The 111,488-nt window shown below is 40.8% G+C and overlaps 5 protein-coding genes across 8 annotated transcripts in view; 1 reads left to right on the top strand and 4 right to left on the bottom strand.

The window, feature by feature from the left end:
- The window catches only part of ppfia3 (PTPRF interacting protein alpha 3), a 71,451-nt gene extending 49,765 nt beyond the window's left edge, over positions 1-21,686 (bottom strand). Inside the window, exons 1-8 of the mRNA XM_036589873.1 lie at positions 21,562-21,686; positions 16,042-17,094; positions 5,746-5,847; positions 4,928-5,092; positions 2,946-3,020; positions 1,639-1,698; positions 1,424-1,552; positions 701-793 (exon numbers count right to left, since the gene is read on the bottom strand). Coding sequence (XP_036445766.1) covers positions 701-793; positions 1,424-1,552; positions 1,639-1,698; positions 2,946-3,020; positions 4,928-5,092; positions 5,746-5,847; positions 16,042-16,371 — 954 coding nt within the window. The 5' untranslated portion in view covers positions 16,372-17,094; positions 21,562-21,686. The remainder of the gene's footprint in view (positions 1-700; positions 794-1,423; positions 1,553-1,638; positions 1,699-2,945; positions 3,021-4,927; positions 5,093-5,745; positions 5,848-16,041; positions 17,095-21,561) is intronic.
- A 13,856-nt stretch (positions 21,687-35,542) lies between these two features.
- On the bottom strand, positions 35,543-52,120 carry nucb1 (nucleobindin 1). 2 transcript variants are annotated; one of them, XM_036589846.1, is made up of 13 exons: positions 51,938-52,120; positions 49,004-49,136; positions 47,464-47,571; positions 47,189-47,321; positions 45,920-46,023; positions 45,269-45,454; positions 44,813-44,903; positions 42,714-42,772; positions 42,505-42,597; positions 41,064-41,153; positions 40,628-40,801; positions 38,594-38,717; positions 36,809-36,897 (listed from the first exon to the last, which is right to left on the bottom strand). In XM_036589846.1, exons 2-13 carry the CDS (start codon positions 49,130-49,132, stop codon positions 36,809-36,811), a joined length of 1,380 nt encoding a protein of 459 aa, XP_036445739.1. In that variant the 5' UTR covers positions 49,133-49,136; positions 51,938-52,120. The 2 variants fall into 2 exon arrangements, with proteins under 2 accessions (XP_036445738.1, XP_036445739.1); XM_036589845.1 differs by lacking the exon at positions 51,938-52,120 and having other exon boundaries at positions 35,543-36,897; positions 49,004-49,132.
- Positions 52,121-53,851: 1,731 nt separating this feature from the next.
- On the bottom strand, positions 53,852-58,960 carry ccndx (cyclin Dx). The gene is made up of 5 exons (XM_036590223.1): positions 58,843-58,960; positions 56,739-57,053; positions 55,800-56,015; positions 55,242-55,559; positions 53,852-54,096 (listed from the first exon to the last, which is right to left on the bottom strand). The coding sequence occupies exons 2-5, from the start codon at positions 56,955-56,957 to the stop codon at positions 53,953-53,955; spliced, it is 897 nt and encodes a 298-aa protein (XP_036446116.1). The 5' UTR covers positions 56,958-57,053; positions 58,843-58,960; the 3' UTR covers positions 53,852-53,952.
- A 12,597-nt stretch (positions 58,961-71,557) lies between these two features.
- tbc1d17 (TBC1 domain family, member 17) lies at positions 71,558-90,997 on the bottom strand. Of its 2 annotated transcripts, none has more exons than XM_036590234.1 (17): positions 90,892-90,997; positions 89,993-90,088; positions 88,622-88,699; positions 87,439-87,556; positions 82,354-82,540; positions 81,395-81,506; positions 81,129-81,299; positions 80,822-80,950; positions 79,267-79,370; positions 79,057-79,151; positions 77,200-77,316; positions 77,011-77,111; positions 76,186-76,285; positions 75,238-75,335; positions 74,511-74,627; positions 73,448-73,534; positions 71,558-72,304 (listed from the first exon to the last, which is right to left on the bottom strand). In XM_036590234.1, the coding sequence occupies exons 1-17, from the start codon at positions 90,910-90,912 to the stop codon at positions 72,116-72,118; spliced, it is 1,920 nt and encodes a 639-aa protein (XP_036446127.1). In that variant the 5' UTR covers positions 90,913-90,997; the 3' UTR covers positions 71,558-72,115. The 2 variants fall into 2 exon arrangements, with proteins under 2 accessions (XP_036446127.1, XP_036446128.1); XM_036590235.1 differs by having other exon boundaries at positions 80,822-80,947.
- Positions 90,998-93,865: 2,868 nt separating this feature from the next.
- akt1s1 (AKT1 substrate 1 (proline-rich)) lies at positions 93,866-108,613 on the top strand. 2 transcript variants are annotated; one of them, XM_036589264.1, is made up of 7 exons: positions 93,866-93,992; positions 97,217-97,381; positions 97,487-97,931; positions 99,516-99,777; positions 101,687-101,770; positions 103,566-103,741; positions 105,793-108,613. In XM_036589264.1, exons 3-7 carry the CDS (start codon positions 97,539-97,541, stop codon positions 105,928-105,930), a joined length of 1,053 nt encoding a protein of 350 aa, XP_036445157.1. In that variant the 5' UTR covers positions 93,866-93,992; positions 97,217-97,381; positions 97,487-97,538; the 3' UTR covers positions 105,931-108,613. The 2 variants fall into 2 exon arrangements, with proteins under 2 accessions (XP_036445157.1, XP_036445156.1); XM_036589263.1 differs by having other exon boundaries at positions 97,217-97,931.
- The last annotated feature ends 2,875 nt before the right edge of the window (positions 108,614-111,488 follow it).

Genomic DNA, 111,488 nt, shown 5'->3' with positions numbered 1-111,488 from the left:
ACTTTGACAGCTGTAGGAGACGCTCAGGCCATTTGAATGTTTTCACCTCTTACTTTGTGCACAAACAGAAAACGGATACTTTTAAGATCACATTTGACCGACAGCCGATTTGGTCAGACTCTGAAGATGAGACGACACTAAATTCCCAAACCCATCACCACTGAGCAGCTTTTCAGTTGGCAGCTGTGACAGAAGAACAGCTAAACAACCTGGAATCAGCCAGAAATGAACCCAATACCATTCGCCAAACGTGTAGTCTGATCTTCAGAGTCTGTCCAAATCAGACTGAGCCATAAAACTGCTGCAGTAAAAAACAGAAAAGCTGCTCAGTGGTGATGACAGTTTGGGAATTTAGTGTGAGGAACTGGAGAACGAACTGCCGGCTGTGCAGAGAGTGGGTGGAGCTCGTTACTCTGATGGAGCAACAAGCTGCTTGTTAAGGAACTATAATTTGGCGGAAGGAACTCACAAACACATCACAGTGCAGAAAGAGAATGAGTTATGATTTCTAATTCATGTAGACCCACAACAATAGTTCTCAACTGAACAAACTTTGAAGTAACTTAATCAAATTAAAATGTGCTGCGCTTTGAGATTTCATGATGTGCTGAATACTTTCCTAGCTATTTAAACAGCTGTGAGGGTGCATTATGGGTGGGTAATGTTGCGCAGCTGCGGTTTGAACCCTCAACCCCCGTACCTCCTTGATCTCTCTCTGCAGCTTCTGATTGGCTTCTTCAGTTTTGGTCACTTCCCTCCTTGCAGCTGCCAGCTGCTCCTCAATCTCTCCAACCTGTGGTGGAGAGGTATTCACACATAAACACATTAATACAGTCCGTCAACATCAACACTAATCAGAAATCATTCAACACACATTTAGGTCACTGTCCAGCACAGTGTAAAAGTCAGAGAGTCTGTATTTACTTAACGTCCAGTCACAACGGTTATTATTCGTTTTTCAGGAGATTTCTGAGGAGAACCGTGCAAGACCACCGAAACTGCCCCCATCAGATAAACAGCACTTAAAGCTTTCATCTTTATCAATATATGTTTATCAATATATATTATATAATAGAAATTATATATCAATATATAATCAATATCTAAATATCAATTAAATCCTTTAGTGTGGGCCAGGCCTAAGGCTCACTCACTCCGTAATACAGTGACTGGCTGCAGTGCTGCATTTGGCCACCAGAGGGAGCACAGCCTGCTTCCCTCATCACTATAGCAACCATAGAACTGTTATCTCTTCTTCTGATTGGCCAGCTGGAACATTTTCTAATGCAAAATGTGTCAGTATTTTGTGTGTCTCTCTCTCTCTCTCTCTGTCTCTCTCTCTCTCCCCCTCTCTCTCTCTGTCTCTCTCTCTCTCTCTCTCTCTCTGTCTCTCTCTCTCTCTCTCATACACTCTCGTACACACCTGTCTGCACATGAGGGCCAGTCTCTCTTTCAGCTGTGAAAGCTCTGCCCTCTGTCGCTCTATCTCTCCTTCTCTCTGTCTGTCGATCTCTCCATCATCCAAGATGGACGACGGGCCATTCGGGAGCCGCTGAGAAAAAGAAATGAGAAAGAAGATGAACAAAACGGGTGAAAACATCAAAAAAGCGTGCGAGTAATATGATTAGGGGGTCTCACCTCCTTTCCGTTGTCCATCCCTCGCTCTCTTCTTTTGATCTGATCTCGCAGAGTCAGCACCTGTGAGGAAGATCAGGATACATATAGTGGATGGACAGATAAAGGAAAAAGAAAGATGATAAGTTGATAAGGAGTTGCTAGGCTGTTGCTATGGTATCCTAGGTGGTTGAAAAGCAGTTGCTAGGCTGGTGCTATGGTATCCTAGGTGGTTGCTAAGGTGGTGGTAAGCCACTGCTAGGCCACTGCTTTGGTTTCGCCAGGTGGTTTATAAGGAGTTGTTAAGCTGTTGCTATGGTAACAAAGGTGGCTTATAAGGAGTTGCTAGGCTGTTGCTATGGTATCCCTGGAGGTTGAAAAGGAGTTGCTAGGCTGTTGCTATGGTATCCCTGGTGGTTGATTAGAAGTTACTACGCTGTTGCTATGGTATCCCTGAGGAGGATAAGGAGTTGCTAGGCTGTTGCTGTGGTATCCCCAGTAGTTGATAAGAAGTTACTACGCTGTTGCTATGGTATCCCAGGTGGTTCAAAAGGACTTGCTAGACTGTTGCCATGGCATCCCATGTGGTTGATAAGGAGTTGCTATGCTGCTGCTATGGTATCCCAGATGGCTTATAAGGAGTTGCTAGGCTGTTGCTATGGTATCCCTGGAGGTTGAAAAGGAGTTGCTAGGCTGTTACCATGGCATCCCATGTGGTTGATAAGGAGTTGCTAGGCTGTTGCTATGGTATCCCAGGTGGTTGACAAGGAGTTGCTAGGCTGTTGCTATGGTATCACAGATGGCTTATAAGGAGTTGCTAGGCTATCACTATGGTAACCCAGGTGGTTGCTAAATTGCTGCTTGGCTGCTGCTGTGGTATCCCAAGTGGTCGCTAAGGTCTTGTTAGACCACTGCTATGGTATCCCAGGTGGTTAATAAGGAGCTGCTAGGCTGTTGCTATGGTATCCCAGGTTGTTGCTAAATTGTTAGTAGGCCACTGCTAAGGCACTGCTATAGTATCCCAGGTGGTTCATAAGGAGTTGCTAGGCTGTTGCTATGGTATTCTAGGTGGTTGATAAGGTTTTGCTAGGCTGTTGGTTGGTTGCTAAGATGGTGGTAAGCCACTGCTAGGTCACCGCTATGGTATCCCAGGTGGTTACTAAGGTTTTTACTTTATTACTGTTTATTACAGTTTATTACAGTAGCTACACGGTTAACGTGCATGTCTTTGTTTTTAACACTGGACTTTTTTTTTGTCTGTAAAAATCGGACTGCGTGTGAACGGCTTTTTAATCGCTGAAAGAGCTGGAGAGGAGTGGAGCCATCAGTACCTCTCTGGTTGAAGACTCCAGTTCCTCCTCCAGGACGGCCACTCGCTCCAGAGCCACACGCAATCTCTCTCTCACCTAAAGGAGGTCAGGAGAGGAGAGAGAGAGAGGGAAGGATGCAGAAGGAGAGAAAGAGAAGGATGTAGAAGAAAAACAGATGGATTTGAATGATAACGGCAGCAAAAGGAGAAGAACCGAAGAAGGAAAGATCCAGAACGTCCAAAGCAGAGGTTTTTTTAGTTAGCTCAAACCTGCAGCCAGGCAGTTGGAACGAAATCCTGGGGAGGATTTTAACATTCTGGATCTGAATTAATCCTGAGTGTGGGAGTTCTTCACCCACAGAAGTAACAGTGAGGTACAATGGAACTTAAAGATCCTTCACAAAATGTTATTACATGAAACGGTTATGAATAAACTGCCTGATGCCTGACACTGTTTAACAGTAGTTTTGAGTAGATTTTAATCTAAAATTGATTTTTAGACCATTTTTTGAAATCCAATCATGGTGGGTGTATTTTTGGTAAATCACTGCAGGCTAAAATGTGTTTTTAATGTCTTACTCTCATCCACATGCAAAGAAATATGAGCATATGCTGTGTGATGATTCTAGTAAAACCACTGATTATCTAACGTGCATCCTCTGCTCTGTATTTTATTGCAGTAACGCAAAATTGGCTACGTTCACATTACCAGGCTAAAGTGGCACGAATCAGATTTTTTGCCTTAAGGCAACATTACGTCACAATTTCACCTTAAAATAACAGCTTTAAAATCATTTCAATGGTGCAATGAGTGTGTTTACATTCACTTAATAATCCGATAACTGCAGAAAATCCGATTTTGTCAGTAATCCGATCAACACGTTTACATGCACTTGAGTAATCAGATAATGGGGAAACTCTGGGTCTACATGAGTCAGACAGTAATCAGATTTCTGCTTTGCATTTTGTGTAAACTCACAGAAGAAGACGTGAAGTAAACGTAATGTAAAACTCAAAAGCTGCGGCTTTTCTTAAAAAACATTGAGTCACTTTACCTGAAAATATGAACACACATCATCTAGAAGATGAAGAATATTTAAATCCTTCATTTCATCAAGCGTGTAGTTGCTTTCAGTGTTGCTCCAAAGTGTTTTGTTGCTGTCTCATGGGTGCCGTGTTAAACACTGCTTGCTTATTTCCGGCACCGTGGTCTGTTTTTGCACATGTGCAGACGGAGAAATCCGAAAGAAATCTGAGTAAGAGTTTACATGCACTTTTCAAACCAGATCCGGGCCACTTTCATCTGTGGTCCTAGATCGGATACATACGTGGCCAGGCGACCTCAACGAGAACATTTCAATCGGAATTCACGTGTTTTTGTTTACTGTGCGTGCTCCATCATTCAGTGTTACCGCGAAGTTAAGAGCCAGTAAACACTGCAAAAGCATCTGAGCCTGTTTCATCTTCATCTTATTCCAATAATGAACAGCTGAGCGCTGATCAGAGTGAATGACCTTTGTTCTGCTGGTCAGTTTGTTCATGGCTTATGTGGTTTGTCCATGTGACAACGTGAACCATCATGTAAGTAAAATCGGACCTGAGCAAAAAATTTGAGTTGAGCAGTGAGGCTTTTAATGTGAATGTATCCACAAACTTGCGATAGAAAAAGATAGAATAAAAAAGTAAAGGTAAAAAACACTATTCCCAGCATGCCCAGCTTGTTTCCAACCAAAACCACACACATCTCGTCGTGCTTATGACCTCTGAAGCCGATTTGCAGAGGAGAACTTCAACGCAGCATAAGGGCTACACAGACTAAATTCACAATTTACAAAAATGATGCAAGAATTCACATCTACTGTCCTCTGAAGTATGATTTGACTGTCTCCCTGGCATCTGCTATTTCCTCCTCGAAATGTCCGTATAAGGATCTGTAAGTCAGAGTGGACTGGACGGACGGTCGTTTGCATTTCTAGTCTGCTGTAAACTCCAAATAACACTCACCTTCTCATCCAGTGCTTTGTGGTGCTCGAACAGGGACTTCAGGGCCTTCAGCACCTCAACCTCACTGGACACTCCAGCCGGAGACTGAGCCTGTCGCTTCACCACCGTCATCCTGAGAGAACGCTCATGACGAGACACCAAACACTCTAAATGCTCCAACAGCAGCTACAGAGAGAGAGAGCGCGAGATAGAGAGAGAGAGTTACAGAGAGAGAGAGAGAGAGAGAGTTACAGAGAGTGAGAGAGAGATAGAGAGAGAGAGAGAGAGAGAGAGAGAGAGTTACAGAGAGAGAGAGAGAGAGAGAGTTACAGAGAGAGAGAGAGAGAGAGTGAGAGAGAGAGAGAGTCAGAGAGAGAGAGAGAGAGTGAACAAGAAAGTGAAAGAAATAGAGAAGAGAGGGAGAACGGGTGGAGAATGTGTTGTATATGGTTGTATATAGAACCTTTTTAAAAAGGGTTCTACATAGCACCGAAAAGTGTTCTGCTATTGTTACACCCCTGACATCGTAACAACAGAAGAACCCTAAACAACACATCCTCCATCAATCTGAAGAACCTTTTCACCATGTAAAGAACCTGTTAAGCATACAAATGGTTCTTTTGAGTGTTTATGGTTCTATATAGAACCACTGTCTTTACTAAAGAACCCTCATCTTTTTTAAGAGTGTATAATTAAAATTGCACTCTTTCAAATTGTGATTTCGATATAAAAGCAATTAACTGTTCAACCTTAATTAAAACACTGCACATCATGAAATTCAGCCCATTAAGACAAGAAAATCTGGTCAAACACACACAGTCCATAGTGCAGCTACTGACCCGTGTGTTGTTCCTCTCTGCCTTGAGCTCAGCGATCTCCTCCTCTCTCTCCAGCAGCTGCTCCCGACACACATTCAGCTCTTTGGTCAACACCGCAAACTCCTGCACACACACACACACACACACACACACACACACACACAGACACACACAGACAAGCGCATTAATAAAACATACAGTCATATGCAAGAGTTTGGGTGCCCCTGGTCAAATTCCATGTTTTATTGATTTTCTAAATGAGAAATAACACATTCTATAAAGAGAATGCATTTTAAAACACAACTGCTGTTTATTTGCTGAATTTAACACATGGCGGGGGTGGGGGGGGGTTATGGCCCATTGTATATTGTGTGTTTTATTTTTTTTCCAATAGCTTAAACACAAATAAATATCATATAAATTCTGCTGTAAAATGTGTTGTAATTTGAGTGGGAGGTTCACACTGTATCGGTTAATAATAGTTCTAATATTGTTAATAGAAATATTACTAATAGACCTTATCATAACACTGAACACACCCTCATAGCTCGGGTTTCCAAACATAAAACATTGCTTAATTAAAAAAAAAGCCTTAAATAAAATTCACATTTTGGGCAAAATCAGCAACGATACCCAAGATATTCAGATTATTATTCACTCTGCAGGACTGCAGGACAGTTCTCCACATGTTTGCTTTTGTGTTCAGCACACAAATTAGTATCTGGAATTTAACCAGCGGAAAAATAAAAATGTGATCCTGGGATGGTTTCAATAGAGGATCGGATCTGAAACAGTGTGTTCAAATTGAAAACTGAACAGCAGATACGCCCAACGCTCGCAAGCAGCCTATCAGAGTAAAGAGTGTGGAGAGAAGGAGGAACTTAAGTATGCACACACCCACGCTCAAATGACCGGGCTTACAAAATATACAAGATATCAAAAACGGCATCAAATATTGACCTCAGAATTGCAAATCTTATGAAACCTGAAAATATGTGCATCTTTACACCCCTGGTGTAAGTGCATGGTGCAAACTTTCATATATAAACATTAAAGGGCCCATGTAGATGAAAACCAAATATTCTTTGCTTTTTAAAAATTTTACTTATATTTAAAATGAAGTTTGATGTATTAAACGTCATTAAAGTTTCAAAAACATCCCATTCATTCCCCACATATTATATGAAGCTGCAAAACAATCCGTGTCTTCACCTCATTCACACACACTATATAGACAAAAGTATTTGGACACCTACACATCACCCATCACACCTACAGGAGCTTTTATGAAACCCATTCTAAATCTATAGGTATTAATATGGAGTTGGTCCCCCTTTACAGCTGTAACAGCTTCCACTCTTCTGGGAAGCTTCCTACAGATTTTGGAGAGTCTCTGTGGGAATTTCTGTCCATTCATCCAGAAGAGCATTTGTGAGGTCAGACACTGATGTTGGACGAGAGGGCCTGGCTCCAATCTCCGTTCTAGTTCATCCCAAAGGTGTTTGATGGGGTTGAGGTCAGGGTTCTGTGAGGGCCAGTCAAGTTCTTCCACACCAAACTCACCCAGTCAGGCCTTTATGGAGCTGCTTTGTGCACTGGGGCTCAGTCATGCTGGAACAGGAAAGGTTCTTCCCCAAACTGTTCCCACAAAGCTGGAAGCAAACGATTGCCAAAATGTCTTGGTGCTGAAGCATTAAGATTTCCCTTCACTGGATCTAAGGGTTCTAGACCAACCCCTTAAAAACAGCCCCATATCATTATCCCTCCTCCACCAAACTTTACAGCTGGCACAGTGCAGTCAGGCAGGTAACGTTCTCCTGGCATTCTCCAAACCCAGACTCGTCCATCAGACTGACAGATAGAGAAGCGTGATTCATCACTCCACAGAATACGTTTCCACTGCTCCAGAGTCCAGTGGCTGCGCCAAACCAGTACTGTGTGATTGAACAGAGGATAGACACTGTGCGCTTCAGCAATTGGCAGCCCTGCTCTGTGAGTTTGCGTGGTCTACCGCTTCGTTGCTGTGCTGCTGTTGCTTCTAGATGCTGCCATTTCACAATAATAGCACAGTCATAAAGGTACAGTGACAAAACCAGTTTAAATCTAAGGGATAAAAAGAATGAAAAACTATGAATTATGACTAGTTTGGGTAAATAAAACCACAGTGGACTTCAAAACACAAGAACAAATGTAATTTATGGGGCCTTTAACACGTGAACACAAGGCACATATTCAGGCATTCCTCATTTTTGCTGTATCAACAAAATAAATGCATGAGACCCCACCGTATTACTGTGTATCAAATCGAGCACTGAATAAGCTGATATCAAGTTCATTCAAATTACAAGCAAAGGCCACGAAGCACTGACCAATCAGACAAAGGCAACTTTATATTGTACACGATAGGCGGTGCCGTCTGGACGAGATTAAACTCCGGAACATCTCATGATTCTCGCAGACGCCTCAAACATCTTCTTTACCAGGCGCATGATGTAGCTTATATACTGCCTTTAATATCTAAATGAAAAGACAGGTGTATAGATATATAAAAAAGAATGAAAATGACAGCTTAAGAAATTTTACAAAGACAATAAAAATGGTGCAAATAAGCAAATCTAAGTTACACATTGTAAATTGCTTTAAATAGTGAGGAAAATGCAATTAACAAACAAGTACAAGCTGCTAGTTTGGTTATCTAGTTGAGTGGTCAAATATAATTCTATTGTCTTTGAACTGCTTTGTGTAACTCTCAAGTTACATGGGAGGTAAGTTGCATGCAGCTCACATCGTGCAACTAGTTGCATGAACGCCTCACTGTACAAAGGCAGCCTAAGAGAGTGTGAGAATGTGCTGGTTTGTTTTGTTGGCCTTATTCGGGTATTCTGAATTCTGAACGCTTCACTGAGCAGCTCCTGACTGCAGGGTCACACACACACACACTGTGTTGCGTAAGCTGACATATGGCCCCATATGGCACTTACTGTACACCTCCATACACACACACACTCACACACTCACACCTGACACACATTCACTCCCTCTGTTGCATCACAACACACCACGTGTAACATGTTCATGTGCCAAAACACATGTCTGTCTGAGAACTAGTGCCACATGTTGAGCAGAAAACACACCCGGCAACATAGCAAAGGTAAGGACAACTTTACACGGTCAAACTTTCATGCAACTAGTTGCACGCAACATAATTTCAGTGCAGCTCAACACGAAGCAATTCAAAAGCAATCACAGTTGCACACAACACATTTGATTACTCCACTAGTTCACCAAATTGGCAGCTCATATATTTTAATATCAGCTGCCAATTTGTTTAACTAGTGGAGTAATCAAGTGTGTTGCGTGCAACTGTGTTCGTAACGTCACTATATAAAGTAATATGTGAGGTGATACATTATGGTTGTACTTGATGCCAATCTGTGAACTGTGTAAATTTAGGGATTGTCTAGAGAGGACAAAACAAATACGGCTACACAGATAACTACTCCCGCATCCTAACACAGAAGACTAAACACTGGGACAGACAGTCATTTAAACGGTACACCATTAGCTGGCTAGTTAAGCCAGCAGTTCACAGAAACGTTACCTTCAAGAAACTCAAGTTTGTTGTCATGGATCTGGAAACTTCCAAAATAAAAAGCTACCAGCCTTGCAGGGATCTCACTTTCCCCCACCCAACAAACCATTTTCTTCTTTATTTTCTTGCCTATTGATCCGGTGAAATACATAATTTATTTATGTCGTGTGACATGATTACACATTGTTTCATCAACATTTAGAACTTGTTTTATGAAGTTGAGATGTTTGCAACCGTTGCTGCAGAGTTTCAAATGAGTTGCTGCAATTTGGCTTCATGAAGGTTTCAAGCAACTAAAGTTGCATTAAAGTTTTACTACGTGAAGCGAGCCTTAACTCTAGTGCTGGCCAGAATAGCATTTTACAAGCTTTGAATACTTGTTGCCCTTTACGAAGACTTATCTTAAGTCTTAGTAAGTCAATATTTCCTTTTTATAATTAAACTTTCTTTAACTATGTTAATTTATGTTACATAGTTTGTTTTTTAATTAAAATATTCCAGTATATTCCCGTGTACGCGTGGGTTTCCTCCAGGTCCTCCGGTTTCCTCCCACAGTCCAAAGACATGCAGTCAGGCCAACTGGACACTCTAAATTCCTCCTAGGTGTGAATGTGTACGTCTGTCTGTCTGCTCTGCGATGGACTGGTGACCTGTCCAGGGTGTTTCCTGCCTTCCGCCCAATGAGTGCTGGGATAGGCTTGCGCTCACGACCCAGAATGATAAGCGGGTTAGACACTGTGTGTGTGTGTGTGTGTGTGTGTGTGTATTCCAGTATATGATTTGTACAAATATTTACACATTTACTTGTTTTATGATGGATGTCCCAAAGAGGCCGAGAGACGAGATGTGCTGTAATACTATGTCAGATAAGAAAGGATAATGGTTGCTTGAAACTTACATGAACCTAAATTTCACTTAAGTTGTATAACACAAAGCGTCCCATAAGTCTTTTGAAACTCAGCCGCAATCGTCTCAACATCATGGCACAATTTTCATGAAACAGCCAATAAGTATTACACAATCATGTCGAACGACTTACTTTCAAACCATTGATTTCATCAGATCAATGGACAAAATAAAAAAAGATTATCTACCGGATGATTTCCTGATGTTTTCCACTTAATGGCAAAAAATATGAGTTTGTTTCTGTAACCAGCTGCATTAACTAGCCAGCTAATACTAAATGCTAACAGCTGTTTAAACGGCTCCCTGTGCCACTGTTTATTCTTCTATTATAAAACTTTATTAAGTTCCATAAGAAAATAGTGTTTCAGCAGCATACATACAAAACAAATACAGAGACACATAAGTAAGGTAAAAATAATAATAACAACAATAATAAGAAAAGAATAAGGAAATGTATGACATGAAATACTATATAAATAGTTGCATGCAACATAATTTCAGTGCAACTTGACACAAAGCAATTTAAAAATAATCACACTTGCATGCAACACATTTGATTACTCCACTAGAAATACTATATAAATATATGTACAAAAAGTCGGTTATAACTGTAACAGCTACTTAAACATTCATTTTCAAAGGTTCACACTAAACACATAAAACCTCAAATAACCCTAGATAGATAAAAGACAGATATAAAGATATGTAAAAAAGACTGGAAATGAGAGCTGAAAAAAATAAAAAAACATGATAAAAATGCTGCAAATATGCAAATTACATCATGTGACACAGGGTATCAAAAATTACGAGTAACTGAATGTGTTGCATATTTCTGAACTGCTTCGAGTAGCTGTCAAGTTGCACAGAAATTATGCAACTAGTTGCATGAAAGCTTACCGCCTACACTGTTAGTAATAAAGGTTCTGTGAAGGTACATTTTTCATTCAACAAAGTAAGTGTTCCCTCGAAAGTACAACAGTGGTTTTAAGGTCTGATTGTGAACCTTAAATACGTTTTCCAGGTGAAAAGTTCGTATTTGTACCTTTTCATAACCGAATGTTTTAAAACAGAACAGTAAAATAAAAGCCTGGAGACGAGACGGGGTGTGTGGAGTCAGTACAGCTTAGAAAATATAATTTCAATGGATTATGGTTCAGTTATGTTCCCTGACTAAAGGTACTGAGATGGACCCTTGAGGGAACCACCCCAGTGAGATGAGGGGTACTGCTCCAGTGACAGTTTACTACCTTTATTTCTGAAAGTGTAAAGCCAGCCTAAAGGGTTAACAAAGGATGAAGCTTCTGAATACAAAATAAGGAAATGAATATCAGTATTACATTTAAATCCTCGAGTATTTTGGGCCGACTCTACTAAAAACAAATCAAACGGGCTGAAGTGATTCATTTATTATACTAGTGATTAATGGAGTAATCAAGCAGTCTGAGTATTTACAGAAGGACAAACAATAAAAATGGACTCAACTGAACAATAACCAGCCATGCAAAGATAACAGTGTGTGAAAGAAAGTGAGAGAGAAACAGAGAGAGAAAAAGATACGAGAGAGATAGAAAATAGAAAGAGAGAGAGATAAGCTTGGTGCTACAGATGGTAACTCAGTGGGCCCGTCGCACTTTGGCATTGTGGAAGTGAACCTCACTGAGACTGGGCTGGAATTACATTTGGCACCAAATTCCCATAACTCTGTGATCATGTGGCCTTTTCTTCTATGCTGACTCTCTTGGTACATCCTATACGCTACAAAAGGGCCTTAATGTGATGGCCAAATATCAAATTAGCCCCTTTACATCAAATATAGTTGATAAGCCAAGTCATGTTTGGTGTCTGCTGTTTGCTTCTTTAGTTTTAGCACCGAAGCTGCAAGGCTAATGTAGCTTACAGTGGAGGATATAGCACTTAGCTGTTAGCATGGTGCTAACTGCATGCCTAAATCATCACACGCTCGCCTCAAACAGTGTGGAGGTGTTTATTAATCTCTAATAGACTAGATTCTGTGGTTTCTGACACTGTATGATACACTGTTCTCTATAAACGTGGACTAAAGTACAGGCAAAGGTGCTGCTACTGTTCTTAGCTATGCTAATGTGCTTCTGTCCTTTTTAATAGATAACAGTTTGTCATACAGAGTCAGAAACCACAAAATCTAGTATATTAGAGATACTGAACACCTCCACACGGTTTGAGACGACTGTGTGACGGTTTACTTTGAATAATGCTAACAGCTGAGCTCTAAGCTTCATTTGTTTGTTAGCTGCATTAGCCTCGTAGCTCTAGTGCTGAGACTAACGGAGCAAACCTCACCAAACGTGTCTCGGCTGATCGACTACATTTGAGGTAAGGATGGGTTTACATGTGCACCCAGACCCATTTCATCATGTCACTCTCTCCCTCTCTTCCTCTGCTTCACTCTCTCTATCACTGACGTGCTAAAGCACCAGCCGTGAAGCCGAAAAACATTAGCAGCAATTTCTCAATCATGTTCAAATATAATTACACCTCTGCCCAGCCTGCAAAAGCCTGGTCTCAGACGGAAAAACTGGAAAAAGAAAAAACAAAAAAAATATCGAATATGTCTGCATGACGAGTGTTAAAAATGCTGAAGGGGAATTCCACTGATTTTTCAAATGTCTGCATAATTCAATCATTTGAAGTAAACTGATGATTCAAAGTGGTTTTACGTGAAACGCTCCACTGTAGAGAAACTTACTGACTCAGATTTCTCTACAGTCGTGGTGATAGGAACCAGGCATCACAGTGCCATAACACAAAGATATCCATTTTATTTACTGTCCACAACCACCAGTGTCTCCTGAGGTTTTATATGTAATGCTGATGATGGTAAAATTGTGGAAAATCTGAAAACAATAAGGTTTCTTCCAGGACTATTTTGCCTCACAACAACTTGCAAATATCTCTCCATGATGAATGTGCTTTTACAAATACTACATTTTAGGCCAAAAGCTTTGTGGAACTATCATAAAACAAATAAAACAATGTCTCAGACATCAGGAAACATATTCATAACCATGTAGTAACTTTCTGTGAGGGAGCTTTTAGAGGTGGACGTCTGGTTCCCACCACCACCACTGTGAAGAGTTTCACACCAAACCACTCAGAATGACTCTGTTTACATCTTAACCACTTAGTTATGCAGACATTTATATATATTAAATGCATATTTATATAAATATATATATATATATATACATACACACACACACACACATCTTCTAAACCGCTTATCCTTACATACACCCTGGACAGGTCACCAGTCCATCACAGGGCAGACAGACAGACATACACATTCACTCACACACTCACACCTAGGGGCAATTTAGCATCTCCAATTAAACTGACTGCATGTCTTTGGACTGTGGGAGGAAACCCACGCAGACATGAGGAGAACATGCAAACTCCACACAGTAAGGACCCTGGTCGCCCAGCCCGGGAATCGAACCCAGGCCCTTCTTGCTGTGAGGCGACAGAACTACCCACCGTGCCAAAAAATAAATGTAAATAAATAAATAAATATAAATATATAGATCTATACACACACATATGTGTGTGTGTGTGTGTGTGTGTGTGTATGTGTGTATGTGTGTGTGTGTTTTCAGGCTGTGACCATTGGAAAATGCTTATACAGTCAGCAAAATAGCTGGTCAGTCAGTGAAAAAAAACAGAAACACTAAATATTACAACACGTCTGCACTGTGAGGGACAAACATATTTCCATCACTATTACCTTTATCACAATTTACCTTGAATTCCTAATAGTAACAACACCATTCAGGTCACACAACCTCAGAGACAGTAACAGTCTGGCCAAAAATCAAATATCCCTCTGACCTCACAGAGTACAGTCAATCAGCCATGATGTGTTTGGAAGTTTGCTTCTTTGATTTTACACTTGAGCTACAAGGCTAATGTAGCTAACATGTAATGGAAGCTTACATATACCAGTTAGCATGGTGCCTAAATCATCACACACTCACCCTCAAACCATGAGTTCTTCAGTATCTCTAACAGACTTGATTATGTGGCTTCTGACACTGTATGATAAACTGTTATCAATAAACATGAATTAAACAATGCTGATTGGTGGTGTATATGCTCCCATGAATGCACTGATCATGAATTTTAATAGCTAGTTCTAACTGCGATTTCTTTACAGACAAATTGGCTGATGCACGATTTTTATTAGCCTTTTGTTAATTTTGTTCTTTATGGGCCAAACTGGCATATAACGTTTCAAATTTAAGTCAGTTGCCTATTTAAATAAAGGGACTCAAATAAAGTGCTACACTGAAATTAAGAGGCGATTGGCTGTTCAGCACAATGAGCCATGTATAATTACACTACGACATTTTGGTTCAGGTGTAGCAGCAGCCTGAGTGCGCTTACCTGTCTCGCCGTTTTTACCACATAGAACTGACCACAGATCAGAAAAAAATCTAAACAATATACTGGCCAATTGCTGATTTCATGTTCTGAAATGTGTTGATTCCAATCGTGGCTGATTCTGATCGTGCATCCCAACTATTAGCCTCGTAGCTCCAGTGTAAAACTAAAAAAGCAAAGTTCAGACACCAAACATGTCTTGGTTTATGGACGACATTTGGGGTCAGGCAGGAAATTGGGTAAATTAAGATGGACATATCAGATCAGGCTAGACTAGAACTACACTCTCAAACTCTAGACTGGACAAACGACAGCAGAAAACAGAGCATCCCAAACAGGTACGAGTCTCAGATTAGGTCAAGCAAGCAAAAAGAAAAGTTCCCAGTGCAGACTGGGGAATTGTCTGTTGGTCTGACGGTATGAATATAGACCCCTCTATTCTGCCACAGTAACAAAGCCCAGACCGGTCTGATACAGGCCAGAACAGGTCAGCACAGGCAAAACCAGGTCACTATCATCTTCTGTCTCTCTCTCTCTCTCCCTGTCTCTCTCTCTCTGTACACACTGTTATTAACCATTAGACTTTTCACCTTTTCCGTCTAGTCACTGGCCACTCAGTTCAGCACACTCTAAATAAAACCTTACCCTGTCTGACCCAGTTTTTCAGATAAATTACTCATTTTTTTATCTTCCACAATTTGTTGCACTATTCAAATTTGCCAGCTTTACTGTGCTGATCACTCTGACCTTACACTCTGACATGCAATCTATCAGCAATCACACACGTGTATATATATATACATACGTATATGTGTGTATATATATATATATATATATATATATATATATATATATGACATGATATGTAAAAATAACGTGCCCATATGCATATTAGACAAACAATCAAACAAGACCACCCTTCCTTTATTTAATTCTAATTTTAGAAGCTGGTTGATCATTTTCTGAAGTAATCAGAAATTGTTCAGCTTCTTTGTTTGATGTGTCCGTCTCCTTTTCTCAGTGAGGTTCTTCTTGACAGCTACACATCCTTTCAGACCCACAGTGCTGAGTCGTCTTCTCACAGTGGAAGGATGGACAGAAACACCTGTGGATGTTTTCAGATCTGAAGCAGCTTGATTTTCTCCTCTCTCTCAAAGATGAAAGCTTTAAGTGCTGTTTATCTGATGGGGGCAGATTTGGTGTCTGCCAGGTCTTGCATAGTTGTCTGTATTTTTTAATGTCTTACTATCCAGTTTATATCTAATCTCCTCGGAAATATCTCCTGAAAATGAACAGCTCGTACTTAATGGCTGTTTTGACTGGAAATTAAATAAACGAAGGGGGGGTCTTTGACGTCTGCACACTACTGTAAGTGCGTATATGTGTTTGTGCGGGTGCTGTACCTGTGGCAGTGCGATGGAGAGTTGTCTCTGCAGTGAGTCTTTCTCGTGGCCCAGTTCTCGTAGCCGCAGCTGAGCGGTTCCCAGACTCTCCTGCGTCTCTCTCAGACTCTCCAGCAGCCGCTCTCTCTCCGTCAGCATGTTCACCATCAGACTCTCCAGATTCCCTGTACTGCCTCCTTCATCACCGCCTCGAGACTCACGGCCTCCGTACCCACCCATACCCCCCATCCCACCGCCCATACCCCCTCCGCTGCCGGCCGGAGAGGACGGACCCCCGCCGCCTCCCCCACGTCCATCCTCCGATATGGTGGGCATCACTTCACACATCATCCTGAGGCCGGAGAGTGGGCGTAGGAGTGTAGGAATGTATGTGTGGGGTCCCTATAAGGCCTGTAAAAAGTGCTTGGCCCCCTAAATTCTACTATCCAGTATTATGAATTAATCAGTAACAACAATGAAATGTAAAAAGTGTTGAACCTCTTAAACTGCAGGCGTATTATTCAGTTACTAATGGTAAGGCTTACTATCCAGTAACTGCTTTGAATTATTCAGTATGTACTGGAGTTTAAGGGCTTAGCAGCGTGTCGCAAAGTGTCTGCACATGCATGTGTCAGTGTGGGTGTGTGCATTTGTGAGGGAATGAGGAATGTATTAGCACTTGGTCATGTGTGTGTGTGCTTGTCTGTAGGAGGTGCTCAGGAAGTTTGTGACACACTGTGAGCGTTTCTCCCTTCTGCTCTCCTTTCTCGCACTTTCGAGCAACACCTCTGTCCAAACGTCTTCAAAGATGGACATTCACAAGCTCTTGAGTTTCTCTCCTTTTCTTCAAATCATCCATCTTTCTTTGTTTTTCTTTGATTTCCCAGTCCTAGTCCTAGTCCCAGTCCCAGTCACACCTGAGGTACACCCCGAAGCTCTACCCTTCAATTATCTTTGTTTGGGTGGAGAATGCGGGCACAGTCTAGTTCTTCAACCGAAGAACGAAAGCAGCAGAAGAAGGCAGGAGAGGTCAGGTGGGTTTCCGAGGAGCAGGTTTTGAAGCCTGTGAGAGAGCTGTGGAGAACAGGAGGAAAGGATTAGGACTGGAATCACCTTATTGCCAGAGTTCTCTTTACATGCACATGCTTAAAAAAGCTGCCACTGAACCACTTTTGGTTCCCTGAACAACCCTGTTTGAAAAAATATTTGTGAGTGAAGAACCTCTTAAAGGCCTAAATAACCTTTATGTAACTTAAAAGTTCTATACCTTCTATACATAATATATGTCTATCCGAAACTCCTCCCAGTACAACCGAAACTCCACCCTGTACAACCGAAACTCCTCCCAGTACAACTGAAACTCCCCTCAGTACAACCGAACTCCCCCTCGTACAACCGAAACTCCTCCCAGTACACCCGAAACTCCCCCAGTATAACCAAAATCACTCCCAGTACAACCAAAACTCCTCCCAGTACAACCACAACTCCCCCTAGTACCACCGAAACTCCACCTAGTACAACCAAAACTCTTCCCAGTACAACCGAAACTCCCCCTAGCATAACCGAAACCACTCCTAGTACAACTGAAACTCCTCCCAGTACAACCAAACTCCCCCTAGTACAACCCAAAACTCCCCCAGTACAACCCAAAACTCCCCCAGTACAACTGAAACTCTCCCTAGTACAAACAAAACTCCTTTCAGTGCAACCAAAACTCCTCCCAGTACAACTAAAACTCCCCCTAGTATAATCAAAACCCCTCCCAGTACAACCGAAACTCCTCCCAGTACAACCGAAACGCCCCAGTACAACCGAAACTCTCCCTAGTACAACCAAAACTCCTCCCAGTGCAACTGAAACTCCTCCCAGTACGACTAAAACTCCCCCTAGTATAATCAAAACCCCTCCCAGTACAATCAAAACTCCCCTAGTAAAACCGAAACTCCCCCTAGTATAATCAAAACCCCTCCCAGTACAAACAAAACCATTCCCAGTACAACTGGAACTCCTTCCAGCACAACTGAAACCCCTCCCAGTACAACCCAAACTCCTCCCCATGCAATACGTCACCAGGCACATGATCCATGTCTATGAGAAAGATAATCATGTCGCAAGTCGCACATGGTTCCTTTAAGTCTGAAGAAATGCACAATGGCATGCAAAAAAACAAAAGTAGTTCATGCCATTGCACAAGGAAACCTTACTGGCAATATAGAAAGAGGTGGAGTAAATAAAAAACCCCAAACAGAAACGAGGTGTTCAGATACAAAATGAAAGACTCTCTGATGCTAAACTATTAACGGGCAGCAGAGATGAAGGCATAAAAGATTTGTGTTTATTCAATATACAGAAACACATGCTGCACATTCAAACTACAGGTTTGTACTGACTAAATCTGAGCATGTTTTTCTTTCAAGCGGTTGAAAGGGCAGATTCCATGCCACATTACTGATAATATGTGGAAGAGGAGATTTTTTATTATGATTTGAATTCAAAGGAAAGTTACTGTCCTATATTTTTCCATGTCTCTGTCATTTGACACTGAAACAAACAGAAAAACCTTGTTGATTCTTGTATGTAACGACGCAACTGCAAAATATGTGAAACTAACAAAATGTATGTAAATAACAGTGCAATTCATTATGTAATTAAGTGATAACATTTCAGTTATATAGCTAGGGGTGGGCGATACTACAATACCTCACTATATTTCCATGATACAAATCACGATATTTAGTTTTTATAACGTTTGATAAGTTGGAACAAACAAAAATGAGTAAATATGACCCTGTTTACACCTGGACACTTCATGCATCTTGAGTACCAGGCTAATATCTGGAGGCCAAGCCACATAAAAATGCAAGTGTAAACAAACCCAAGAAGCATTTAAAACAGATATAAATCCGATCACTCAGACCACTTTAGGACATGGACTAAAAGATGCATTTGAGCCTCATGTTATAGCAGGTAAACACATCCTCTCCCCAAGACACATTCAACAGCAAAAATCCTACCAGTACAACCGAAACTCCTCCCAGTACAACTGAAACTCCACCTAATGTAACCAAAACTCCTCATATTATGACCGAAACTCCCCCTAGTATAACCAAAAACTCCTCCCAGTACAACCGAAACTCCCCCTAATATAACCAAAACTCCTCATATTATGACCGATACTCCCTCTAGGACAACCAAAACTCGCCCTAGTATAGCCAAAACTTCTCCCAGTACAACTGAAACTCCCCCGGTATACCCGAAACTGTTCCCAGCACAAATGAAATTCCTCCCAGTACAGCCAAAACCCCCCCTGTATAACCAAAACCCCTCCCGGTACTACTAAAACACCTCCCAGTACAACCGAAACTCTGCCTATTACAACCAAAACTACGCCCAGTACACCTGAAACTCCCCCTAGTACAACCAAAACTTCTCCCAGTATAACCGAAACCCCTCCCCATAGAGCACCTCACTGGGCATGTGATCCGTGTCTGTTTTGAAGATTATCTTTGAGGATACACATGATTCCCCTAAGTTTGAAGAAATGCACAATGACATGCAAAATTGCAAATTTCGAGGCAGCAACCATCTTTAGCACAGCACAGAACGAGGCTGAACGGAATAACAATTGGTAATTGGTTGTCGCCTAACGAGTGGATTTGCATATTCCATCCCACAGTAATCATAAATCAGTCCGACTAACTAGTGACTCCCAAGTGTAAACGCATGTGACTAAAATCTTACCAGGATGCAATCCAGATACTAGTCACATGAAGTGACCAGGTGTAAACGGCCTCTATGCTTTCTTTATAATGAAATATACTGCTGGTCAGAGTTCTTTAGTACAGAGTACTTTAAGTGCTGATATACATGATATATGATGATATATCACAATAAATGTCATATTGCAAAGGCCTTAGTACACACTCGACTTCTCAGGGTATAGATGTTTAAGAGCTATGGTAGTAAAACAGACCATGTCAACCTGTGTCACGTTTAAATACACAGAAATTCTTACAGGTATGTGCTACTGACTGAACCTGAAGGTGTAGCTTTCTAGCAGTAAAACAACAGGTAAGATAACTGGACTACACAGTTAGGAGGGACAAAGCAGCTAAAACTCCAAGCCTGTGGCCTGACACTGTCTCAAGAAGCTAACTGACCCAAAGCCACCATAATAACACACAATAAAGGGCTGTAGATACGTGTATTGTTGTATTTATCCTATTTAATCATGTGTCATATCCATCACAATTATTACACACATTTTAGGGGGACGAGAAGCTACATCCTCCTGTGAGAAAGTAAGGAAATAGCCTGGCCAAGCCTGCTAACATGGCTAACAGTGAAAGAAAGTCAGTAGCCACCATTAGCACCCGTGTATTTGCATAATGCTAGTGTGTTTTAATTCAATTTTACCAGCATTAGCGCTGTTGACTGACCTATTCATTTAGCATGACCATCAAAAACGATAGAAATAAAAGGTGTGAGCTACAGTTAGCTTTATATGCAGTGCACTGTCCAGCCACACAGGCCAGGGGTGATGGCTAAGAAAGGCAGCTATAATCTTCAAGTAGGTAGGCCACAGGCTGAGACAGTACCACACAAAAAAGAGGAGGACAAGAAAAGAAGAAGAGAGAATGAAACCCAGCGCTCAAGCTGTCTTATTCCCCAGCTATCTTATTCGAATTCCCCGTTCCACCTTAAATGGACATGTAACTGCTGCAGCATTTAAGGTGGAACGGCACATTCGAAGCCAACTTCAGCTTTATCATCATTGATTTGAGCCAGATGTCTACACAGACATCCAGCTCGGTTTTTTTTCGTACACAAACCCTTATTTTTCAGATGATTTGCACACAGCATAAAGGAAAAAAGCGCTGTCAGCCCCTTATAGCTGTGAATGATTTGCCTGATATTGGCTGGCTCTCCTGTGCAGAGCTGTTAGTCATGAGGCTAATAATGGAGGCGCAGGAGAGAGAGAGAGAGAGAGAGAGAAGAGAGAGAGAGAGAGAGACGGTGGGGCTCAGTGTGTGTATGTGTGTCGACAGACGTGGGGAGGAGATCCACAATGCAAACATACATTTAAAATATATGCAAAATACATTAACATGTCACTGCTCGTTATTAAGGCCAGCGCAGTAACAGTAACAGTACTAGCTGTCAGTGCAAATGGACCGAGAGACAACAATGCCAGTGCAACGAGCGTCAGTCTGCTCCAGTGTGCAGTGCTGAGCGTAATGTTGTGAAGACAGTCTATGTGTGACGTGTTCCCTGTCGGTGCCACAGCTCGCGCGGAATGCACGGATGCACATGCAGTGCGAGGGAAAAAAAAACGATATAATCCAGCTTTATCTGCAATATCGATATTATCCTCCGTGCACGAGGGCCATTCAGACCCCTTTTCCACCCCTTTCCACCCCTTTCCACCCCCCTCCTTACATCAATCCATCTATCCATCCATCCATCCATCCATCCTTATCCTCACAGCTGGGCGACAACACACACAAACAGGGGAAAAAAGGATAAAGCATGCACGCGCACCCTGCTCATGGTCCAGAATCTCTGCAGGTCATCGTGAACCGGAGCGCCTTTCTCCTCCGGTTTTGTCGTTCTTCCTCTTCTCCTCTCCTCTCCTCTCCTCTCCTCACTCACTCTCTCACTCAGCGCTACACCTCATACACACAATCTCTCTCTCTCTCTCTCTCTCTCTCTCTCTCTCTCTCTCTCTCTCTCTCTCTCTCTCTCCCCCATGCAATAAAGGTGCGCGCGCGGTCTTAAAGAAACCCTTCTCCTATAGGCGCGCGCATGCGCGCACACGCACACACATATACATACACACACACACACACACACGCAGGCTACACACTCGGGCTGCATGTAAACACCTAAGCTATCACCAATAATAATAATAATAATAATAATAATATAATGATGGGTAAAACCTCATACGGGTGTTCTTGGGTTGAACCTGCACCCCCCCCCACCAACAACCCCCCCCTTCATACAAATCTCATCTATAAACAACATCAGTGCTGCTCCGCCGTTACCACGGACAACCGGAGCCTGAGGAGCGCTCTCGCGCGCCACCAGGTGGGTACATATACACACAGGCGCGCTCTGCGTACATATCATATACATACATGCATATGTGCTTAATATATACATATATATACACACACACACACACACACACACACACATATATATATATGTATATGTATATGTATGTATATATATATATATATATATATATATATATATATATATATATATATATATGCATTCACTCCTCATTCCTTAAATGCTTCATAAACTGCAAAAGTTTAGACACCTGAGAAATTTTACTCTGACAGCATTGAGCAGACGCTCTTTTCCACTCAGAGAGCTTAAAAGAGTCCAAACTACCCTTAATCTAAAACACTGAAAACAAGGATCTAATACTGAGAAAGAAAGAGACACAGTACAGAACCAGGACCCAGCAGGCATTGGGGGTCTTCAGTCAGCATCTGAAGACAGCGAGGGGACTCCGCTCTTCGGACAGCCACTGGAAGTTCACTCCACTGCCTGGACATTAAAAAAATCTATTCATCTGCATTGTAACGGTTTATTTGCACAGAAAAAAAACACTAATATTAGAACAAATGTAAATAATATTATAATAAATAGTGATTTGTCAATGGGTTGGTGTAACTACTTCCAAAGCTGTCCTGGAGGAAGCCCAGTATTTACAGTATATACCATTAAATACCTAGTTTACATTATATATGTATTCATAAACTCTGAAGCTAATTCTGTGTGTAAGGCACAAATACTGTGGGTCTCAAAAGTCCCCACCAAATACTGAGAAATTCTGAACTTGCTGATAATATAATTTGTAAAGGAAAATTTTGTATTAAAGGGAAACTCCACCGACTTTTTAAAATTTCTGCATAATTCAAATCAATGAGATCAGAGTCATTCAGAGTGGTTTGGTGTGAAATGGTTCATTGAGACTCAGACGTCTTCACAGTGCTGGCGATAGGAACCAGAGGAATCTCTCAGAGGCATAACTCAGACATCAGGCAGTGAATTCATAGACATTTGATGTTATAACTCTCTGTGAGGGAGCTTTTAGAGGTGGACGTCTGGTTCCTATCACCACCACTGTAAACAATTCTGACTGTAAGTTTCTCTAGAACAGAGCGTTTCACACCAAACCACTCTGAACGACTCTGTTCACATCTTAACCATTTAATTCTGCAAGAATTTTGAAAAATCAGTGGAATTCCCCTTCAAATGAGAAAAGAATGCGAAATAGAAGCATTTTCAGTAGTGGTCTCAGACGTTTGGACCCCCGCTGTATATGTGAAATGCCATAAAGGCATTAATGTCCCAATTAATAATCTCATTTAATTAACACTCACAGTCTTTCCATTTGCTAATTTACTTAAAAAGTGAGCATCATTTGAAATTATGATATAAAAGAACTTCTTCAAGTGGCTCCTATTATCTGATGGCCCACCAGACCTGAATTCACACTACGGGCCAAGCCTTGTGGTCAGCTGTACACTCAACACAATGATTCTATATAGAACCATGAACACATTAACGAATGCTTTGCATGATTAAATGGTTCTCTTCATGGTGAAATGGGTCGTCAGGCTGATGGAGAATGTGTTATATATGATTCTATATAGAACCTTTTTTAAATGGTTCTGCTACTATTTATAGTGTCAAGCCTGTCACAATAGAAGAACCCTTTTTTGGGTGCTATATACATCCCTTTTAAAGAAGGTTCTATATGGAACCATCTATGGCACATCACCATCAATCTGAAGAACCCTTTAATCATGCAAAGGGTTCTTTGAGTGTTCATGGCTCTATATAGAACCATTTTCTTTACTAAAGCACCCTTGAAGAACCATCTTTTCTAAGAGTGAATCTTGACATCGTGACAATAGGGTGCTATGTAGAACCCTTTTCAAAAAGGTTCCATATAGAACCTTTGTATGGTGAAATCATTCTTCAGAATGTGCTGTAGATGGTTCTATAGGGAACCTTTTTGAAAAAGCACCTGCTATTATGTGCAATGTCAAGCTAGTAACAATAGCAGAACCCTTTCTGTTGCTCCATAGAACAATTTCCAAAAATGGTTCTATATAGAACCATATACAACACATTGTTCATCAGTCTAAAGAACCATTCCACCATGCAAAGAACCATTTAAGCATGCAAAAGGTTCTTTGAATGTACATGGTTCTATATAGAACCATTGTCTTTACTAAAGAATCTTGAAGAACCATCTTTTTAAAAGGTGCCATGTTCCATGTTTGTGTTCCCTCTTCAGTATTCAGTATGTGTCTATGGGTTGGTCGCCCCCCCGCGCCCCCCTCTTTCAAATGCAAATCTATTTTCTGCATATTGATCATGGGAATCTCACCGTGACGTCATCTGGAAAATGCACGGCCAGACGGGAAGAGGACCAATCAGGACGAGCCACAGGGGGCCTCTCAGCCAATGCGAGCCAAGAGGAGGCGGGGCCAGCGCGCTGATAAGGAGCCAATGGTAGAAAGTGAGGGTGAACAAGTGCGGGCGCGCGCGTGTGTGTATGTGTAGAGAGGAGGGGTGTGGGGGGCGCAGTAGGGTGGGGTAGCGCGAGAAGCGTCCCGAAAAGAGATGACGTAATGTGGTTTTAGAGGATGATGTCATCTCCATGCACACGGAAAAACGGGGGGAGGGGGTTTAAAGACGCACGTGAGGGGCCGTGCGAGGACACAGTCGCGTGTTGGGGGCAGGTTTTCCTCATTTAGTTCCCCTTTTATTTTTAGGCTTTGCAGCAACATTTCGCCCCAGTTTTCGTCCAAATGGACCAACAAATCAGCCCATAAACACAAACACACGCTCCAGTCTGAACGCGCGCGCTCCAATTATCAGATTATCACCCGGCGTTAACGACGCAGCGCTCCGTCGTTACATCAGCAGTGTTAACTGACCGGCTCTCCGTCCACGCAGCTGATTCTCGCAGCAGCAGCATCTCTTGTAGCCGCGGTTGCCATGGCAACAGAGGCAGCACCGCGACCGGAGCTGTTTAGGAGCTGCAGCATCACCTCCTTCCAGCCCAGAGAGAGAGAGAGAGAGAGAGAGAAGGAGACAGACAGAGAGAGAGAGAGAGAGAGAGAGAGAGAGAGAGAGAGAGAGAGAGAGAGAGAGAGAAGGAGAGACAAAGAATGTTGGGAGAGGGAGGGATTAAAACAGAGAGATGGGGAGAGAAAGAAAGAAAAAAAGAAAGAGTTCGGGAGATGAAGAGATAAAAAAGAGAGGGTTCGGGAGAGAAGAGAGAAAGAGAAAGAGGGGGGGGTTGGGAGAGAACAGAGAAGGAGAGAAGGTTGGGAAGAAGTAGAGGGAGAGAGAGTTTGGGAGAGAGAAAGAGAGACAGGGTTGGGGGAGAGGAGAGAGAGAGAGAGAGAGACACAGAGGGGATTTGGAAGACGATAGAGAGAGAGAGAGAGTGAGAGAGAGAGAGAGACAGAGGGAATTTGGGAGACGATAGAGAGAGAGAGAGAGAGAGAGAGAGAGAGAGAGAAGGATGGGGGAAGCCCTTTACAGAGAAACTGGGACACAGCCTCCTTTTTACTGACTCTCACTGGGGTCAGGGAAAGGTCAGGGTCAGAGGTGATGGCAGTGTGGACAGCAGTGCTGCTCTTTCTTTCTCTCAAAATCAATGCATTAATTTAAACAGCACAGTTTTGAGTTATCGCTCCTTACATGTTTAGAGCACAGAGATCAGTTAAAGGGCCCGTAAATATGTATATATCTTTCTGTCTGTCTCTCTCTCCCTCTCATATATATATATAACACTGAAAAATTAATATTCTTCATTTTTTCAAATTGATTTATTTTGGAAACATGTTTTTAAAAACACACCGTTCACAGCTCAGTCTGTTCAGCCCACATATGGAAACTAAGCTGCGATTTTGAATAAACTGCTTCTGTGATTTCACAAAAAAAAACACTGCACATATTTGCCTATTCAGCAGTTTAGCTCCGCCCACTCATGCTGAAGATATAAGCAGTGTTTCAGTTCAGAGTGTGTTTTAAATGAGGCAGCCAGTCAGAATGGGGTTCATTCGCATATTACAGTCCTAAAAGTGCAATTTCTGAGATTTTTAGCTTCCAAAACTAAAATCATCCACAGAATGTGAAGAAATAACAGTTTTGACGTTATTTCAAAGACGTATATGTATCACATCTGCTGAAGTCTCTATTTCCCCCATTATATGAAAAACAGGACCGCAGAACAGCAGAGGGCACCTGTGATCCTGAATGGGGGTGAGTGGAGCTAAAAGGCTAAAAACGGGAAGTTAAAATAGTTTCTAATCAATCTAGTCAATCAGAACTTTCCTTTAATTTCAGAAAGTAGAACTAAAAAAGAAAAGAAAACTCACCTGTTTCCTCTTCTCTACAGCAAACAGGTTTTGGGCAGCAGGACGCTAACATTACTGCTACTGAGTGCTGATTGCTTAGCATTACTGCTACTGAGTGCTGATTGCTTAGCATTACTTCTACTGAGTGCTGATTGGTTAGCATTACTGCTACTGTGTGCTGATTGGCTAGCATTACTGCTGCTGAGCGCTGATTGGTTAGCATTACTGCTACTAAACGCTGATTGGTCAGCGTTACTGCTACCGAGTGCTGTTTGTTAGCATTACTGCTACTGAGTGCTGATTGGTTAACATTACTGCTACTGAGTGCTGATTGGGTAACATTACTGCTACTGAGTGCTGATTGGTTAACATTACTGCTACTGAGTGCTGTTTGCTTAGCATTACTGCTACTGAGTACTGATTGGGTAACATTACTGCTACTGAGTGCTGATTGGTTAACATTACTGCTACTGAGTGCTGATTGCTTAGCATTACTGCTACTGAGTGCTGATTGGGTAACATTACTGCTACTGAGTGCTGATTGGTTAACATTACTGCTACTGAGTGCTGATTGGTTAGCATTACTGCTACTGTGTGCTGATTGGTCAGCATTACTGCTGCTGAGCGCTGATTGGTTAGCATTACTGCTACTGAGCGCTGATTGGTCAGCGTTACTGCTACTGAGCACTGATTGGTTAGCATTGCTGCTACTGAGCGCTGATTGGTTAGCGTTACTGCTACTGAGCGCTGATTGGTCAGCGTTACTGCTACTGAGCGCTGATTGATTAGCGTTACTGCTACTGAGCGCTGATTGGTTAGCGTTACTGCTACTGAGCGCTGATTGGTCAGCGTTACTGCTACTGAGCACTGATTGGTTAGCATTGCTGCTACTGAGCGCTGATTGGTTAGCATTACTGCTACTGAGCGCTGATTGGTCAGCGTTACTGCTACTGAGCGCTGATTGATTAGCGTTACTGCTACTGAGCGCTGATTGGTTAGCGTTACTGCTACTGAGAGCTGATTGGTTAGCATCGCTGCTACTGAGCGTTGATTGGTTAGCATCGCTGCTACTGAGCGTTGATTGGTTAATATTTTGTAGACAGTTCTATCTAGAACCTTATTGAAAAGGATTCCTCTATTGTTACAATGTCAAGCTTATAACAGTAGAACCTTTCTGGGTGCTATATAGAACCTTTTCATAAATGTGCTATGTAGAACCATCTACAGCACATTCTGAAGAACTCTTTAATGTGGCAAAGAAACATTTAATCATGCAAAGGGTTCTTTGAGTGTACATGGTTCTTTACAGAACCTTTTTCTTTACCAAAGAACCCTTGACGATTAACCTTTTTAAGAGTGTAGTTTATTGCATTTCAGCATTTATTCAGCAGGATGATGCTTAGGTTCTAAACCAACTGAAGGTATCTCCCAGAACCGTACAATCAAGCCAAGAACTATTAAGGAACCTTTGCTTTTAGGACTGTTACGCCAGCATGAATCAGACGAATAAGGTCATGAATCAGACGAATAAGAGGCAGTCCGATTTTTTTCTAAACATGCACCGGTCAGAAGAATGAACGCTGTCCAGAATAAGATGAAGGCAGGAGAATCATCAGTGAATATGCAGGAAGGTGAAGCGTCTGTGCTTAGCTTGGACTGCAGTGTGATTAGCGCTCCCTCTGCTGGTCAGCAGTGGCGCTGCAGCGTGGCCCACATACAGGCTTCTGTAATAACAACGGTTCGACATACTATTACGACAGCCTTATGATTGAGCTCTGAAAAGCAGCCATAGCTGGCAGGAGCGTGGAGAATGAAAGAGAAGGACTGTAGAGAGAAGAGCTTTTAAGAAGAGACAACAGTGCTAAATATGTAGTACAATGCATTTCCCTTTTTTAACCACTTCATTAAATTTAAAATAAATCTATTTTTCACTGAACATTATTCAAGATATATAATCTGTAGGCATTATTGGCTGCTGAAGATTCAGTGTACTACTTCAATGTATGTGTTCAAACAACACACTCTTTCCTCAACCTTACAGGTACAGTTTGGTGAAAAATCTAGTTTACCGGCTCAATTCTATTCCTTATTTTTACCCCTACCCCTTGTTTTCGAGTGTCTTCTTGGCCCTTGGAACTGAGTTACAAGTTGTAGTGGTTGAAATCTTCCTCTATGAAATGAGACCCTCAAATAAAAAGAGCATTACTTCATTAACAGCTACCAGCGCTGCTCTGTAGGCGACCCTGCCAGTCTGCAGTGACAGCAGAGGAGGGTAAAGTTCAGCTCCTCACTGCTGGGCTTTAGTTACATTTAGGGAATCATACGCCTTCAAGGGGGGGGGGAGATTTAGCTAGTTAGCTACCAAGATATTAGCATACTGCTAGCAATTTTTTTTTTGCTTGTTACGCAGAAAAGGACCGTAGTACATTCAAACGACATTAAACTAAAACAGTGGTTATCGTGATTTTTTTAACAGAGAAAATTCTCACATTTGTGAGTTTCTTTGGTCTCTTGTTCAGCCATCTTACCGTTTTTTTCATTTTTCTCATGACACTCCGTTTGGAGTCTCTGAAAAACCTCCGTTTGGAGGGTCATGTAGCCCTAACACTTCACCCTACCCCTCTATCTCAACAACAATCGTGACACCTTACCCTTTGATGTGAACACACAAAACAGAGGGGTAGGACTAAGTGGTAGGGGCGATGGGTGAAATGGGATTGGGCTTTGAGCTTGTATGTATCAGCTTTATAGTGACGTTTTCAGTAAAGAGCTGCCGCCGCTGTTTTCCATTCCTAACAACTAACCAAAACCTGCTTAGACTACAGCTAACAGTCAGTGATGTATCTAGAACTTCCAGAAGGACCAGAATAACATTGTTTTTCCTCACAGAATTGGTCCCATTGGGAATCAAAGCATGATTGGTTGATTTCTCGTCAATTTCTAATTATGATGGTTGTTAATCTAACAGGTAAGGCATTCAGTCCAGCTCCTGAAGTCCTAACCAATGGGAGAGCCAACCAATGGCTGTAGCTACCATAGACATCACAGATGAAACAATCCTGTTTGGACAGTTTTCTGTTGGCCGTTTTTTAAGAATCAAACCCTCTTTTTCTCCACTAACCAAATCATAACAATGAAATACGAGAATGACCACACGACAGAGTTTAAAAATAATAAAAATGAACTAAAAATTACAAGCATGTTCTATTTCACAGAAATCTTCAGGAGGATTCATCACTGCTGTGATCCATAAAAGTCATTAAACAGGTACTGCACAGCTAAAAGCAGTAGTAGCCAGTAAAAAGGCCCCATTTGTCTGTAGTTTTGTCCATTTTTATAGATAAGAGTGTCAGAAACCACTATCAGTCCCTACCACCCTACTAAATGAGCATATTCTGAGAGAGAAACGCCGACAGTGAGGCAGAGCAGCGGTAGCTAAACCCTCGCTCACCCTGCGTTAGCCTCCAACAGAAGCGAGCGCCACAACAAAGCCGGAATGATTCACTAACACAGTTAGCCCACTCAGCCATGCAAATGACTCAAAGCCGTCCACATTATCAACGCATAGAAAACAGCTCTCTTTAATATGACTCTTCCCACAGACTCTGACTCATCTTTCTGGGCTCTTTTGTACTAAATTTCCTTCCTATCCTCTTTCACACTCTGCAGCGTTTATCAGCTCAGCTCCAACTCCCCCACTTCCTAATACAGCAGCTGAAAAAGGCAGTGTTTCCTTCATGGACGGTTCAAGAAAGTGATAGATCAGCCAAAAAAAAGCTAATTCACACAGTTTTCCCCTCTACCACAAATACAGTTTGGTGTCAGAAGTTTGCCTCAGTTAGTTTTGAATTGGAGCCACAAGGCTAGTTTAGCTAACAAGTAATGGACACTTGGCAGTCGTTCTATGGGAACGTCCATTTTTGCGCCCCTAAGCATTTAGATATATTACACTTAAAAACACGTTAGGGTTACAATTTATTTATATAAAAAAAGTTATTTTAACAATTACACCGTCTTGATTCATCAATTTAGCAATATTGGTTTTTAAATCTATTATATAGGATTCCAAGCACCAAAGAAGAGCTCGTCCTCACAGTCATGTGTAAAGGGTGAGGCCATATTTTGAGGTAAAAAACATCTTTTTCTGCAGTTTTAACTGCAATAATCTATACGTGATTATGAAATATATGATTTAAATGACAAAGAAAACAAATGACAAATAAATATTATAAAATATATAATGAAAGTTCCCCAGGAGTCGTGTCACTGGTGTTACTGCATAAAAAAAAACTCCTATTTTGAAATAAAAATCACACTGATGACATCACTCGACTTCCTTTTACCTGTTTCCTGAGGATCTATGAAGAAAAGCACATGGTGAGTCCACTGTGTCTTTCAGTTATCAGAGATTTTCTCATTTAGCTCATGATTTCATATGAAGCTTTCAGCTGAAGTCACTGGTGTGACCGACTTTATTCCGAGGTAACTGTGAAAAAATACAATACAAATGGATTAAATGACATATTTTAGTGGATTTTCCATGATTGACAACATGTGGTTTGATGCTCTGTAGCAGTTGTTTTGTAAAATGCATTGTTCATTAAAAACGTCTCTGGTGTTTCCTTTCTTATGTGCAACACCAATGAGGATCAGTAACACCAGTGACTCCTATGGAGAGACAGAAAAGTGGTCGTTTCTGTAGAATGACCCAGTTAACTTTTAGCATGGGGCTAAATGCACAACTAAATTATCACACACTCGCCTCAAAGCGTGTGGAGGTGTTCAGTATCTCTAATAAACTTGATTATGTGGTTTCTGACACTGTAGGAGACATTTATCTATAAACATGGACTAAAGTACAGATCAGAACAGACATATTCAGGCTTCAAGATGTCCTGATGCTTTAGCGGTGATGTATCTGTGTCCATATCATTACGGTTGGGAAATACCATGATAGTTTCCATTATTGTGATAAATTATGCCACAGTACACTTACCTGAGCATGTTATGAACACTGTCAGTAGGGATGCAGGGTCATTTCAGCCACTGAAAATTGATGGCCAATAATGGTCAAAAATGGCACTTTCGGTTTTCAGACTTTTGACCCAAACCTCCAACAAAGTGTCAAATCGATTAAATGGTAACGACACCCAGGGTGGGTTTCCTGGACTTAATTAAGCCTAGTCCAGGGCTTGGCAACATGTGGCTCTGGAGCTGCATGTGGCTCTTTTACTGTCCTGTTGTGGCTCCACAGAATCAGATTTGTAGGTAAAAATAAAATAATCCTCCTTTACAGTAAAATAAAGCTCTGCTGATCGTTCAACACAGTTTAACAATAAATGGTCTTAAACTCTGGAGTTAATGTAGAACTGCTGATTCACCCTTTAATCCTGAAGATCAGCGCACAGACTGCTGGTCACCATAGCAACGCAGACAACAGTCTCATCTAGCTAGTAGCTAACGAAAAGTCAAAGATTTAAGATGAATATCGATAATTTGGAGACTTGTTTGCATTTATAGGCACTCAATTGGTTTCCTGATATGTTTAATCTGCAATGAGAAACTGACAAACTCTAAAAAAAAGTCATAAACCTGAAGTCGCTTCTCATTCGCCAGCTTCTCGTTCAAATTTTCACGTTCCACCTGGTGCAGCAGTTACATTCTGGCACCATTTAAGGTGGAAATTTGAACGAGAAGCTGGCAAATGAGTAGCGACTTCAGCCTCAATCAAACGTTGAGAGACATTTTATAAGACACTATTCTACTTTTGTGAAAAGTGTTTCCTGCTGGAGATGCGAGAAAAGCAGCTATAGCTGAGCTAAAGCTTAAAGCAGAGCAAAGTAAGTTTTTTCATTTATATTTTTAGTCTATACTAGAACATCAGAACATACTGAGACATATTAACAGCCAAGATGGTAAAATGGACATAACATGTTGTGGCTTTCAAGGTGGCTTGATTATTATTGAAAGGACAAAATGGCTCTTCTTAACCTTTCGGCTGCCGACTCCAGGCCTAGTCCTCAAATGCATTTCCTTTTCACCTGACACTCTCCATTCACAATGTTGTCTAGACTTAAACCCTGTCTGATAAACCAACCCACAGTGAATAATATGGCATTTGCTCCTTCACTCTCCTGCTCCAGTCAGCATAGACACGTTCAAGTAGTTTGAGCAGCAGAGGATCACGAGTGAAAATACCAGTCTTGTGCAACTTCACAGTTCTTTTTTTAAGGAACAACAGACAAGAGATTCACAATTTCGGTTCATTCCATGTACCAAGAGAAGATACACTACAGGTTTGATACTTAAGCAGGACATTTAGCTCGATAGGCAGAAATCTGACGGAAAATCTCTGTTTGCATGCTCACTACAAGAAATCCGATCCAAAATTATGCTCATGCTTAGAGAACCACTTAGACAACCAGCATCACGTGAGTCCTGTCAGAGTGAGATGAGCAGCAGTGAGCAGTGCTTGTGTTTTTAATGACTTTAAAATGATGTCAGACTCAGGAAAACGTCCTTTACGTCCTTATTAAAGAAGGCCGAGAGGAAGCTGGACGTCCGTCCCACCGCCGTCTTTTAAAGATCAGAGCATAAACTTCGTCTCCTCTGCAGACCAGTTTCTGCTCCGCCATGTTGAACGGTATAAACTTTCACTATGACGTGACGAACGTGATCAGAACGGACTTAAACTTTCTGATAGGGAATGTAATCAGATACAAGCCTTAAACACAGATATTATTCTTCTATTTAATGGATTATTTGCAGGATTACCCACCTCGTTCAATCACAGAAACTGTATTCTGAATGGCCAGTGTCAGAAACCACAAGCAAATCCATTATTGATTACTTAACAACTCCACAGGGTTTGTGGTGTGTGATGATTTAGGCATGTAGTGTTTCGCTACATTAGCCTCGTAGCTTGCAAAAAATTAAGCAAACTTTAGACACCAAACATTACGGCTGATAACTATATTTACATAACTGTGTTTGAGGTAATAAGGAAAACAGGGTGAATTAGATTTTTTAAAACAGAGGTAAATAAACTTTGCGAACACTCTTGGACACAGAGGGAAAATCAGCAGTCACTAATTAAACAGAAGCTTTTACACCCCTGACCCCAGTGTGGAGGCCACTGAGGGGTTTGACTGACAGGTGACAGCTGCAGGAGGCGGGGCTGCAGGGTCGCCGGGGTTACAGAGTGTTATGGGAAGGAATCTGAAGCTGGAATGTGGCATGTGATCAGGAGCGCGAGTAAAACATGCAGACAAGCACACACACACACACACACACACGACAGACAGAGAGAGAGAGAGAGAGAGAGAGAGAGAGAGAGAGAACTAATGAGAAAGTGGAGCAAAACAGGAAGAAAGAAAAAGGGAGAAAGAACAAGAGAGAAAACTAAATGGGAGTAAAACAAGGAGGGAGAGAATGAGAAAGAAAGAAGAGAATGAGAAAGAGAGGAGAGAAAAATGAAGAGAGCGGTGAGGTCCAGACAGAACTGCACTTCCTCCTTTACTGTGAAAAATTCACACCATAAAGAGAAAATTTCACAAATTAAAAATTCTCAAACACTGAAATTTTAACCAGTTCAACTTTAAAGTTGTGCTTTGACAACACTGTACTTAACACAGTCAGACTGCCAGTAACAGGACAGGAAACAAGCAGGTGAGAGAGAGAAAGAGACCACAGGAGGAGAAAATGAGAAAAAGAACAAGGGAGAAGGAGAACAAGAAAGAGAGGAAGGGAGAGTGAGAGAAAGAAAGTGAGAAAGAGTGAGAGACTACCATGTGAGGCGGGATAGAATGAGAAAGAAAAAGACAAAAGGAAAAAGAGAATGGGTGAATGAGAGAGAAAGAGAGAAAGAAAGAAAGAGAGAGCACAAGAGAAAGAGATTGAGAGGGTAAGAAATGAGTGGGAGAGAGAGAGAGACACTATAGGAGAGACTGAGGTTGAGAAAGAGAACAATGGAGAAAGAGAGAGAGGAAGAGTGAGAAAGAAAAATAAAAGAAAGAAAGGGAGAGCGAAAGAGAGAAGGGTAGAAGGAGATCGAGTGAGAGGATAGGAAACGAGAGAGAGAGAGAGAAAGAGACTGAGGATAGACTGAGAATGAGAAAAAATAAGAGAAAGAGAATGAAAAAGAAAAAGAAAGAAAAAGAGATTGAGAAAGAGACTACTATGAGAGGAGGGACAGAGAATGAGAGAAAAAGATGAAAGAAAAAGGGCTGAGTGAAAGTGCAAGAAAGAAAGAGATGGATAGAAAACGAGAGAGAAAGACTATAGGAGCAGAGGATGAAGACGAACAATGGAGAAAGAGGGAAAAAGTAAAAGAAAGAAAAAAGAAAGGGAGAACGAGAGAAGGGTAGAAGAAGATTGAGTGAGGGGACAGGGAACGAGCATGGGGGGAGAGGGGGGGGAGAGAGAGAGAGAGAGAGAGAGAGAGAGAGACTACGATTAAAGAAGCAACAGAGATAAAAGATAAAAGGAGATGGGGTGAAAGAGACAGAGAGAGAGAGAGTGAGAGAGAGAGAGAGAGAGAGAGAGAGAGAGAGAGAGAGAGAGACTTCGATTAAAGAAGCAACAGAGATAAAAGATAAAAGGAGATGGGGTGAAAGAGAGAGAGAGAGCAAGAAAGAAAGACAGGATAGATAAAAAGGAGAGAGAGAGACTATATGAAAGAAAGAAAGAAAGAAAAGAAGCAAAGAAAGAAAAAAGAAAAGAAAGAAAGAAAGAAAAGAAGGAGACAGCACTGTTCATTTCTTATCCAAACGAAAGTGGACTGTTGACCAAACGAAGCCTCGTCTTTCACCCGATACCCAAACTGCAGCTCTGCTTTTGGACCCGTTCTCAGAGGAACCAGCTCACTGGGAAATGAACTCCCTCCAGATGGACAGCAGAGTCAGAACGACCCGACGGCACTAAACAAACAATAATACACTAATAAAGAGCAGGAAACGCGTCAGAAGTCAGGAAGAGACTGACAGGGAAAAATGCCAAACATCTCACCAATTCAGGCACAGGGTCAAAGGTCAGCAGCCTGAATGAAAGATGAAATGTGAACAGAAGGGCTTCCCTCCAAAACCCCACAGCACCCGATAAACTCACGCAGCCTCACACAGTGTCTGTACAGAGGACTTTATTAAAGATATTAATGATCATCCACAGAAATGAACCGTAAGACCCCAGCTCCATCTGCGGCGTGTGTGTGTGTGTGTGTGTGTGTGTGTGTGTGTGTGTGTGTGTGTGTGTGTGTGTGTGTGTGTGTCCATCAGTACTGTGACAGCGCTGTGACAGTGAGCGTTAAACGTTTTTAAAGGGTAAAATGTGCAACGTTTAAAGCACGCGGCGCGTTTCGGCACTATGCGAGACGAGGTATCTGAGGAGACAGCAGAAGAACCCTAGGTTACCGTTACTAAGGAAACCACCCGGCACACTCAAAACACTGCGTTAATAACAACACACTACTTTTTGTCTCATCACTGTTTCAACACATGCTGTATGGAAGGGGAATTCCGCCAAATTTTTAAAAATTCCTGCATAATTATATGATTAGGATGTAAAGTCATTCAGAGTGGCCAGGATTGTTCACAGTGGTAGTGATAGGAACCAGACATCCACCTCTAAAAGCTCTGATAGTCTTGAGAATGTGTACATGTGTGTGTGTGTATGTGTGTATATATATATATATACACATACACACACACACACATATACACACACATATGGTAATACCATTTTAACAACATTCCATATGAAGCTCAAAAGACTCATGTTGGTTCACTGGTGGTTCTGGATAGTAAATAAAATGTGTATATTTGTGTTGTAGTCATGGCGACCCCTAGTTCCTATCACCACCACTGTAAAGACATCTGAACCATCTGAACCAAACCACTAAATTATGCACAAATTTTGAAACAATTGGTGGAATTCCTCTTTAAGACCAACACAAAATGTGTTGTATAAACGGACGTATATATAGATATAATAAAAAAATAACACACTGTGCTGTTTTTAACACATTCCTTTTGAAAGTGCAGTCTTGAAGTACTAATTTCACAACCAAAAAAAGTCACAAAACACCAAATTGCTTAAATATGTAAAAAATTTCACAGCCTTTTTTCACACATTCTTCAGCAACACATCAAAAAACATGCAACGAGTGCATATTGATGATCTAGGCTATGCAAGTCCATCACTGATCTAGACTAGAGGCCAAACTGTTAAAGTTGTGTAGAATCCAGTACGAGAAGATGTTTAGTAGCATGTATTTCCAGGTGTGGAGGATGTCTGTGTAGTTTCACTGTACGAGGCGGACTATTATGTGCCTTTTAAGAACTGTATTAGGAGTACGACGCTGGTGTGGGTGTGTTCTACGAGGCAGTTTGTTAAGAGGTGTGCTGGGGAAGGTTCTGTGGCGGTTCAGCAGGCAGGTTGTTCTGGACTTCTCCGTTCTGATCAATCGGGACCTTGCCAACTGGAAGACAAAAGGCACACTGTTAGCTTTATCAGGACAATTATTGTAGAAAATGTTGAAGAAAGGGCTCAAAATGCAATTCAGAAAAATACTAGCCTTATTCTCTAACCCTACCATCAGGCTGTGAACCGGTACTGGGCCGGGTCATAACAATGTGGCAATGAGGAGAGTAGAGTTAGTAGCCCAACTGCTGAAATCAACTATTTATTATTGTTATTGTAATTCATAATTATAGTGCCATTTTTAAGGCATAATTCTTGTTATTAAAACGTTCATTAGTGAAAAAGAAAAATTATACAAACAAATTTTTTACTGGGGTTGTAAATCCAGAAAAAACAAAATGAAAAAAATGATACCTAAAGCATAAAGCAATGGAAAATATGATGAGCGCTGCATAAAATACAAATTCATCATCACTGGGTATGTTAATACCCATAATCCACTGTGTGTGGTGTACAGAGAGACACCAGCCAAAGACGGTGAGAAGCCGTCCATTTATGTTGCCACTCAGATACAAAACAGTCCTCAACTACAGCTACTGTCATCACTGCCGGTTCATCAAAAAAGCTGAGAAGCAGCTCTAAACTGATAGCACTTGTGCATGTACACAGCACTGCTGGAAATTAAGCTATCCAAAAATTACACAGACACACCCAACAGTGTGACCTAGTCAGAAATTAATAACACATCATATATGGCTAAAATTAATAATATAAAGAAATACAAATTAATAATATCGGTGTTGTTGGAAGAAAACCTTGTATCTCCAAAATGGTAACTTTACAGGAGAAGGAAAAAACATCCCCTACTTTTAATGTAAGTCAATGGAACCAGACTTTTTTCCAAGCCATTTTAGGTTGTTTATTTTGGTCCATTTATCATGAAATTTACACACAATGTAAAGGACAACAGGTATTTTCTAATAATGTCAAAAACTGAAAAACGACAAAAATGGAGACAGAAGGTTTTCTTCAGTCAGCAGCGATATTCCTTACTTTTACATCTTTTGATAAAAACTAAATTTCTCAGAGCAAATACTGAGATTAGATGTGATTTTTGCCCAAATACAGCAGAATGTGCAAATATGAATAATAACTCAGATTTTTTTGCATCATCACAAGTAGTGTGAGCAGGTATTAGGCTAAATCCCACATGGCTATAAAGCACACTTCATAAAAGTCCTCAGCTGTTTCCCTGTATATGGAGTGTCAAATTAATATGCAGTTATCTATTCTTTTTTTTTTGTTTTTAATTTTCTTCACAAATTTAGTCGATTCCAATTCCACCCACTGGTTAGGACTCCCCCAGTCACACCATACCAGCAGCACTAGGAGGGCGAAGGCGAACACAGGCTTCCTCCGAGTCCTGTGAAGCCACAGCATCTTCTCGAACTGCTGCTAATGCAATGTCATTGGACAGCTGAACACGCTTGGAGGAGAACCCCATAAGTCTGTTACGTCAGCTAACAGACGCCTGCGCTGACTTGCATCGCACTGAGTAATGGGGGTGAGGGGGGCCATCCTACCCACCCAGAGAGAGAGAGGCCAACTGTGCTCTCTTGAACTCCCGCCCACAAATGGCTGTAGCATCACCGGAGACTGAACTCACGATCTCCTAATGACAGGGCCAACGCTTAGACGGCTCATTCATTTATTTAATTTATGCTATTCCGTTCATTTCACTGCCCCTCTCTCACCTGGATTGTCATCTTGAGCCAGTTTCTGAATCTCTTGTGGGAACTGCAATTCTCCGTTTGGGCCTGAGGGGGGCGGTCTGCGCTCTGCCTGCTGCTCCTTCTGCCGAGACATCTCCAGTACCGCCTGAACGCAGAAGACACACAAAAAAGAAGAGTTGTTTGACGACAGTATAGCAGTTCAACCACATCCTGTTCCTATTCAAACTCGTGAGGCTTCTTTAGTTTTATGCTGAAGTTACAAGGCTAATGTTGCCAACAAGCAATGATCATCGTGCAAACTGCGTGAAAAAATTATTACACCCACCTCAAACCGCGTGGAGTTGTTCAGTATCTCCAGCAGACCTGCTTATGTGTTTTTTGACAAAGTATGAAATACTGCTACCTATAAACACAGACTAAAGTACAACAGCCTGGCTAAAACAGTGGTAGCAGCTATACTGAAGCCTGAAATGCGTCCACACTTGAGGACAATAATCTTGGTTGATGGGCCAAATTTGGGGTAAGTGGGACAATTGTGTACCTTTAATTCTATTCCTTTAAAGTCAACCTGAAATCAAAACGGACCTTTACATGCATTTAAATTACTCATTAAGCACAATCAACTGTGTCACATCATTCAAAATACAGAATTCTTGTCTGTCCATCATCTTTGATCAAAGTGCAGGGACTTCTGCTGCCTGTAAACGCCGTCTGACGTTTGGTTGCGTCACTGTTTCAGCAGCAGGGAAGAATTACACCAACCAGCAATAACAGCTCAGCATGTTCCCCCTCCCCCTCCCACCATCCTGACCAATCACCGAGCGACAACACCCGTCTGACTTTAGTTTTGAAACACCCACTTTTCACAATCACATCAAATTCTCAAGAGGAAATGTCCCGTCTGCAATCATCCTGTTTCAGTGGTAAATACATCAGGTTACACTGACTGAATTAGGCACCAGCTGTAAGTTACAGTGCAGTGGTGGACAGTAATGAAGTAAATGTAATTTGTTTCTGTACTTAAGTAGTTTTTTCGTGTATCTGTACTTTACTGAAGTTTTTCCATTTTGGGCGACTTTTTACTTTCACTCCACTACATTTCAAAGTAAATATCTCACTTTTTACTCCACTACATTATGAGAAATCTGTCGTTGCTTTTGGTTTATGTGTGTATAAAAACGTAACATGTCAAAATGAAAGAAGCACAAAGCAAGAACACCAATCAGGGCACAGCGGTCACTTTGTTTTGAGCTTGTTTTGACCTGTTGGTCATACCGACGCAGTGCAGCACACGGTTCAACATCAGTGCAGCAGCGTAAAATTTTGGGAGAGTCTATTCAACATAAATGATGAACTAACCTAACTTTGTGTGAACAGACCACAATATAGAAATATGTACTCGTATGCAGTTGTGACTGACGTGTCTTTATTCTGAATTTATACAAACACGATTTCATTTTATAGTAAATTAGTTTTGGCTAGTTTATGTTTATGAACAGAGACCTACAGATGCAGTTTAGTAAAGGAAACTCATTTGTGAATCTGAGTTTAAAGTTTTTATTAAACTTAAACTTACAAATAAATCTTAAACTGAAACTTTGCTTGTTTGTATAAAGTGATTTCAGAGCCACTCAGTTCTACCTGATGGAAACTGTTTGCCTTCAGTGTTTTGCGTTTATGATAATTTTAATAAACATCAGCGTCACTAATTAATGACTCTATTAAAAGACTGGTTTACCAAGAGAGACACTGGAGTATTTTCACCTAAAATGAGTTAATGAAGCGAGTCTTGTTATAAAAATGATAATAGGACATCAGAGCCATAATTAATCTTTTAGTACTTTTACTTTTGATACTTAAGTACATTTGAAGGCAAATACTTTTGTACTTTTACTCAAGTGGAGGTCTAAAGGGAGGAACTTCTACTTTTACTACAGTAATATTTTACCTTGGGTCTCTCTACTTTAACTCAAGTACATGGTTTGTGTACTTCGTCCACCACTGTTACAGTGTGTCCTGGTGAAGCCCTTTAGCAGTAGAGCCGACATCCCTCACCTGCTGGTACTCTCTCTTCTGAGCCTCCAGTGCTTTGCCTCTCTCTCTGAGAAGTTCCTGTTCCTGTCTCAGTGTCTCCGCCCTCCTGCTAAGCTCCACCTCTTTATCACGAAGCTCCGCCTCAAACCTCTGAAGCTCCGCCTCCGTGTACACCGGCTTTTTGTCGTCCAGCGTCTAAGGGGACCAAATACAATGAAGAAAAAAGTGTTAATAAACAACGTAGCAGGCCTGACAATTAGGTCTGAGTATTGTTTGAAAGTTTAAGAAAGTAGCTTGAATCGTAAATCAGGAAATTCCATGGAGGAACCTTTAAATCTAAGCTTTTTACCGAGAATCGCCACAGGGAGCAACTTTGGGTCTTATGACATGTGAAGTAGAGTTAGGGGTGTAATGATACAATGATTTACGATTTGACTCAGTTAAGTTTAACTCCTACCTCCCACTCCTTCGCGTTGTTGAACTCCTTCTTCTCTGTAGATCTAAGGAACTCATCCAGACTCACCAGCCTGTCTTGATTCAGGTCAACCTGTTGTGCATAAAAGATAAACAAATCAATCAAAACCAAACGAACTATCTAGTTGGCAGACAGGCTGACTAGCTGACTGACAGACAGACAGACAGACTAGCTGACAGACAGACAGACTAGCTGACAAACAGACAGACAGACTGACTAGCTGACAGACAGACAGACAAACTAGCTGACAGACTAACTAGCAGACCGACCAAGCAGCTGACCAACAGACTAGCTGACCGAGGGACAGACTAACTAGCAGACCAACAGACAGACTAACTAGCAGACCGAGGGACAAACTAACTACTTGATTAGCTGACAGAATACTAGACTGACTAGCTGACTGACTGACACACAGACAGACTGACTAACTAGCTGACTGATGGACAGATTAACTAGTTAACTACCTGACAGAATACTAGACTGACTAGCTGACAGACTGACACACAGACTGACAGACTAACTGACAGACTGACTGACAGACTAACTGGTACACTAACTAGCTAAAACACAGACAGACTGGCTGACTGACTGACTGACTGACTGACTCACTCTCACAGACTAGCTGGTACACTAACTAGCTAAAACACTGACAGACTGGCTGACTGACTGACTGACTGACTCTCACAGACTAGCTGGTACACTAACTAGCTAAAACACTGACAGACTGGCTGACTGGCTGACTGACTGACTGACTGACTAGCTGGTACACTAACTAGCTAAAACACTGACAGACTGGCTGACTGACTGACTGACTCTCACAGACTAGCTGGTACACTAACTAGCTAAAACATTGACAGACTGGCTGACTGACAGACTGGCTGACTGGCTGGCTGGCTGACTGACTGACTGACTGACTAGCTGGTACACTAACTAGCTAAAACACTGACAGACTGGCTGACTGACAGACTGACTCTCACAGACTAGCTGGTACACTAACTAGCTAAAACACTGACAGACTGGCTGACTGACTGACTGACTCTCACAGACTAGCTGGTACACTAACTAGCTAAAACACTGACAGACTGGCTGACTGACAGACTGGCTGACTGACTAGCTGGTACACTAACTAGCTAAAACACTGACAGACTGGCGGAAAAGCTAACTAACCGACAGACTAGCTGTCTGACTGACTGCTTAATAAAGGGAAATGAGGTGGACAGATGTGGCACAGTGGTGGACAAATGAAAAACAGATGAAGGAATGATGAAGTCCTTCATTCAGCCCAGTGAGGAAGGAGAGAGTTCACACAATAAAACAGGACAAATAAAGATTCAGCTTTCCTGCTCACACCAGACAGAGACTGAGAACAGAGAAACGGTGAGAGAGAATGAAAGTGACCAAAGGAGAGAAGGATGTGTCTTACGTTTTTCATGACATGCTCTCTCATTCTCAGCCTCTCCTCCTCCATTTCCATCATATCATCCTCTTCGTTCTTTGGGTCGTACACCTTTTCCAGCTGATATCAGGGAAGAATTACACAGCATAATTAAACATACAGAACATCAAAGCATCTCTGTTAATGTCACAGACACATCCAGAACAACAGAGGCAGCACAACACGTTCTCATTTACCTCTTTTGTAAAGAGAGCTTCCAGCTCCTGTTCATCCAGCACACCGTCTCCATTTGTGTCTGAGGAAAGAAAACAATAACGGAGGTCGGATCCACCATCTGACAAACGTCGTTTTGTGTAGCCACTTCCAAAACTGACTGGGTTCCCATCATGTTTATTTTTAAGATAGAAAAATGTGAGATACGTCACACAGCCTTGTTATTTAAGCAATAGACCACGAGAGGGAGTGTGCTATCGCGGAATAACATCACGGCTGTGATTTGGTCGCCATAGATCATCACAGCCGTGATGTTATTGGTGATAAAGCACTCCTCGAGTGTTCTATTGCTTTAATACAACAGTGAAATAAATAAAGTAATAAATTAATAAACTGGGCCGTGAACGCGGCGTTTAATATGTTTTAATGTTCGCAGTTCCTTCACCAAATTATAGTTCCTTAACGAGCAGCTTGTTGCTACATCAGAGTAACGAGCTCCGCCCACTCGCTGCACAGCCGGCAGTTCGTTCTCCAGCTCCTCACACTAAATTCCCAAACTATCATCACCACTGAGCAGCTTTTTCGTTTTTATTGCAGCAGTTTTATGGCTCAGTCCGATTTGGTCAGACTCTGAAGATCAGACTACACGTTTGGCGAATGGTATTGGGTTCATTTCTGGCTGATTCCAGGTTGTTTAGCTGTTCTTCTGTCACAGTTGCCGACTGAAAAGCTGCTCAGTGGTGATGGGTTTGGGAATTTAGTGTCGTCTCATCTTCAGAGTCTGACCAAATCGGCTGTCGGTCAAATGTGATCTTAAAAGTGTCCATTTTCTGTTTGTGCACAAAGTAAGAAGTAAAAACGTTCAAATGGCTCCTACAGCTGTCAAAGTCGTTGCTTAGCAACGGCGTCTCAGTGGAGTGACAATGTTTGTGACAAACCTGTGATGTTATGGCGAAATAACAGCACAGTTAGAACATTTCTCAACCAATCAGCTTGCGTGGCCGGAACTGACTGTTGTATAAAACCCTGTTAAAGCTGTGGAAGCTGGCTGTCATTTCAATATACAGTCAGAAAGCTTTGCCACTTTTCCTTTTAGAAAGCGATCTACTATTAACAAGGAAGTGCAGAGCTGCTAGTTAATACAAGCTAAATAAAAATGCTTTTTGTTTATGTTGTGCTAATTTTGATATGAAAAATCATTAAAAGTCTGCAGTGACTGTCACTGAAGGCCTTCCTTTAACCCAACTGTAGAGAAGATATGCAGCAATGGATTTTTGCCAATCAGATTAAATAGATTCTGATTATAGATGAAGACTGAGGTGTTTATATTCTCACTCTACTCAACAATCTGATAAATCTGTTTACACGCTCACTACAAGTAATCCGATCCAAAATTACGTTCATGCGTAGAGTACCACTTAGTATAGACGTTACCATGACAACCAGCATCACGTGAGTCCAGTCAGAGTGAGATGAGCAGCAGTGAGCAGTGCTTGTGTTTTTAACTGCTTTAAAATGATGTCAGACTCAGGAAAACGTCCTTCACATGTCCTTATTAAAGAAGGCCGAGAGGAAGACGTCGTGTTCTGAGACACATAAGCTGGACGTCCGTCCCACCGCCGTCTTTTAAAGCTCAGAGCATAAACTTCGTCTCCTCTGCAGACCAGTTTCTGCTCCGCCATGTTGAACGGTATAAACTTCCTCTATGACGTGACGAACATGATCAGAACGGACTTAAACTTTCCGATAGGGAATGTAATCAGATACAGGCGTTTACACAGCTATTATTCTTCTATTTAACAGATTATTTACAGGATTACCCACCTCATTCAATCAGACAGAAATTGTATTCCGAATGGCCCCAATCAGACTAGACTATTCCGATTGAGGTGTTAGTCGGATTATTAACAGCAATGCTTGTATCAGCTGTAGCAAACACTACTACTACGCATAAATCAATATATGCCCAAAAATGCTTTCAAGAGTTTTGTTTCAAATGACGCCAAAGTGAAGTCCATCACAGAGTTCCCAGATTTAACACACCTCATTCAGTCTAACTTGACCGCAAACTTTGACTGAGTTAATGAATTTAATTAAAGGAAGACTCTAGACGTTAACTGACCGTGCAGTTTGAAGAAGGTTTTTGGGTTAAACTCCTGTGGGTCCAAACCGTCCGTCTCCTCCCACACTTCCCTAAGCTGGTCAACACTGCCCTGGAGGGAAGGAGGGAGAAAAAGGAACATAGTGGGTCAGGGAGAAGAGGAGGTGATGGAAGTAGGCAATGACGGCAAATATGAAGAGGGAATAAAAAAAACAAACAAATAAATAAAACGAATTTTGGCTATAATATTACACACATTGCAGATTCATTACAGGATTAATCATACTAGATTAAAATCGCTCCACAATTATTACCGTCAGACTGTAAACACTACACACACTGCAGATTCATACTGATTTAAAATCAAAGATATCTGTGATACTAATTAAATTTACAGAATTTTCCCATCTAAAACTTCCCAGTTCCAAGTTCTTATCACTCAGTAAACCTCATCTCTCCCTACTCTCTGTTACTCACTGGTGCATTGACTTTAGGATGCTGCCTGTGTTTCTCTCTGAGCTCCTCAATCCTCCTCTCCTCCCTCTCTCTCTTCTCCTGGTCCAGACTCTTCAGGTACTCCCTCCTCTCGTGCTCCTTCAGCATCTCGTAACGTTTGAACTCCTCATGACGCTCTGCGTCATAATTCTCCAGGTCTTTAGTGGCCTGACACAGACAGACAGACAGACAGACTGATTTAACTAGGGAACTTCATAACTGTAATACTGCATCTCTCCTAGTCCTGTTTCACAGAGGCACTGTGTATGTGAAACAGGCTGTTTAGAGCCCCATACAGCCAAGACTGAAACATGCAAGATTTTACTTAACACTGGAGTAGAACAGAGTTCCATTTACTGTCACTGTGCAAGTAGAACAACATTTAATTTCAGAAAACCTCTTGAATTTGACGCTTAGAGTCAGTGATGGAAACATATGCAGCCAATTGACTACCTGGTAAAAATAGCCATGACACTGTGCCTAGACAAAAGATTTCTTCCTTGAAAAATATTGCCTTATATTATACTCTGATATTGCCAGCATAAGACATATCCCCCCGCCCTTCATCTTACAAATAATAATGTAAAAAATAATCTCTAAAGTTCTCTAAATTCTAAATAATCTCTCTGTTACCGCAGCGATGAGCAGCTCCAGATCTTTGGCCTCAAACGTGTTCTGATTGTGTGGATCCAGATGCTCGAACTGCTTCAGTAACGACACATGATCCATCTGAACACCTACAAACAACATGAGTGAGTGAGAGAAGTTCGGTCTGTAAATTAAACAACAGGAGTCATGCAGCCCCCTACACTTCTTGTAGTGTATTACAGTCTGTCGGAATATATTTACAGCTTTAAGTAAACAATGATTAGATTAGATTAAGTGACCCTTATTAGTCCCGCAATGGGGAAATTTCGCCTCCGCGTTTAACCCATCCGTGCAGTGAAACACCACATACACACTAGCGAACACACACACTAGGGGGCAGTGAGCAGCCCTATCCACAGCGCCCGGGGGGCAGTTGGGGGTTAGGTGTCTTGCTCAAGGGCACTTCAGTCACGTACTGTCAGCTCAGGGGATCGAACCGGCCACCTTCTGGTCACAGGGCTGGTTCCCTAACCTCCAGCCCATGACTGCTGACTGCCATGTGTCATTCACTCTTAGGCTGGAATTTTTTTGACCCTGATTTGCCTCTTGCGACAAATTTTTACAATCTGAAGCAACTCTCCAGCTGCGGAGCTCAAACAGAAGCGACTGACGGCGCTGATGATCTGTTAATGCGAGAGGAGAAACGAGTGAATCTTTAGCCCTCCAATCGAGCTCTGAAGTGATCAGAGACCCTCCAACATTATCAAGCATGTTTAATATTTACGACTCAAAATGTTTACAAGTTCTGCAGTGAGAAGGTCAGAGATTTACTCAACGAGTGATTCGAACAACAGCCAATCATAGCAGAGAAACAGGCAAAGAGACAAGCCTGAAGAGCAGAGCGGAGCCAGAGGAGCTGCGTGTGAAACACAGGCAGATAAGAGCCGATATCATGTTTACAATGTGTGGAGAGGTCAAGGCACTCTTTACAATTACAGCTCAGCTGCCAGTTTGTAGTGAAATATTTCTCCAGCTCTCACTGTATCAGCCTCTCTCACCACATACTAATCACTGTGCATAAAAAAATAAAAAATCACCATTATTCACTGGGCATAAAAGCACTAACAGGTCCAGAAAGTTTAGCGTAATTTGTGTTATGATCTCTGAGGAGATCTGGGAGTTTGAGTTCTTATTGTAGCCCAAACTCGTGATGTGCGTTATTCTCTCTCTTTGCCCTGTCGTCTAGTCTGAGCGCCTCACGACAAAAAGACAAGAAATCCTGTGACAAACTGACGTTAAGTTTGTGGGCCTTACTCTGCATGTTTGTGCTGTCCAGTTTAGCTTTCAGCAGCATCCTGAGGCGCGACACTTCCTGCCTCTTCAGCTCATCCAGTCGAGTCCTGACATGATGACCCACCAGATCCAGCTCTTTGCTGAGACGGCCATTCTGAAACAACACATCGTTCACATATCAGAGGAAAGAGAATCAGGAGAGGAGGGGAAGAGAGACAGATTTAGAGAGAAAACTATAAAGATAAGAACACAGTTGGAAAAGGGAGAATAAGAGAGAGAGAGAGAGAGATACTCACTTTAATGTCTTCTGTGTTGGCTGTCTGTAGTTTTTCTCTGAAGTGAGGGTCCGTCTCCAGGACCTCGATGACCTCCCTCAGGTAACGGTCATAGTACAGGCCTGTGTCCTATAAAACATGCATATCGTCATCCATATGAACTACAGACACTGTTGTGGGGTCAAATTTGGGGCCTGATTGGTTGCAGCCCTGCAGAGTTTATTACTGAGAGTTTATCAAAGGTTCGCATCAGGGAAAACGAGGGTCAGGCCACGGCTCAACCTCAGACGGCTCCCTATTCCCTACCTAGTGCACAATGGCGGTCATGAAGTAATGACTGTTACATCGAAATAGTGCATTATAGGCCAGTTTTCCAGACCAAGTCTAAGTCTACACCAAAGAAGATATATAATAGTGTGACACCACTGGCACACTAATTCAGCACAAGACTAGTCTTAATCCATGTCCACCAGTCTTGCCCAAGGACTCTTATAGTTTAGCAAGGTGTTCTTGTCCAGGCAGCGTCCACTGTAGGAAAGGCAGCGTTGTTACTACACTATTCCACCCACTGCCAGTTAGCCAGACACCCTAAACGTTCTCAAACTTTTCCACCCCCAAAGCCCACCTGGGTATAACAACAAAGCATTGCAGCCCTCAGGAAAAACAAAAATCAGCTTTTTTAAACACAACTTTATTTTTCTTTTCTTAAATGCTGACACTGAAAACCTGAGAATCAGGGCCTGAAAAAGACCAGATCGGCCATTCTGGTTGTCAGTACTTTTGCAAAATTTGCAGGTATGTTAAAAAAAAGTTAAACGTGTTAAAAACACATGGTTGTAATGATGTAGTGAAGGGGAAAAAGAACAAAATAAAAGAATAGAAATGTACAAAGTAGATGTGCACTGTGATTTGGAGCCGCAGTCCATTGTGTTTTTAATTAGCCCGCTATTGCGACGTTTTTATTTGTACGTCTCTATTAATATTTATGTTGATTTTGATGTGAAAACATTTAATTTATAGATTTTTAATTATTAAATTGATCTCTTTCCCACTTACGTTTTTATGACTTACAGTGATGTTACCGGCCCACTAGGAACTAATGCCTCCCTCCGAGTACAGACCCGCGGACCACTAGAGGGTGCTTCATGGCCCACAGGTTGAGAAACACTGGTTTAGAGCACTGTATGACTTAAGACGTCCTACACCACATGAACAAGTTTGCACAGCTTAATAAAGAACTGGATGTGGTTTGAGTGAAAACCTGGGTGTGTAATTATTAAAAAGAGTTGACTAAACAAGCAAAACAGGCACCAAACATGTCTTGGCTGATCGATGTCAGACTATACCTGTCCATTTAGAGGAGATGTCAGAGACATTCCTATTAGATAGTTTAGCCTGAAGATATCCTGCTTCGCTGCTGCTGTGCACGTACACATTACATAATGCTGCAGTGTACATGTCACAGCCATCAGCAGAGCACACATTGTACCCTCTGTAGAGAATGCAGTGCTGTCCAAACACTAAAACAGAGACGGATAAGACAAAAGCAACTTCTCCATACCACATTTTCTTCTCCTTTCTCCTCCTGTGGAGGCGGGGCTTCTTGGTCATTAGTCTTTCGGTCGATGGGCACTGACCACACCCTCAGAGAGATGGACAGAAGCAGCAGCCAGCGACAAATCCCCACCATAATCCTAATAAAGGAAAAAGACAACAAGAATTGAAGCAAAGCTGTCTAAGCTTTATTAGCTAAGAATGTCAGAAAGCCTTAACATTTAGCTCCTAATTCTTCTTTTAGGTTTAATTTCATTATGTTGTGTTGGTTCAGCACTTAAGCGCTGCTCACACTTCTCAGTCTGGAAGTTTGGCTTTTCATTTTAGACCAAATTAATGCAAAAAGAGAAGGACGGAGTCAAACGTAGCGACCCAAGTACAGACCAAGAGCGAGAGCCCTAAAGATTCAGACCAACCGTCACCTCCATAGCCTCTTTCTTCATCCTCCTGAACAAGGACTCTTCTCACATCCCAACAGTAATGCACATCATTACTGTCTATTCCATATCATAATCATAATAATGGACTTTTTACCCTCCATCCATCTGGCAGGTGTTACAGGTGCCGCCGTTCCCGCACCAGCAGGCTCAGGAAGAGCTTCTTCCCTGAGGTTGTGACCCTGCTGAACTCCACATCGCCACTTTAACCGCATCTTGGCACTCACTGACCTGTATTGCACTTCACATCCTAGTATTACTGCACTATTCATATTTGCACAGACAGTTACTGTACAAGTTTACTCTGCATATCTTTCACAATATGCTGCTCTCACACTACAGACTACCTACATCTGCATTCTCTCCACTCACTCTGTGTGTATATATATATATATATGTATACTGTATTTATACTTGCATAATCTGTATTTTTAACCACTCTGCTGCCCTTCTGCACTTTATGTGTAAATAATACTGTATTTTGCACTTCTGGTTAGATGCTAACTGCATTTCATTGGCTCTGTACCTGTACAATGAAGCTGTATCTAATCTGATCTAATCCTTCTGAATAAGAATCTTTCCCACTTCCCTGTACTTTAATCAGCGCACATATGCACTTTCATGTATTGCAATATAGATATTTTATATGTTTACATTTACTGAGCGATTATTTTAGCTGTATTTACTATACATATGCACCTCAGTACTTCAGTACTTGGTTGTATTTGTACTTATCTTCCATTGCACATCCTTCCACTTGCAGTTTGTTTGTGTACTGTCTATTTCATGTTTTATATATATATATATATATATATATATATATATATTATATATATATGTGTATGTATGTAGTATGTATATATACACATACATACACACATATACATGTACATATATATATATATATATATATATGTGTATGTATGTATGTATGTATATATACACACATACATACACACATATACATGTACATATATACATACACACATATACATATATACATATATATCTTTTCCTATAATTACTTTACTAGCTTTCACTTTATGTTAACACCTGCACCACGAGAAATTGCCTGATACTTGGCGAATACAGATTCTGATCAGGGCTGGTCAATATGACAATATATACAGCTATTTTGATAAACTGTCACAGTATAATACAAAATGTTTTTCTGACCATATTGTGTATATCGTCAGTACTGGTGGAGCACTGACCATATGTTTACATTTACATTTACTGATTATTTTACCTGTATTTGCTGTACATATGTACCTCAGTACTTCAGTACTTGGTTGTATTTGTACTTATGTTCCATTGCACATCCTTCCACTTGCAGCTTGTTTGTGTACTGTCTATTTTATGTTTGTTATATATGAATATGTATATATGTATACACAGTTTGCCCAACACTTAATAAAATCACAGCTTTTGATAGCATTTTTAAAATGTAGGTCCTTCTTACTTTGTCCCACCTGAACGTCATGAGCTAAACTAAAGATCGTGGCATATCGTCTAACCTTTTTAACCCCTCGAGAGCACCGGTGGTTCCAAAACGCACTTCACCATATTCTTCATAACTTTCAGATTTCATAAGCTACATTCAGAAGGTGGGGGTCATATGAGAGCTGTAATGGGCTTCCTTCCAGTCAAATAGATGGGTGATGTCATTTTAAACCCTTATAATAAAAGAAGCTGAACTCACATATCTGGGCTACAAACTGTAAACAGATGGCGTCTCTTCAGTGATCTGCTCTGTAAAAATTAATTTTATAGATATTATATTTTATATAAGATTTTTGGCTTTCAGCAGTAAATTGTAAGCGTATTGAAATATGTGTATCATAAAACACATGTTCTGTTAATTTGAGGGGAGTTTTTACAAAATAAACAAATAAATAAATAAAATAAAAACATTTATTTCATGCAGTTACTGAATTATTTGCCTTACGATTTGGTCATGTAAATTCAGATAGACAAACCAAAATACACCCTGGTCAATTAGAGGTTAAACCTTACTTGAAGTATCACGATGCTGCATTTTCGCCATATCGCCCAGCTCTGCTTCTGAATCTGACCGGGTACCTGGAGGGACTGAGGTTCGACTGAGGTTCGACTGAGGTTCCACTGCAGTTCTACAGAAGAACCTCTATAACTAGGCTACTTTCATCACTCCTGTTTGAGTCATGATCTCATTACGGTAACATCGCCTTCAGCTCAGAGTGGCTTTACGTGGTCAGGCTCCTCTGTGCGGCTCCATCAGCAATCAACAGCTGAATCTCCGTTAACTCGACCACTGGTTTCCAGATTCTGATTTACTCGGATTTACATGTAGGAAAATCGCCCCAAACCGCCGAGACTGTAGTTCACTGTCATTAAACTACGTCCGTAAACATTAATAACAGCCAAACCGAGCGGCTCCAGTTTAGCTTTAGCCGCGTTAGCAGCCCAAACGACTCAGTTCTGTCAACCTGAGGTCGAACAGCCCGTCTGGTTCTCCTGCTTACCGTGACAGCCTGCTGGACGGGCACCGCGGCGGCTGTTGTTGTGGTTCTCGTCCTCGAATTGATACCGAGTTCAGTTAACCTGTATCTCAAAGCTCAGCGAGTTATTTTTGGTCGCCGTCGTGCAGGAAACTTACTACACGACCACACGCAGACCCAGGGAGATGACGTAAGCAAGAAGCATCGCGGACGTGGCCCGGGGTGACTGGATATTAAAGGGCCAGGCCACGTGAAACCGAAACATCCGCACTTTTGTAAATAAACGAGTTTAATGTAGTTAGTACGGAGCCCCGCTGGTGACATCCTGTAAAAATAAAAATAATGCGTGGCCACGCCTTATTAACGCGTGGGAACGAGATCCTGATGCGTGGCCACGACTTAGTAAGGCGTGGGAATGAGATGATTAAGTCGTGGCCACGGCTTAGTAAGGCGTGGGAACGAAATCACGGCTTACTGAGTCGTGGCCACGCGTTAGGATCTCGTTCCCACGCTTTACTAAGTCGTGGCCACGACTTAATCATCTCATTCCCACGCCTTACTAAGTCGTGGCCACGCGTTATTCTTCTATGTACGGACTGGTGAGTGTGTTTTGAAACATTATTAATACTTTCATCCCCCCCCTAATGCGGGGGCTCCGTAATAATGAGTGTTTCAACCCAGACTGCTTTTTGTTTGAGGCACAGGATACAATACAGGATACTGTACAGCCAATCATAGTAGAGCTTATTTACATATAATGGCACAAAAACAAAAAATACCATACATTCACAATAATTTTATGGGTAGATTAATGTGTGTGTGTGTGAATATGTATATATATAGAGCAGGTACTATTTGGGTGATGGATCATTCTCAGCACTGCAGTAACACTGACATGATGGTGGTGTGTTAGTATGTGTTGTGCTGGTGTGAGTGGATCAGACACAGCAGTGCTGCTGGTGTTTTTAAACACTGCGTCCACTCACTGTCCACTCTATTAGACACTCCTACCTTGTCAGTCCACCTTGTAGATGTAAAGTCAGAGACGATAGCTCATCTGCTGCTGCACAGTTTGTGTTGGTCATCCTCTAGTCCTTCATCAGTGGTCACAGGACGCTGCCCACAGGACGCTGTTGGCTGGATGTTTTTGGTTGGTGGACTATTCTCAGTCCAGCAGTGACACTGAGGTGTTTAAAAACTCCAGCAGCACTGCTGTGTCTGATCCACTCAGACCAGCACAACACACACTAACACACCACCACCACATCAGTGTTACTGTAGTGCTGAGAATGATGCACCACCCAAGTAGTACCTGCTCTGTGAGGGTCCATGGGGGTCCTGACCACTGAAGAACAGGGTAAAAGGGGGCTAACAAAGTATGCAGAGAAACAGATGGACTACAGTCTGTAACTGTAGGACTACAAAGTGCACCTATATAGTAAGTGGAGCTGATAAAATGGACAATGAGCGTAGAAACAAGGAGGTATATATATATATATATAATATATATATATATATATATATATATATATATATATATATATATATATATATACGAGATAATGTCGTCACATAACACAGTAAAATTCACTGGACCAAAAGCTTAGTCAATATTATTTATTATTTGAAAATAGATAAAAATATTATTTAATTGAAAAATAGATTTCATTGGACACTGTCATACAGAGCAAAAACCGCCAAATAAAATAAATACACAAATTATAACATCCACATAATAAATAAATCGATAATCAATAAATTAACAGTATACCTCATAACTTAGACCCTCACACAGCAAAAATGCCACCCAACACAAAAGGTAGTTGGAAATAAAATCACAGAAATCACAGTAATGGCAACGAAACAGAGACGCATAGCACCTTAATACCTCAAAGAAACAAATAAATAAGAATAATTATTAAATAAGCATTAGATCATTTGATAAGACAGCATTCATAAAAGCAGGTTTACATCAGTTTCACTGATAACTAACAGCAAGACTGCAGTTCAACTTTAAATGGCTCCTTTATTCCTGTGTGTTAAAAGTCTATCTCTCTCAGGTCGGTTGGTGTGCTGGACCTTTCATCCTCCATCCCTCCGTCCTTCTCCTCTTCCTCTCCGCTGTTTCTCAGTCGTTCCCTGAGAGCGTCCTCTATCAGCTCACTGTAGCACTGCAGCACAGCCTGTGGGACACAGAGGGTTTCATTTGGTTACATTTAAAGGGCTTTGAAGGGCCTTAAAGAGCTCATATCTTACATCTTTATCCATTTATGATATTTGTGTGCTTTTATGTTCCACCAAAAGTCATAACTTATTTCTGAATGACCATTTTCTAACTTCTCTTGGTCATTCAGAATTAAACAGGCTGTACCTTTAAAGGGCCCATGTCCCCCTTTTCTTCATTTTTATTTTTTTTTCTTCAATTTTATTTTTATTCTCGAGGTGCTTTTATGATGTTTGTGCGCTTTTATGTACCAAAAACAGCCACACTTTATTTTTTTACCTTTTTCCAATTTCTCTTTATCCTGTAGAATTAAACAGGCTGTTTTTTGTGTTACTGTGCCTTTAAGACTGATGTATGTAAATGAGCTCTGTTCAGATTGGCTGTGCCTCATTTAAAAAGCAGTCTAGGCTGAAACATTCCTTATAACGTCAGTGTGAGTGGACAAAGCTAAACTGCTGTTGGCGGAAAAGTAGGATAAATGTAAATGCATTGTTTTTTGTGACATCACAAACATCACAAATGTTTTTGCAGCTTAGTTCCCATATATGGACTGTATAGACTTCATACACATAGTAGATACTGAATAATTCATAATGGATACTGAATAATTCATAGTAGATACTAAATAATTCATAGTAGATACTAAATAATCCAGAGTAGATACTGAATAATTCATAATGGATACCAAATAATTCATAGTAGATACTGAATAATTCATAGTAGGTACTGAATAATTCATAGCAGATACTAAATAATCCAGAGTAGATACTGAATAATTCATGATGGATACCAAATAATTCATAGTAGATACTGAATAATTCATAATGGATACTGAATATTTATAGTAAATACTGAATATTTATAGTAGATACTGAATAATTCAAAGTAGATACTGAATAATTCATAGTAGATACTGAATAATTCACAGTAGATACTGAATAATTCATAGTAGTACTGAACAGGCAGATATATGTACATGCACTGTTTTTTGTGTTGTCACAAAACAGGCAATTGTGCAGTGTAGCTTCCATACATGGACTATCTGGACTGTGGAGTGAGTGGTAGATGAAATGGACAGGAAAGGACCAAATCTTACAAACTCACCACATCAGTCTGACACAGCATGGCCAGTGTGGAGGTCAGGTGACTCGTTTCTCTCCGGCTTTTCTCTTCCAGGCCCCGGATGGCTGAGTTGACCGCCGCTGCGGCCACCAGAGAGGCTGGCGTGCCCAGAAAGCGGGAGTCACAAACACACAAGGCCACCAGAGTGTCACTGTGACGTCTGAGGGTCGAGATGAAGTCCCTGTCTGCATCGTCTCCCTCCAGCTCCTCCAGACACGACAGCAAGTGAGGGATGAAGTCCTGAGGGGTCACTGCAGCCACGTCCCACCTCAGAGTGCCCAGGACCACGCGCTCCATCTCCTGCAGACGAGAAAAAGAGCGTCAACAGTGCATAAATACACTCAGTTTCCAAGACATGTCCTCTGTGTCCACTTTAAGGCGTTCACTTGCATGCTGGCAGTGTGTATGATCTCCACAGAAAAGCTCTGACCAATAGAACGGGACGCTCAAATGTAGGTCAGAGGTTTACACTTGCAGTAAAGGCAGATAAAGAAGTGGTGGCCAGAAGCTCCGGCCGTGCCCGGTACTCCAGAGACTCACCCTGAGGCTGGAGGTCAGGAACTCGTACTCCGCTGCAGCACACAGAGTGTCCGCACTGACCGGATCGCTCTCCACCAGCTTAGAGGACACCAGGATGCAGGCTGCGGCCAGACAGTACGGAGAGGAGGGCAGAGAGAAAGTGGCGGACAGATAACGGTCCAGCAGAGAGACGGCCAGCGGGAACACGGACTCATCACAACCACAGTCACAGCACACCTGCCGAGAGAGAGAGAGAGAGAGAGAGAGAGAGAGAGAGAGAGAGAGTAAATAAGCACATCCAATTCTCTTTCAGAGTCATTGAATATGCAAATGACTCATTAATATTCAAAAAAAGTCATTAATATTTCAATATCAGAATAATTGCTCCAAGCAAAAGTATACAAAAGAGTATATTCTGAATATTACTATTGATTAATATTATCTCAGCGCAGCACCCCAACGCGACCCAGAAGGATAAGCGGTTTAGAAAATGTGTATGTGTGTGTATTAATATTGTTCTAATGTTAATTAATATTATGTACTATTAATTAAACATTCTGATTATTAGATTAATAAAACAGAATTGAAAACAGTTATAAAGTAGAATACAATAATGATTTTGTAAATATGAGAGAAATTCTTTGCATAAATCAATAATAGATACGGAATAATTCATAGTAGACAATGAATTATACATAATATATACTGAATAATTCATAGTAAATACTGAATAGTTTATAGGTAACTGAATAATTCATGGTAGATACTGAATAATTCATTATATATACACTTAATAATTCACAATATATACTGAATAATTCATAATAGTTACTAAATAGTTTATAACAGTTATGAAAAATGTATATGTTACTGAATAATTCATATGACTGTTTGAAGTTATGTGATAAATTACTGAATAATAAATCTGCAGTTTAATTTTAAAGGGTCAGTCAGCTGTACCTCCAGTGTCCACTTGGCCAGCTCTTCTCTGCGTTTGGGGTCTCTCTGGATGAGTGAGGTGTACAGCGAGGAGGGGAGGTATCTGTCCTGTGAGTGCAGCAGGCCGTGGATGACCCTCAGTCCTGATGCATGGGGGTCCCGGGGGGCTCGGACCGAGACTGATTCTCTCTGACCAACGGGCTGGACATCCTCCTCCTCACACCACAGAGACACAGACATCCCCTCCACCTGCAGGCCCGAGTGTGTGTCCCCCAGCAGCGGCTGAGTTACTGAGTTTGGATGGTTAAAGCAGAGGAATCGGCCCTGAGAGATCGGCTACAGAGACAAGCGGTGAAGAGAGGAGGAAGTGTTACAGTGATGAAATCGGCTGAGATTTGGCTGCTGTAGATCAGCAGATCAAAACAGTAACACTATGTGGGCAGCAAAAGTGTTTCTGTCAGTTAAAACACTGTAACATTAAAATAAATACAAGTATTGAATTATGAATTATGAGTTATGAATATGTTGGTTATAAGAACACAGGTTTGGTTCCTGACTTCTTGCTGCTTGAACTTTCTGACTAGGTGATTGAGTGCTGATCGGTTAACCTTACTGCTACTGAGTGCTGATCGGTTAACATTACTGCTACTGAGTGCTGATCGGTTAACATTACTGCTACTGAGTGCTGATTGGTTAGCATTACTGCTACTGAGTGCCGATTGGTTAACATTACTGCTACTGAGTGCTGATTGGTTAGCATTACTGCTACTGAGTGCCGATTGGTTAACATTACTGCTACTGAGTGCCGATTGGTTAACATTACTGCTACTGAGTGCTGATTGGTTAACATTACTGCTACTGAGTGCTGATTGGTTAGCATTACTGCTACTGAGTGCTGACTGGTTAGCATTGTTACTACCGAGTGCTGACTGGTTAGCATTACTGCTACTGAGCGCTGATTGGTTAACATTACTGCTACTGAGTGCTGATTGGTTAGCATTGTTACTACCGAGTGCTGACTGGTTAGCATTACTGCTACTGAGCGCTGATTGGTTAGCATTACTGCTACTGAGCGCTGATTGGTTAACATTACTGCTACTGAGTGCTGATTGGTTAGCATTGTTACTACCGAGTGCTGATTGGTTAGCATCACTGCTACTGAGTGCTGATTGGTTAACCTTACTGCTACTGAGTGCCGATTGATTAACATTACTGCTACTGAGTGCTGATTGGTTAGCATTACTGCTACTGAGTGCTGATTGGTTAGCATTACTGCTACTGAGTACTGATTGGTTAACCTTACTGCTACTAAGAGCTGATTGGTTTAGCATTACTGCTACTGAGTGCTGATTGGTTAACCTTACCGCTACTGAGTGCTGATTGGTTAGCATTACTGCTACTGAGCGCTGATTGGTTAGCATTACTGCTACTGAGTGCTGATTGGTTAGCATTACTGCTGCTGAGTGCTGAATGGTTAGCCTTACTGCTACAGAGTGCTGATTGGTTAGCATTACTGCTACTGAGAGCTGATTGGTTGGCATTACTGCTACTGAGTGCTGATTGGTTAGCATTACTGCTACTGAGTGCTGATTGGTTAGCATCACTGCTACAGAGTGCTGATTGGTTAGCATTACTGCTACAGAGTGCTGACTGGTTAGCATTACTGCTACTGAGTGCTGATTGGTTAGCATTACTGCTACTGAGTGCTGATTGGTTAGCATCACTGGTACAGAGTGCTTATTGGTTAGCATCACTGCTACAGCGTGCTGACTGGCTGGTGAGTTAAACAGCTTATAAGCTAAATAAAGCAGCTCACTCACTGACAACATGAACGCACATAAGTCACTGTTATGAAGTCCTATAACTGGAGTTTAAGAGCCCTCAAAAAAGGCAGCAGTCTTGAAATATTTGATGATAAAATGATTAAGTATGAATCACAAATTACTACAAAAGAGTTTTAAAACAAGTTTAAAACAAATACAAAGATTCCATTAAGTGAAAATGAATCAAAACTACAGGCATTTTCTTCCATTTTCACAGAAATCATTAGACTGGGGTCCCAAGGGTTCCCAGCTGTAATTATGCATGCGGCCCTTGGCTCCTGGGGCTCCTGGAGGTTGCTTACCTGCTCCTAGAGTGAGGTCCAGCGCTGTCTTCGCTCCTGTAGCTCCTTTTGAGTCCGAATGAAGGAGTACGTATACGTCTCTGTTTGAACGTTACTGTATTTCAGTGCTGGTGTTATACGTGTGTGGAGCCGCCGTGAATCTGACCTGCTCCTCTCCGCTGACCCCTTATATACGCTCAGAGAGAGAAAGGGGGACGGTGCTGAAACAGTGAGGGATAAAAGAGGGGTGTGTAAAGTGAGTGGAGCTAAAGAATAAGAGGGCACAATGCCACCAGCTCAACAATGGAGTCAACAGGTGGGGAGAGAGAGAGAGAGAGATAGAGAGAGAGAGAGGGAGACAGGAGAGAGAAAGAGGGAGGAGACAGAGAGCACAGACAAGAGAGGGAGTGGCCCAGAGGGACCGAGCAACAGCTTGTCACTGACAGTGAGAAAAGAAAAGAAGAGAGAGAGAGAGAGACAGAGAGAGGGAGGGAGGGAGAGAGGGAGAGAGAGAGAGAGAGAGAGAGAGAGAGGGAGGGAGAGAGAGAGAGAGGTCATCTCCAAACTCTGACAATGGGAATGAATAATGAAGCCTGTTTGTTGACACAGAGAGGAAAGTGTCTGCATGTTTAAACATATTTATGTATATTTTATGAGAAAAATATTATTTCGTCCACACAGACTCTATTTGGTGAAGTGCTAAGTTGCTTAAAATGTGCAGCAATTATTATTTTTTCAACACTATTTTATGCAAATACACAGTTTTAGCCATTTCTCTACGTCCCACATTTTACATCATAACATGAACTAAAACAATATTAAAAGAACAACTTACATAACTATAAATATGTGGTTATATAGTAATAAATAGATCAAGAAGTACTCGTCCCTATCACTGATGTCAGAACAAAACCTCGTATCGTTTTTCAGTTTTTGTCATAATTTGAAAATGCCTGTTGTTCTTTACCTTGCGTGTAAATTTCATGAAGAACGGACCAAAATAAAAGGCCTAAAATTACTTGGAAAAAATTCTGGTTCCATTGACTTACATTAAAAGTAAAGTATGTTTTTTCCTTCTCCTGTAAAGTTACCATTTTGGAGATTCGAGGTTTTCTTCCGACAACAGCGATAAACATTATTTGACAGTTAATTAGGTTAGGAAGAAACAAATCAAATATAAAATACAGATGGAGTCATATCACTGTACAGATATTGGGATTCTAGCTATTCTAGCTAAAGAGTAACATTCACATAGAAGAGGAATGTGGGGTGAGTTAGTGGGGAGACATTTCAGCTTCTCATAATATGCAATAATGGGATCCCAAGTTCTATGATGCCTTTCTAGATTAAAGTTTAATCTTTTCTAGTTTAAGGAAAAGCAGAAGATCGCAGAGCCACTGAGGTCTTTGGTGAATACAGTGATCTCCAATTAATCAATATCCTCCTCCTTGCCATAAGGGGAGCAAAGGCCAAGGCCTCCTAAATCCTGTTTGGAATCAGTTTTGATTAGCCCAGATAAACTTGGTACAATCTCTGGGTCAAACACGGGGTCAAGCTCGCTGGTGTCACTCAGTCATTTTAAACTTTTAGTCTGTAGCCACCTTCAGACAGCCGGTAAGTGTTTTAGTGGAGTTTAACTTTTCCTTTCTCTTTTATTTATTTATTTATTTATTTATTATTATCATCATCATCATCATCGTTATTATTATCATCATTATTAACAACAACAATGACAATAATAATAATAATAATAATAATGATAATAATAATAATGATAGTCATCATCATAATCATTTATTTTAATATTTTATTGCTGTTTTACTTGTTGTTAATTCTTTTACTGCTCTTTTCTAGTAAATATTTTATTTTTTTCTAATATTTTAGTTTTCTTATTGCTTTTACCATCTAAGGTGGTTCTTTTACTTCATTTTAATGTGTTTTCATTATGTATTTTTTGATATTTTAGGCCTGTTTTCTGTTTGAGCTGTTATTTATTTATTTATTTATTTATTTATTTTTATTATTTTATAAATCTCTTTGTCTTGATGATTTTATTTGTTTTGGTTGGTAAATTTCATTTTAACTTGCTCGGCTACACTGTAAATGAGGGTCTCCTCCAATGTACTTCCGAGTCGAAATAAAGGTTGATTGATCCATTGATTGACTGATAAACAGTCAGTAATTGCCATCCAGAAACTTGACAATATAAATATATGAGAAGTCCAAAGCATATGCATTAGGTCAGCTGAATGACAGTGACCGCATAACTCATCTGTCCCAGGTTGAATTTTTGACAGTTCTACTTTGCAGTAAGGAACCCTGTAAAGGACCTTAAACTGAGTAGGATTAAGTCGTGATGTGCGTCAGTTCTATGAGGCTTCAAAAGCCACAGCGATACTGAAGGTCACTGTTTGTTTACATGTGAAAAGGCCAGAAGTGAAAAAGTGATGTGTTCACATTCGAATAGATTGAGTGCATAAACTAATTAATATAATAATAATAGAACGTAACACATTGATTACTCTTCTGTTTACTCACTATTACACTCCTAAAAAGGTGGTTCTTCAAGGGTTCTTTAGTAAAGAGTTTGGTTCTATTTAGAACCATGAGTTCTATATAAAACTATTCCATGCTTAAATGCTTAAACTATTCCATGCTTTGCACAGAGAACCCTTTTGAAAATGATTCTATAGAACCAAAAAAGGATTCTTCTACTTCAAGCTTGACATCGTAACAATAGCAGAAGCCTTTTTGGTGCTATATAAAATCATGTTCCACACACCCTCCATCAGTCTGAAGAACCTTTGCAAAGACAATTTAAGCATGAAATGGTTCTATATAGAACTCATGGTTTTACATAGAACCGGTGCCTTTAATAAAGAACCCTTGAAGAACCATACAGAGTGTAAATGTCAATAAATATAAATTTAAATTACTATAAAACACCCAAACAGTTTCACAGCATATAAATAACAATGCAATAATCCAAATAAATAAATCATCAATATTTTCCATTCACTCAAACCAGGCAGAGTCAAGATAGAGTTGTATGCAAGAAGGTCAAGTTCCATGTTGTTGTTGAGGTTCTAAGTGTAAATAAGTGAGCACATCCTCAACAGAGACACACTCCTGCACATTTTAATACAGTAATACAATTACTGCTTATTTGCTGAGTTAAACACACTGGAAGAATAATAAAGCATAAAAACTCACACATTTTACGCTTTACTTTTCAATATGTTTGAGCAAATCGACAGTAATTCTGCATCAAAATGTGCAGAAATGTGTTCTCTGTACAGGATGTGCTCACTTCTTTACACTTAGACCCTCAACACAGCATGAATTTGACCAGGGGCGCCCAAACATTTGCATACAACTGGATACTGACTTTGTTACGTCGTCATAAAATGCAGCTGTGATTAATGTTGGCCTATTTTCAGTCTGTCAAAACAAGAACAGTAGAGGACATTTGACCCAAAGTCATTAGTGCTATTAGTCAAATCAGAAATCATATGAATTTAGAGGTTATTAGGTTTAATACTGAGAGCTGCCTTAGTGATGAATATGGCTGCTGTCAGAAGAAAGCATTGTTTCTGCAACAGGGTAACTGTTCATGAAGGGGAAAAAGGGGAAATCCACCAGATTTCCAAGGTTTCTGCATAATTAAATGGACACAATGTAAACAAAGTCATTCAGAGTGGTTTGGGGATCCTCCGTCAGATAAAGCCTCATTATTAGCCATTAGCCTGCAGATTACATTAAGCCTTATGATTAGCTGAAAGGGGAATTCCACCGATTTTTCAAAATTGCAGCATAATTCAAATGTTAATATGTAAACAATATGTAAACAGAGTGGTTTGGTGTGAAAAGCTCAGCTCTAGAGAAAGTTACAGTCAGAACTGTTCACAGTGGTGGTGATAGGAACCAGACGTCCACCTCTAAAAGCTCCCTCACAGAAAGTTATTAAATGAACGGCCTGATGTCTGAGACACTGGTTTATGACAGTTATAAGAAGGTTTTGGGAGTAAATTATGTTTTTAAAACTCATTTATGGTGGAAGGATACATGCATGGTGTTGTGAGGCAAAATAGTCCCCAAAGAAAATGTATTTTTTCAGGCTTTCCACTATTTTACCATAATCACTCAGAAGACTCGTGCAGGTTCACTGGTGGTTTTGGATAGTAAAAAAATGTCTATATGTGTGTTGTAGTCATGGTTACCCCCTGGTTCCTATCAACACCACTGTACAGAAATTACACTGTGCTGAATTTTATATAGAATTTTTGAAAAAATGGTGGAATTCTCCTTTTATTTCCCAAAATGAAAATAGGTCCATTATTTATATTTGTATATTAATATTGGCCCAATCATAAAATGACAAAAATGGAGATGGAGAAGCTTTTTTCCCCAAGGGGTGATAAGGATGCAACTTACACCAAAAATCATTAGTTTTATTACCCAACTCATAAGTTACAGGCAGTGATGTAAGCAAGTGTGCAGGTTTAAATAACAGTAGCAGATGGAAGAGGATTTGGGTCATTTGATCTGACGGTGAGGAGAATAAAACCGTGGAGAACTTTTGTCTTCAGCGCTGAAGTCGCTCTTGCTCACGTGCCACCTCGTGCTCCCCCTCTTCTTTCTGTGGAATCTCATTGTCAAAGCAACAAGTATCCCATTACCATTCTGCCCCCCCCCACGCGGCCCCTCCCTCAGCCTGCGGCAATCTGGTGTAGTGTTTAAAGGCCGTGGAGAGGCTGGCTGAGGTGTGAGTAACAGACAGAGGAGCAGAGCAGGTCAATGAGCCGTATTGTCTGCCTTTACAAATCAGTGTCAGACACCAGTGGCCGGCCTTCTGCTGCACACGCAGGCTCTCAGAGGGCCGGCAGGGTCAGGCTTTCAGATCCTTGTTCCTACAGGTGGCTCGTCGCTCTGAGTGAAATACGAGCGGGTTTTTTTTCACATTAAAGACTCATATCCTGTACTGATTTATACTCCAGAGGCCTGTCTTCACTCACAGCCCCGTATCCTCACCACACTAACTGCAGGATCATTTGCTTTGTGTTTAAACACAGCATATGGTTCATTAGGAGCCACAATGTGCAGGACACTTGTAGCCAAAGACTAATTATTCATTCAGTGAGGGCTTAATTATTCATTTGAGTGTTGATGAATTAATGTACACCTTTTATATCTATTTATTTATTTATGTACATATTATCACCGTCAGAACAAAACTGTGTATCGCTTTGTCAGTTTTTCTTTCTTTCTTTCTTTCTTTTTTTACACCAACTGTCATTTACATTGTGGGAAAACTTCGTGACAAATGGACCGATAGAAATGGTCCAGAATGACCCAGAATAAGATCCCATTACATTAACTTACATCGAAAGTTAAGAATGTTTTCCTTCTTCTAAGAAACTTTTTTCAGTTTCATAAAAAATTCCGCAGGGATATTTTTCACCACCTCCGAAGTTCAGTCGCAGAAGTTGGTTTAGCATTTTCTGCCTCACACAGTCCAAGGAATATACAGTATATGTTATAGTAAGCATCATATTAATGCTTATTTTATCTAATCAATCCTCCATTAAGCCCTTAACCCCTTAACATTCCAGGCTTGTCACATACTAAGGCTTATTATTCAGTAACTACAGGGACTCCAATGCAAACTAATTGAACTTTTCTTAGGTTATAAAAGTGTGTAATAATAGACTTTACACGGCTTGTTAAGGGGTTAAATGGCCAGAACCCACCGGCACTTCCAAAGTTCCAAAGCTCCAAGGTTTTATTACACACATCTATAGCCTAAGAACAGCTCAGCCACTCTGCATTAGTCCATGTAGTTACTGAGTAATAAGCCTCAGTATATAATAAGTCTGAGATTTTCAAGGGGTTAAATTAAATCAGGTGCTGCTGATGGAATTGAACAAACCCAAGTGATGGCTGGAGCACAGGGAGAAGTTCTTCTAACTGTATTGGTCCAAATCCAGAACATAATCATTTAAAGCCTCATAACTCCATTTTTGTCATTTTCCAGTTTTTGACATAATTTGAAAATGCCTGTTGCTCTTTACATTGTGTGTAGATTTCATGATGAATGGAGCAAAGGAAACGGCCCAAAATGACTTGGTAAAAATTGGTTCCATTGACTTACATTGAAAGTAAAACATGGTTTTTCCTTCTCCTGTAAAGTAACCATGTTGGAGATGCGATAGCAGCAATATATAGTTCTGTTGTGCCCAGTCCTGGTCCTGGAGATCTACCACCCTGCATAGTGTAGCTCCACCCCTAATCTGACACACCTCCAGGGGCATCTGACTACTAGATCCAGGTGTGTTGGATCTAAACTCCCAGGAAGGCAGATCTCCAGGATCAGGATTGAGCACCCCCGATATAGTTGTATGTATCGTTACTGTCGGGACAAACCTTGTCAATTTTCATTTTTTGGTTTTGTTTGTATATACTTGTGTATGCTTTGTATATGAACATGTTCTGTTGATATTTTAAGTAAAAATAAGTTAACACATCCTGTGCACTGTTAGAAATAAAGGTTCAGGTACATTTTTCGTTCATCAAGGTACAAACAATATAAATGTTCCCCTAAAAGGTACAACAGTGGTTTTAAGGTCTGACTGTGAACCTTAAATAAGTTTTTCCAGGTGAAAAGTTCGTATTTGTACCTTTTCATAACCGAATGTTTTAAAACAGAACAGTAAAATAAAAGCCTGGAGACGAGACGGGGTGTGTGGAGTCAGTACAGCTTAGAACATATCATTTCAGTGGACCCACCAACGGTTATTTTCTACCCATCTAAGAGGTTAAGAGATACAAGTAAACAGAATCAAAATCCATAACATACAAATGCAGAAATGATAATATTAGTAACAGCAGTAATGTTAGCTGTAAAGTCTATAGGTCTGTTATTACACCACATGTCTGACACTTTATAGACACTGCTAGTTTCTTTGTTAGTAACATAAACGCTGCGGATTAGGGTTCATCTCAATGTGATTAATTAATTTGATTTGATTACGTGACCCTTATTAGTCCCACAACGGAGAAATTTCACCCCCGCCTTTTGACCCATCCGTGCAGTGAAACACCACATATACACTAGTGAACACACACACACTAGGGGGCAGTGAGCACACTTGCCCAGAGCGGTGGGCAGCCCTATCCACAGCGCCCGGGGAGCAGTTGGGGGTTAGGTGCCTTTCTCAATGGCACCTCAGTCACGTACTGTCAGCTCAGGGGATCAAACCGGCGACCTTCCGGTCACAAGGCTGGTTCCCTAACCTCCAGCCCACGACTGTCCTTTATGTTTAAAATCAACAGCATCGTCAAAGCCAGTGGATTTTAATCCTGCAGGACCCCCAGCACTGCACAGGGGGTCTCTTATACTAATGAACTTCATTCACGTCACAAAGCACTTTGAGATCTTTTTTTTTGGAGTGCTGAAGAAACGAGTGTGTGAAAGAATGTGTGAGAGAGAAAGAGAGCGTGAAGGTGTGAGTGAGTCTCTCTGAGCTGATTTACTCCCTGACTGACACGAGAAGGAGCTTCAGTCACTTCACATAAAAACTGTTTAACCAGCTCTGCAGCCTGAAAAGAGTTAGACTGAAAGCAGATTGAGTCTGAATGAAAGGCTGATGTTTTCCTCTCTCTCTCTCTTCTCGTCAAGCAAAGTCAGGTCAAGTGGCAAAGGGGGGGTAAGTGGGTTGCAGGGGGGGCAGAAGGAGAGCGACAGATCGCCGTGCTGTTTAAGGGCCCTAATTAATTCATGTGTGGCAGCTGTATTCAAAACAACAGAGAGAGAGAGACAGTAGAAAGAGCAGTGTGCCACTGGTGGTGGCGGAGGGGGGTATGAGGGGGAGGCGTGGCTCTCCGCCCCTCATTTCTCGCCTCATTTGGTGGGATAGTGGGGAACAGTGACCCTCATTTACCCCCAACCTGACACCTGCTGTGTTTGTGTTTGTGAAGATGGTGCGACAGACAGAGACACAGTGTTTTAAAGCGATAGTTTGGCAAGAAGCACTCCTCACCCCGAGGGTACTCGATCAGCCAAGGCATGTCATGTCTGATGTTTGCTTCTTTAAATTTAAAAAGCTTAAACTCAAAAATAATTCTTTCGTGAGAAACACAGCAGTGCAACTGGTGCCTGTGTTTGTTCATGTGCACCATGCTAATTGGTGTATATAAGCTCCCATTACTTGTTAGCTACATTAGCCTCGTTGCTCCAGTGCTAAAACTAAAGGAGCAAACTTCAGACACCAAACATGACTCGGCTGATCGACTACATTTGGGGTCAGAGGGGAACACTTTGTGCAGCCGTGCTGGACAACTGACATGTTTTATCGCTTTTCTAAGTGAAAGTAAGTCAACACATCTTCAAAAGAGAAGACTTTTTCTGCGCATTTCACGGCACCATTTCTGTTCACTTCCTATTCTATTTATATTTCTATTTATTGTAAGTTTAACACATTGGAAAACATATCAGAGGTGCCAAAACTTTTGCACAGGCCACAGTTTATGTTTTGGTTTTTCTCAACATGTTAAATTCAGCAAATGAACAGTAATTCTGCATTAAAATGTGCAGAAGTGTGTAGTCTGTAGAGGAAGTGTTCACCTATTTTCACTTAGAAATTTAGCAAAACATGTAATCTGACCTTTTACATATGATTGTATATGACTGTATATACACTATGAGAGCAGAGTGCTTATAGTTCTGTAAAAACACCATAAAAACAGGACTTCGTTGTAGTGTGACGTTGTAGTGTCTTCGTTGTAGAGTATTTAAGCGGTGATTTTGTAAAGCACACTGCAAAAAATAGAGCCTTGTCAAGTAAAATGATCTAAAATGTAGTCAATAAATCTAATGTTTCTCCTGCTGAGATTGTGTAAGCTTATTTTAAGATTATTTAACTTATTTCTAGACATTTTTTATTTGTCTTAGGTTATTTTATTAAGTACATTTATCTCACTATGTTGGTGGATATTTTTGCTTGTTTTAGGAAATGAGCTTTAAACATTAAAGCAAAGCAAAGTTATCTGCCAGTAGTATAGTGAGATCAATATACTTCAGAAAATCACCTAAAACAAGTAAATGATGTCTGGAAATTAGCTAGATAATCTTCTAATCAGTGCACAACCACCTCAAAAATGGGAAATATTAGACATATTGACTAGATTTAAGATCATTTCACTTGACAAAATACCATTTTTTGCAGTGCAGGGCCAAAGTGAGAGCTTTTTGTTCATAAGTTTCCTTGTTGTTCTGATATTTCTGTATAATTTGGAGGTTGAGATGTAAACCGAGTCATTCAGAGTGGTTTGGTGTGAAATGGTTCAGATGTCTTTACAGTGGTGGTGATGGGAACCAGGGGTCGCCATGACTACAACACACATATAGCCATTTTATTTACTATCCAGAACCACCAGTGAACCTACACGAGTCTTCTAAATTTATATTGAGTGTTGATGATGGGAAAATAGTGGAAAATCTGAAAGAAGTACATTTTCTTGGGGACTATTTTGCCCTTGTATATCCCTCCACACCATAAATTACATGAATACATGATTTACACCAAAAACCTTCTTTTAACTATAATAAAACAGTGTCTCAGACATCAGGCAGTGAATTCATAACTATTTCATGTAGTAACTTTCTGTGAGGGAGCTTTTAGAGGTGGATCACCACCACTGTGAACAATTCTGACTCTAAGTTTCTCTAGAACAGATAATTTCACACCAAACCACTCTGTTTACATATTGTTTACATATTAACAATTGAATTATGCTGCAATTTTGAAAATCGGTGGAATTCCCCTTTAAGCTAATTGTAAGGCTTAATGTAATCCGCAGGCTAATGGCTAATAATGAGGCTTTATCTGACGGAGGATCTCCCGGCGGTGAAAAGGGCAGACAGCGCGACGTGCAGTCAGCCAGAAACTCACTTAATTATTTATGAGGCTGTAAACGATCAACAGATTGAAGAGGCCCAGAGAGAGAGAGAGAGAGAGAGAGAGAGAGAGTGAAAGAAAGAGAGCGTGAAAAAAAAGAGAAGAGAGAACTGGGTGGGGGAAAAAAAACACACTATTACATTACAGCAAATCAAAAGACAAACTGCTACTCTATATCGTTTATTTCAGATAGAATAAATCAAATAAATGCACATATAGCCATGGTTAACAACAAAACAAACAAAATATATGTATATTTATTAGAATACATCATCATGCATACATAGAAAAGGCCTGTATAGCACAGTACTGTTATCTAGCTGTCGCAAGTGTAACCTGCATTTATTTACCCCTTTTCAAACTTAAAATGGAGAGAGTGAGAGACACAGAGAGAGACACACAGAGAGAGAGAGAGAGGGAGCGTGAGAGAGAGAGAGAGATGAAAGGGTAAAATGTACATGCTACATAATGATAGTGTCAGACTGTTCACTGAATAAAATTAATACATGTAGCCACACTATAAGCTTTTTAACATCAACCACACAGCAGAAAGCAGAAACATTAAAGGGCAATTCCACCAACTTTTCAAAGTTTCAGCACAGTTAAATGGTTAAGATGTAAACAGAGTCATTCAGAGTGGTTTGGTGTGAAACGCTCTGCTCTAGAGAGACTTACAGAGTCAGAACTGTTCACAGTGGTGGTGATAGGAACCAGACGTCCACCTCTAAAAGCTCCCTCACAGAAAGTTATTACATCAAATGGTTATGAATTCACTGCCTGATGTCTGAGACACTGTTTTATGATAGTTTTGAAAAGATTGAGGCCTAAAAGATGTATTTTTAAAAATCCATCCATGGTGGAGGGGAACATGCAGGCTGTTATAGGGAAAAATTCCTTATTTTTCCAGATTTATCACTATTTTATCATCATCAACATTCCATATAAACCTTAGTAGACACGTGGAGGTTCACTGGTGGTTCTGGATGGTAAATAAAATGTCTATATTTGTGTTGTAGCCATAGTGACCCCTGGTTCCTATCACCACCACTGTAAAGAAATCTGAACCATTTCACATCAAACCACTCTGAATCTCTCTGTTTACATCTCACACACTGAATTATGTAGAAATTGTTTTAAAAATCGGTGGAGTTCCCTTTAAAGAGAAACACTTCGTCTAAAAATGGTCAATTGAAAGCTAGTAATGGCTGGTCAGCATGATCTCATTTGCATAATGCTAACATGTAGCCGCAAATGGCTTTTAACCATCACGAATGTTAACATTTCTGAGTAAAACCATTGCTTATCAGCTGTAATACAAACAAAAGCATGAAAACCAAAGCACAAAAAGGCAAAAATCATTCTTAAAACTCATTCTCTCAGACTCTGTTCAATGCCCCGTCATTCACTCACAGTACTGATAATCATAATAATAACAATAATAATTATAATAATAGTCTGTTTTAGTTACTCTGCCCTTCTTATGAAAATACAGTCTTATAAAGTACAGCATTCACTCGCTCACGGCAGTCGTGTCGTGTCTTTCCGCTTCATCTGCTACATGACACTTCGGAATGAGTCCATAACCTTCCACCAACATCCCATATAAATTAGCATTTTGAATTCATATGCATAATATCTTTGCCAATTTCTAAAATTCTCTTAGCTTGTCCTGCAGCTGTTTAAAGGAACACTTTAGTGGTTTTCGGCCTGATCTGTATCGGTAGTGTACATTTCACTTCCACAGGCAACAGAAGCCAGTGGGCAGCTGCTGAATTCTGCCAGTAGAGATTTAAACAAAACATTTATGTATATTGGGGTAAAACATATGAATTATGAAATATTAATCTGTAAATATGTACAATTAATCAGAATTAATCAGAATTCTTTACAGTGTTGCCACTGCGCAGTAAAGTTGAATAAAACTTCATAAGCACAGCTCATCACAGTCCGCCTCATTCCAACACCTGTATTATTTACTTCCACCTGGTGAAAAAGCCAGTTCGCTTGAATGGTAATAGACGCAGCAATGCAAAAAAGCAACTCGCTTTCAGTTGCAGCTAATTTTGCTTTGCACAGTCATTCTAGTCCAGCGGGCGGCAACATGGAGCTCCGGGGTGCATGCGGCTCTTTTACTGTCCTGTTGCGGCTCCACAGCAGAATCAGATTTGTTAGGTGTAAATAAAATAATCCTCCTTTACAGTAAAATAAAGCTCTGCTGATCGTTCAACACAGTTTAACAATAAATGGTCTTAAACTCTGGAGTTAATGTAGAACTGCTGATTCACCCTTTAACCCTGAAGATCAGCGCAGACTGCTGGTCACCATAGCAACAACAACAGTCGCACCTAGCTAGTAGCTAACGAAAAGAGAGAGATTTAAGACGAACATCGATAATTTGGAGACGAATGAAATGCATTTATAATCACTCCAGCTGGTTTCCGTCAAACACTAAAAAGTTGCGAGGCTGAAGTCGCTTCTCATTCGTCAGCTTCTTGTTCAAATTCTACCGTTCCACCTTAAGTGGTGCCTGCGGTGCAGCAGTTACATACTGGTGCCTCAGGCACCATTTAAGGTGGAACAGGAAAATTAGAACGAGAAGCTGGCGAATGAGAAGCGACTTCAGCCTCGTAAAAAATCCATCGTTGAGAGACATTTTACAAGAATCTGTTCTACTTTTTAGGAAAAGTTTCCTGCCGGAGATGTGAGAAAAGCGGCAACAGCTGAGCTAAAGCTTAAAGCAGAGCGAATTAAGTCTGTTTTCATTATGTTTTTATGCCTGTACTAGTACATCAGCACTGTTTACAGCCAAGATGGTAAAATGGATATAAAATGTTGAGGCTCCCGAGGTGGACTGATTTTTGCTGAAATGGCAAAATTGCTCTTCTTAACATTCCCCCTGCTCTGGGAGAACTTTAACCTCACTACTTCACTGATCTGAGAAGCATGAGCCAATAGTAATTGACACGGCGAGCTGTGGTATCTTCTTTGGGGAAAAAAAAACTAAATGGAGAAGCAGCTCCTCAGTCAACATAACAACACTAACAACACGTCACATCTAGACTGTCCATACTCGTCTAAATTTTGTCTAAATTTGACTTCACCTTGGCAAAGAAACTACAAAGGGAGGAGTGACCACGATTTTTAAGTTTAGTAGTTGTAGTTTTGTAACTGCACTGCACAGTCATTCATGGAATGCATCAAGCGAACACTGGCTCCAAATCAACAGTTTTCCTGTTCTTTTCAAAGAAACACACTGAAAACAATTGCTGTAAATGATGTTACAATACAGATGCAGCAGGCTGAAAAATGTTACAGTATTCCTTTAAGCATTAAGGGAATTATGGGTATGTGGGGGGCGGGCGGTGTGATGCTGTGTGGCTGCTGCTCGGTGGACAGGCTGCCGCTCCTCTAACCTCCGTCTGGCTGAGCAGTGTGTCCGTCTCTTTGGGCTCTAAATCTGGACTCCCCTCATCTGAGCTGGACGCCACATACAGTCCCAGAACCTCCTGCACCTTCACCGGCAGCTCCTGGACAGGGACAGAGAGGAGAGGACGATAGTGATTAATTACTTTTTATATATATATATATATAAAATAAGTTAATACATCCTCTACAGAGAACACAGTAAAATATAGAGTTTTTCTGCCAATTTTAGTGCCCAATTTTAATGCATTTGTCTTATTTTGCCTTAAAAAGCTGCAGTGATCTCAAAGATCATGGTTTGTTTATGTGTAAAAAGGCCAAAAGGGAAAGAGAGGTGGGTAAATATTCAAATGAATACTGAATACATGTGCACAAAATCATTTGACGTTTCAACCTAAAGTGAGTAACGTGACAATATAAAAACAAAAGTTTTATTAACATTTAACAGTTAAATAATATACAGGCAAATTTTTAAGGCATTTTTCTGCTCATTGTAGAGCATAGTTTCAATATATTTGCTGAGTGAAACATAAAAACGGAAAAAATAAAACAACTTTTGATTTTTTCCCCAATATTTTTTAAATCAGCATCTAATCTGTAATTTTGTATTAAAATTTGCAGGATTGTGTTCAGTGTGTTCTCTGTAGAGGATGTGCCAATATATTTTCACTTAGAAAATCAACAAAGCCTGTTATTTGACCAGGGGTGCCCTAACTTACACAACTGTACCCCCAGAGCGATAACACCTTGTGTCCTTGCCCCTCAGCACTGGAATGAGCTTTTCTATGAATCAGAGTTTGACTGATATATTAATTGGCTGATCATTTCGGATAAAATATAGTAAAAATATAGTTAACTATATCACAGTAATAAAGACTGAACTGAATCTCAACACCAAAAACCATTACAGTGAGTACAAAAAACATTTCACATGTATGAAAATGTCACCTTCAACATGAAAATAACAGGTTCTAACACAAAAACTGAAGAGCTGAAGAAAACTAATGAAAAATAATAGATAACATAAGAGAACTGACAATCATATCAGTCAGTAAAATTACATAGGATATAGTGTGACGAACAGATGAAATCAATAAGGGACAAATACTTTTTCACTGCACTGTGGGTGAAAAGGTTTCATGCTTGACTCTGTATCTACCTGACTTTTTTTCCAACTAAACTAAGGTCTTCAAGGCAGGTGCCTACAAACGCTGGGGCTGCTGGAGGTCAGGTATGTGTTTTCTCACCTTGCACCGAGCGAGCTGCAGGTAGATGCCCTCTGCTTCCCGCAGCACCGTCTGCAGATCCAGCTTCATGGTCAGCTCATTAATGTGCTGCAAAACACACACACACACACACACACACACACACACACATGATGTACAAGCATTATAGAGGTAAATTTGAAAAACTACGTTTTCTTAGGGGACTTTTTGGCCTTACAACGCTCTGCATGTATCCCTCCACCTTGAACAACTTTTTAAAAATCAGGCCAAGCTTCTCAAAATAATCAATGTCCCAGACATCAGGCTGTGTATTCATAACCATTTCATGCATCATTTTCTGTGATTTAGCTTTTAGAGACTTTAACACTTTGGATGTCTGGTTCCTATCACCATCACCGCAAACAATTCTGAGTCGGTAAGTTTCTCTAGAACGTAGCATTTCACACCAAACCACTCGGACTTTGTTTACATCTTAACCATTTAATTACAGAAAACTTTTGAAAAATAAAATCCCCCCCTTTAAGACTAGAAACATGAAATGATCAAAAACATCTTAAACAGATGATGCAATTCTACTTGGTAATAAGTGGAGTATTCAGGGAAGACCTAGCCTTTTATGAACAAGGATGGGACGAGACTTTCTACTTTGCCAAATAAAGGATCAGGAAATAATCAGTTTAGAGCATTTGGCCTCATTCACCAACCGTTCTTTAGAAGATATTTTTTCTTAAAATCCACTTACGCAGTTTTCACGAAGATTCTGACATTCACCAGTGTTTTCTTATCTGGGATTTGTTCTTAGGTAAGAACAGAATCTACACACTCAAGAGCACAAAGGTGAGAACAGCTCTGCGCTTTAAGAACACGTCATGAACCAGACGTAGACTTTTTCTTAGGACCTTTCTCAAAAACAGTTTTGAGAAAAAACTTATGAGGATATTGGTGAATGAGGCCCAATGTTCCTCAAAGAGTTCTAACATTAGATATTGTGTTCTTTGTACTGTTTTCAATGTAATACATATCAAACAGAATTTTTTGGGAACTAAGGTTTGTTATATTTCTTCACCTTAGACCACCTTCATACCTTCAGTATTGTGTTAAAATCATGGTTTGATCCAATCAGCTCCCCCCTCTGAGACTCCAGAATGGCGCAGGCCATCAGCAGGTGGAAGTTTGCACATGGCAGGCGGGTCCATAGAACCTACAAAGATACAAGGAGACCAGTTCTATTTTAAATGGAAGAATATACTGTGGTGAAATTAAAGATAAATAGTGGATATCAAACCATTTACACAGTGTTACTACTACTACTACAACTATTACTACTAATAATAGATGTTTACACTGGAATTTTCTCATATCCAAGGTCTTGTTACAGTGGTGACAACTACACAATTGTCAAAAGTAAAGCATCCTGTCAAAAAAAAGAAAAACAAAAAACAAACAAACAAAAAAGACAGATAGAGGAAAGAGGCTGGCTTTAAGCTGGGCTTTAAAGCATTAGATTAAAGGTACTGCAGCAGAGACATCTACAGTTTAAGGGCACTGTTTTGAGAAGATCACCAAAGATTTCTGTTAAAAGCCCCTTGACACCTATCAAACAAGCACCGGTCAGGCTGGATGAAGAGTCTGTGTGTGGTTGCTGGGAGTCTCTAGAAAGATCTCCAGCATTAAATACTTTCCCAAAAATTCAGAATCAGAAAAGAACTGTTGTGAGGTCAGAGATTTACACCTCTAACACTGCGCTGCTTCTGCAAACACACCACAAACTCCTACTACTGTGTGGTCACAGTGTGTGTGTTGTGTCCTACCTCCCAGAGGCTCAGGATGTCCTCGAAGGAGAACTCTCTCTTATACCAGATGAGCAGCCAGCGGAAGCAGAAACACAGAGAGCCGCTGTCCTGAGAATCTACAACACAGACAACACAGGAGCCAGAGGTTTACACCACCACAACCAGGAAATACGGGGTAAAATTCAGTACAATTCAGTTCGAACAGCAGCAGAGCAGGAATCGGACTTATTAAAGTGAGGTTGCACCAGCAGTGGCTCAAAAAGTGGCGGTGGCTGGCTTGACACAACTCAGAGGAAGCCCTGTGCTAGCCTTTACCTACCTAGTGCTGGTAGTACCGTGTGACTGGGGGAAGTCTAGCAAGTGGGTGGACTTAGACATGACAAAATTTGGAAAAAAAAAACAAAAACAAACATAAACCAAAAACAAATGGACAGACAGATACCGGGCAGACAGATACACTAGCCTGATAACTCTTTAGTAACTCTGTTATACTTGCTAGGTTAGCTTTAGCTTGGTGGTTAGCTTTCACTCTGTAAGTTTCTCCGTTCGAAACACAGAGAGACCGAAGGGCAACACAGTTTTATTAATGCCGTGAGGGCGGGACAAACCAAATCAGCCTTCAGATTGGTGAGGGGACTGCTTACCTAAGCACTACCCAAGATCAGGACTGTCCAGTTTACATCGGAAAGGGAGAATTAAGGTGAAATACATTGGCCATTTACTTGGCATTTGCTCACAAAATACATGTTTTGTGCATGTATATTGTGTGCTCACAAGAAAAATTAAGAAAACAAGGATTTAGGACGCACATGGGGAAGTTAGAGATATAAGTAAGAATGATAACTGAATGGTTTGATAATTCTAGCTCCACAGCAATAAAATTAAAAGTACCTGTCCCCAAAAAATAAATAAATAAACGTAGGATGTGAATGTAGCTCACGTGGAGTAACCATGAGTATGTTTTACCTAGATAGTCACAGAGTTCTGTATCAAGGGCCTTCAGTAAGAGGCTAAGCTGGAGCAGCTGCTGCTTCATGGCCTCCTGTGATTCCTCAAAGTTCTGGTGCTGAACAGACAGAGCAGAAGAGAAACCCGTAACTGTGCTAGTTCACTAAAAGACTTCAGTGATGCACATACGCTTAGTTACCTACCTTGTATATACACTCAATGGCCATTCAGGTATACCTACCATACTGGATACTTCATCAGAAAAGTATATTATATTTGCATATAATTAAAAAAAAAATCTTTAAATAAGTACAATAAGTGTATTAATATTGGTAGATCCACCTCGCTGGTGTTCAGTTAGTGTCTACAGCTGATCTGTTGTGGCATGGATTCTGTTAACCATCCTCTAGTCTTTAATCAGTGGTCAGTTTCTGACCACAGAGCTGCTTTTGTCTGGATATTTTTTAATTGGTGGTCCACTCAAAACCTAGCCGTGACACTGAAATGTGTAAAAACTCCGGGAACACGGCTGTGTCTGATACACTTGTACCAGCAAACACACACACTACCATGTCAGTGTCACTTCGGCGATGAGAATGGGCCACCACCCAAATTATATCTGGTGGTCCTGTGGTCAGAAACTGACCAATGACGACGAGTCGGACATAAGCTGATAAACTGTGCAGCAACAGATGTAACTGCATTAATTGCAAACCTACAACATGCACCTATATGGTAGGTATATACCAGCAACACAGTGTTAAATTATCAATTCAATCCAGTTCATCATTATGCTGTCAAAACTTATGTAGTTCAATATGAGCAAAAATAGGTCTGACTGACCACCAGCTCCATAAAGCCGGTCAAACACCAGAAGGACTCCACTTCATTCTGGGTGACGAAGAGAAGCGGGGCCAGGAGGTCACTCATGCCCTGAACATAACCTACACAGACAGAGACAGAGATAAATGCTGAAACAGTGCCACTCGGTGGCTGAGAGGTGTAACTGCAGTGCATGAAAAACAGGCCTACCCAGGTCAAAGTTGTACATGCAGTAGGTCATTAGCACGTCGTGGAGTAGCTTCAGACCCGGGTTTTCATTTCCAGAGAAGAAGGGATTGTGTCTGTCTGTCCGATTCACGTCGCGCTCTGTCCAATCAGAACACAGGGATATAAAATATATCAAATATAATATAGGGGGCAACCGAAAAGGAACAGACCTCAAAGAACCTCAACCAGTCCACATATTTGTTTTACTATATGCAACCAACTAAAGTAGCTATTTAAAGGCCAAAATTCAAATGTACTGTTTTCCCTCTTACCGCAAATGTAGCTGACTAGCCAGGTCACGTCTGGTGTCTGAATTTGGTTCTTTGGTTTTGCAAAAGATCTAACAAGGCTAATGTAGCTAACAAGTAATAGAAACATGTGCACATCAATTAGCATTGTGCTAACCTCATGCCTAAATCACAGACTTGTCTCAAACACTGTGGAGCTGATCAGTAATAATCGATTATGTGGGTTCTTACACCACATGACACCCTGATATCTACAAACATGGACAAAATTATGGGCAAAATTCAGGCTTCAAGATGCATACGACCACTTTTACCTGTGCAACATATATTTGTCCATTTTTAGAGATAAGAGCGCACCCTGGTGATTCAGGCATGCAGTTTGCACAATGCTAATTGGTGGGATATTGGTTTGCACTACTTGTTGGCTACATTAGCCTCATAGCTCCAGTGCTGAAACCTTACGAAGCAAATTTTAGACACCAAATATGTGTTGGCTCTAGAGTTGGACATTATCATCCGAACATCACCACAGTATATGACAATGCCATGGTGAGGGGAGAGGGTAGATTGCTTAAATGGTTACCAAACAGTTGTCCAAGCAATTTTCAAGGCATCATTTAATAATCAAATCATCAATCTAACAACTGCTAAACGTTGAGAGAGGAGCTGGTTAGCATTAGCTCAGATTGCACGACAACTGCTCTCAACACAGAAGATGCTGACTAACTAAAGCACCGACACAAGTTTAGATGACAATGATTCAAATCTGTGGGAGTGAAGTCAAGCAAACGGCTCTGAAGAGACAGGTGTTTGGATTTGTAACTTAATGTTAGCTTAGCAAACAGGCTACCCAAACAGTGCCACAAACCACAGCCCAGGTTTGATTCTGACTAACGGCTGCTGTGCTGACACTTTTGCTCTCTCAGACGTTACTGTGATTATATTTGAGTGCTGTTGGAGTGCCAGAAAGCTTCAATCGAACCTGTTCTGTGGTGTTTGGGACCGCAGCATTTTGGCTAAGCTAACGATAGCTTCGTTAGCAGCCCAAACATGCCTTACACAGGTTGGTTCCAGCTAACTGAAGCTAAAATTAACCCCATTTAGAGGATATCTGACTGCTGTTAGAGTGAAAGCCAAAGTCTAACGTGTTCTGTGCTGTGCTGAGCTTTTAGCTGTCAATGAGCTGCTATCATGCTTATTTTCTTAGGTTTTTCCAGCCTGTGATTTATCCCCTTTCTATCAGCACCACCAATCAGTGACCACTATAGAACAGAAATGGGGTAGAATGTATTTATTTAGCCGTTCAGACATTGAACAGAAATTTGACGCGTCACCATTTTTAAATATTATCATAATTTTTTAAATACTGAGATCATTTTTATACCTTATTACCATAATATCACCCAACCCTGCTTGGCTCATCAACTACATTTGGAGTAAGGGAAGGGGGAGGGACTCTAAATTTTTCACTGAACTATCTATTTAAAAACTAAATGTTTATAAGATCTGGAACAAACCAAAATATCGACTGGCTGAGACTTGGAATTTACTGGTAAACTGTTTCAGCAACTTGAACAGCAGCTGAACTGACCGATGAGGCTGCGGTATCCTCTCAGGAGAGAGTTTCTCATCTCCTGCTCTTCACTGACTGATTTCCACTGAACCTTCATCCTGAAGTACTCGTCTCTACAGAGAAGACGGGGATGAACATACGAACATTAAGTGCGTTCAGATCTCAGTCTAACAGCTTTACTTGCACCACATTATATGTTTGTAATGCTGTGTCTGCAGATCCGCTCACGTTTTTACTCTAATAATGTTCTCCCTCTCTTTGGCTGTGCTGTTCCAGGGATAAAATCCCAGAAGGAATTTCCACACCTCCTTCCGCAGAGCAGGAATGATGCCCTAGAAGACGAACACAAACCATTACACACAAAAAAAACTCACTCTTTGCATCATTATAAGGTCTTTGTGACAAGAACTTTTCTCTACATATCCTGTAGTGTATTATAGTCAGTTAGTAAACATTTATGACATTTGTGTTTTTTATGCAAGTTATTTTTACAAGATCATTTTTTAATTGCTGTTTTTGTTACTCTGTCTTTAAGACTGATATATGTAAATAAGCTCTATTTTGATTGGCTGGTCCATACTGTGCCTTGCTCAGAAAGCAGTCTAGGCCAGGGGTCGCAACCCAAATGTTAAGATGAGCCATTCTGTCCTTTCAACAAAAATCAATTCACCTTGGGAGCCACAACATTTATGTCCATTTTACCATCTTGGCTGTAAATATGTCTCAGTATGTGCTGATGAACTAGTATAGGCTAAAATGTAAACAAAAACACAGACTTATTTTGCTCTGCTTTAAGCTTTAGCTCAGTTATAGCCGTTTTTCTCGCATCTCCAGCAGGAAACTTTTCCTCAAATGTACAACAGTTTCTTCTAAAACGTCTCTCAACATTCGACTTTTTACGAGACTGAAGTCGCTTCTCATTCGCCAGTTTCTTGTTCTGATTTTTACAGAATGTAAGGCTGTAATGTAATGTAATGCCAGATTGCACTGTGATGCTGCACCATTTAAGGTGGAACTGAAAATTCGAAGCTGGCGAACGAGAAGCTGACTTCAGCTTTGCGACTTTTTAGTGTTTGACAGTTTCTCGTTGCAGATTAAACATATTAGGCAACCAGCTGGAGTGATTATAAATGCAAATTAGTCAATTTGTCTCCAAATTATCGATGTTCGTCTTTAATCTTTCTCTTTGCCTTTTCGTTAGCTACTAGCTAGGCGAAATTTTTGTCTGCGTTGCTATGGTGACCATGCGACTCCGGAGCCAGATGTTGCCGACCCCTGAACTAGGCTGAAACACTCTTTATGACTTCAGTCTGAATGGGCGGGGCTAAACTGCTGCTGGCTGAATAGGTGGAAATTTGTAAACATGTTGGTTTTCATGACTTCAGAAACACAGCAACTTCAAAACAGGCTGGTTTGGCAGCTTGGATTCCATGAGTGGACTAAGGAGTGAATGTTATGTTCTGAAATTTTAATGTTTACATACTACATCGAACTTTTGTTGTCAGAAAAGCAAGGAGATGTAGTTGTCCAATATATGTGTCCTTTAAATACAGTACTAGAAGCTGTATTACCCCCTTACACTTCCTGCAGTGAAGTCAGAATGACTTTGTGGATCATACGAACATTACAGAGCTTAATAGAGCGCTGCTGTTTTTAAGTAAACAAGGTGTCGACTTTTTTACATAATCAATGTTACTGACTTCTAATTAACTTTCACCACTAAATGTTAAAAATGTTGATTAAGCCCTAATAACAGGTAGTCACGGTGAAAATATTGACCCACCCCTCTGAACACCAGCTCTTTGACTTTCTGTGGATCTGTGACGCGCCCCTCCGGGTCCAGAAACTGCTCCCAGTTCTCCAGAGGCTGGCCCCTGGTCACCGCTGGCCGGGGACCCAACTCTGCCCCCTGCTGGCACATTCAAGAACATTGTTTCTTAACTGACTTATTGAATCAGTCCAGTCATCTTAATTATTTATCATTAATCATGGATAATTTTTAATTAATAACATAAACAACCCCAATGCCTCGTATTTGGTACATGCTGATCAAATCTCGAGGCAGATAACATTACTATAAATATTCTTACACAGGTTATGAGCTCAAAGCCAGGCTCGTCGTCGGCTGGGTGGGGTGCGTGGGGGTCCGACGGTGTGCGGGAGTGTAAAGGTGACTCTGGGGGTCTCAGAGCCCCTCTGAAAAAATTTGTCACCTTAGAGAATCCCCCAAATGTGGTAGCGTAGGGGTCCTGGATAAATCTCTATACATGAAGAACCCAAAAAATGCTTTAGACTCAAAACAAGCCACATGTTTAATGCATTAAGAACAGGACCAGGTCAGGGGTCGCCAACTTACAGAGACGAGGTCTGAACTGGCGTCATCAAATAGCTGCAGCTCATCAAACGACTGAGAGAGGGCGCCGGAGTCATGAGGATAGGCCAGAAACAAGCGTCCATCTACTGGAGACCTGAGAGAGAGACAGAGGGAGAGACAGAGAGCGAGAGAGAGAGAGAGAGAGGGAGGGAGGGAGAGGGAGGGAGATGGAGAGTGAGGGAGAGAGGGAGAGAGCACTGAAATGAACTGAACAGAGAGCACATGAGTGTAGTAATCCTATAGCTATTCAACACTTATTTAACAACGTAATATTAGAATTACTTACTAATTGCATTGATTACGTAAACAAAATACAAATTACTGTCAATAGATGCTATAATTTATTATCTTAACTCTAATCACTAATAATAACTAATTTCAGAGAGAGAGAGAGAGAGAGAAAATGTTGCAGTACTTCAATTACTTAAATGATTACCTCTTATTTGTTACCCTCAGCTTGTAATCAGGAATAATGAATAATTATAATAAATTATATACGTAGAAAATTAATTACAAATGTACTGTCAGTTTTGATGTTATTACTACTGCTTCGTCCACATCTCGTCAACTGAATACAAATAAAGCTCACTGAGCTGAAATGAACAAATATATGGCTGTTGTCGGAAGAAAACCTCGCATCTCCATTGTTGTTGTTTTTCAGGTTTTGACATAATTTGAAAATGCCTGTCGACCTTTACATTGTCTGTAAATTTCATGATGAATGGACTAAAAGAAAGGGCCCAAAATGATTTGGAAAAACGTCCGGTTCCATTGACTTACATTAAAAGTAAAGTAGGTTTTTTTCTCCATCTGTAAAGTTACCACTTTGGAGATACAAGGTTTTCTTCCGACAGCAGCGATAAAGATTATCTCTTTTTATTATCTTCACTTATAATCACTAACATTAACTAATTACACAGACAGAGTGAGTAGTTACTGACGGGGCGAGTCTGATGTATCTCTGCATGGCTCTGAGCAGCTCTCTGGTGCCGCCCCGGTGGAAGTGCAGCGGAGGAAGGGGGTCGCCCCCTCTACTGGTCAACACCATGAAGTTCCTGCCCAGAGAGAAACGGGCGCGACGCAGCGAGTAAAGCTCTGACAGCGGGAGCGAGAACGAGCCCCAGTGACCTGAGAACAAAAACGCCTCGTCAGCAGGGTTACAACACACAAATAAGCAGCTTTCTATAATTTCTATAATTGATTGATCAACCTGTGGGCTATTATTTTGTTACTCTAATCAAAAAAGTATTACGTCTTTTTTGCTCTTACTTTGTCCTTTCTTGGTGCCCCCTACACTTCCTGAAGTGTACTGCAGTATGTCAGAATCACTCACATTCATGTGCATATACATATTCTACCAGAGAACTTGTAGAGAGGAGAATTACCACTCGGGTTTCTCTAACACTAGAGGGCGCCCCCGAGCTAGTCCAAAATGAATGGGTCAATATGGAGCATTTGAGTAAAATCATAGTTTATAAATGCTTAAATATTTTAATATAAAAGAATACAATCATTTCCTGAACAAAGAGCAGCATAAAACATTTTAACACCGCTTTTATATTTTTTAGAGCTTTTAAACTCGAGTTATAGGAGCTTAAAACAGCGCCTCATGTACATTCATGATGTCTGTGAGCACGAACAGCTAATGAGCTGCTCTTCTCACCAACCAATCAGCACTCAGTAGCAGTAATGCTAACCAATCAGCACTCAGTAGCAGTAATGTTAACTAATCAGCACTCAGTAGCAGTAATGCTAACCAATCAGCACTCAGTAGCAGTAATGTTAACTAATCAGCACTCAGTAGCAGTAATGCTAACCAATCAGCACTCAGTAGCAGTAATGCTAACTAATCAGCACTCAGTAGCAGTAATGCCAGCCAATCAGCACTCAGTAGCAGTAATGTTAACCAATCAGCACTCAGTAGCAGTAATGTTAACCAACCAGCACTCAGTAGCAGTAATGCTAACCAATCAGCGCTCAGTAGCAGTAATGCTAACCAATCAGCACTCAGTAGCAGTAATGCTAACCAATCAGCACTCAGTAGCAGTAATGTTAACTAATCAGCACTCAGTAGCAGTAATGCTAACCAATCAGCACTCAGTAGCAGTAATGTTAACCAATCAGCACTCAGCAGTAGTGATGCCAGCACCCAGCAATCAGCATCAATCCTTCTACTTTTTAAAATTATTGTTTTGCAGTCATGTTTTTTTATATAACGGGGTAAATAAGAAGTGGCCATTGACTAATTAAATTCATGCACATGAGCTGGCAGGATCTGAACTCCCTGATCCCTTCTGTTTCCCAGCAATAGGACCCCTTTATTAGAACCAGTTGCATCACTCAGAAAAAACAAATAAACAAACAAGCAAACACTTAAAAACAAATATTCTCTAGAGTATTTATTAAGCCAGTGGTCACCACCCCTCCTTCTGGAGATCTACTTTCCTGCATAGTTTAGTTCCAACCTGCGTCTAACATGCTGCCCCTGCTTAACTAACACTGTTCCAGCCAATCAGGGACTTCTGCAGAAGTTAATTAGCTGGATCAGGTGTGGTGTTTGGAACTAGTAGACTCCGCAAGAAGGTAGGTCTCCAGGGCCAGGGCTCAAGACCACTGGACAGCTTAGTCTGAGAAGCGATCTGCACCTGCCCAGTAATAATGACTGCTGTGTGCAGTACAGCAGATCTAAACACAAACATGTCAGGGTGACATACAGAGGACAGCTTAGGAGGAAGTTTGAAGTTCCTGTGTTTTGTGGCTCAGTCAGCGTACAAGACACTTAGAAACCACTTCGTTTAGAATGGTTACTTGGTGTCTGTTTAATAGAGTGATTAGGTGGTGTCCATTCCAATCATATGCAGGCAGCCCTGATAGCTTTAAGGAGAATTCAACCAATTTTTTTTTTTCAAAATATCTGTATAATTCAGTGGTTGAGATGTAAACAAAGGATAGTTTGATGTGAAATGTAGTTTACAGACCCAAAAACAACACAGCCATTTTATCTACTATAAAAATGACCAGAAAACCTTGAAATGATAAAAAAATAAACAACACTGTTAAGGTCTTACAACGTGAATTGAGTATTTTTACATGTTAATGTAAGCTAAATGATCATCTGACCTCCTGTTCGCGGAAATTAGACAAAGTAAGATCTGAGCTTTAACAGTGTAGATCAGAGGTCACTAACAGGCAGACTGCAGTCTGAGTCCGGACCCACACGCTGTCCTATGGGGACCTGGACCTATAACTGATCAAACTATGGAGAATTATTTAATTTCGACAGGTGGTCCTATTTTAATCTGCATTTCTAGTCATTACGGTGCCAATTTAGCGGCCCTGGGAGACTCACAGACCAATCGCTTGCGTTGTGGTAAATCACAGTGACGCTACTCAGCCAATCAGATCTGAGCATTACGATGAGCACTGAGAGTCGAGAGAGTGACGCACAGACAGGGGAGGGACGAGGCGAGAAACAGCAGCCAGAGAAGAAAGTGGGCCAGATTATTTCACATGGCGTTCTCAAAAACAGAAAACTGACAATAAATGTTGTTGAAATATGACTGAATTGTACTTTATTTGATTTGACATTCAGTTGTTGACTGTATAAGATGCTGATATACCTACCAGGCTACTTCAGTAAACAGTATATGGCACTGAATCATGATGCAAGTTAGACATTATGATGTTCCGGACCTTTGCTTGAGGAAACTTTTCTCTAACTGGACCTTGTAGAATTTTAATTAAATGCCCCTGGTGTAGATGAATGTTGGGTCACTATGCAACAGCAACAGCTCAGTGCTACCCTTCAAAATGAGATATAACTGCTTCTTAATGATGTCTAAAGTGTTTATGAGTTGAACAATGCCCATTAATAAACTAATCTTAAACCATTCACAAACCCGTTATAATAGTGGTCTTATTGCAAAGTGGTACCAGATATACAAAGTGTCACCGACTGAGCCTCTTAGCTGGTGGGAATATTTATTCTAGTTTAAAATAGAAAACAAACACGCCTTTAAACGGTCTGTGGTGATATTATTTAGGGGGCTGATTTCCTGTGGTCTACACATCACAGCAGCAGCTGGTCTGTTCTCATATGTAGAGCGATGTTGCTAAAAAAAAAAAGTTTAACAATAATCTGCCAATACTGATATGATTCCACTGTGTATCCACAGTATTGACCTTTAATAAATTTAATTAATTATTTCTGCAATTTCTGATGCCTGTCTGCATTCTACTAAAGTTTATGGAAAATAAAGAAAGTGTTTATGAGCTAATTAACAACCATTAATAAACTAATTTGAAACCACTCATACACCCTTTATAAGGGTAGTTTTATTGTAAAGCAATACAAACATTCCTGACACTACTAGCCCTCATGACCTAGAGCTGCCTGAAAAAACGTGTTGGTGATGTATGTGGTCATGTGCAGAACGTCACATCAGATCAGATGACTGAAATGGTTTGAATGATGTGGTATCAACATCGCTACTGCTTGGTCAAGGAGACCTGGACCGGCGTTCAGTGCAAAACTAAACCAAACTAAACTACTGTTTTTGTCTACTTGTCTCATATTTTGTCCCTTTGTTGTTACATTTGTAGCTGCAAAATGCTATTAACTATCAAGTGTAACACAGCTTCATGCTGGATGTTCTGTGGAAAGTGTCACTAAGCATGGGAAATACATATATGGGCCATGTAATGATCTCTTTGAACCCAAGACACTGAGACAGTAATAAGCTAAATGTATACAAAACCATCATTTATAGAGTACTCTCCCTTTTTCAATGTTGTGTTTAAATGTCTTTAATTTCTTTAAGAGTGAAGTTTTTAAGTAAACATGTCCCAAAGTCTGAAAACCAGTGTGGAACATTAGGAATTGTCACTACTGAAAGACCGACCACAGATTTTATGTATGTTCAACTGTTCAAATATGTATAGATATATAGATATATATATTATACCCATTTCTGTGAACTGTTTTGTTGTCCTGTCTAATTTGTCACCTATATGTTCTGTATATTTGTTGTCATGTGTATTTATTATATATTCTGCACTTGGTTCACACTGCGGTGTATCTATACTCTGTGTAGTCCTGTGCAATGTGCTGCTGCTGTGTGTTGCACCTTAAAGAATGACACTGAATTCTAATGTATACCAGTTATATTGAGAAACGAAAATAAAGACCACTTGACTTGATTTTAGCTTACTTAGAGCTGCACTATGTAAATTTGGGGGATTTAGAGACCTCTCTGGAAGAAATGTGTAATTGCACGCAATGTGCGGAAGAACATTTTGTATCGTGGGTTGTACTGAGCCTTTCCACGAGCGGATGAGGATCTGAGGACTGCAAGCATGTTTGAAAGAGAATTCACGGAGAACTCAGTCTAAACTTGGTGAAGACGGCGTCTTCTGAGGAGGTGAGTCAATTATCTACTATTTTCATTATATCTTTATCAGTATAATGTTGACTTTGCATTCGGGACCCAAACATCGAGCTGGACCTTCTTACTGAGCCTGTTTGTGTGACGTTAATACGTAAAGACGTACGATGTGGTCTGATAAACTCCGGCCCTGATATCCCTGACTTTTAAACGTTCATTCTGACTCTGTAACTACTTTTAATTTTAACAAAAATTTGACTTAGTGCAGTTTTAAGTCCATTTGTGGGTAGTTTTGTTTTTTATTTTGGAAATATCTTTTTCCCCTAATGATGTGAGGCTGCAATAAAGCAAATAATACATCTATCTGGCTTGTACTCAGCTGCTAGTATTATAAGTCTGGAAAGGGAAGGAAAAGAAGTGGGTCTTTCCTTTCTTTATGTCTTAGTTGGCATGGCACTTTAAAATTAAACGTCCTGAATAAATACAAATATGTTTTATCATTTTAAGACAATGGAAGTGACACATAAAACAACCCTGTGGTGTTGAGCCCCTCCCCAAAATCAAGACTGGAACCTGTCCCGGGTGTGGTTTCAGGTATTCAGGCCAAGTGTGAAAACGCCCTAAGACGTTGACGTAGTGTACCTGTCTCTCTGACGGGCGGACGCTCTTTCTCTCTGCTTTGCTTCACTGTGCTGATTACGGCCCAGTCCGGCTCGTATCCTGGGTCAAACTTGGTTTCCTCCTCTCCTCCTTCTCCGTCCTTTCGGAGCACAACAGAGCGACACAGGAAGAGGCAAAGAGAAGAGAGAGATGTAGTTTTTCCTCAGCTTTGCTTGAGTGGCCATAATGGCTGGCACTGCTGAGCACATTTAGTCCTCAGTTACGGAAGAGAATAAAATGGAATACTTTTTATTTTCATTTCATTCCCAAGTTTGATGCTTAGCGTCAGTCAGCTAAATGGAATCTACAAGAAATATACAAACTTCATCTGACAAATGATTAAAATAATTGTGATTAATCACATTGCTTTTGTGTCGTTAATCGTAAATAATCACAATTCTCTTTTTCACTTAAATTTGTTCTTAAAGAAAGATTTTGTTATATCTAAGTGGACACAGTAAGCTTCATAAGACTGTATTTATTACCTTTAATAATTGACTAACGTTATTTCATAACAAAATTTCCATCAAAGACTGAACGCAGTTTCCAATTTTCATCACCGAGGTCCAGCGAGAGGAACAGTGTCTGCACGTTCCAACCAACGAGTGTATATATCAGATATATCACATATACAGTCAATGGTTCATATCCTCCATGACTGTGGCCTCTCTGGCCTAATCCCATGTCTTATTTTGGCCCTACCCCTTGCTCTCAAGTGTCCCCTTGGAACTGAGTGGTTGAAATCTTCCCTACGAAATATAAAAAGAACATCACTTATTATTATGCTTATTATGAAGAAAACGACTATAATACACTGAAACAACATCAAACTAAAATAATACAATGATTATTGTGATTTTTTAATGGAGAAAATTCTCACAGCCGGTTTTTCTTTTTTTCTTACTGCACTCTGTTTGGAGTCTCTGAAAACCCTCCGTTTGGAGAGCCATGTAGCCCCAACACTTTGCCCTACCCCTCTATCTCAACAACAACAACGGGACACCCTACCCCTAGACGTGAACGCACAAAATGGAGGGACAGGGCTTAAGAGGTAGGGGCAAGGGGTGAAATGGGATTGGGCCTATGGACACATCCTGCATTATTAACACATTTTATAGCCCTAAAATAGACCTTATATTTCAAAATATTGAAAAATATTTCAAACCTTTTTGGTGTAGAAGACGGCAGGTGCGTTTTTCCCATCATCCTGAACTGGGCTCCACTCCAACGCTGGCTCACCATCCTGTTAGAAATTAAACAGCACTTAAGCACACTTTCATCCGAATATATAAGACTTACTGTCTTCACTGGAAGAACATCACTTGATCTTCCATCATCAGTACTAATTAAAAAATTATTCATTACTAAACCTTAATATTGTACAAAAAAAGTGTATGAATGTTTATTCGTTATTCTTTGTTATTACTTGAAATGAAATAACTAGTCTTAATACATTATGTGCTATAAATACACTATAGAAACAGCCTAAATGTACTAGAAATCCAAAGGTTTGTAGACACTTGCTCATCCAGCGTTTCAGTGAAGGGTATTAATAGTGAGTTTGTCCTCTTTGCTGCAGTAACAGCCTCTACTCTCCTGGGAAGGCTTTACACTGGATGTTGAACATTGCTGTGAGGATTTGATTGAGTATTAGTGAGGTCAGGTGCTGATGTTGGATGGTCAGTTCTGGATCACTCCAACTCATCCCAAAGGTACTGGATGGAGCTCCATCACTCCAGAGAACACATTTCCTTGCTCTACAGCCCAATGCTGGGGGGTTTTATGCTCGACGTGGTGACCTTAGTCTCATCTCAGGCTTTTCTAAGGAGACTACACAAACTGTGTGTGTGTGTGTCAGCAATGGGTGCTCCTTAAAGCAGCTGAATTCATTAATTAGAAGTAGTGTCTGGTAGGGCTGCTCGATTATGGCAAAAACCATAATCATGATGATTTTGGGCAATATTGAGATCACGATTATTTAACATGATTACTTATTGACTTTGGAAAACATCATGGATTTTTCAAAAAAAAATGGAACTTTAAAAAAAAAAACTTGTATTTTTAACAGTGAATTTCCTTAAACTTTAAATATAATTTAACTGAAAAACAAATAAATATTAAAAAACATAAATAAATAAAAATAATGATATATAATATATAAAATGTTTATATTTAAATAAATAATATAGTAATGATAAGTATTGAATACAAATAAATTAGATCAACTCAGTGGTTCTGCACTTCTACAACCTACAGAAAACTACTAAACATTTCTAAAAATAATAAATAAAAACAAACCAAAATATCAAAATAAATTAGAAGAGGTTGGGCTATTGGGGAAAGAGGGCCCCTGTAAAGGAAAGGGGTGCACTGGATTTACAACACAAGACCAAACAAGGGCACCATCACAAAACAGAATTTCGATTATCTTGTTTTGATAATCGTAAGACTAAATCATAATTGAAAATAAAATTCGATTAATGGCCCAGCCCTAGTGTCTGTAATCTTTTGGCCACACAGTGTAGCTGTCCCTTACCCGCTCTACAATCCGGATGAATCCGGGAATGGTTGTGTCGTGGTTGCTCCTTTTTGCGTTGGTGTGAAGGTAAACTCCTTCCTTCTCGAAGATCAGCTGTGATTAAAAACACAGAACATCTCACCTTCAAACTGGGCACAAAATTCAGTCCAAGGTGATGTAGCCTATGACTCACACTCACATGGGTGGGTTACAACACCACCAAGGGAAAGTACTACAGCTGAGGTTCAGTGTGACAGAGCCTTGTTAGTGTCTATCAAACCTACACAGCATTAACTGATATGTAAAACATGTAAATGAGCAAGAAGTTTAGGCCCAGTGTGACTTAACACCTTAGTACGAGGATGAGGATCCACATTAGTCCTCATTCAACAGCAATACTTAATATAAAACTCTAATTACTGAGCTGGTGAACAGATTCTTTACCAGATAAGAACAGCAGCTGAATTAAGCTCCATCTAAACAGGTCCATCCAGTAATCTACGTCAGTCCAGAACATCCGACCTAGACCTTAAAACTTAAAACTCAGCTAAATGGACCTGGATTTTGAGAACTGGCCTGAATCTGACCAATAGTGGCTCAGTATTAGACGCCAAACTTTGACTTTGACAGCCAAACCAGTCTATATGACGAGGGTGAAGTGGGTTTCCCTGTTTCGCCAGCTTCTTGTTCGAATTTTCCCGTTCCACCTTAAATGGTGCAGCAGTTCCATTCAGGCGCCTGAGAAGCCAGAACGTAAATGCTGCACCATTTAAGGTGGAACGGGAAAATTCGAACAAGAGGCTGACGAATAGAAACAGTCGACACAACAGGTAAAGACGCGTCCATAACTGTTCTTATATGCCTTGTCAATACCTCACAGAGTCCTACAATTGATGTATGTTGTCCTTTTCACCCACCTTGCGCTTCTCCGTCTCCATTCCGCCTTCAGGATATTAAAACTGTGTAACCAAAACAACAGCAGCGCTCCTTCCGCCTGCCCCGCCGAGGCCCCGCCCACTGATCACACGCTCCGTCACGTGATCGGTGACAACGTGTTTACTCGAGCGTTCAACTCAGTAAACAGAAAAAAGGCTAAAAATTTAGAAATAGCACTAAAACGACTTGTGCACTCTGTAGCAACTACCCAGAGACAGTTATTCGCTGATTTGGTCAATATGTGATGCATTTATTATTCATAATATTGATGAAAAGTATTATTTATTTTGATTATATGCAGTATTTGGTCTTTTGGGAAGCTGAATGCCAAAGCTAAAGGTTTTATATTCACAAGTGCAAATTTTTGGCAAAATGCCTGTTTTTGTTGCTTTTGAAAAGGAGATGGAGCATTATACTGAATTAATCCAGCCCTCAGAACACTATAAAAACTCTTAAAGTATGTATGCAAATCAGTATTTTTGTGTAGCTATGTACAGGGGTGTTTCTAGGCCAGTTTTAGTCATCCTACACATTATTTAGCCCCCCTCAACCAAATGAATGTACAATGTTCATTCAAATCAACAGCATTTTTCATTGATTCTTCATTTTTCTACTAAGCCATCATGCCTCCAAATTATATATATATATATATACGTACATGCATATGTGTTTATATACACTCACCGAGCACTTTATTAGGAATACGTTCGTATTTCTACACTCATTGTCCATTTTATCAGCTCCACTTACTATATAGGTGCACTTTGTAGTTCTACAGTTACAGACTGTAGTCCATCTGTTTCTCTGCATACTTTGTTAGCTCCCTTTTGCCCTGTTCTTCAGTGGTCAGGACCCCCATGGACCCTCAGTGACACTGTGGTGGTGGTGGGTTAGTGTGTGTTGCGCTAGTACGAGTGGATCAGACACAGCAGTGCTGCTGGAGTTTAATTTCAAATGTAATAATTTCATAATTTCAATTCAAATAAAATTTTTTTCCAATAGTAATTATTTACGTTAATGTGTGAGAGACAAAAAAATTAAAAATGTCATTTACATATAAGATATATTTATTTTAAACATTTATTTATATGTTGAGAGGGTTGTATGCATTTAGCTCTGTGATTTTCCAAAAGACAAAATAACACGTTTCCACAGTAAACAATATTTTCATCAATATTATGAACAATAAAGACATTAACGTGTTGCCGGAATTGTTTTCAGTGAATAACTGTCTCTGGGTTGCTGCTACGGAACAAACAGGCTGTGTCAATATTATGTTTAAATTGTATAAAGTAATTTTTAGCTGGGTAGATTTTATGTATAAGTTTATATGACACTCCTTTAACTTTATTAGTCATTAGGCATCGTTTAGGCATCAGCCAGATCTTCTACCAGTGAATACCTGTCACCTCACAGCAAGAAGGGCCTGGGTTTGATTCCCCAGGTGGGCGACCAGGGTCCATTCTGAGTGGAGTTTGTATGTTCTCCCCATGCCTTTGGGGGCTTCCTCCCACAGTCCAAAGACATGCAGCCAGCCCAGTTGGACACGCTAAAATTGCTACTGTGTGTATATGTGTGTGATCGATGTGTCTGCCCTGTGATGGACTGGCGGCCTGTCCAGGGTGTTTTCAGCCTTCCGCCCATTGTTGGCTGGGATAGGCTCCAGCACCCACCATGACCCAGACAGTGTATATATGTGTTCTTATAGCTCTATTGTTGTTATGAAGCTGAAAAGAAAAAAAACAGTGTTAAATGTAGGAGAGTCTATCTGTGTAAGACTAGGTAACTGTTGATCATGTGACCTCAGCTGCTGCCTGAACAGCGTACATACTTTGGAGGATATTACACCAAATACCTTCGCATAATCCTCAGTGGTGCTACAGGTAGATTACAGAGGCAGAAACTCCTCATAAGTGAAAAGAAAACCACTGTTATAGAACCAGTGTTCTAAAAAGAGAGATTTATGTACGTATAAGACATCCTTACTCTTCCATATGAAGTAAATATGATGTTTATACTAGCTTCTTAATCACTAACATGCCAAACCATGCGTATATATATATACACATACACATATATATATATATATATATATATACGAATGATGCCCAAACACATACATTGTTTCGTTATTTATTGTCTTGTGTATTTGTTGTTCTGAACATTTATTGTCTGGTGTATTTATTGTATATTCGGCACTCACACTGTTGTGTATCTGCACTCTAAGTAGTCCTGTGTACCATGTGGCCCGAAGAATGACATTTCATTCCAATGTAAACAAGTCATATTAAGGAATGACAATAATAACCACTTGACTTGTCAATGTTAAGAAGGCCCGTTGATGAAATGCAGTCATTTAAACAAGTATTTTATTAATGCTGTTCCAGACCACCCAGATAAGATGTGGAGAGGTATAATATTCCAGATGAAGCGAGGGTTCCTAAAGTACGGCTCTCCCAAAAAGACATGGGGGAAAAGTGATATGACTTTTTCTATAATGGCTAAAAAATACTGTTCCTGCCTGCGAAATAACCTGAGATTTTATTTCTTCTCAAATTAATTATCTCTAGATAATTATCTTGGAACAATTTTCTTGGAATGATTATCTCAAAATAATTATCTCGACATCATTTTCTCTGTCTCGAGACATACAGGGAAAATGCGCATTTCGCATTACTTCAACACAAAAGAAACCGTCCAGAAAATCATACAGAGAATATTATCTTGAGCTATCATGAGATAATTATCCTGAGAAAATTATCTCGAGATAATTAATCTGAGGGAAAAAAAACTCACAGTCATGAGTTTCTTTAATAAAAAAAAGAAACATATAATTTTCCCCATTAATTTTAAGGGTCTTATTCAGTGTAGAACAATTCTGAGAGTGAAGCCCACCTTCATCACTGTATATAATCGTGAAATGAGACACGCTGCAGTGACGCAGAGTGTGCGCATCACGTCATCACGCCGTTGGAGGCTAGGGGAGAGAGAGAGGGGAGCAGACGGGCGAAATAAACACATAAAAAGAGAAAGTTTTAAGCCATAAATGCGCTTTTAGCAGAAGCGGGAGGATACCGAGCGTGTAAGTAGATCGTTCTTTGTGTTAATATGTGATAAATTAAGTGCATTCGTGTGAAACGCGGCGTGTTTGTTTGCCGAAAGTGAAGTTGTTTTGAGCAGCTCGGGCTAGCCCAGTTAGCTTAGCTTAGTTAGCTGTAGCGTATTTGGTTGACTGAACGTTAGCTGAGCTGCAGGTTTGTGAGTGTCGCCGCGCTGCTGGACAGTGGCGGTGTCAGGGTCTGCAGGGCCTTTTGGCACCGACGCTGAAGTCAGCTTCTTCTTCACCAGCTTCTTGTTCGAATTTTCCCGTTCCACCTTAAATGGTGCAGCTCTGGTAACTGCTGCACCGTTTAAGGTGGAGCGTGGAAATTTGAACACGAAGCTGCTGAATTGGACGCAAACTTCGTCCTCGTCTTTTAGACCGAAGAAGCAGAGACTGTACCCCGCTCTCTGTACCAAAGATGGTTCTTCAGGGGTTTCTTTAACAAATGGTTGTGTATACAGAACCATGATCTCTCCAAGAACCATCCAAAGGGTTTCGCTGTTGTTATGATGTCAAGCATGATACAGTAGAAGAACCCTTTTTTGCTATATTGAGCCCTTAAAAATGTGTTGTATAAAGTTCTATATAGAAAATGAAATGGTTCTATGTAGCACCAAAATGGGTTCTGCCATTGTTTACAGGGTAACACTTATAACTACAGAAGAGCCTTTTCAGAAAGGTTCCCTATAGAACCGTATACAGCACATTGTCCGTCTATCTGAAGAACCATTTTACCATCCCTTTAAGTATGCGGTTCTTTGAGTGTTCATGGTTCTGCACAGAACCATTTGTCTTTACTAAAGAACTTTTGAAGAACCATCTTTTTTAACTTGGGCTACGTTCACATTACCAGGCTGAAGTGGCACAAATCCAATTTTTTGCCCAAATGCGACTCAGATCTGATGTTTTCAGAGCTGTGTGGACACGCAGATCTGATCTTTTCAAATCCGACCTGAGACACTTTCATATGTGGTCCTACATCGGATACGTGTCTAATTTGTGGCCATGCAACCTTAATGTGACGCTCAGATCAGAATTCATGTGTTTTTTTTCCACTGCGCGTGACCATCATTCAGCGTTACCATGGCAGCTTTAACAGAAGATGAAGCCTGTAAACGGTGAAAAAGCAGCTCATCTCACCTTTTTCTCCTTCGTCTCGCTCTAATAATGAAGCTGAGAGCTGATCAGAGTTAATGATCTTCACAGTGAAGCTCGTTCTGCTCGTTAGTTTGTGCTGATGATGCACGCGATTCAATCACGTGACGTTACTGAGTAGGATGAGCTCATGAGGGTCATTTCAAGGCGCCGGTTCGTCACATTAATGACAGATTTGAATCACTTACCTAAACGAGTGTGAACCATCCTGTCAGAGAGATCGGATCTGAGCAAAAAATCAGATTTGAGCAGTGAGGCTTGTGATGTGAACGTAGCAGTAGTGCAGTTTTTGACAAAGTAGTTAAAAACCCTAAATATCCTTATAGAATTTGCGCCGTCCGTGCTCACTGATTAACCTTCTGCACAGAGAATGTATGAAGAGGAATTGGTGCCAAATTGAAAAGCAGTCACTATAGTGGAAAAACGTGAAATGCAATGCACACCTGACATTACTCTTCCATGGTGACGTGCAGAAAACGTGCTAAAAATCTCTTTTCCGGAAAACAATGCATGTTGAAATGCAATAAAGGCACAGCTAGAGTGCTTTCCACTGTACTTTAAACTGATTTTCTTCTTTGAAATGCCATCATAACAGCATAAAACAGTGATATACAATGTACACATGACGTTACATTGATATTTCCATAGGTAACATGCCAAAAGGAAAAGCAAAACCTTTCTACAGTGCTTTATGTTGCTTGACCTCTTTTTTTTCTACTTTAAACTCATTGTAATGCAGCCAAAACAGTGAAATCCAGTGCACACATGCGATTGCATTTAAACAATAACATGTGGAAAACATGCCAAAATGAAAAGTAAAGGATCCGTTACATTGATTTAACGTTGTTTTAAGTACTGCATGGTGGAAAGCAACAGCTGTGCCTTCATTACATTTCAAGGTGGGTTGGATTCTATTCTGCATTTCATTTTATTAAATGCAAAAACTTTTTCGGAAAAGAGATAAAGTGATGAAAGTGTAATAGAGGGTTTGTTTTTCTTTTTCGCACGTATTCTGTGTGTGGCTGTGGAAACATAATGTCATGTAAGCATTGCATTTCATGTTTTTTCACTATAGTGCTTTTCAGTTTGGCCTGAATTCCTCTCCAGTGAATGAGGGTAAAGCTCCTGTTTTCTGGATGCATGCATGCATTTTTTTTTTAAAAGGCCCAACAATGAAAAGGAGGAAGTCTGCTAATGTTTCTGAATACCTGCAGAATTAAATGGTTAACATGTAAACAAAGTCATTCAGAGTGGTTTGGTGTGAAACGCTCCGTTCTAGAGAAACTAACAGAGTCAGAATTGTTCACAGTGGGGGTGATAGGAACCAGACGTCTGAAGAGTTGAATACGTCTAAAAGCTTCCACACTGAAATGAAATTGTTACGCATACACTGCCTCATGCCTCAAGAGTTGTTTTCCGAATGTTTTTTGCTAAAATGTATTTTAAAACTCATTCACAGCAAAGAGCTGCATGCAAGGTGTTGCGAGGCAAAATAGTCCCCAAAGAAAACATATTTTCCCAGATTTTCCACTATTTTCCATCATCAACATCCCATATAAAAGCTCAGAAGACTCGTGTAGGTTCACTGGTGGTTTTGGATGGTAAATAAAATGGTGTCCCCTGGTTCCCATCACCACCACTGTAAAGAGATCTGAACCATTTCACACCAAACCACTCTGAATCACTCTGTTTACTCCACAATTGAATTATGCAGAATTTAAATAAACCTTTAAATAAACACTAACAAACCATGCACAGCCTTTCATGCTGGCCAACTGGGAGAATTTAAAAGATGCATTATCATCATGCAGAATTGCTGACTGATGATTTCCGGTTGATCAAGACAGTAAGTTTTATTCGAGTAATTGAGTGTAGTGGAGTAATTGTGACAACTCTGCTAATGATTAGACAAATAAATAGATGCACTTTATTGATAAATACGCAAATTAAATCTACTGCACACAGTGCAGAAGACAATATCAGCTGCAGTCAGCGGTGTCTGATAGGAAAAGACAAGAAAGGCCTGTTAATCTGGTATCTGTTTCTAGGCAACATCAGCGAGTGTCGTCCTCCCATCTCTCCCCTAGTTCTCTCCTGCACGCAGACACGGCCACCCATTTGTGCCTCGTATACCGTCACATCAGCATTTTACACTGAAGTACGCTGCGCTCATCTACCAAAGAAAATTCGTGACACGGAGCACCGAGATCAGAGTGAGTAATTAAACAGTTAAGCTACGTCAGAAAACTACACTAAACGCTGCTCCGCATCGCCTTCTGAGCTTAAGAACCATCCTTACCAGCATCTCCCCATTTCAGAAGAAATCACAAGCCCACATTTCAGCAAAACTGGTCCTTCCTCGCTTTCGCCATGGCCTCCATCACCAAATCCTCTGACCTCGAGATTCCAGACAACCACAAAGAAAGCTGGCTGGCGCTACTTGCTGCAGCGGAGGCCTACAGCCAGAAGTCCGGCTGTGACCTGGCCATTCTGACCGCCAGTAAGAAGTTCTTTCCCTCTGGTGTGGAGGGAGACACGGTGAAGAAGCATGAGGGGGACGGAGCTCTGCCCCCTGGAGGCAGAAAGTGGGATTACTCCTATCATGTGTGGGGTCAGGGGGCGCTGGCTGAGTCGTCACGGCGATACTTGGACGACATTTCTGTGCTCCACTCCACCACGGTGCTGACGGCTCAAAGACACATCCGGCTCAGCTCTGGAGAGGGAGGGGCTAAACTGGGTGTGGATGTGCCCACTGATAGGCCGGTGAGTGTCCCGTGAATACGTCAGTCATATGTAGGGCGACTAATAGACCACTGTAGTTATGTGTCATTCCATAGTCCTCATTATGCCCATATTAGGAACTCCGGGTCTAATAAAACCTCTAGGTAGGATATTTTGATCAGCTCAAACTCCTTATCAGAAATACTACCCGTGTTAAACTACGAGGCTGAATTTAGCTTCTTTTTTTCACAGCTTCTTGTTTAAATGTTCCCGTTCCACCTTAAATGGTGCAGCAGCTGTGACTAGCTATCACGAACATTAGCAAACGAGACAAAATACTGACCTGTTAGTTCGGTGAAACAGCAAAAATAAGTTAATGTTACTCAGCTGTTAAGCGTGAATAGTGAAACCTCCTCATATTATGACTTTCAACCCTCCATGAAGCTGAAGTCGGCTTCTTTTTCCTCGGCTGCTGTTTCAAATTATCTTGTTCCACCTTAAATGGTGCAGCAGTTTAGAACGTGACTGCTGCACCGTTTAAGGTGAAACGGGAAAAGTCGAACACAAAGCTGCCGAATGTCCCGAGAAAATGTCCTCAGAAAAATGTTACCAGTATTAAAATAATAATTAGGATATCCTGAGAGCCTAAATCAGTTTATCAGGGGTGAGCAGTGATATTAAGCTGAGTCTGTACTGGATCAGCCTGAGTTCAGGTACGTTTGTAGATCTTTTCAAATCAAGCTGAAAGGAAAGATCTATCGTGTTTCAGTGGGAATCAGTGAAGAACAGAGAACTGCAGGGAAACCTGATGATTTTGTTCTGACTTCTTTTCATCTGCCCTCAGTCTGTACATGGAAATGTACACTGACAAAGCCTGATTAAGGAGGCTGCCAGTCCAATGACGTGAATTCAGTGCGCAGTAGCTTTAGCTCACATGTAGCAATATTCCTATTTCAACTCTTTAACGACCTCGTAATTCGGAGGATCCAGTGGTGTTAGAGAGAAGAATGTTCACAGGACAAAACGTAACGGGTTCTGAACATTTTTATTTAACACAGGGGGCGATAGAGGCGATTTTTCATTCTGGCCATAGAGAAATGGAGCTCAGACCCGAGTTCCTAATATGGGCATAAGAGCATGGCTGACTAGCAGATTGTTTAGGTGACACTGGATTGCTGCACTAAAATACCTGCATTTTATTAATTTTACTGTTTTTGTAACTATATAGAAATGAATGTTACATTTCTCTGATGCTCATCCAGGTAAATTTAGTTATTATTTCTACATTTTAGATATGTACATGAAAAAATAGGCTCAGCCCATAATTCCCATATCAATGCATTACTTAAGTATAAGAGCTGAGTTCCACACGGTGAGGGGCAGATGACGTGTATTTTAGCCCCTCTTCGTAGGCTCATAACTCCGGATGTGAGTCACATACGATCTCGTGATAAGATGGAATGGAAAGGGCGACTCTACAGATTCAGCAAATGTTTGAACTGTATTTCTACACTGTGTTATAACAAATATTGATAGAAACACTAAGAAACATAAATCTTTTCATTGTTTGGCAGCCCTAGTCTTGGTTCAGCAACTACTTTGACCAGATCATTTACTTTTCTACAGACGTTGATCGGCGACTCAGGGTCTATAAGCCCCAGCGCGAGGCTTTACTCTCAGAATTACCCGTCAATCTACAGCCAGGCTGCAGGGATCGGCCAGCCTGTGGTTCAGCATGGAAACGGAGAGAGAGAGCGAGACAGAATGGCTCTAGAGGAGGCGGAGAGGGCGAGAGAGAGGGCAGGCATCGTAGACCTGGAGGAGGATGATGAGGAAGGAGAGGAAGATGACATGGATGGACGGAGACGCAATTTAAACGAATCGACAGGTGAGCATTTTTACACTTTGTTGTGTTTTTTGTCGTACCAGGGAAGTTAAATTGAATGTTGGGAAATGTAAGATCTCATGATGCACTGAATCGTGTCTTAAAGAATCGGAATCAGAATCACTGTGAGGTCAGAGATTTACAGCATTAAGGCCTTATGAGCGCGATTCATGGCATAATAACAACAAACGGCAAAAATATTGGAATCTCCTATATTGGAAAAGCTGAAACTGGGCAGCCAGCCTCTGACATGAAGCTTGTCGTACTACTTTCACTTCTCCAAATGGACAGTAGTCTAAGGTCACCAACTGTCTGTTCTGTGAGGAGTGAAGATCTTATTTCCACTTAAACATGCTGTCTGTTTGCTTTGTTCTTCGTCTCCTGCAGAGCTGCATCTCCAAAATCAGCTCAGACTGAGTTATGGAGATCCCAGCTGTGATCGAAAAAAATCATAAAGTTTTAGCTCCTGAAATGAGGTGGAGAAACTCTGTTCTTTTTTCACTTTTCTGTCCAGTACAGCGTCACGGTTTGCCCGTTTTGTGAAAAACCAACCACCTTTTGAAAGATCTTCTGCCTGTATAATTTTTGCGGCACAAACAATTTTGCAAAAAATGTGTTGTGTTTGGTGTGAGTGGTTTTGTTGGGAAAAACTTGGCTGAATAAATTGCATCTTGCATTTTTTTCTGCAAATCACATATGCCATTGTTTTCAATGGAGCACCAACTGAAAATTCAGACAGCGCAGCGCAGACGTCAAGTTCATTTGAAAGCCACACACACACACACGTATCTCTCTCTCTCTCTCTCTCTCTCTCTCTCTCTCTCTCTCTCTCTCTCTCTGTCTGTCACACACGTGAACAAAATTATTGGTACCCTTCTGTTAAAGAAAGAAAAAACCCACAATGGTCACTGAAATAACTTGAAACTGACAAAAGTAATAATAAGTAAAAAATTACTGAAAATCAATGAATGAAAATCAGACATGAAAAGGCAAAGAGAGAGATTTAAGATGAACGTTCGGAGATGAATGGACTTATTCGCGTTTATAAGCAGCGCAGTTGGTTTCCTGGTATGTTAAATCTGCAACGAGAGACTGTCAAACACTAAAAAGTTGCGAAGATGAAGTCGCTTCTCTCACGAATTTTCCCGTTACACCTTAAATGGTGCCGCATCTACATTTAGCGCCTCAGTCAGAATTTAAGGTGGAACAGGAAAATTCAAACAAGAAGCTGGCGAAGGAGAAGCGACTTCAGCCTCGGAAAACAGTCGAATGTTGAGAGACATTTTACAAGAAACTAATTTTTGAGGAAAAGATTCCTGACTGAAAGGGGAGGAAAGCGGATATAGCTAAAGCTTAAAGCAGAGCGAAGTCAGTCTGCGTTTTCGTTTATATTGTTTAGCCTATACTAGACCATCAGCACACACTGAGACATACTGGACATTAAATGCGGCTCCCAAGCTGGTTTGATTTTTGTTGAAAGGACAAAATGGCTCTTCTTATCATTTGGGTTGTGACTCCTGATCTAACCTGGCTTTAATGCAGAGGGAGCCGGTCGGATTTCTCACTCATCCAGTTGTGTTTTTGTTTTGTGCCGCCACAGACTGTCCGGGCGCTGCACTTACCCACTTCCAAGTTCCGCCTTTTATGTTCCGTCAGCATTACGTTATAAATTAAATATTTAGAAAATCGATTTTTTGTGTGTGTATGTATATATATATATATAATATGCATGCATGCACTCTACTGTGGATTGAATACTGATAAGGAACAGTGCTTTTTTTTTCATTTCAATGTGTAAAAGCAGCATATGTGTCCATGGATCACTAATTCTTAGTTTCTCTCTCTCTCTCTCTCTCTCTCTCTCTCTCTCTCTCTCTCTCTCTCTCTCTCTCTCTCTCTCTCTCTCTCTCAGGTGTGTTCTCTATGGATGAGGATTCTCTGTCTCGTGACTGTGAGCCTTTCTTCGAGTCTGATGGAGAAGAGGAGAGCACTGATGGTGAGTTAGTAGGAACAGTGTGTCTCTCAGTTTTGTGTCTCAGATTGTGTGTCTGCCAAATTTGTTTGGGTCATTTGTAACTCACTGTTGGGACTTGACTTCCCTGACCGCTACACTAGAGACACGATACGTCACAAGGTTCAGAGTAACGTCATAGATATCCAGGACCGCGGTGCAACACAGGAACAGAAGCGCAATACAAAATACACAGTGCAGACAATACACTGCAGTAAATACGAGAGACTCACAATAATTGCAAAAACAGAGCGCAGGCAGTAGACGGTACTGAGAATATGTTGATTGTGCAAAGCAGGATGTAACATACTATGACATATTAGCAGATAGACTAGCGCATATGAGCATAGCAGTGACTGAGGTAGCAACCAGAGCAGCAGCAACAGAATACAGTATTTGTTTGATACAGTATTCCAGCAGCTGATATTGTTAAAAAAACCAAATGTGCAGAAATGCAAGTAGTCAGTGTCACATAATCTGGATTTACCAAATGTTTAGGTCAGTGATTGTAAGTCGACTGATTTCTGATGCACATAAAGGATCAGCTCCTGCAAACTGTAGACTGTAGGGCGAGACGTTTGTTGTAAACAGTCCTGGATTACCCAGACGCAGATACAGTCGATTACATAACCATGTTTTTATGAGGATTAGTTTCTTGCAGTAATACTGAAAAAGAATCAGACAGCAGTTGCAGAATTTGTCCACTAGAGGTCAGCTTTACCTGTAATACCTCAACCTAGAGCCGTGGTCTCAGACCCTGGTCCTGCAGAAGCCCCCTACCCTTTATGTTTCCCTGCTTCCAACACCTGATTCATCTTAACAGCTAAGTAACAAGCCCTTCCTGTGACCTCTTGGATTTGTGACAGAATGGAAGAGCATGACCAGAATATATATGCCTTTGATTTAATAAGTGTAAGTCTAAAAAAAATTGGCTCTTAGTATCTTTAGGGATTAAGTTGAAAAGTCCTGACGTATTCCAGAAAACATCCTACATGGTCTGTGTGTCATGACTACAGATAGTACATTGACTCGTACAAATGCATTTTGCCGCTGAAAGAAACCAAGTGAACTTGCATGATCACTCAACATGTCGCTGTTGTCTGAAGAAAACCTCGTATCTCCAAAATGGTAACTTTACAGGAGAAGGAAAAAACAGACTTTACTTTTAATGTAAGTCAATGGAACCAGAATTGATTCCAAGTCATTTATGGCTGTTTCTTTTGAGCCATTAATCATAAAATTTACACCCAATGTAAAAAGCAACAGGTATTTCCAAATTATGTCAAAAACTGAAAAACAGCAAAAATGGAAATGCAAGGTTTTCTTCCGACAGCAGAGATATGTATGTTGGGGTGGGCGAGTTTGGTTCCACTGACTGACATTAAAAGCAAAGCATGTTTTTTCCTTCTCCTGTAAAATTACCATTTTGGAGATACAAGGCTTTCTTAGGACAACAGTGATATTAAATATTATTATATTTCTCATAACGAGAAATAGTAAGAACGTTATAAGAGTATGTAGCCTATTTTTTACAGTTTATTGATTTTGAAGTGAAATGTTTTTACTGCACTTCCCTCAAGCATTGTCTTGAAACCGGTAAAATTATCTGTCAGGGCAGAAGATAAAAATCATTTTAAACAAATAAAATGTCTAGAAATATGCTGGATTATCTTATAATATTCTTAAAACATAATAAATATCTAGGATGCTTTTTCTCACCCGGGTATCTTGTTTTGTGTGTGTGTGTTTTGGTGACTATTTCTGTTTGTCTGTTTTTCAGGCTCTCTGAGTGAGGAAGCCCCTCCGCCTCCGCGGGGGCTGGCGATGGGTCACTCCGTGCTGTCGTCTCGCCCTCCTCACCCCATGGCCCTGGCTCGCTCCCTGCCAGTCTCGGTGCCTGTGTGGGGCTACAGGAACAGCCGCACCCCACAGGGAGAGCCGCACAGCGGAGAACGGGTCAGTTATTCGCCCCTGCGGTTTGTTACATAACTGATTTTTATTGAGCTTCTGACCTCTGTCAGCCTCAGGGTTGGGGGTCAACATTCAATACGTTTATGTTACCAGGTTACTTTGATATCACAGAGTATGTATTCAATGTTGTTCAGTATCGGTCAGTCTTATCGGCATCTGTGAGCTAATAAGTATGCATGTTCCAAAATTAAGACTGCAGTTTGGCTTTCGAAATTACATTCCATGTGTGCATTATTAACTTCAGCGCTTCTTGATTAGTCCACAATTTGTTGTGGTCATTAAACGTACTCATTTTCTCTTCCTCACAGTTTTTTGTGGTTTAAGCCACACCAAGTTTCGGTTTTCAGTTTAAAAGAAGGGTTTAAAGAAAGTGTCGTTTAGGTATCAAAGTCAGGGTGTCTATATTTGTATGGACATTAAGCTGCCCTGATCTGTACCAGAGGCTGATCGGGAACTTCTTGGTTTCTCGTGCTTAAAAATCAGATGGCAATTGCAGAATTCGTCCACCAGAGGGCAGAGTGAGACATTTGTTATTTCCACTGCTTTTATTGTCCATCCAGGAAAAATGGAGTACAGTGGTGCTTGATACTAAAACAAAACTGCAGCAAAAATTATAAACACTAATCATCATCATCATCATCATTATCATCATCTAATCACGCAGTGATTGGAATAAACATAGAAAAATATTCACATTATTGCAGCTTATAAAATGGATACGTCCGGTCCTAAAATCTCATTGGCTGAGCTGCGTTCAAAGCCCACCTCACAGCAGGTGAATTGTGTATCACTGCGCCACGGCATGGTAAACTCTTGTGTTGTTAATGGAATAATCTTTGACTCTCATGCTGCTCGCATGGACCACACAGTATATTACTGAAGTAAGAACCTGTTTTTTTTGTTTAAACTGAGGGGCTGACAACTTATGTTCTTAACTAGAACCAGGCTGGTCAGCTAGCTAACAGGCTAAAGGGGCCAACAGCCCAAAACAGCTCCATCATTAATATCACAGGCTTGAATTAAAGCACTTACAGTCTGATTAACTGTAAACCTGCAGTGTAAAAGTCTAAAAATGTCACTTGAATGTCTCACACGCTTCAAATGTGTTTGTCAGAAGTCACGTCAAATCCAGGCTGAATCCCAAACGGCTCTGCACTTCCTAAATAGTGTTCTAGCTATGAAAGTTTAGAAATTCTAGCCTCTACAGTCAAACAGTGCATCATGTATCGAGTGTGGGTGTGTCTGAGTCCCAAATGACTGTTTCTTAGCTGTGTTTTGCTCTGTTGGGCTGCAGGATCCAGTATTTAAACTCCTACGTAGTGCACTATGTAGGGAGCAGGGAGCCATTTGAGATTCAGCCACAGCACAAGAAGTGGGCGCCACTGGATTGGTGCTCAGTAAGACTCGTGATGATAATTTAGTGACCATAAAGTACTTATAAAGTGAAAGTTTTATCATTAAACAGCGCTGTGTTATCATATGTTCATTGTTATATGACAAGAAGTTTTAAATTCTTGAAATGACAGCAATGTACAGCGATGGGCGACCAAACATTGTCCTCATTCAGCATCCATGGTTGCTTGGCAACAACACCATACCCTAAAGGAACTACATTTCTTGGTGGAAAACTTGTTTATGTCAATTATTGCTAATAATAACGTACACAATATTTCAGAAAATAATTTATTTTATCATATTTTATGTTGGCACTCTGCTTCATGTCGTGCCTAAAAACACCCTTCCTGTGATAAAATCACAGTAACACACAGCCTCTTGTGGCTTATTGCTTTATTATTTAATATTAATTAACATTTCACCTGCATTATATTCATCACTGAGCTTTCGTTGTGCGTCTTGTTTTTTAAATGTAGCTCTGCTTCTTTGTTGGTGCATTTTGCCCGATCTAACTTGTTTGCAAATGACAGATTAAAACATCATAATCACGAACAAATTTTAAAGTATCGTTATGTTATGGTACAAAGTTAAAATATGCATTTGCAACCCTGAAGATACAAATCGCTGTGCATGTTTTCTAGGTTGGCTGTGCAGATCTGGATCACATAGCTGCTAGTATGAAGGCCCTGCTGGCTCCTGCAGCCACGGACGGCACAGAGATGTTCGGAGCTCTGCCGCGACCTCGACTCAACACGGGAGACTTCTCTCTCAAACACTGAGGGAGACCCAGCATGTGTGCGCGCGCGTGTGTGTGTGTGGAGCGAGAGAGAAAGAAAGTTATGTGAGATGCGTTTGCGTGTGAAAGTGGTGCCGAAGGGTTTTCGAACGACACTGACGTGGATGTAAATAAGGCGCTGAACCCAAACCTCCGTTTATTTCTTTTTTTTATAACTCCTTTTGCCTCTCAGAGAGGATTCGACGTTAAAAGTGGCAGAACATTTACCTTTTTATTCCTGTCTGCGTAGCAGGGCAGAAGGAGAAGTGAAGATTGTTTTATTTTATGGTCCTCACGCCAGCAGTCTAGTGGTGGTCGTTTCACAAGGCGGGCTTTCTCAGCTGGCCAGATAACTTTTACAAGATTTTACAATATCAGTGTCCTTGAGCTCTTCTCTTATTGGACAAGCATGACTTTAGGCTTGAGTTATCTGGCTGACTCATGAAATCTCGCTTTGTGGAGTGTTTAGAGTTTTGGGTCCATATTTCTCGGAGCAGCAGTGCTGTTTGAGGATCAGCTGTTGCCTTGTACAGCCTTCTGAACGTCACCGAATACACCCGGAGGAGCTGATCCTGGGTCAGTACCTTTTGTTGTTTTGGTGAATATGGGCCCTAATAAAGGACTTCAGCATTTCTTCATCACGTCACCTTAAATATGTGGCAGCGAAGTTAAAATTCGTAACTGTTCTTACGCAATTTTGTTTTGTACTTCCTAGAATGCTTGTGCTGCTCAGCAGTAGTGTGCAGCACTCCAAAATACTTTTTCTAACCAAATGTACAAAGTGGAGGGAGAAAAATATAGTATTATTAAAACTAAAGAACAAAAATGAGAGAAAATACAGAAATATGCCACAGCGAAATGAGGTAGCTAGTACATTTTGGCGTTGTTACCGTTTCCTTTTACGTAAGTACAATGAATGAAGGCTCATTGATGACTTGGGTTATTCGGTAACGCTTTATTTGAAAGGCTGCCTATATAGGGACTACACAACACATGCATAAGCACTGAACAACATGTTAATGAAGCAGTATTTGAGTATTTATGAGCAGCTTATGCTAGAAACCGCAGGATGACATAAGATGTCCTATGAAGTAAATGACATTGCTTTGACCCAAGGGACCTTAAACTAAAGTGAAGGACATTTGTTCTATTCATAACACTATTATGAATTTCCATAGTTTTACATGAGTTAAAGTACAATTATACATTTGTCAATACAGTGTCATTTACTTCATCTTATGGGATCTTGTGAGTACTGGCATAAGCTGTTCATAAAGACTCAAATATTGATTTATTAAATGCTTATACATGTGTTATGATGTCTTTTATTTAAGAAGCCTTCAAATAAAGTGTTACGGGTTATTCTAACCGAAGTGCCAAGTAATTTTTGACGCGTACTTAAACGAGTGCTCGACCAATCATGGTAGCCGTGGCTGGCTGACAGTGAGTGGAAGCTGAGAGGTATTATTGTTCACTTTTATTCATTGTTAGCAACATTTAGCAGTTTTTGACTGAACTATATCTTGAATTCGGAACCTGTTCCTGCCAGTAAAGTGGGCATCTCAGTTCACAGCTTCAGATACATGAATGAAATATATCACATCAACACAGCCGTCTTTGTTTGTGCTGATGTAATGTATTTAATTCATTTGTACACATTTGAATCGAGGAAATTCAGTACGTCACTTTTTTCAGTGCACAAGTGACCGCAGTAGCTCTCAAGACCAGTCATGCAGACCCTGTATAGTGCAATTGTTTGTGTTTTCCTGCTCTGATGTACCTGGTGTTATTTCACAAAGCAGCCAACCTGATCAATTAAGTCAAAAAGTCATGCCAATCCAGTGAGTGAAGAGCTAAGGGTCATTTATACGGGACATTCCTCACTTTGGACCAGCTTTACTGAAAAATCCTGCTCGTCAGGTACTTATCAAGCTGAACATGGAGAGGATTTTGTGGTAAAGCTGGACAGTTTGAGCCAGAATTCAGTAGCAAAGTGAATAGCAGTGGCCCTAAGCTCTTCTCCTATTGGATAAGCTTGACTTTTGGCTTAAGCTGTCTGGCTAACTGAGAAATCTTGCGTTGTGAAACCTGTGCCAGGTGTGTTGGAGCAGGAGAACACAAAAACGTGCAGTGCACAGGTTCCTCAGGACTTCAAGCCAGTGCAGTCACATGTGCAATAATGCATTGAATTCACTTGGTTCAGTTCTTAATGAATAAAACGTATTACATCAACACAGTTCTTGCCAAAAGTACATAAATCTTGAGACAAAACTGTGTTGATGTTTTTTATTTATGTGGAAATTATGAACACATTTTAAGGCATTTTTCAGAGTTGCACTCTAGCACAGCAAACATGTTGCTTCGCTTTCAGGCTTATGCTGGTGTGAGGGCCATAAATACTGTGATAAATCGACACTAACCAAGCGAAAGCGCACCGTCTCGTCACTGAGCACCAGTCTGCCGATGTAGCTGGGAACGTGTGGCTGCTGAGACTGTATGAAGCTAACCGCAAACTGAGACAGACTGACACTGACCTGCGGTGAGCCTGTTCTTTTGGGCAAGAGCATTTTGAGAATGTTAGTAAACACTATTAAAACTGTACACTACATTTCTAATAAAGGACAAGTTGCTGATGATGGGTAGACATACTATAAATGATTAAAGGAGTGCTCCAGTGTTTAACCTTATCTCTATGTGCAGCATCTGTTTGGTGTGGGTACTCATAGATTTTATAATATGACTTTGTGCCTAGAAAAGGACTGAAAGCTTATCAAAGCTCAGTCATATTAGAAATCACTGGGTAGTTCCGTGAATAGATGTTTGAAATACGTTCATATGCAAATGTTGAAAGAGTAACTCCTCCCTTAAACCTTTTTTTTTCCATTAACAGCTGAAATGCTCTGCTGTAGTAATAAAATAAACCAGCCTTGGTTAAAATGTGAGCACATATTTCCAAACTGTAAAAAGATCATTTTTATTGTGGTCAGTTCCGCCTCTGCAGCGCCCCATCTGGTTCAACTCTGTTATAGGCGCGGATGACGTGTCTTCCTACTGCCTGATGACGCCCTACTCGTGCTGCACTCAAATATGAGAGCTTAGGAGTCTAGAGCAGGGAGATAACCACACCCACGCACTGAGCTAAATACCCCCAGCACCACCTCACAAGGCTGTGATATGCCAGCTGTCTGTACCAACTGTAAATAACCCAGTTAATCTAAGCTTAGTTTGAAATAAAGATGTTGGGACTGATTAAGTGAGGATTCTTGTGAGTCTCCATAAAGCTGCTGGTGTTGCATCCGATTCACGTTTCCCTTCACAACTCGAACCCTCAGGCGCTGCACTCACTGAACAGAAATCAACGGCCAGCAACACTGGAACTACAGAAGGTTCAGGAAAGGTTAATGTTAAATGGCCATTGTTACCAACTATGTCAACCTCTCATCTGAACAGCCTCTCTCTGATTTCCGTAGTTCCAGTGTTGCTTGCCGTTGATTTCTGCTCAGTGAGTCGCACCCGAGAACCGATTTATAAAGGGAAACGTGAATTTGAGAGGGAACTGAATCGGATGTAACACTGGTTAGTCCCATGAACAGCTTGCAGAATGAATAAGCATCTAAGCAACCAGCAAACCCTGGTTGACCGGTGATGCAGTCTGCGACCTTGATGTCAGACTGAATGAAACTCAGTGTTCAAAGAAATCCACTTTGTTCATTCGGAATTTGTGCATCTAAGATATCAGGACTCGGGTTATATTGAATACGGACCTGCTGAACAGATACATAGAAGCTGTCGCGGTTTTAGGGAATGTTCTACCATTCGGACGCCTCTCCCACTTGCTGTTAATCATTTTCTGTCGCTATGTTAACTCTTAGGCTGTTTGAGTCAGCGGCTCATACTGTTAAGGCTCAAGACACACTGTCTGATCAGAAACACCTTCCCTCGTCGAAGATGGAGACGGTAGTGGAGAAAAATCGGCAACCTTATAAGACTCTCAGTTGCAAAAGCGCCATTCGATTCTGTGACTCACCATATTTTCTGGTCACTAACGTACGCTGGCTCTAAAAACACAGCAGCCCAGCCCACCCGGATTCCCTCGCAGCCCCACCTCCAAACCTGAACATCACTGCAGAGCCCCTCCCAATGTGCCCCTCCCATTTCTGAGCATTTTTCAAAGTTGAGCCAGGGGTGGAGTTACTCTTAAAGCACCCTTCACCAAATGACACATTTTGTTGATTTACTCAGTAAAAATAAGTGGACACAAACCTAACTATGGCATTTTTCTGTACATTTAAGTGCACAATTTGTATTTATTTGCGGAGTTAACATAAAAGATATAGCCTAAAATGTGAAGTGTGCCATAACTTTTACACAGACCACATTTTGCTTTTCCTTTTTTTTCCCTCATATATGGATAAAACAATTCAGCAAAGTAATAAATTTGCACATTAAATTGAGCAAATAAACAGTAATAGTGCAGTAAAATGTGCAGAAGTGTGTTCATGTTAATGTGTTAACTTATTTTCACTCAGAAAATCAACAGAGCATACAACTGTGCATAACTGTGTAATGCGAAATCAAAACACTCCAAACCGTACAAGTGTTAGGGTCAAACAGATTGACCAGAGCTGTTGGCTTCGGACCCTGGAGCAAACCAGGAAATAAGGTTTTCCCTTAATTTCTAATGAGAATCAATGATGTGTTGTAACTGTTGTCCATGTTAGTCGTCCACACGCTACAGATGCAGCAGATAGACAACATGTAAAAAACACTGGAATATTCCTTTAAGGAAACCACTTGCTTGTGCGCACACACACACACACACACACACACCCTGACGAGTAAACAGTCTAATACTGACATTAAAATCTCAAATTGTGAATCAGTGCTTTCCAGTGTGAACCCCCTCCCCAGGGCTGAGCGCTTCAGCTTAGAGAACATGAATGTTGGGGTGTTCCACCCACAGACGGACGGTGTAGTGCGCTCCTGTGTTCTAACCGATATGCGGGCCGGAGACGCTCGAGCAGTGGCGCAGAAACGTACGATGGTAACTTTGTCAATCTTCAACATTTCAGATCTGTTAAGTGTTCAAGCAAAACCGTTTTGAATAAACCAGCTGTTTGTTGTTGAACGACTGCTGCTTTTTTTCCCCAGAAATCAGAATTAGTGCTTAAAGAATTAACAGCATTAAGAAATTTGTTTACCATTCTTGGTCCTGTAGTGCAGGTTGGTTCTGTTCTACCTCTAATTCAGCTCATAGCTTTTTAAAGGGAAATTCCACCAGTGTTCAAAAATTCTGCATAAATTCAGTTGTTGATATTGATCTGTAAACACCATTCAGAGTGGTTTGATGTGATTCTTATTTCTTTACAGTGGTAGTGAGAGGAACCAGGAGCCACAATGTCCACAACACACACATAGCCATTTTATTTACTGGCCTCTTAAAGGGGAATTCTGCCAAATGTTCAAAATTTCTCAATAGTTAAGTCCTTGAGACATCAAGTGTCATTCAGAATGGTTTGACATGAAATGGACTGATTTACAGAGGTGGTGATAGGAACCAGG

This window comes from Colossoma macropomum, unplaced genomic scaffold, assembly GCF_904425465.1.
Source record: "Colossoma macropomum unplaced genomic scaffold, Colossoma_macropomum, whole genome shotgun sequence".
NCBI classification, from domain to species: domain Eukaryota; kingdom Metazoa; phylum Chordata; class Actinopteri; order Characiformes; family Serrasalmidae; genus Colossoma; species Colossoma macropomum.
This window is presented reverse-complemented; position numbering and strand designations above follow the sequence as displayed.

Coding starts and splice junctions, on each gene's coding strand:
- ccndx (XM_036590223.1), bottom strand. CDS start 56,957: ATGTCTGTGTCTCTGTGGTGTGAGGAGGAGGATGTCCAGCCCGTTGGT. Junction 55,560..55,799: donor TCCTGACCTCCAGCCTCAGG/GTGAGTCTCTGG, acceptor TCTCGTCTGCAG/GAGATGGAGCGCGTGGTCCT. Junction 54,097..55,241: donor TGCTGTGTCAGACTGATGTG/GTGAGTTTGTAA, acceptor TGTGTCCCACAG/GCTGTGCTGCAGTGCTACAG.
- nucb1 (XM_036589846.1), bottom strand. CDS start 49,132: ATGGTGGGGATTTGTCGCTGGCTGCTGCTTCTGTCCATCTCTCTGAGG. Junction 44,904..45,268: donor ATCCTAAAGTCAATGCACCA/GTGAGTAACAGA, acceptor CCTTCCCTCCAG/GGCAGTGTTGACCAGCTTAG. Junction 40,802..41,063: donor ACAACGCGAAGGAGTGGGAG/GTAGGAGTTAAA, acceptor TGGTCCCCTTAG/ACGCTGGACGACAAAAAGCC.
- akt1s1 (XM_036589264.1), top strand. CDS start 97,539: ATGGCCTCCATCACCAAATCCTCTGACCTCGAGATTCCAGACAACCAC. Junction 97,932..99,515: donor ATGTGCCCACTGATAGGCCG/GTGAGTGTCCCG, acceptor ACTTTTCTACAG/ACGTTGATCGGCGACTCAGG. Junction 101,771..103,565: donor AGAAGAGGAGAGCACTGATG/GTGAGTTAGTAG, acceptor TCTGTTTTTCAG/GCTCTCTGAGTGAGGAAGCC.
- tbc1d17 (XM_036590234.1), bottom strand. CDS start 90,912: ATGGAGACGGAGAAGCGCAAG. Junction 82,541..87,438: donor TCCGCCCGTCAGAGAGACAG/GTACACTACGTC, acceptor TTTTGTTCTCAG/GTCACTGGGGCTCGTTCTCG. Junction 81,507..82,353: donor AGATACATCAGACTCGCCCC/GTCAGTAACTAC, acceptor TCTCTCTCTCAG/GTCTCCAGTAGATGGACGCT.